Source organism: Rattus norvegicus, chromosome 7 (assembly GCF_036323735.1).
Source record: "Rattus norvegicus strain BN/NHsdMcwi chromosome 7, GRCr8, whole genome shotgun sequence".
In the NCBI taxonomy this organism is placed as follows: domain Eukaryota; kingdom Metazoa; phylum Chordata; class Mammalia; order Rodentia; family Muridae; genus Rattus; species Rattus norvegicus.
The window spans coordinates 133,329,708-133,456,260 of record NC_086025.1 but is presented as its reverse complement, the minus strand read 5'-3'; the positions used below and the strand labels follow the sequence as shown (position 1 = coordinate 133,456,260).

The 126,553-nt window shown below is 48.1% G+C and overlaps 3 protein-coding genes and 2 long non-coding RNA genes across 14 annotated transcripts; 2 read left to right on the top strand and 3 right to left on the bottom strand.

Moving 5' to 3' along the window:
• Positions 1–26,339: 26,339 nt before the first annotated feature.
• Positions 26,340–74,383, top strand: Slc11a2 (solute carrier family 11 member 2). Of its 5 annotated transcripts, none has more exons than XM_063263061.1 (17): positions 26,340–26,618; positions 49,594–49,665; positions 51,475–51,623; positions 52,149–52,274; positions 53,665–53,784; positions 56,245–56,351; positions 57,038–57,108; positions 57,218–57,285; positions 58,635–58,790; positions 59,279–59,437; positions 60,723–60,809; positions 61,477–61,596; positions 61,728–61,877; positions 63,551–63,624; positions 65,490–65,643; positions 67,568–67,621; positions 73,947–74,383. In XM_063263061.1, the coding sequence occupies exons 1-17, from the start codon at positions 26,405–26,407 to the stop codon at positions 74,022–74,024; spliced, it is 1,959 nt and encodes a 652-aa protein (XP_063119131.1). In that variant the 5' UTR covers positions 26,340–26,404; the 3' UTR covers positions 74,025–74,383. The 5 variants fall into 5 exon arrangements, with proteins under 5 accessions (XP_063119131.1, XP_006242371.1, NP_037305.2 ...); XM_006242309.5 differs by lacking the exon at positions 26,340–26,618 and adding an exon at positions 37,097–37,376; NM_001399169.1 differs by lacking the exon at positions 26,340–26,618 and adding an exon at positions 38,473–38,563.
• LOC120093735 (uncharacterized) lies at positions 37,092–38,559 on the bottom strand. 3 transcript variants are annotated; one of them, XR_005487420.2, is made up of 3 exons: positions 38,419–38,559; positions 37,963–38,075; positions 37,092–37,749 (listed from the first exon to the last, which is right to left on the bottom strand). It is a non-coding gene; the product is annotated as an uncharacterized LOC120093735 (long non-coding RNA). The 3 variants fall into 3 exon arrangements; XR_010053106.1 differs by having other exon boundaries at positions 37,963–38,183; positions 38,419–38,556; XR_005487419.2 differs by lacking the exon at positions 38,419–38,559 and having other exon boundaries at positions 37,963–38,410.
• Positions 74,384–79,088: 4,705 nt separating the features above from the next.
• Higd1c (HIG1 hypoxia inducible domain family, member 1C) lies at positions 79,089–99,736 on the bottom strand. Its single transcript, XM_006242372.5, has 4 exons — positions 99,587–99,736; positions 98,847–98,943; positions 88,691–88,825; positions 79,089–79,308 (listed from the first exon to the last, which is right to left on the bottom strand). The coding sequence occupies exons 2-4, from the start codon at positions 98,935–98,937 to the stop codon at positions 79,244–79,246; spliced, it is 291 nt and encodes a 96-aa protein (XP_006242434.1). The 5' UTR covers positions 98,938–98,943; positions 99,587–99,736; the 3' UTR covers positions 79,089–79,243.
• Mettl7a (methyltransferase like 7A) lies at positions 79,089–126,120 on the bottom strand. Of its 4 annotated transcripts, XM_063263674.1 has the most exons (4): positions 124,716–126,120; positions 98,847–98,943; positions 88,691–88,825; positions 79,089–79,308 (listed from the first exon to the last, which is right to left on the bottom strand). In XM_063263674.1, exons 1-4 carry the CDS (start codon positions 125,211–125,213, stop codon positions 79,244–79,246), a joined length of 795 nt encoding a protein of 264 aa, XP_063119744.1. In that variant the 5' UTR covers positions 125,214–126,120; the 3' UTR covers positions 79,089–79,243. The 4 variants fall into 4 exon arrangements, with proteins under 4 accessions (XP_063119744.1, NP_001032432.1, XP_038935265.1 ...); NM_001037355.2 differs by lacking the exons at positions 79,089–79,308; positions 88,691–88,825; positions 98,847–98,943 and adding an exon at positions 117,302–118,558 and having other exon boundaries at positions 124,716–125,283; XM_039079337.2 differs by lacking the exons at positions 79,089–79,308; positions 88,691–88,825; positions 98,847–98,943 and adding an exon at positions 117,308–118,558 and having other exon boundaries at positions 124,705–126,120.
• On the top strand, positions 81,521–97,033 carry LOC134479577 (uncharacterized). Its single transcript, XR_010053107.1, has 2 exons — positions 81,521–90,607; positions 96,181–97,033. It is a non-coding gene; the product is annotated as an uncharacterized LOC134479577 (long non-coding RNA).
• Positions 126,121–126,553: the final 433 nt, after the last annotated feature.

Here is a 126,553-nt window from a genome sequence, read left to right as displayed (position 1 = left end):
CCGATGCCCTCTTCTGGTGTATCTGAAGACAGCTACAGTGTACTTATATATAATAAATGAATAAATAAATCTTAAAAAAAAAAGAAAAAAAGAAATGGCTGCACTCGATCCATTCTTAAAAAATAAATAAATAAATAAATAAATAAATAAACCTTAAAAAAAAACCTCTCACTGTCAGCTTCTACCTGGTGGCTGTTTCAGGGGACTGAAGTACTCAGCAGCAGCAAGCTTCCATTTCCCCTTCTGTCCAGCCCAGTACAGTCTACGGAGAGCAAAAGCTACAGCGCTTGTCATATGTTGGACTTAGAACCCTCTTTGCTTTGGAGAAGCGCATCACTGAGACTTCGGAAAAGACCAGATGTCTGTGCTTCACTGTAACTCTGCACTGATTCTCAGCACCCTGACCATTTATGTCTCTGCAGTCACCACAGTGCACTTCAGAAAGCCTTATGCTCACAGGCATGAACCTAAACCTTTGAAAGGCGATTTGATGGGGAAACCACTTACACTCAGCAAAAACAGCAGCTGCAGCTTCTCCTCTGGGATTTTGGCCATGTTTACTGTACCAGCCATGAATGCCCTTCCGTGGAGCAAACTTAAGAACAGTCATAAAGTGATTGGTTGCTTACCCCTAAAACAGTCATTATTGCTCTTGCTTGGCCAGTCAGTAATGTAGTATGCAGGGCCAACAGCTGAGTGACAGCCGCGTGGATGAGAGTTCTCCCCAGCTGCCCGCTTAGCCCCGCCCAGCTCTGTGAGGGCTACCCAGGCACAGAGATGGCAGGATATTCGATCACATCGTGAACTCCCAGACTGTGAACTGTAAGAATCTTTTTCTAATGGTGACTCAGCCTTTGGTCCTAGAGCTTTCCAATTACTGTAAACAGGTACTTGTGGTGTGGTTCAGCCAGAGCACACAGTCTTAATCCAAGAGCTAAATGAAGTCAACCATAGGTGGAGCAAACAACCGCGAGCGAGGAGTGGGTATGAGAAAACAGAAAGAAGGGTCATCGAGTTGAACGGTTTAAGAATACATGCAGAAGGAAGAAGGAGCCTTTTCCTTCTGGGACGATGGTGGCTAGGAAGGTCAGCCAAATGCTTGCTCTCTCTCTCTCTCTCTCTCTCTCTCTCTCTCTCTCTCTCTCTCTCTGAACTATCAGGTTTCCACCACAGCGTCTAGCTCCCGAGTCTTCATTTGGAAAAATCGAACATTTGAGATTTAGCTTTTGAAAACAACACAGGGGAAGTCTGCAGCCCAGTTCCGGCTTGAATGCACCGTGCCCTGCAACCCATAGCGGCTATAACCTGTACTGTCAGGGGCCAGGAGTTCTCCTTACAAAGCTGGGATGTGGGTGGGTGTTGGCTCCTTTGGTATCTCTTAGGTGCTTGCCCACTTGATCAAAGTTCCGAGCTGTCATGAGGTTTGCTAGAACTGGTGAGAAACAGCTCTCATCCTTACAGTCTAGCAGGTCAGTAGGCAGCGGGCTCGAGAAGCCAATAGGAACTTTCCGCTGACGTGGAAAGTTTATTCTCTGTTTATTCCCTCTGCCAGCGTCTTCGCTGTCTCCACCTTCACCCAAACATCTTTATGAAAAACCAGGGAGCAAATGATGAATAAACCGGGGTGACAGGTAATCATGAATGTTGGGGCAAACCAAAGAATGGGACAGAAAGCGGCAACACTCGAGCCCAGAGGAAATAGATCTGTGGCCTCAACAACCCCCACCCCCATCACCAATCCAGTCAGCTGTCAGTTGGGCAAAGGCAGCCTGGACCCATCCCCAGCTTTTGGTGGTTTGCCTCACAGGGACCTGCTGGCAGCTTCCTAATTACTTGGGCCTCTGTCATCCTCCTTGTGGAGGCCTCTTCCTGTCCACCTGACAGGTTGTGACATCTGAGCTAGAGGAGGGCTGGGAGGAGTCAAAAAGAAAAAACAAAAACAAACAAACAAAAACAAACAAACAAAAACAAACAAACAAAAAAACCCAGAAACTGATGAAGACAGCCAGGTATTTTTTTCTGGCCAAAACCTGTTTCTTCTGGATTGCTTATGAAATGATCCACTCGAGACGGTTACTGGCAACCATGCTGATTAAGCCAATTACAAGTTTTGAGTCGTTTTTATTGATGCCCAGACCAAGAGCAGGCTCCTGTCTCTGAAAAGTCCCTTTGTGCTCAAGCTCATGGGTACAGACAGCGTTTTAAAAGGCAAACCACAATTACGTTAGCGCTCGAGAGGGTTACATTAGTGAGGGGTTTACTGTGGCCAGTGAAAGCTGCTTTCTTTGCAAGGCTCAGCAGTATCTTCCAGACACTACATAATTTGTTTGGACCACGGTCAGTGTCAGAAACAGCGACAGAACCGTTGCCAAGGCCGCTGGGTGGTGTGGGGGGCAGGGGTGAGAAGTGCCTTACTTGAGTGTCTCACCCGAGGCTAAGAGGTGTCGAGGCAGACTCCATGTTGGGACGGAACTGGGGCTACCTGAATGGTTACAGTTTTCTCCTTTGGTTAATTCTTTGTTGGTTTTGTTAGAATTTTGGTATTTTGGGTTAGAATTTGTAGGTTTATCACTCTGTAGCTACATAAGCCTGGAACACACAGTGAAATCCAGGTTGGCTCGAAACAAGTGGTAATCCTTTTACCTCAGGCTCCAGGTACTGGAATTACAGGTGTGAGCCATCATGGCCTCTCCTCCTCCTCCCCCTCCTCCTCCCCCTTCCCCTCTTCTTCCCCCTCTTCCTCTTCCTCTTCCTCCCCCTTGTCCTCCTCCCCCTCCCTCTTCCTCCCCCTCCCTCCTCCTCCCCCTCCCTCCTCCTCCCCATACCCCTCCTCCCCCCCTCCTCCTCCCCATGCCCCTCCTCCCCCTCCCTCCTCCTCCCTCTCCCTCCCCCTTGTCCTCCTCCCCCTCCCTCCTCCCCCCCATACTCTTCCCCCTCCCCCTCCCCCTCCCTTTCCTCCTCCTCCTTTTTCTCCTCCTCCTCCTTCTTTTTCTTCTCCTTTTTTGACAGTTCCCACTGAGTAGCCCAAGCTGGACTATAACTTGATAAATAGCCTGGAATAGCCTTGAACTCATGATCTTCCTGCCATGTTCTTCTGAGTGTCTGTGTACTTATGTGTGCATACACATGCGCATGTGGGTACGCATGCATTCACACACACACACACACACACACACACACACACACACACACACACACACCCCATAACCAATAATGTTAGAGAGCTGGCTCAGAGGTTAAGAGCACTGGCTGATCTTCCAGAGGACCCAGGTTCAGTTCCCAGCACCCATGTGGCAGCTCACAGTTGTCTGTAACTCCGGTTCCATGGAATCCAATGCCCTCTTTCAGACTCCTCGGACCCTGCATACACACGGCACACAGACATACAAAACATCCACACACACAAAATAATAGGGTAAAGAAAGCCCTGAGAAATATTAAAGATAATGGAAGGCTAGCAAGTTTATTTGGTTGGTAAATTGCTTCTTGAGCAAGTATGGGGAACTAGTTCAGATCTCCAGCACTCAGTAAAAGCCCCAGGGTGGCAATATGAACCTGTGACACCATCAATGTTGGTCTCACAGGCCAGCCATCTTTACATTTTTTTTCTTTTCTTTTTTTTTCCGGAGCTGGGGACCGAACCCAGGGCCTTGCGCTTGCTACGCAAGCGCTCTACCACTGAGCTAAATCCCCAACCCCCAGGCCAGCCATCTTAACCAATGAATGAGTTTCGTGTTCAGTGAGAGACCCTGTCTTAAAATAAATAAATAAAATAAAATGAGACATGGAGTGAACACCAGCATCTGGCCTACTCACACTCATACATACAGATTCACACACACATACACACACACACACACACATGTTCATATATACACATCTATATATACACATATACAAACATCTGCATACACACATTCACACACATACCCATACACACACATTTCTGCACACACACTCATCTGTGCATACACATATGCACAGATCTATGCACACACATATGCACTCTCACACACAAATTCACATACATATCTGTACATGTGAACACTCCCTAACCTACAATGTATGTATATAAATAAATAAATAAATAAATAAATAAATAAATAAGGATGTGGAGCCTAAGTATGTACATCCGGCACTAGGGAGGCAGAGGCAGGAGGTTCAGGAGTTCAAGGACAGCCTCAGCTACATAGCAAGTTCAAGACTAGACATAGCTTCAAGGGATCTCGTCTCCAGAAGAAAAGGAGGGGGAGGAGGAAGAGGAAGAGGAGGAAGAGGAAGAATAGGAGGAAGAAGAAGATGATGGGGACGAGGAGGAGGAGGAAGAAGAAGAAAAGGAAGAAAACACGGGGCTGGAGAGATGACTCCATGGCCGCTCTTCCGGAGAACTCAGGCTCAATTTCCAACACCCACATGGCGCTCACAACAATTTGCAACTCCAGGTCTAGGGCGTTAGGTCTGTCCTCAGATCTCTTTAGGCACCAGGCACACATGTGGTACACTTACGTACTTGCAGACAAAACACCCAGGCTGGCCTCAAGAGAGTCCAGCTTCTCTCTCCCTTCCAAATGCTGGGATTTAAGGTGTGTACCACTATGTCCAAACAAATATTTTTATTAAAAAAGATAATAAATTTTAAAAGTTTGAGCAATACTTTTATGCACACTATTTCGATAAAGATTCGTTTTATTTTCACTTATTTGCTGGTGTGTGGGCGTGTGCATCTGAGTGCAGGAACCCTGGGAGGCCAGAAGAGGGCGTTGGATACCCTGGAGCTCGAGTTGGCAACCAAACTCGGGGACTTTGCAAGAGCAGCAAGTGCTTTTCACCACTGAGCCGTACTTTCCAGCCCTGTCAAGTCTAATTTTTTTCAGGGTTTTCCCATTCATAATAAAATAAAATTAAGAGATGCCCATCTTTGTCAGACTCAGGGTTTCTTAAAAGGGGCTAGGAAGCACCACAAAGGTGAAAATGGACAGACAGCGCCACCTATGGGTGGCTGTGCTTAGTAGTCACCTTCTAAGCCTTCCCTCAGAGAAGGAAGTTTCATAGCATTTTCTTGGGGTCCGTGAAATCCCACGCTTTATTCCCTGTCAATGGCACTTTGTGATACTAGAATATAGACTGTACCGTCCTCCATCGAGTACTCACTACTAAAAGCACCATCCAGACATGGTAAACAGCGTGCACAAGCTCGGGTCCTCCCATGCCAGCGTGGGGCGCTCTTTCACAGTTATGTGCATGTGTGATGTTTAAAAGACACCAGGACCCGGGAGATGCTTCAGTGGGAAAGGCATGCGTCTCCTAGCTTGAAGATCCGGGTTCAATATCCAATACCCAGTGGAAGGTGACTCAGGAAAATCGGCTTCTGAGTTCTAGAGCCATGCACAACAGTATGTGTACATGGCTCACAGATAGATGGATGGACGGACGGACAGGCAGATGGATGGATGGATGGATAAATAGATAAATGTAGTGAAAAGAAAATAAAGACTAGGCACCACTGGACTGCTACCGTGTACTAGAAATTAGCAGGCGAGAAGAGCTTCAGCTTCCTGTCAGCACAGCTCATTCCTAATGTTTACTTCTGAGCACAAGGTGTTAGACCATCATTTGACCCCTCTAAGAGGCTAGTGACAAAACACAGGCTGTTCTCTCGTGGCTCTGAGGGAGGGGCGGGCATTCAGAAGGGACCTGGAAGCTGCCTCTCCTAGAACCGACCTCCGTCCGCTCCTTCAGCAGGTCGGTAGGTGTCGCTGTTGTTGTAAAGTCCGCGAGCTGCTCTTGCTAGCGCCATTTATGGGCAAGCTGAGGCTCTGGCGCTCATCAGATCGCCCAAGTCTTGTGGGGACAAGTAAGTCAGAGTCTTCTAGAGCTGCTGCTGTTACCAGGTGGAAACAGGGACAGCCCCGAGGGGTACTGATCATCCAGCTCTCCTTCGGGCTGAGGGAGGACCTTTGTTCCTCTGCACCCTAAAGATATTTTTACTGGCATCTTGCTCGGAGTCGAAAGCTCAGCCTGGCATGACAGAGGTAGCACACGCTTTTAAGACTAGCACTCTCAGGAGGCAGAAGTAGGCAGATCTCTGAGTTCGAGTCCAGCCTGGTCACCAGAGTGATTGCCAGGACAGCCAGGGCTACACAGAGAAACCCTATCTTGAAAAACAAACAAACAAACAAGCATCCAAACAAAAACTTTAAATGCTCGCCCTGAATAAATTCTTTATAAGACATAAAAGATAAACGTGCTACGTCTCATTAACCCACTTTGTCTTTAGCCCCTCGGTAAACACAGCACAAAATAACAGGTGGGAGTTTGCCTTCAGAATCCCTCTTATACCTGCCCCCTCTACCACCATTGTCCCCCGAACTGATCAGAAGGTGCAGGAGGCTGACATCTTGAGGTTTCTCTGACTGTGGCTAGAGCAAAAGGAAATTCGTCAGGCAGCACTGGCCTTTGCCCTCTGCCGGCCTGGGTGCCTCTCAGACTCTCACCAGGGGCCCAAGGGAAAGGCACTAGCATTCCTTTAGCAGTTAGAGCATGTGGAATGGTGAAAATGTCCTCCCAGATAAATAGGTATAGTGTGACGTTGTCAAAACAGCCCCATGACCCGCCTGGTATTCACCAAGAGAAAACTCTGGGCGCGGCACACTGTTCGAACGAAGGAAAGTCCTCCAGGGACAGGAGGGGCAGCTGAGTGTGGCTGGTGTGTTCGTGTGAAATGTTTAAAAACAGAACTGAAAAAAGTCTAAGGTAATAAAACATAATAGAAAAAAATTAAATGTAAATGGTGCTTGATGTGGTGGTGCACGGCTTTAATCCCAGCACTTGGGAGGCAGAGGCAGGAGGTTCTCTGTGAATGTGAGGCCAGCATGGTCTACAGAGCAAGTTTCAACCCAGTCAGGGATACATAGGGAGAGCCTATTGGGTCTCATATAAATCTACACACATATAACATGCACACACACATACATATACCTGCACATACACATATATTAGCATATATACACACATGCAAGCACACACACATATGTAGATACATACATACACACATATGTATATCAACACAAACACACAGACATACATATATATACATATACATTCACAAATATGTATATGTACACACGCACACACAGACACATGTATATACACACATGCACATACATAGACACATACATACACACAGGTGTATATATATGCACACAAGCACATACAGACAGACATGCATATACACACATGTATAGATACATATACACAAGAACACATGTAAGCAAACACACATACCAAGCGCACAGACACACCTGTACATACCCACATGCACATATGTATACATAATACACACATATGCACATGAATGCACATACACACATACATACACACATGTGTATATACACACATGCACACAGCACACACATGTACACAGGTGCACACATACATGCATACACACATCTGTACATTTGTTATTAATGTGATGGAAGGTAGCTGCCCTGCAGATGAAGACTAGCTTCAGTTGAGCTCCTGTGAGACCCTAATAAAGGTGTCAATAGTTCAAAGGGGCTTTTAACTCATTTTAGTGGACGTTTAACAATATTTAAACTAGACGAATAAGGTCACATTATTACCACACTTTGACTTGCAAAATAACTTTTGCTTTTTTTTTTAAACAGAATGTTTGCTTGTCTGTAGTCTTCGCTCTTCATTCAAGCAAAATTCTATAGTTCATATTTGCTGCCAATTAAAATTAGTGAGTACAGGTCGGGTGTGGTGGCTCACGCCTTTAATCCCAGCACTGGGGAGGCAGAGGCAGGTGAATTTCTGTGAGTTCGAGAACTTTGACTCAAGTTCTTTTTGAGAGAAGATCCCTTACATAACAAAGCCTGGCCTAGAACCTCCTGTGCAGCCCAACGCTGGCTTCAGACTAGAAATTCTCCTGCTTTGGCCTCACGGTGCTGGATACAGGTGTGCATTGAGAATGGTGAGAAAGCTCAGAGGTAAAGGTGCTTGTCACTCAAGCCTGACCACTTGGGTTCGATCCCTGGAACCCACATAAAGGTGGGAGATGGCTCAGTGTCTGAGTGCTGGCTTCTCATGTAGAGGACCTGTGTTTGATTCCCAACATCTACATGGTAGCTTACTATGGTCTGTAACTACAGTTCCTGAGGATTGGATGCCCTGTTCTGACCCCTGTGGACGCTAGGCACACACACACACACACACACACACACACACACACACACACATATATAGTAGGCAAAATACCCAAGAATAAGCTAGAAAGGTAATTATGCAAATGAGCACACTTGTTATTACTTCTTAGCTTTTCTGAGGGAAAGAACATAGAGACCTCTGTCTGTTATCTAAGCCAGGAAAACAAAGCACAAAGCATCCAAACAGAAACAGTGTGTGTGAGGGAGTGTGGTGTGTGTGTGTGTGTGTGTGTGTAAGTGGTGTGTGTGTGAGTGGTGTGTGTGTGTGTGAGTGGTGTGTGTGTGTGTGAGTGGTGTATGTGTGTGTGTGGGTGTGGGTGTGTGGGTGTGTGAATGGTGTGTGTCTGTGTGAGTGGTGTGTGTGTGTGAGTGGTGTGTGTGTGTGGGGGGGGTGTGTGTGAGTGGTGTGTGTGTGTGTGTGTGTGTGTGTGTGTAAGTCTGAAGCCAGCGTCCACACATGGTTCCCACGGAGTGACTTCGGGTTGGCAAGAAGCACTCTTATCAGCCATCGCTCCTGTGTTTGGTTTTGTTGAGAAATCTCCATACTGACTTCCATAGTTGTCTGCACTGGTTTCCATGTCTCCTATCAGAGGACGGTCCTCTTTCCCCACATTTTTTTTTTGTTGTTGTTGTTGTTGACACTTTTTTTTTTTTTTTTTATTCTTTATTTCGGAGCTGGGGACCGAACCCAGGGCCTTGCGCTTGCTAGGCAAGTGCTCTACCGCTGAGCTAAATCCCCAACCCCTAATTTTTTCTTTTTTAAAATACTTATTTTATATACATGAGCACACTGTGGCTGTCTTCAGACACATCAGAAGAGGGCATCAGATCTCATTACAGATGGTTTGTGAGCCACCATGTAGTTGCTGGGATTTGAACTCAGGACCTCTGGAAGAGCAGTCAGTGCTCTTAACCACTGAGCCATCTCTCCAGAGCCTCACATTCTTTTTTTTTCTTAATGATAGCTATTATGACTGGAATAAAATGGGATCTCAAAGCAGTTTTAATTTTCATTTCCTGATGGTGAAGAGAGTTGAATTGAGGCTGAAAAATATTCGCTGCTCCTGCCGAGGTTCCCACCATCTGCACGGCAGCTCACAATGGGCAATTCAGTTCCAGGGAATTCAGTATCCTCTCTGGCCTCTGTGGGCTCCCATACACAGGGGGCGCATATACACACGTGCAGACAAAGCATTCATATACATAAAAATAGCTCTTAAAAATGAATTTTTCTTAATGAATCTTTCTTTAAAGCAAAGAAAAATCTAAAGAATGTTTGAACTTTTTTTCATTCTTTTTTACCCCTGTTTTGTTTTTTCTTTCTTTTTCTTAAGACACGGTCTCTTGTAGCCCAGTCTAGCTTCTAATTCCCTAAGCAGTGAAGAATGACCTTGGATTTCCGACCCTTTATAGCTCCACATCTCGTTTATGCAGGAGAATCTGACCTAGGGTTTTATGCCTGCCAGGCAAGCACTCTACATACTGAGTCATATCCCTAGTCCTGAATTTTTCATATTTAAGACTTAAAAGATTGGGGAGATCAGTTGCATTAAGATCGGCTTCTTAACTCTGCGGTGGACCACAGTGCACCCTGGCCTGTGAGGTTCCGGCCTGCCAGGCAGAGCCTCTGCCTGTTTGCTGCAGGTGTCCCCATCTGACAGCCTGGTGAGAACACTGTGGTTCGGGGCTGATGGTAACTCTGAACTTCCTGGCTTCCCTGCAGCTAATTTTCCTTAACTAGTGGAGGGTATCATCCAGCCGTTCCCGGCGTTTGTTATGTTTGGGCCAGTGTCGGAAGTGGAGTTGTCTGTAAGATGATGCTGAGCTTAAAGTAGAACCAAACCTGTGGTCCGAGACCATGAGAAAGCCCATGGAAACCCCCATTCCACATCCCTCAAAGAAAATTGCAAATGGGAAACCTCAGCGTTTCCAGAGTTGGCTCCTCACCCTAGAAAGAAAAACATCCAGTCGTTAGTTTTTACTTTCGGGGCAGGGCTGGACTCAGATTTGCCTTGAATCCAAGGATGACCTTGAGCTTCTGATCCTCCTGCCTCCACCTCCCCAGCGCTGGGATGCAGGCGCCGATGAGCACCCCTGGTTTCTGTGGTGCAGGGGCCGAAGCCAGGGCTTGGTGCCTGATAGGCAGGTACTCTGGGGACTGAGCTACGACTCCCAGCACCACACAAATCAGGCGCTGTGGTAGGTGGCTGCATCCCGGTGCTTGGCCTTGTTCTGCTTTCTTACAGACGCCTGTACTTGTTTCCTTCCCCCTTGTGTGTGTGTTTGAGGTGGCCTCTCACGAGCCCTGAGGCCAGCCTTGAACACGAAGCCAAAGAGGACCTTGAACTCTGGTCCTCTTACCTCCAACTTGAAAGTCCTGAGATTATAGGCATGAAACACGTGTCTGGTAGGAAATTTTAATAACAGTTAAACAATGAAATAGTTATGCAAGTATGTTCCTTGGGAATCTCAGCTATTGTAGCTATGCATGCACAGCATAATTTTTTATTAATTCTTAAATTGGTGTAAAATAATAGATTTCATCATGACATTTCTTATATATGTATATAATTAGACCCAGCTCCTGTTTTCTCTGTAAATAATATAATTTTAACGATGTCTGACGAGGACTTGTAGCTTAGGGTTGTATAGAAACTTCTAGTTAAATAGTCTTTTTTTTTTTTTTTTTAAACTTGACCTTTTATTTTGTTTGCTGGTTTGACTTTTTCAAGGGTTTCACTCTGTAGCCCAGGCTGGCCTGGAGCTTTCTGTGGAAGCCCTGGCTATCCAGAAGAGGGCATCAGATCTCTTTACAGATGGTTGATCTGAACTCAGGACCTCTGGAAGAACAGTCAGTGCTCTTAACCATCAAGCCACCTCTCCAATCTGAGAAGATAGATTTTAATGTTAGACATTCCTTACTTTCAGTGTCAGAAACCATGTGGGAAAGGCTATGCCAAGTGAGTTTTCTGGAGATGGCCACCATTTTGCATGGCTGTGACAGGTGCACTCTGGGATACAGGTCCCCAGAGATGTCATCCAGGACTGCTCCTTGATGGTCAGATGCCCTTCCTGTCACTGTTACACAGCCTCGTGAGTCCCGGCCATCAGCCCACCCTCCTGGGTGATCTCCTGCAGAATCAATGTGAAGATGGACTTTCATGTAGTAATGCTGTGAGGATGAATTGATGATTTCATAATTCCCAAGCTGATACAAGTAATTTTAAGCCCCCGTAGGTACAACTGCAGACAGAGCTCTGTAGACCTTCATGTGCCACGGGCTAATTGCACTGGGAAAAGAAAGCAGGCTTGGAACAAATTTACAATTATGGGAAACATTCCTTCTAGGTTAGGAACGAGGCCACTATCTGGCAACTAAAGGCCATAAAACCGGGAATGGGCAGCTTATTGTAGGTGCAAGGATAGAAAATAAATGATGGACTAATCTATCTATACAAGACTTCAAAATAATGAGACAAATAACAAAATAACAAGGCAGATTTGTCTCTTGACGAGCTGTGCTAACTCATGACATAAAATTTATCGCTTTAAACTTACAATGAACTTATGGAGCTAGAAAACAGACGATGACTAGTCAGGTACTTAGTGGGAAGGCATGTAAACAATTTTGCTGTAACTCTTTAAGCCTTGTTGGCCTGTGACATGAACTATTACCTTAAACTTATGTGAACTCATGGAGTGTAAAATGCCTAGAGAGCCATGTGACCAATTATCCCGAGAAGGTGCAAAAACCGAGTCTTCTTCCACTTCATCCAGGACGCATGTGTCTATGTGTGCCTGACCTCCTTCCCTCCCTCCCTCCTTCCTTCCTTCCTCTTTCTTTTCTCTCTTCTCCTCACCTCTCCTTTTCTTTTCTCTCTGACTCACAAAGAGGTAACAGTCTCTGAGCCTCTTGCCTGGCCAGTGAGGGGTCCCTGAGTCAAAGAGAAAAGAACCCAAGTGACTAAGTTTCTTTTCCCCTGCTGCTTTCAGCAGGAGTTGATTGCCAGAAGCCATCAGCCTTCGCCCAGTTGCCATACCCCTCATGACTGGGAACATGAACGTCTGCTGGCATCCCAGCATTCCAGGGAGCCTCAAGAATCAGTGGCTTTCTGACCGGGAGAGGTGACAGGATGGTGCAAACCTGTAACCCCTGACCTCCAAAGTGGAAGCAGGAGGCTAGCCTGTGCTACATGAAACCCTGACCAGAAAGAAAAGAATGGGAAAACTCAGAAAATACTTTCAAAACCCATTTGTTTGATCTAGTTTTTAATCTATCTATCTATCTATCTATCTATCTATTTTGGTTTTTCATTTTTTATTATTAATTTTTATTCATGAGTACATTATAGCTGTCTTCAGACACCAGAAGAGGGCATCAGATCCCATTACAGATGGTTGTGAGCCACCATGTGGTTGCTGGGAATTGAATTCAGGACTAGAAGAGCAGTCCGGTGCTCTAAACCACTGAGTCATCTCTCCAGCCCTATTTTGGTTTTTCAAGACAGGGTTTCTCTGTGTACCCCTGGCTGTCCTGGAATTCACTCTTGTAGACCAGGGTGGCCTTTGAGATCTGCCTGTCTCTGCCTCCCAAGTACCAGAGTGCTAGAATTAAAGGTGTGCACCACCACCGTTCATGTTAAAAGACGTGTTTACTCATATATGTAAGAAAGTCTTGCTTGCCAGTGTGCTTGGTGCCCGTGGAAGTCAGAAGAGGGCATTGGATCACTTGGAACTGGAATTACAAGTGGTTGTGAACCATTATGTGGGTTCAAGGAACTGTCCTTTAGAAGAACAGCCAGTGCTCTTAACTGCTGAGCCATCTCTCCAGCCCCTGGTTTTTTTAAACAGGACTTTGGTATAAACTCCAGGCTCGCTGTGACCTAGAATCAATGCTTTTGCCTCGGCCTCCTGAATGCTGGTGTCATAGCCGACTACCAGCGTGCCTGACTCTTTTTGTTTCCTCTGACTGATTGGCTGCTAATCAACCGCGTGCAAGTTTTTTGACATTGTATCATCACCTTACATTTTAAATAACATTGGCGTGGTAGTTTGAATAGGTCTGCCCTCAACAGATTCATGTGTTTGAATACTTGGCCATAGAGAGTGGGACTATTAGGAGGTGGGGCCTTGTTGGAGGAGGTGGGGCCTTGGAGGAGGTGGGGCCTTGTTAGAGGAGGTGTGGCCTTACTGGAGGAGGTGTGACCTTGTTAGAGGAGGTGTGGCCTTACTGGCGGAGGTTTGTCACTGTGGGGTGGGCTTTCAGGACTCCTATGCTCAAGCTCTGCCCAGTATGGAAGAGGGTCTCCTCCAGCACCATGTCTGCCTTCGTACGTCCATGCTTCCCGCCATGATGATAGTGGACTGAACCTCTGAGACTGTAAGCCAGCCCCAATTAAACATTGCCCTTTATAAGAGTTGCCTTGGTCACGGTGTCTCTTCACAGCGATAAAATCCTAACTAAGACAATTGCTTTTAAAAAAATCATATATCACATTCTTTGGAGATTAATTGTATCTATATTTTATTTGTTTACATTTTGGAACTCGCTCTGTAGACCAGGGTGGCCTCAGACTTAGAGGTCCACCTGCCTCTGCCTCCTAAATGCTGAGATTAAAGGCATGAGCCTCCACCACTGGTCTTCAACTGTTTTGTTAAAAGGACAGTTTTGCTGGGTGGGGGTGTACACCTTTGATCCCAGCACTTGGGAGGCAGAGGCCGGCGAATCTGAGTTTGGTCCAGCCAGGTCTACAGAGTGAGTTCCAGGACATCCAGAGCTACGCAGAGAAACCCTCTTGAAAACATGAATGAATAGACAGTTTCGGAGGAGTCAGCTCTCCTAGCTCTACTGTGGATTCTGGGACTAGAACTCAGGTCGTGATACTTGTGTGGCAACTGCTTTTACCACTGAGCCAGCTTTCTGGCTCTGTATATTTTTTAAAAGTTTTATATCACATTTACCAACTTTAAGAAACCACAAGGGCAGGGCTGGAGAGATGGCTCAGAGGTTAAGAGCACTGACTGCTCTTCCAGAGGTCCTGAGTTCAAATTCCAGCAACCACATGGTGGCTCACAACCATCTGTAATGAGATCTGGCGCCCTCTTCTGGTGTGTCTGAAGAGAGATACAGTGTACTTACATATAATAAATAAAGCTTTAAAAAAATTAAAAAGAAAAAGAAATCACAAGGGCTGGGTATAGTTTGGTGGTAGAGTGCTTGCCTCGGGTGAATAAGCTGCCAAATTTAGGCCCTAGCATCACAAAAGCGGCAAGAATTGTGATTTTTTGACAGTGCCCTGCGCTGTAGCTCAGGGTAGTCTTGAACTCACGATGCTCTCATCTCAGCCCGTGGTGTGCCAGGACGTCAGGTGTGTGCCACTATGCCTGGCTGCCGTGGTTTCACTTTGATTACTCAATGTTTTCAGTCCTTAAAATAAGTTGTGACCAACTGATATTTTTTGAGGAAAAGCAACCTGTTGAGCCCGGGTATAGCTTGGCTGTCTCGTGCTTGTCTCACGCGCACCAAGCCCCGGGCTTGACAAAAGAAAACCCCTCCGCAGACAGCCACGATCCCATACACATTCGAATAAAAACACGATTAAACGTTTGGGAGCTTTTCCTTCTGTTCTTCATTTATTTTATGGGTGTTTTTCTTGGATGCCTGTCTGTATACCATGTACACGCATTGGCCAAGGAAGCCAGAAGAAGGCATCCGATCCCCTGAAACCAGAGTTACAGACGGGTGTGCTAGGAATCAAACTCAGGTCCTCGGAGCAGGCAGTGCCCATTGGTATCACCAGCCGTGTCTGAAGGTTGGACTGTGCTTACCCAGATAAGAGCCAAGCCTGTTTGCAACATGGGCCTGATTCCTGCATCAAGTGCAGTGGCCTGGAACCGAATCTCGGGGATGGGTTTTCAGTGCCACACCCTCCAGGCAGCCATAACACCACCAATCCCCATTTCCGTCTAATTCCCCGGGACTCTGAATCCCCTGTAACCTTCCTGCAACCTTGAATACCATTTCCTTTCCGGCATTACTGCTAAATGTCTGTCTTCTCTGATTTATGTGGAAACCTAAGACCTCTTAAGAAGGCATGTTCCTGCTCTATTACGTATTGGTTTTCTTTTTTAAAAAAATATTTATTTATTTATTATATAAAAGTACACTGTAGCTGTCTTCAGACACACCGAAGAGGGCATCAGATCCCATTGCAGATGGTTGTGAGCCACCATATGGTTGCTGGGAATTGAACTCAGGACCTCTGGAAGAGCAGTCAGTGCCCTTAACCACTGAGCCATCTCTCCAGCTCACATATTGGTTTTCTTACTTGTTTGCGTCTGAACGAGCAGAAAATGAAGTGGAAAGACGGCCCTCTGCAGCAGAGGCAGACAGGCTGGGAGGCAGTGGCCTTGGTCCATGCATGCCGGTGTGGCTGCCAGTTTTCTAAAATGACACCAAAAAATCCCCTCAGTTCACTGCAGGGAGATAAGAGGGGCAACTGTAGGCTAGTTGAGTGTGCAATACTTAGTCTAAAACACAGGAACGCCACGGAGCTGTTAGTGAACTGTACTTCTCAGTGTTGAGGAGGTGTTTCTACACAAGGACTGGCCAAAACGGGTTAAGGCTTGCTGTGAGTATGGGCAGCAAAACCCAGTAGGTCAGCAGCACCCGTGTAAAAGACCAGGCATGGTTACCCATGCCTGTGACCCAGCACAGTGGGCTTGAGGGACAAGAGAATCTCATGCTTGCTGCTTGTCAGCCAATCCTGGGTCAGTGAGGGACTGTCTCTAGGAGGTAAGGCAAGAGGGCTATAGAGAGGACACCATATCTTCCTCCATTCTGTGCCTGTGTACATATGCATAGGCCATACAAACGGTCCTCCCTCCCTTCCTCCCTCTGTCTTTTTCTCATACACACACACACACACACACACACACACACACACCTCCCTCTGTCTCTGTCTCTGTCTCTGTCTCTCTCTCTCTCTCACACACACACACACACACACACACACACCACAAACAACACATACCTTCCTCTGTCTTTCAAACACACACACCACAGACATACACACACCACACACACAATATACACACACACCACACAAAACATGCACACACACACACACAAACACGCACCCCTCCCTCTGTCTCTCAAAACATACACTTACACACACACACACAATACACATAAACACAACACACACACACACACACACACACACACACACTGTGAGCAGCAGCTCCATATGGGCCACTTATCAGCCTTCTTGTTGTTTAAGGTCATGGCTCTACGAGCCCCTTCCCCATCACGACTACAAGCTTTTCTTCTCAGACTAACCTATCTGGTCCAGGCTGTTGCTTGGAAGGGCTTTCAGAGGAGCAGAACAGGACAGGGAAACTGAACTGCCTTTGGATTAGCTGCAGTTGGGTTATGGATCTGATTAGGCTCAAAGGCATTTAGTGACTTTCTTTCCCCCAGTGATAAGGCGATTGCTGTCAGGCTGCCGCTTGCAGTAGCGAAATGTTATCATCTGGAGATATGGTAATCAGGTAGATTGTGACTTTGGCCAAGTCACAGAGAGCCAGGTTTGTGGTAAGCAGGTATTTCCTGCCACAGCACATTTGTAAACAAGGAATATAAAGAGCTTCCACCCTTAAAGGGAAGAGCCTGTTGCACGTGTACATATGGTATATAAATACACATAAAACATGTATGCACTTATACGTGTATTTACAGCTATATCTATGTAGATATACGCACAAACATGAGTCTTTTGTTTGTTTTGAATCGGTGCCACTCTGAATAGCCCCAGAAGCACAGTTTTTGCACTAACTTTCAGCATAAACACATTGTTACAAGATTTAACGTCATTGTGGCCGTTTCAGGTCCACCTGGCACAGTCAAGTCTCTGTGGGTCTTTGTGGCCTGTTGGTTTGAAGAGCAGTCTACACAATAGGAACATAAATCTCAATTTACCCCCCGAGAAATAGAAATACAAATGCCAAGACTCTGGAAGCAGGTCTGGAAGCTGAAGGGCAGGGAACGGGGGCCTTGTTATTATTTCACCCTGTTGAAGTCAATAGGGAAGGGAGAAAGCGGGACCCAGCTTCTAAGGCTGTAGCTTGCCTCATCTCACTCAGAGGTGTTCCCTGACTGGAGTGCATTCAGAATGCATTATGCTGGTCTCTGAAGCAAAGGATGTTGCCGATGGCCCCGCTAGGGGTGCAGAAGGGGGTTCATTTAAAAGGTAAGAAATGATAATGGAGGTCTTGGGGAGGTTCCAGCAGAGCCATCACAGGATACCTGGGAAATGGGGGTCCCCTCGTGGGGTTCTTGGTTTCATTAGTAAAATAAATTGTGCCCAGGCAGTGGTGGTGCATGCTTTTAATCCCAGCACTATGGAGACAGGGACCCTGAGTTCCAGGCCAGCCTGAGTTAGTTCCAGGACAGCCAGGGTTCACAGAGAAACCCTGTCTTAAAAAACAAAAATAAAAACGGTGTGAGTGTGGGGGGGGGGTGGAGAGCATACTTGGGCTTTGGCAGTCGTTTGGATACAAACAGAAACTGTTACTCCTTTCTTAGGCCATGGAAAGGCAAAGGAGGGTGGACCCAGCCACATCTCATGGCAGCTCATCCTGAAAGAAAAGTGGAGTGAGGACTCTGGGAGGGAAAAGCACATTATCTTAAGGTGACCCCCTCACCTAGTCAGGTCCCTGACCTGCCCCATCGGTTTAACCCTTCAGAAAGGGCACAAGGAGGTGTCTCCACCCAGAGGTAGGCTCCCTTCTCCACCTTATGGTAGAGGAACCTAGCAGATGCTATACCGTCTCAACCAAAAACGGTAAATGAAATGTTACCATTTGTTTTGATTGTGATCCTATTTTCTTTCTTTTTTTTTTAAAAAAAAAGATTTATTTATTTATTTTTTATAAGTACACTGTAGCCATCTACAGACACACCAGAAGAGGGCATCAGATCTCATTACAGATGGTTGTGAGCCACCATGTGGTTGGTGGGAATTGAACTCAGGATCTCTAGGAAGAGCAGTTAGTGCTCTTAACCACTGAGCCATCTCTCCAACCCAAATGTTACCAATTTTACAAATGTTACACCCCTGTTTATTAGAGAATGAAATTGAATTCCTTGAATTTACTGAGATGGGGGCTGGTGAAATGGTTCAATGGGTAAAATCACTTTCTGTCCGTCTAATGACCTGAGTTCAATTCCCAGGACCTGCATGAATAGCTAATTCTTCGAGGTATCTTTAGATGTCCACACTCATGCAGTGGCAGCTGCCCAGCACCCCGTCTGTGAAGAGAGCCCATTACCAAGGCAATTTTATTTTTTGAAACAGGGTTTCTCTGTATAACCCTGGCTGTCTTGGAACAGGCTGGCCTCAAACTCACACAAGTCCGCCTACCTGTGGCCTTCTGAATGCTGGAACAAAAGGCCTACACCCTGCTAAGGCAACTCTTATAAAAGAAAGCGTGCCATTGGGAGCTTGCATAGAGTTTTAGAGGTTAGTCCAGGGCACCATGGTGGGAAGCAGGCAGGTGTGGTACTGGAGCAGTAGCTGAGGGTTTTACATCGTGATCCCCAGGGAGCTAGCAGAGACACACAGGCCTGGTGTGGGATTCTGAAACCTCAAAGCCCAGCTCCCAGCAGTGCACCTCCTCCACCGAGGACACACCTACTCCAACAAGGCCAGACCTCCACAGTCCACTCCCTGGCCACCATAGGCTTGTAATCATCTCATGATGCAAAATGCATTTAATCTGATTTCAAAAGCTTTTCAGTCTCAGGACTGTTTAAAAGTCCAAAGTCTCCTGAGTCTGGCGGCTTCTGAGAGTCTTAACTGTAACCCCCTGTAAAATCAAAATTAAAGAGCAAATCACATACTTCCAACATGCGAAAGACACAGAATATATTCAGGGGGGCACATCGAGGAAATACCGGACCAAAGCGAGACCAGCGTCTCTCTACATAGCCCTGGCAGTTCTGGATTGCTCTGTATAGACCAGGCTGGTCTTGAACTCACAGAGATGTGCCTGCCTCTGCCTCCCAAGTGCTGGGATTGAGGGCATGCACTGTTATATATCTGACCTGTAAGAAACTTACAAAGGTTACTAACTGGATCGCTCTAATTGTCATCTGATGTTGGGACATGGTCCAATTGCTACAGGAACAGCAGTTCAACTCAACCTTCGTTGTTCACCTGCTGTTCAGCAGTTCTCATGGTTGACGGTGTTAGTGGTGCTAAATATGAGTCCTTGGGGTTGGGGATTTAGCTCAGTGGTAGAGCGCTTGCCTAGGAAGCACAAGGCCCTGGGTTCGGTCCCCAGCTCCGAAAAAAAAGAACCAAAAAAAAAAAAATATATATATATATATATATATATATATATGAGTCCTTTCCGTCAAATATTATAAAACTTGTGTTTAGGGCACAGAACGCAAACCTTCTTTCTTACCTCATAAGACTTTTGTGCACATATTTTAATCCCTGTTACCTGGCAGAGTCTTTGTTTACACAACAGACCTTGCTGCGTTTGGGAACTTGATGACCTGGATCTGCAACCCCCTTTCTCCGTCTTCGATTTCTGTGCACCAGTTCTTTTAAGACTAGACTAATAAACAAGACTGTGAGGTCTTATCCTAACTGCTGGGGAAAAGACACAGTCACCATGCGTTAGAATAAAAACGCATTTCCTGCCTCAGTGCCAACCCCCTAGATCCGCGGCTCTCAACCTCCCTAAAGCTGTGACCCCTTAATACACTTTCTCACGCAGTGGTGACCCCAGCCATAAAATTATTTTTGTTGCTACTTTGTAACAGGAATTTTGCTACCGTTATGAATTGTAATGTAAATTATCTGTTTTCCCATGGTCTTAGGCAACCCCTTTAAAAGGGTTATTGAACCCCCAAAGGGGTCACCACCCACAGGTTGAGAATCCCTGCCCTGGATCAACAGCAAAGTTCTGCCTGTTGCATGATGGCCCTTAAATCCCAGAACTCAGGAGAACAGAGGGAGGCAGATCTCTGTGAGTTTGAGGCCAGCCTGGTCTACTTAGGAGTTTGAGGACAGCCAGGGCTACAAAGAGAAACCCTGTCTCAACAAAATTGAAATAAGCATGGCACCCTATGCAAATTCATAGAGTCTTATTTTATCTGTTTAAAAATTATGTGTATAGTGTGTGCACGCACACACACGCATGTATGTGTGCATGAGCATATGTTGTGTGTTCATGTGTGTAAGGAAGCCAGAGAAAACCCCAGGTGTCGCTCCTCAAAAGCCATCTGTGGTGGTTTGAATACCTGGTCCCTAGCTGGCCAGGCACAGCTGAGGACATTTGCCCGGAGCAGGTGTGGAACTAAACAGCTGGGATTACAGTCGAGGATGTGAGTGCCTAGATCTCCGCCCTCCCCCTGCTCTTCCTCACCCTTCCTGAATCCCCAGCCCTGGATAAGAACCCCTCCTGCATGCCTGTGCTTTGGACAATTCAGGGGCAGGAGAAATGAGTGAGTCGTTTCAGAGCACTGTCTGTCTCTGTGGAGGACCTGGATTCAGTTCCCAGCACACATACAGTAGCTCACAAACCTTGTAACTGTGGGGCTGTGCTGTGTCTGATACCTGTGGCTTCACGGTGTCTTCTCTGCTTGGTCCTGCTGCCTGAAGGAGGTAATTACTGAGTGGTGGGAGTGAGTCTCCCTCTCTCTGTGGCCCGGCAGTGTCTGGTACAGAGGAGAGGTCCTGTTATTTGGGGGGAGGGGCTGCACTTGGCTCACGACACATAACTTGTGGTTCACAGTCCTGCGCCTGTCACTCTGTGAACTACAGAAGGTTTAGCTTTAAAATAAACTAAAGAGCTAGTGATAACTTTACGCGTGTTCTGTGGATTTGACTGGACAGGTATTACTTAATTTATTATTACTTTTTTAAAAAAATAAAAGATTTGTCTACTGATCAAACTTGGAATAAAGGGGAGTGTGGCAGTTGATATATTTTTTTAAAGATTTATTTATTTATTATATATAAGTACACTGTAGCTGTCTTCAACACACCAGAAGAGGGCATCAGATCTCATTACACATGGTTGTGAGCCACCAGGTGGTTGCTGGGATTTGAACCCAGGACCTCTCGGAAGAGTAGTCAGTGCTCCTAACCACTGAGCCACCTCTCCAGCCCCAGTGGTTGATATTTGTGCTCTCTAAAAATATCTTTTGTAGGGCTGGGGGTGTAGTTCAGTTGGTAGTGTTTGACTAGCATGTAGGAGGCCCTGGGTTCATCCTAAACCCCTATAAACTGGGTGTGTTAGAACACACCTGTAATCCCAACACTGGGCGGAGGAGGCGGGAGGATCAGAAATTCAAGGTTGTCACATCGTGACTTTGAGAACACTACATGTTAAAAATACCTTTTTCTCAGGAACCCCGGAGCCTCAGTAGAGAGGGTGTGTCGGACAAGCTCTGGGACAGAGAACAGACAAAAATACGGTGTGACTTACAGGAAGGAGACCTAAGCAGTGGTCTGGTGGGGGTAGGGACTTCCAGGAGAAATGGTCTCGGTTGGCAGCTCTGCCCAGTTTGAACTGGAGATTACCTGGCCCGTCCTGGGGGGAGGGGGCGGGGGTGGAACCTGGGGGAACTGTGAGCCTCTTTTCCTGTCAGAGCTAGTAACCTGTGGTTTGCTGTGAACTCATTGAGTGTGACGAGCTAACGTGAGGCAGGCTGGTCTTCTGCCCAAGTGCGTGCTGTGTGTGTGTGTGTGTGTGTGTGTGTGTGTGTGTGTGTGTGTGTGTGCGCGCGCGCGCGCGCCTGAGGAGGCCGGAGGTCAGTGTCCGGCCTCTTCCTCGGTTTCTCTCCACTTTATCTGTTTCATTTTGTTTTGTTTTCCAGACGGGGCGTCTCCGTGTAGTCCTGGCTGTCCAGGACCTCAATCTGTAGATCAGCTGCCCCCAGATTCGAAGAGATCCGCCTACCTCCGCGGCCATTAAAGGTGTGCCACAAAGCGTGGCCGGAGTTTATTTTTGCCTGTCATTGTTGGGTGCTCTGCAACCTTCTGACTTCACAGCGTTTCTCTTTACTACATTTCCTATTCTAAGCCTTGTGGCTTCTGCCTGGGTCCTTGTGGAGGAAGAGAATAGGCCTGTGGGAGGCCGCAGGTTTGTCACCTTCTGGAAAGAAGCGGGTGGAAAAGACGAGGTGAGGGAGAGTCACCAGAGCGGATCTGCCGAGGAATGAGGCCCAAGGCGACGGACCCTCTGCCTTTAATTCCGAGCACCCACAGAGGCTGTCAGACACGGCTTGTTGGGAAACCGATATCCCAGAAGGCTGCTTGCAGGTGGCTGCTGGAGTGACCACAGCCGACCTGGAGTTCGTTATCATTTGTACGCTACACTGCACACCCTCCAGGTGGTTAAGGCTAAAAGAACCATAAAAGTCGTGAAGTGGCGGCGGCTGAATTCCCAGAAAAAAAAAGAAAAAACACACAAATATTCCTCCAGCCCTGAAGAACTAACCGGGCCAATGATGGGGTGTTGACTAGTCTCTATGTCAGCTTGTTGGGAGCTAGTCATCTGAGAGGAGGGGATTCACTTGAGAGAAATGCCTTCGTAAGACTGTAGGTAGGCCTGTAGGGTATTTCCTTCCTTCCTTCCTTCCTTCCTTCCCTCTTTCCTTCCTCCTTCGTTCCTTCCTTCCTTCCTTTTTTTTTTCCTTCTTTGTTTTGTTTTGAGACAGGTTTTCCCTGTGTAGCCCTGGCTGTCCTGGAACTCATTCTGTAGACCAGGCTGGCCTTGAACTCAGAAATCTGTTGCCTCTGCCTCCTGAGTATTTGAACTAAAGGTGTGAGCTACCACCCCCACCCAATGGTAGTTCTGAGTTAAAAAAAAAAAAAAAAAAAAAAAAAAAAAGGCTTCATGAAGAACGGAGCCACCAAGCGGCATCCTCCACAACCTCTGTATCAGTCCCTGCCTCCAGTTTCTGGCCTGGATTGAACTCATTGACTTTTTTCCATGGACCGATTCAGAATATGTAAGCCAAATAGACCATTTCCTCCCCCACGTTGCTTTTGGTCACGGTGTTTCATCACAACAATTAGTAACCCTAACTAAGACAGACGCTCAGCAGGTAAGCATGTTTGCCGCAAAGCTGCCAACCGGGGTTGTCTTCTGAATAAGGCATGTGCCACGGCATATGCACACACCGCACACACAAACAACGAACAGAAAAAGGGTATTGATTAAAAAATAATGACTCGGGCCGGAGAGATGGCTCAGTGGTTAGGAGCACCGACTGCTCTTCCAGAGGTCCTGAGTTCAATTCCCAGCAACCACATGGTGGCTCATGACCATCTGTAATGGGATCTGATGCTCTCTTCTGGTGTGTCTGAAGACAGCTACACTGTACTCACATATAAATAAAATAAATAAATCTTTAAAGCAAATAATGACTTAACCCTCCAACATCAGCATTGCCACAGCGACGCACCTGGCCTTGAAGAGGTCTTTCTTCTGCCCCACCAGTGCTACAGAAATTTAACGTCACAAGAATTGACATTGTGGTTGTGGGTGCAAGTTTCAGGGAAATAAAGTCTTTCTCCACACCCAAAATGAAAGACCCAAACCTTTAGAAGTCAGTGTGGACAAAGGCTGAGTGTGTTATCAGGGAAGAGCCCCTGGTTCAGGTTAGTTACAGGAACTGTAACGATTCAGTTAGTGAGGGCGTGTCTCTCGCCTTCTCATTTCTCCCGCCTCTCCACCGTGCACACATGTGAGCCACCCTAAGCCTTTCCTCTCCCAGGCAGCATAACCTTTGCTAAGGCTTGAGATCAGAGGAACTTTTACTTTGTGTAGTCCTTGGCATTAAATAAGGGGACCTTTACCCAGCATCAGCAGGATCCACCCTTGGGAGCCACTTAGTGCTGCCTGGCACGTCCACGGCAGTCAGAGCAAAGGGTCAGAGTTCAGGAACCTCTTTGAGGGACGTTCTCGAGTGAGCCCGTGTTGGCCCAATCCTCAGTCTTCTGGTGCATGGCAGGTTACCCTGAGCTGCTCTTGGGGATTTAGTTCCTGGAGGAGACCAGAAGTCCCCTGCCTCAAAGCACTCTCCACAGAGGAACATTTTTACATGTGGAGGAAGATTCCTAAACCTGGCTGAGATGAATCAGGTTTTTTTTTTTTCCTCCCCTGTGCTGAAGATTAAGTGCAAGGCCTTGCACGTCGAGCAACAACATTCTTTTTTTTTTTTTTTTTTTTTTTGGTTCTTTTTTTTCGGAGCTGGGGACCAAACCCAGGGCCTTGCGCTTCCTAGGCAAGCGCTCTACCACTGAGCTAAATCCCCAACCCCGAGCAACAACATTCTAAGCCTAAAAATTACTCCAGGGTTTTACAGTTCCATACTGCCTTTGGGGAAAATGTCGCTTCATGTGGTGACAGTGGCTCATGCCTATACTCCTAGCGCTTGGGATGCAGAGGCAAAAGGAGGTTGGTAGTTCAAGGCCACACGCAGCCACATTGTAAGACTACCTCAAAAACAAAATAATGCAAATATGCTGTCCCTTCAGAGTAGGGAAATAGGTGTTAATGTCTTCCCACCAAATGCCAATATGTGTGCTAACAGATGTGCACATCTCATTCCAGAAGCTGCCCACCCTGTCCTAGAGCCTGCCTGCCTGCCTGCCTTCCTTCCTTCCTTTCTTTTCTTTCTTTTTGTTTTCTGTGTTTTGAGACTGGGTTTGCTGGACGGTTTTGTGTCAACTTGACACAAGCTAGAGTCAAAGAGGAAGGAGCCTCCATTGAGGAAATGCCACCACGAGATCCAGCTGTAAGGAATGTTCTCAGTTAGCAATCAATATGGGAGAGCCCAACGCATTGTAGGTGGTGCCCTCCCTGGGCAGGTGGTCCTGTGTTCTAGAAGAAAGCAGGCTGAGCAAACCAGTAAGCAGCGCCTCTCCATGGCCTCTGTATCAGCTCCTGCCACCAACTTGCTTCTTTTTTGGAGGGGACTGGGTTCTCTGTGTAGCCCTGGCTGTCCTGGAACTCTCTTTGTAGACCAGGCTGGCCTCTCGACCTCACAGAGATTTGCCTGCCTCTGCCTCCTGATTACCAGGATCAAAGGCACGTGCCACCGTGCCCAGCTCCCCAACTTGCTTTATGGTCGCGGTGTTTTGTCACAGCAATAGAAACCCTAACACTAAGATACAGGGCCTCTCTGCGTAGCCCTGGCTGTCCTGGAATTCACTTGTAGACCAGGCTGGCCTCGAACTCAGAGATCCACCTGCCTCTGCCTCCCTTGTGCTGGGATCAAAGGTGTGTACCACTGCTGCCCAGCTTGTCCTCAAGTTTTTCACTTGCTGTTCCTTCTAGCTCCAGGTTCTCTCTGAGATGGGTGCTCATATCGGTTACTCCTGTACTTCAGCCAGACTTGTGCTTCCAAACCACTGACTGAGGCAGAGAGATGCTCGCCTCAACTGGAAGCAGAGCGTGATCACCCTGTAAGGGCCGGGCGTGGTGATTCATTCCCATAAGCCCGGTGCTGTGGAATGAAGGCAGTCCGCTGGCCAGTCAGTCTAGCTGAACCAGTGAGCTCCAACTTCAGTGAGAGATGCTGCTGCCTCACAAAATAATATAGTGAAGCCGGGCGTGGTGACGCATTCCTTTAGTTCCAGCGTTTGGGAGGCAGAGGCAGGTGGATCTCTGTGAGTTCAAGGTGAGCCTAATCTAGGGAGTTCCAGGACAGCCAAGCCAGGGCTACACGGAGAAAACCTGCCTCCTCCCACCCCACACACACCCCACTTTTTAAACGGAAAAAATAAAAAAATATACACATATGTATGTATTCATGCACACACACACACACACACACACACACTCATACATTGGAACTTCATTGTGAAGAGTGATGCAGGAAGACATCAGCCCTTTGGCTTACACACGCACACATGCACACCACCCAACATCCACACACACACGTGAACATATATGTACACACACAAGTTAGCAAGGTTTTCTGGAAACTACTATGTCCCTTCTAAAATACCCTTATTTCTGTCCACAGCTTTTGCTGCCACTTGTGATGGCTGTTCTTGGTTGTCAACTTGATTATACCTGGAGTTAATTAAAATCCCAGAGTGGAGGGCAGACCAGCGAGGGATTTTTGCCTAGTTTGAAGTAGGGAGATCTATGCACACACGCCTATGCTCTGGGTCTTGAGACAGGAAGGCACACCTTTAATCTGTTACTCTCCCCGCTGGCAAGTCCGTTCCGTCACTGGCATGGCGCCTGCTTCTTTGAGATCCCAGCGTACTCTGAAGACCAGCCGGGGCATCCAGCCGGAGGACAAAGCAGCTACTGGATTCTTGGACTTTTCCTTCACATCCATCCATTGTTGGATTAGCTGGACTGCAGCCAGTGAGTAATTGTAGTGAATCCTCTTCATATGGATAGAGGGATTCATTCTATACATTCTGTTGTTCTAGAGAACCCTGCCTAGTACACCTCCCCTTTAAATTATTTTACATCGGTGTGCATGTATGTGTGTGTGTGTGTGTGCATGCACTTGCACATGAGTGTGGGCATATGTGTACATGTGTGCTCGTGCGTGTCACATGCCTTAGTGAGTATGTAGGACACCTTGTGAGAGTCAGTTCTCTCCTAGCATTGGGTCCTGAGGGTCCAACCTAGGCTATCAGGTCAGATGATGGGCACCTTTACCTGTTGGACATCTCACTGTTCCTGAGGGTCCAACCTAGGCTACGAGATCTGGCGATGCGCACCTTTTTTTTTTTTTTTTTTGGTTCTTTTTTTCGGAGCTGGGGACCGAACCCAGGGCCTTGCGCTTCCTAGGTAAGCGCTCTACCACTGAGCTAAATCCCCAGCCCCCGCGATGCGCACCTTTACCTGCTGGACATTTCACTGGCCCCAGTTTCTTTTTGAAACTGTACCCTGGCTGGCCTAGAATTCCCCATGTAGCCCAGGCTAGCCTCAAACTCATAGGTATCCACCTGCCTCCACCTCCCAAGTGCAGGGATTAAAGGTTATGACATCTTTCTAAAAGATGCCCTTTCCAGTGTTAGGCACCGTGACATTCTGAAGCTCTGCTCGTCTCTTTGAGAAGACTCTGTGGGTCTCTGTTCAGTCTGGGTGACTCCTCTAGGTCCAGGGGTCACTTTGTGTCCCGAGTGCCCCTAGCAATTGTTTTTGGTTTTGGATTTGATTTGTGACCCAGGGGAGGCATGAGACCAGGGCTGGAGCTGTAGGAGTGAAACACTCTTTCTGTACTATCCTGAGAGAAAGAGCCAGCCTAGAGCAGGTGGTGGTCTGTTTGCTCCACTATGGAAGCTGGCCTAAGAATAAAACCATGCTGGTTCTGAAGCAGAAATGAAAGCTGAGAGCCAGCCACAGGGAGAGTGGCTTTGGGATGGTGTCTAGGCTCCTAGAAAAGCCGTGTCCTAAACTCACTCTGTCTTTGTTTCCCAATCCTGTTCGTGACTCAGGTCCTTTCCAGCACAACCAGATTTCTGCTGCTGACAATCAAATCAGAAGTAAACAGTGAAGAGGTCCAGGCAGGAGAAGCCAGCCTGGGCTCCACAGGGAGACCCTGCCTTTAAAACCCAAACTCACACACGTTTAGTCCCAGAACTCAGGAGGCAGATCTCTGAGTTCCAGGCCAGCCTGGTCTACAAAGCAAGTTCCAGAGCAGCCAGGGCTAGACAGAAACTCTGCCTTGAAGAACAAAAAACAGACAGACAGACCCCTCCAAAACATCTGTACCACTTGTAGCCACCAGTTTTTACCTGTTTGCTTGGTATCTGCAGGGTCTCAGTACTTCACAAAATAATCTTCCACACACAGAACTTATTTTGAACAAGGTTATGAGTAAGGTGAATGTTCTAGGGGTCTCGCCTGTTTGTTTTGGAACAGGTTCAAACTCACCGTGTAGCTGAGGATGACTTTGAAGTCTGAATGTTCCTGCTTCTACCTCCCAAGTGCTGGGACTGCAGCCACTGTATCCTGTTCTCCCCCAACCCCTATCTTCTGTGAGGATGACATGAAACTCACTGTGTAGCCCAGGCTTACCCGACCTTAGGATCCTTCTGCCTCAGCCTCCCTTTGGATTACAAGTGTAAGGAATTATACCCAGCACACATATTTTCCCCTCATTAAACTAAAAGTTTAGAGAAATCAAGCATGTTCAAAAGCATAGAGCCAATAATTGACAGAGCAAGAGCTCTATGTGCTTCTGCTGAGTCTGAGTCAGGCCTGAGGCCGATGTGAGCCCATAGGCCCATGGTCCAAAGGCTGAGGCAGGAGGATCTAGAGTTCAAGGCCAACCTGGGCTGAACAGTGAAGCTATGCCTCATAAGTGGGTACTGCACTGCACCCCAGCACTGCCCCCTCAACACTGCCCCCAGCACTGCACCCAGCACTTGGGACAGCCAGAGCTGCATAGAGAAACTCTGTCTTGAGAAAAAAAAGAAAAGGAAAAGAAAAGAAAAGAAAAAAAAAGGTAGTTTAAATCAACTCCATCTATATACACCCATAATTAACACAAGGTTCTATAAGCAGCACCTTCCTTGCTCTCTGAGGCGTTTTCCAATGCTGTCTTTTTATGTATTCTATGAACTTATTTAGTTAGTTACAGGTCTCTTTATATAGCTCAGGCTTTCTCAAAGGTGTCATCCTCCTGCCTCAGTTTCAAAAGTATTGTGATTACTCTTTCTTGTTCTTTTTTTTTTTTTTTTTTTTTTTTTGGCAGCTGCAGAAAACCTGCCCAGAGCATTTTGAATGGTAGGCAGGCTGTCTCATTGAGCAATAAACCCCCAGGACTCATAGAATTGATATCAGAACAAAATGATGCATTCATGGGCCCTTGAGATGGCCCAGCAGGTAAAGGTGCCTGCTACGTTAGCCTGAATACCTGTGTTTGATCCGTGGATCCCAGGGAGGGAGGAGAGAACTGGCTCCCTACACACCACGAGCCGTGGCTCACATGCTCCTACACACACACACACACACACACACACACACACGATACATAGTTTCTAAAAGGTAAAAAAAAAAAAGGTAAAATAATTGTGTACATAGTTCTGAAGGAAACGATTGCAGTTTACTTACATACAGTGTCAAATCTCACCTAAAATTTGATGTCCTCGCTACTGAGTACAGTTGATATGCTGAGTATATTGTCAGGGATAACGAGTCACTTGTAACGTCCAGCAACAGTCTTTTGGGGTGTTTTGGTTTGCTTTGTGTGTTGTGTTTTGTTTTGTTTGGAGATGGGGGTCTCTCTACAGAGCTCTGGCTGTCCTGGAACTCCCTATGTAGATTAGGCTACCTTCAAATTCACTACCTGCTTCTGCCTCCCAAGTTCTGTACAGTAACAATCTTCATAATATAATGGGGTGTGTGTGTGTGTGTGTGTGTGTGTGTGTGTGTGTGTGTGTGTGTGTGATCGCCAACAGCAGGAGCACAGGAGCCTGAGGAGAGCCAGGTGTACTTAGAAAACAGAAAATAACGGAGCTCAACTTGAATAAAGGATTTGAATGGCAGGCACGTGGAGAGAAGGGTGTTGCTGTGTGGTGGGAGATGTGGAGAGGGTACGGCGGCACATGCCAGTAACTCCAACATTTAGGAAGGAGTCTGAGGTAGGAGGATTGCAAACTTGAAGATAGCCTGAGCGAAATATCGAGACCCTGTTCCCCAAAACTGTAAAATAACACCCCCACAGTTTCGGGAAATCGGCATTCACCGTGAGCTCACGCCCCTCCTCCTCCTCAAGCTATTTAGAAGCCACTAAACCTTTCTAAACGGTAAGGCAGATAAGTTGATCAGAGAGACACTGCAGTCATTAAGAGCAGTGTCCTGGTTAGTTCTTTGTCAACTTGACACTAGTTAGAGTTATCTGGGAAGAGGGATCTCAGTTAAGAGGAGGCCTTCATCAGATTGCCCAGAGGCAAGTCTGTAGGGCATAAGGTGATTAACAGTTGCCTGTAAAGGACTGTTGAGCAAGCCATGAGGAGCCAGCCGGTGGGCAGGGCTCTTCCACAGCCTCTGCAGCAGCCCAGGCCTCCAAGAACCTGCTGGTTTGTGTGCACAGGACCATCTGGGACCTGCCAGTGTTGACTGCAGCTGGAGGTCTGGAGGGGGAATGATTGCCATAGATGCTCGCATCCTCTAGAGAGCAGCTGCAGAGTGACATTCTGGTGTCACTAGACAGGTATGGAGCTGTGGTTAGGAACCGGGACCTTAGCTTTAAACCCAGACATGCAGCTGTACACAGAATAAAGGCCTGCTGTGGAGAGCCGAGCACGGATATCTACAGAAGCAATCCATGGACAGAGCTGTGCGGTAGGCAGGACGCAGTCCAGAGTTCCAAGGAGCAGAGCTTTCTGCAGGTGTCGGGGTCACGGGAGGCCCTTCGGTAGGAGGGTTTAACATGAGACCTCAAGAACAAGGAGTTGGCCCAGTGAAGTCTGGCCAGAGCAACAATGTTCCAGTATAGACAACACTGGAACAGCAGGAAAACTAAAAGACCATTTCCCGGGGAGGGGAGGTATCCACTCAGTACAGGCGAAGAAATGCAACAAACTAACCACGGTGGCACAAATATGCCTAGCACTGGGGAGGTAAAGGCTGGCGGATCAGGGGTTCAAGGCTAGCCTTGGCTATGCGGGGAGCCTCAGCTATGGGAACCTGCCTCACAGAAAACAAAGAAGTGTAGATAAGAAATGAGTTGACTTGACCACACTAGTTTCCCAGCTGGAGGTGAGATTCTGTGCTATCTTATCTTACGATGTGTTCTTTCTTCAGCTTTATCTATCCTTGAGAAACTGGATAATTAGAAGATTTAGGATTGAGTCTAAGGAATGCCTAGGTGGAGGAGGAGGAGGAGGAGGACGAGGACTAGGGAACACCGTGGCACGGCTAGAGGCACAGGTATGGCATTATTGGCCATACATGTGGCAGAAGTCCGGTTCTGCTACAGCTGGCCTCCATGATTCCTGTTGAGAAAAAGGGTGGAGAAAAGGCGAGGAGAGAAGCCGTAGAGTGAATGAAGTCACTTCTCCTGATAACTTTGACCTTGAGTTACTGAAAAAGAAGCGGGGGAAGCCACCCCAAGGCTGTACCCAGGGGGAGTTTATCAGGACACACACTTGGTATCGATATCGAGGGAATGGAAGCAAGCCAGGCTGGCAGGCTGGGCCGGAGCAGCTGAGCCGGGATGTTGGACCACTCCCACTGGATGGTAGGCTCTGAGGAATGGGGAAGGACCAGACACCCAAGGCCGTCTGCCAGCAGCCTTTCATCTACCAACGGCTGGAACAGTAAATCCTTCATAGTCGTGTGTGTGTGTGTGTGTGTGTGTGTGTGTGTGTGTGTGTGTGTGTGACACAACTTTAATCCCAGCACTCAGAAGACAAAGGCAAGTGGGTGGATCTCAGTGAGTTGGAGGCCAGCTGGGCCCATAAAGTGAGCTTCTACAAAGTGAGTGCAGACCCTGTCTGAAGGAAGATCACAAGGCCAATGTGGACTACATAGTGCATTCATGGCCAGTCTGGGCTACCTAAGACCTTGTTTCAACTCTTCCCTAAACCGTGCTTTATTCTCAAAGGGCATAGGGCAGGAGCGGGGTAGAAGAGTTCGAGCTTGCTCTCTCTCTCTCTCTCTCTCTCTCTCTCTCTCTCTCTCTCTCTCTCTCTGTGTGTGTGTGTGTGTGTGTGTGTGTGTGTGTGTGTGTGTGTGTGTGTGTATGGCTTCTAAGGCTAGCAGCATCTAGGGAAGAATCTTTCTGGTGTAAAGCCTAACTTTGAAAAGAGTACATACCATCCCTTACTGTTTAAGGGTTATAACATCCAGGGACTAAACTACCATCCCAAGAGAACACAGGGATGGACCTATGGTTCCAGCTGCATATGTAGCAGAGGATGGCCTTATTGGGCATCAATGGGAGGAGAGGCCCTTGGTCCTACCAAGGCTCGATGCCCCAGTGTAGGGGAATGTCAGGATGGGGAGGTGAGAGGGAGTGGGTGGGTTGGCAGGGCAACACCCTCATAGAAGTGCGGGGTGGGGTGGGGGATAGCAGGTTTCTGGAGGGGAGACCGGGTTATACCATGAATTATACCATGTTTAACCTGTTATAAAGCACCCCATCCATCTATCTATCCATCCATCTGTAGAACATTCATAGGACACTCCAACAGGAGTAGGCCAGCTACAACTGCACAAACACAGGACAGCCCCACACCCACACCCAGGTCTCACTACATATCCCTGGCTAGCCTGGAACTCACGAGATGCCCCTGCCCCTGCCCCTGCCCCTGCCCCTGCCCTTACCCTTGCCCCTGCCCCTGCCCCTCCCCCTCCAGGTGGAGATCAAAGGTGGCTACTGAACGCTCAATTTATTGGGAGAAAAGGCACAAAACCAACCATCAGTGATGGCTTGTGCTTCTCTTATTACTTCTACATGAAGCATCCAACTTGTGCTGGGAACATGGTAGGTTCTCAGTAAGTATATATACAATGAGTTAATTCGTTTTTTTTTTTTTAAAAAAAACATTTATTTATTTATTATGTATACATCATACAGCTTTCTGCCTGCATGTATGCAACTACAGGCCAGAAGAGGGCACCAGACCTGATTATAGGTGGTTGTGAGCCACCATGTGGTTGCTGGGAATTGAACTCAGGACCTCTGGAAGAGCAGACAGTGCTCTTAACCTCTGAGCCATCTCTCTCCAGCCCCATGAGTTAATTTGTTAAGCAGAGATAGAAGTGCTTGCAAGTCCCTGCAGGGCTTAGTCCTGGAAACCTGACGGGGCCACAGAGAAAATGAAGGACTGATACAGACACAGGTACAGACACAGACACAGACACAGACACAGACACAGACACAGACACAGACACAGACACAGACAGACACAGACACAGACACAGACACAGACACAGACACACACACAGACACAGACACAGACACAGACACACACACAGACACAGACACAGACACAGACACAGACACAGACACAGACACAGACACAGACAGACACAGACACAGACACAGACACAGACACAGGTACAGACACAGACACAGACACAGACACAGACACAGACAGACACAGACACAGACACAGACACAGACACAGACACAGACACAGACACAGACACAGACACAGACACAGACACAGGTACAGACACAGACACAGACACAGACACAGACACAGACACAGACACACACACAGACACACACACAGACACACACACAGACACACACACAGACACACACACAGACACAGACACACACACACACAGACACACACACACACACAGACACACACACAGACACAGACACAGACACAGACACAGACACAGACACAGACACAGACACAGGTACAGACACAGACACAGACACAGACACAGACACAGACACAGACACAGACACAGACACAGACAGACACAGACACAGACACAGACACAGACACAGGTACAGACACAGACACAGACACAGACAGACACAGACACAGACACAGACACAGACACAGACACAGACACAGACACAGACACACACACAGACACACACACAGACACAGACACAGACACACACACACACACAGACACACACACAGACACACACACAGACACACACACAGAAAAGCGGAATGGAGTGGACCTTGTTTATTATGGACAGGAAAGAAGGGAAGGTTAGCTCGCTTGGTGGGAGGTCTCTGCAGGGGAGCAGTCTCGAGCTACACATCCAGCAGGAAGCTCAGGGCTCACTTTCTGTAAGTGTTCCCAAAGCACCCGAGGGAGCTTTGCCAATTCCCTTAGGTTTGAGGCCCTGGGGTCCTTGTCAAAGGAGTCAGAGGACAAGCACAGAGTTGCTTTTTAAGGTTGTGTATTAATATTGTTATCGGGTGGGTGTGTGATGTGCTTGAGTGGAAAGCAGAGGCTACTCTGAGGAATCCGCCCTTTCCTTCCACCTTTATGTGGCTTCCTCTGCTCCAAGTCAGGTCACTAGGATTTCACTGCGAACACCTTTCTTGTGGACTGTTATCTCCTTGGCCCCAAAGGTATTTTGAGGAACCTGGAAGAGTGGTTTTCCAGGAAAAGATTCCCAATAGCAATAGTAAATTTTAGGAAGTTCTTGAGCTAAAAAAAAAGCATGAAAAAGATACTTCCAGTGGGCAGATGGAACTCATGGGAAGAAGAGGAGCTGTGTGTTGTGGGCTGGAGAGGTGGCTCAGTGGTTAGGAGCACCGACTGCTCCTCCAGAGGTCCTGAGTTCAAATCCCAGCAACCACATGGTGGCTCACAACCATCTGTAAAGGGATCTGAGGCCCTCTTCTGGTGTGTCTGAAGACAGCTATATTCATATACCTAACAAAATTAAATAAATTAAAAAAAAAAAAGACAATTTATAAGAGGTATATGTTGTAAGATCCACACTGGGCTGGAGGATGGTTCAGGGGTGAAGAACAAGCACTGGTCTTCCAGAGGACCTAGATGTAGTTCCCAGCACCCATGCTGAGCAGCTCCTGACTTTCTGTACCCCAGCCCCAGGTGTCAGGAGTCCTCTGTAGGCCCTGTGTTCACAGTACTTACATATATGGGATTTCTATACATTATACATATGATTAAACAAAATCTATTTAAAAAAAAAACCCTTATTATTCGCTGGGCATGGTGCTGCACATCTTTACTCCAGCACTCAGGAGGCAGAGGCAGGCAGATCTCGGAGTTCAAGGCCAGGTGCACAGAAGAAGCCCCAGGAGAGCCAGAGCTACACAGAGAAACCCCGTATCTCCTGGGGGTTACAGGGAGAGCCACATTAACCAGTGCTATCCATAGGCACTGACATCTGTGCAGAAAGGTGCCACCATTGCTGCAGTACGAACATTTCGCGGTGTCTCTGAGCTAGATCTGAATGGAAGAGAATAGGTTTTAGTGTACAAGACACACTGTGTGCAGGCTGCCACGTCTAACGGAGCTGTGTCTGAATCTAGCTTTGCTGGCTAACTATCTATGCCTCTCCCTTCTTAAGATTTATTTTTATGTGTATTGATATTTTGCCTGCATGTTTGTCTGTGTGAGGGTGTCAGATCCCCTGGAACTGGAGTTACAGACAGTGGTGAGCTGCCATGTGGGTGCTGGGAATTGAACCCCGGTCCTCAGAAGAACATCCAGGGCTTTTATAGCTGAGTCATTTCTGCATCCCCTACCTGTGTGTCTTTAGGCAAATTACCTACCCCTCGTAAATCACTGATTAATCTTCAAATGGAAGATGGTAGTTTCTGTCTCCTGAGTGTGAGGATGAACAGATGTTTGTGAAGTGTGAAACACGGTGTGTATAGAAAAGAATTCAGTTCTGTTGGGGTGACTAGAAATGAGACTTGAGGAACAGAGCAACAAGAGTAGACTGGGTGTGCCGGAGAAACACTTGAAGACCATACAAGACCATTTCCTGACTTTTTTTTCTGCCCTGGCTGTCCTGGAATCACTCTGTAGACCAGACTGGCCTCAAACTCAGAGACCTACCTGCCTCTGCCTCCTGAGTACTGGGATTAAAAGTGTTTATCACCATAACCTACATGGTTTTTATTTCAGTTCGTGTATATGTGGTATGTGTGTATGTATGTATTTGGCATGTATGTATGGGTGTGGTGTGTGTACATATGTATTTGGTGTGTGGCCTGTGGTGTATGTGTGTGTGTATATATGCATTTGGTGTGTGGTGTGTGTGGTGTTATGTGTGTATTTGGTGTGTGTGGTATATGTGGTATATGTATGTGGTATATGTATGTGGTGTATGTGTGGTGTATATGTATGTGGTGTGTATGGTGTGTGGTGTATGTATTTGATTTGTGGTGTGTGTGTGTTGTATGTGTGGTATGTGTGTATGTGGTGTGTATGTTGTGTGGTGTATGTTTTTGATTTGTGGTGTGTGTGTGTGTTGTATGTGTGGTATGTGTGTATGTGGTACATGTGGTGTGTGGTGTGTGTGTAACAATGGAGCCCAGAGCCCCATGCTTTACCGGTCAACTACATCCTCATCCCTGCTTCTCTTTGAGAATTCATGAATTCAAGTCTTTCCTCTGCCAGATTTGATTTTCACGGATGGTTTTACGGGCAACTTCTATTTTCCGAGGACAAGTTGTCCTCAGCCTTCTCTGCAAAGGCAACTTTGCCTTAAGGCAACTGACAGCCACCAGAGCTGGGAGCAGATCACATCTTAACCTAGGACTTTCAGGGGCTGAGGGGGGTGAGCAGGCATGGAGACTTTCTTCTGGGATACTGCTCAGGAAGCCCATGGTTCTCAGGAACATGAAGCTTAGATGTGCAGCCTGCGCTGGCAATCAGAATCAGCTGCTCTTCTCTCCATTCTTAGGTACAACATTTGTTTCCAGGAGGCAAATTTCACCCCACTCAGTAAGCTTTCTTCCCCCACTGAGAAATCCTTGCCCTGGGTTTCTGTTTCGCTGCCTCAGGACCTTTCCTTTTCCATCAGGTACTAAGTTCTGATTCTGCCTCACTTTGCTGCCCGCCTGGAGATCACTGATTGACCGGCCAACGCCCTCGGCGCCTTCAGATCCGAAGGACAGACCAGGTGGCGATTTTCACCTCTGCTTTGAAGTCTCCTAGTCCCTTCAGTGTGGCACGTACTGGGTGGAAAATGGATGTGGACTGTCAGGCTTTGGGTTAATTGGTTTCACCTCCCGTCTCACAGGGACAGAGTCCTCCGATAGCCCTCAGTGGAGTCCCTGAACCAGCTTCACTCCCAGGGGAGTGGCCTTCGGACGAAAGCCTTTACTACGACATCATCAGCACCCACTGCCCGCCTCCAGGTCCTGCCCTGCCGAATGGCACATAAATGAAATCTCAGAAGAAAACTTTTAACTCAATTAATTTTTATTAGTAACCAGGAGTGGCAGGAATACAATGCCTCCTTCTCATGGCCGGTCAAAGATGAAATTTGATTATGCTTTGAAGGGTGCGGTTTGATTATTTTTTTCCCTCAGTCTTGACCTACCTTGAGTGTCCTCTCCAGCCAAGGGGAGGCGTACTCGGCTGCATATATAGAGGCTGCGCTGCTCTGGGAAAAGTCAAACCAGTTCTGCACCATGGGGAAGAAGCAGCCGAGGGCAGCAGCAAGTGCTGCTCCAAACTGTGAGCTAAGTAAGTGGCCACAGCCCAGGGACGCTGGCCAGCCGAGCACACCTGGACGCTGACACAAACAACTCTCACCCTTTTCTTTTCTAGATGCAGCGGAGGGTCCCAGAAGAAAGGTTCTGGGCTCGGAGACATTTGAGAAACCTTTCTCCAACGCCACGGATGAGCTGGAGAGACGGCTGGGATTAATTTTTAGTTTCTCTTCTTTCAGGAGACCGTTCTGTATGGAGAGCAGTAACCCCTCGCAGGGTTTTTGGCTTTTCTGTTTGTCTGGAGTTTGCTTTTTGCTATTTTTTTTTTTTAAGTTTCCATCTTTGGGGTTTACCCTTTCTTCCTATCTCCGTTCTTACCAAATAATGAACATTTCTCTCGGCAGTTTCTATAGGAAGAAAACAGGGCTGTCACCTCTACTGCTGTAGGGGAGATCGAGAACACCTTTTTGATGGCTCTTAAAAACTTCCTGGCAAGTTGTGGGGGATTGTCGGGCCATAAGCGAGGCCGAGGCTGGGGATGGAGAGGGACTGCTTTGGGGCGGGCAGGATAAAATAAGTGGAGAAGAGACAGAGCCCGGTGGGATGGAGAACCAACTCACTGTGAAGATTGGAAGCAGGACGACGGGTGCGGCCGAACTGGCTCCACTGGTCGAAGTTTCTCGGTTCCTCCCAGACGTGGGGTGTTCTTGGCGCTGGGTCAGTGGGTCCCGTGCTGTGGCCCAAGAATCAAAAAGAAAAGGGACTGCCAGGGTGCCTTATTATCGGGTGTAGCCGTATCTCGGAGCCATCATCTCTTAGGAGGAAATAGGCATGTAGTTGCCTAAAAGGAAGTGGCGGGAACTATGACAAAAATGTATATGTCCCGAGCATTCCGGGGGTGGGAGTTGCCAATTTGAGAACCCGGCAGGTTTGAACTACTAGGACCTTGGCGCGCCTGGCGGAGCCACGCCTCCCGATGGCCCCGCCCCAACTAGGCCTCGTCCCCACCAGGGCCCGCCCCCAGATCAGCCCGGATGGGCGGAGCCTCTGGTTCTAGTTCGCCGACCAAGCAGTACCCGCAGCTGTAGGGGTCCAGCCAATCAGAGAAGAGGGGCTCCCGCCCGCCGGGCCAATCACGGGAGGGCAGGAGGTGGACTGGGTCGGCGCTGGCTCCTGGGATATGGAGTCGCCGGCGCGGCGTGTCAGGAGGTGGTGGAGCCGGTAAGCCGAGGTGCTGGCGGGGTCAGGGGTTACGACGTTCCGCTGTGCGCGGGCGTACGAGGGGGCTCGGCCCGCGGCCTGCGCGGCGGGCGCAGCGGCGAACCCCGGGGAGGGAGCTCCATATCCCGAGGAGACCGGGAGGGCTCCGGGCTCAGCATTGGCGCCGACCGTCACGGGCCTCGGTCCTTCGCGACCCCGGACACCCGCTGACCGGCCCGGGGGCGCGACCGCAGTCCCCTTCCCGAGCCCCGGGCCTGCCCCTGCCGGGGCTTCCCGTAGCGCAGCTCCCTGTCAGTCTAGCGGCCGCCGGAGCTGCTCGGTCTGCCCAAAGGCCTCAGGCCTCCGGGTTGAGTGCTGCTCGGTCGCCGGGCTGTACGTGCAGCCCGGGTCCCTGCGCCTTCCAGGCCTCGTTCAGGGACACCTTTCACGCGGTGGATGCGCCCTTTCTCTGCGGCGTCCTAGGCCGGGTAGTTTGAAATCTCCCTTGTTTGGATTCCTTGTCAATTTCGGTTCCCCGGTCCACGACTTCTTTGGCACATCCTATTTGGAACGGTGTCTTCAGGACAGATGTTGAGTTTCCTCTGTATAAAATGGAGACACTCCGCTGTCCCTTGTTTCTCAACGGTGTGATTTAAGGCAGCAAAAGCACACATATGGAAGGAGAGCTGGCGAGGACTGGTGGGCATCTGGGATCGTCCATGTGACCTGTGGGGAAACCTCAGGAAGCTCTCCACCTTGTCCCATCGCGGCATCTCCAGCCTGACGGAGTCCCATCAGGTCTTGGCTGTGTTAACTTTTTGTTCGGGCTCCTTAAGCTTTCCTGCGATCCACACACTTAAAGGGAGGGTGATGGCTGGGTCTGACAGGGCTGCTGGTATTAAATTAGTTGATACACATAAAGTGCTTAGAGCACCCGGCATTTTTTTATTTATTTATTTATTTTATTTTTTATTACTGCTTGGTTGTGCCTGCTGTTTCCTTAAAGACTTTAACCTTCTCAGTAGTCTTTGCCCAGAATCCCTTGGGCTGTTGCCAGCCGTCCCCCAGGCCAGGGCTTTCTAGCCCTACTGTTAGTCTGCAAGAGCAGCTAATTACAGGTGAAGAGGGGCGCTGTGCTGACAGTTCCTTCTGACGCCTTGTCTTTTCAAGACTAGATCTGGCTACATATCTTTAACTGGCCTCGAACTTGCTGTATAGACCAAGTTGGGTCTCTAGCTTAAAGCGATCCTGAGATCACAAACATTTACCACTCCAGCTTGGCTTCTGTTGAGTTTATTAAAGGAGGTTGGAAAGTAACGTTTTTGGCTATTTCTTGTAGTAGTTCTGTGGTTGGTAAGTGTGTAAAATTGAGATTTCTCTGATGCTTTTTATTGGCTACTTCCCTCTCAGTCTTGCTTGGGCTAAGAGTTTATTTTGGACACAGACCTAAAAGGCAGTGACTGCCACACATGGTCTCTCATGTTCCGGAAAGGCTTGTGGGACTCAGAAGGGGAATTCCTGAACATTGTGCCAGCACCTCTTGCTGGGGAATAGGGAAGCTGGATGTGAATCTCAGAAACTCTACTCTTGGGAAAGCAGAACCCACGTCACTCAGCAGAGCTACTGAGCAGCTACGGCCCAGTTGTGACTCAGGGAGTGACTGTAGAGAATTATCTCCACAAAATAGGATCTTTTTGTGTTTGACCTTGAAGCCAAGAGCTTGGTGGAGGTCTGTTGGTCAGATGGCTTCATTTCTGCTACAGCAAGCGCACCTGTGTGTGAGCCTCAGCCTTAATTCCTTTGCAGCCATTGGAGATGCTAGGAGTTCCCAAGAAGCAGCTGTTGTTCATTCTCTCAGCAACATTGTTAAGAACTAATCACTGAATGAGAAACTGTGAAAAAGCTCAAGTCCACTGCTCAGTGTGTTGCAGGGCAGGTGGCTTAAGTTTACTTGCTTTTCTTTGTATTACAACAGTTTAATACTCATTTAGATTGAAATGTATTAAAATTCATATGTAATGAGAAGGCTACAAGTTAATTATTAAAATTTTATTGAGTTCCAAAGAGCAGAAGGAAAAAGCATCTATGGCTGGGAATCTTTTACTCTGTCTGACTTGACACATAGGTTTCCTTTTTTTTTTTTTTTTTTTTTTTTCTTTTTTTCGGAGCTGGGGACTGAACCCAGGGCCTTGCACTTGCTAGGCAAGCGCTCTACCACTGAGCTAAATCCCCAACCCCCATAGGTTTCCTTTTAAGACAAGAAGGTCAATTTCGAAGGTAATTCCTGTTAGAAAAAATGGGTTGGATATGATCTAATGAAAAACATCCTTCAGTTTTTCTGGAGAAAAAACACTTAAGTAGCAAAAGGTGGGCAAAGCGTCTTTGAGCGGGAGGGGAGGTAACATGCTTTGGTAGAGAGGGCCTTTGAAGTTGTTCACAGGATGGAGGTGTCAGGCCAGGTGACCAGACTGCCCCTCCCCCAGGAAACACTGCTGTTCAGCTATGGTTACAAGGAAGTTTGTAGGAAGCTTAGCTCTGTCAGAGTAAACCGTGAGGGAGCAGTCAGGAAGGTGTACCCTGACTGAGTAGAGAAAAGGTCTCAGTAGTGGGTACCAGGCCGGCCCACACCCGCCCTTTCTTCTTCTCTTAAGAGTTTTATTATTTTTAATTATCTGCGTGTATGTGTGTGCCCGCAGGGTAGGTGACATGTGGGCAGGTACCCATCAAGGCTAGAGGTGTCCGATGTCCAGGACTTGGAATTCAGGCAGCTGTAAGTGCTCTGGTGTACCTGCTTGGTCCTCTGAAGAGCAATGAGCTCTCTTAACCCCTAAGCCATCTCTCCAGCTCAGGCATTATTACCAAAGTCGCCGCCGATAAATACTAGTGTTGTCTGACAGATCAGTGCTTGACCAGCCACATTCCCCCCCGTTCTTATCTTCTCTGACACCCCAGCAGGCAATTTCATTATCAACTGTATTCCTCTCCCAGATCTTTCTCCCCTCCCTCCCCTCCCTCCTCTCTTTCCCTCCCTTCTTCTATGTCTGGCTATGTGTTTGCAGACAGGATCTGGCTGGCTAGCTTACAGTGGCCTGCAGCTTCTCCCACACTGGCCGGGAACTCTTACCCTCTGCTTTAGTCTCCTGAAGGCCGTGGTTCTGTGAGTCAGTCACCATGCTGGGTTTTCCTTTTCTTGTTTCTTTGATGTTTGTTCATTTGAGGCAGAGTCTTTGTTTGTAGCCCTGGCTGTAGCTCACTGTAGGCCACACTGGCCTGCAACTCACAGAGCTGCCTTCGCCTCCCACTAGAGCTGAGATTAAAGGCTGCCCATCCCCTCCTGTCTCAGAGGTTTGAAGCAGCACATGGAACGTTGAGCTGAAATTGCAGTTTTCAGGTGGGACAGGGAGGAGCAGAGGTTAGCAAAATGTCTGTGTCAGAGAGAGCTGGCCCTCTTTCAGGTACAGTGCATTGTGTAAGAAGAGCACCGTTTGTATTCATGAGCTCCGTGTGTTGTGTGGAATAAAGGCATCATGGTAACCCAGGCAGGCAGAATCGATTATAGTTTTAAGATCATTTTTAAAAGCAGGGCCTCACATAGCCAAGGATGACTTTGGATTCACATACTAAGTGCTGGGGTAAACCAACCTATGCTGCCACAGGTTGATCGGACACTGAGGATCAACACCAGGAAATGTACTCTACCACTGAGCTTCATCAGGAAGCCCTGAGGCTTTTTCCTAAACTTGCACAAGGTGCTTTTATTTCTTCTCTTGAAGTAGACAAAAACCATAGCCTGAGATGAAAACCACAACCTGCCATTTTCTTTCCCTCATCAGTTCTTTCTGTGTGTGTGTGTGCACGTGTATATATGTATGTGCATGTGTATGTGCGTATGTATGTATGTGCACGTGTGTATATGTGTGTGCGTGTGTCTGTGTGTCTGTGTGTGCACCTGTATATATGTATGTGCATGTGTATGTGCGTATGTATGTATGTGCACGTGTGTATATGTATATGTGTGCATGTGTGTGCATATGTATGTGCATGTGTATGTGTGTGTGTATATGTATATGTGTGCGTGTGTGTATTAGAGGCATTGTGATCAGACTTATGGGCTTGCACTCGCTAGGTAAGTGAGTTATTTCTCAGCCCTCAAATTCATTTTCATAAGATAAAGTAGGATAAAACATTGTCATAATTTGTTTCTCTGCTGACACAGTGTACACCAGACTGGCTAAAGGTGAACTTGAATGTCTAAATTTCTGATCCTCCTGCCTCTATATCCTTGGTTCTTCTAGTGACAGGTTTACCTGTCTGTGTTTGAGAGTGTGTGTGTGTTAAGCCAGGTCTCTATATACCACTGGTTGTGTAGACTGGACTGGGTCTCTAATCCAGGTATGGGCCACCGTGCCCCCTTTAATTTAAATAGTGATCCTAACCTTAATACCCTCAGGGATCTGTTCTTAGCCCTCCCTTCCAGTAGTTATAGACAGATATCTCGAGAGTGTCAGAAATTCTTGATGGGAAGTGTTGGAGAATGATTGCTACATTATTCTAGGGTTTTAACAGGAAAGTAGTGCTCTGTCCTTAAAGAGAGGAGGAAAGTCTGTTGCCCAAGGCCTGGCATGCATGTGCCTTACCAGGTCAAGGCTCTGGAGAGGGCGGAGTGAGAGACACCAGAAGCCTTAATTGACTCTGTCTGGAACATCAAACAACAGCAGTTTGGTTCCCAGTCATTCGCATGGAAAGAAAGCTCAGTGTATGAAAGTCACCTCGTGGGAAGTGGTGTGAGAGAAGCAGCTGGGGGTTTCTTGGGACCGACTGTTGACTCTAGCTGACTCAGGGAAATGAGAATCAGGTAAGGTTTGAAAATCTTTTCCTGTTAGTCCCTACTTCACCCTTTTGAGATAGTATCTTACTAAGCAGCTGCAGGCTGGCCTTGAACTTGTGACTTATACACCTCAGCCTTCTACATGCTAGGGCTACAGGCTCTTACTGGCTTCTATGTACTCGAGCTAGAGAGATGCCAGGCTGACTCTGTCTCCAAAGCCTCCAGGACAGAAGACACCCTGAAGTTGTCCTCTGACTTGTGCTCACTACCACCACACACCTAAATAAACGTGGAGAGGTTTTAAACACTGAAGTGCCATTTCTGGCTGATTACTACTTGGTATTTTGTAGTTTGTGATCACTGTGTTTCTGGAACTGACTTGTGTCTGAGGAAGGAATCCAGAAAAAAAAGTGACTTTGCGGTTTACCCGGAATGTTCAGAGTTAAGACTTAGGGATCTCACCGTCAAGGGTGTCACACAGTGGTTTGGTTTGCTTATATGTAAATCCTAGAGGTGGTTTACAAACCACCCCACCCTCCTCCCCAGGATGAGGACAGGAATGACAGAACTTTCTTCTCCATACCTTCAAATTACCCAAATGGCCGTGAATGTCCCCTTTAAGAAACAAATATAAGAGGTCATTATTTTAATCTTAAGCCTTTGTCAGCATAAGAAAATAGATTAAGTCCGAGTGTGCATGTATTCAGTATTTCTTCCTTTGTCTTGTTTCTTTAAGCTAGGGTATCACCGTGTGGCCCTGGCTGGCTGGGATTTGCTAGGTAGACCAGCTTGGCCTCAAACTTTTGGCCTCCGCCTCTGGAATGCTGGGGTTATAGGCATGCACCACCACACCTGACCGAATGTGATTGTTAACGTAATGAAATTTTCTTGAGGAAGTTGCAGAAGAGTTGCTGGAGAGCACAGGGAGGAGCTGTTCTTAGGACGGCTGGTGGGGCAGGCTAGTTAGTGCTCAGCAGTTTGTGCTGAGCGGACCTGGGTGAACAGACACTTACCCCAAAGTTAGAGTCAGCAATGACTCAGTGGGAAGGAGACGTCTGTTCTCTGTATTTGAGTGGAAAATCATCATTTCACAGTCTGAACTACTATGTGACAAAGGAGGAGTAAATTAAGCTTTAGGCTGTCAGTGCCCATCCACCCCGCTGCCTGCCTACTGCCCATCAGTGCCCATCCACCCTGCTGCCTGCCCGCTGCCCATCAGTGCCCGCCTACTGCCTGCTGCCCACCAAGAGCTTGCTATCCCTGTGGAAGCCTCTATCAGGCAGTTTGGCACAATGTCCATGTGAGAGACTTTCTGATAAGCAGTGACCATTTATAGAAGATTTGAGTTTTGAAAAAATCAAATGGAGCCTGGCCTGGTGTCTTGGAACACCTGCCTTTGGGCATCAGTGCTACATAGAACAACAAAAATAATACAGGGACCTGGTGAGGCATTTTTATTGCCAGAAAGAGTGAGTGAACCCAGCACTAGCTTCTGTCCCACCTGTGCTCTGCTCTCCTGGGCCGCCTCATCTCCTACCCTTTCTAGCCTCGAAGTCATGATCTTCCTGCCTTCCTTCCAAGTACTGGAATTACGGGTGTGAACCTCCAAACCTGGTCCCAACACACACACACACACACACACACACACACACACACACACACGCGCGCGCGTGCACACTCACACACTCCCTCCCCCTGCCTCCACGCTCCTCTCTCTCTGTCCCCCCTCCCTTTCTCTGACAAGGTTTCTCTCTGTAACCCTGGCTGTCCTAGAAAAGATCTGCCTGCCTCTGCCTCCACCTCCAGAATGCTGGGATTAAAGGTGCATGTCACCAACACTGGACTCCTAAATTCTTTACTTAAACTGTGTGTGTGTGCGCGTGCGTGCGTGCGTGCGTGCGTGCGTGCGTGCGTGTGCGTGCACACACTTGGCCACTTGTAGGAGTCAGTTCTATTTCTTCACTGTCCTGAGGAAGGAGCCTGGGTTGGCCTTGGTGGCAGCACCTTTACGAGCTGAGCCTCTCACTGGCTCCGCCAGCCTTGCCTTGTTTACGCACAGGCATGGAGGCACTGTTATCCATCTTGGTCCATGTCTTTTCCCTCTGCAAATGGCAGCACACTGTTTGAGTGCATTGGCGTTCTCACGGCTTGTTCCATGGTCAGTATGCATGCGTCTGCTTTGCTTACCCCGGTTGCATGGTATTCTGCCCGCTGTGTGCACGGCTTGTTTCCGCTCCTTATCCTGGTCCAGGCGTTCTCAGCCTTCGTTGTGAAGCACGGTTGCTTACCTGTGTCTCCCTCAGGTACATTGTTAGGGTCCATTGCTGTATCCAAGGATATGCAAACTTGAATTTTTAAATAAAAGTGTAATCCAATCGTCATTTTTACTTGTAAAGCAGCCTTACAACTTACATTTACTTTTAGGCAGGGTCTCACTGTGAGCCTTAGTTGGCCTGGCACTTGATATGTAGACACGGCTGTCCCTAAGCTCACGATCAGCCTGCCTGCCTCATGGCATCTGCAGTAATCAAGCTTTGGTGGTTGGTCCTATGTCCTGCATCCTAAGGCAGCATCTTTCCATGATGCAGAGGGAGGGGTGACTGAAGCAAGGTGGGGGAATGTCCTGGAGGGCAAAGCCACTGACGGCACAAGTGCCACCCAGTGTCCCCTCCCGCCCTGTCTTCTGCGTAGTGGATCCTGCAGGCGGTGTAGATCATGGAGCTTGTGGCTTGTTTACTAAAAGCTGCCACAAGTAAACTGTACTGTGGCAGTATGCTCTTGGGACTTCAGAAGAGGCCATGTGCCTTGGGTTTTGCTGGCCTTCTATGAACTTGGGGTAGGGATGCCACTTAGTAACTAATGCTACTAGTAACCTCAGAGCTTTAACTTAGTAACTAATGCTACTAGTAACTGCAGAGCTTTAACTTAGTAACTAATGCTACTAGTAACTGCAGAGCTTTAACTTAGTAACTAATGCTACTAGTAACTGCAGAGCTTTAACTTAGTAAGTAATGCTACTAGTAACTGTAGAGCTTTAACTCAGTAAGTAATGCTACTAGTGACTGCAGAGCTTTAACTTAGTAAGTAATGCTACTAGTGACTGCAGAGCTTTAACTTAGTAAGTAATGCTACTAGTAACTGCAGAGCTTTAACTTAGTAAGTAATGCTACTAGTAACTGCAGAGCTTTAACTTAGTAACTAATGCTACTGGTAACTACAGAGCTTTAACTTAATAACTAATGCTACTAGTAACTGCAGAGCTTTAACTTGTTGGGTCGGGAGGCTGAGGTGTGATCATGGCCTCAGGTTTCAGGGCATCTTGGTCCACAGTGTAAAGCCCTTTCTCGAAAAAGTCCCCAAAACATAAAACAAATTTATCCTAAAATATTTACAATTTAATTACCTGCAAACTTGTGCTAGGCATCTATACACAATGACCTCAGGTGTCTGACTTTTATTTTACTTTAGGGGTGTGTGTGTGTCTGGCGCATTGAGTGTGGAGAGATCAGAGGATAGTACTAGTTTGTGAGAGTAGAGAGTAGGTTCTTTCCTTTGACCATGTACATTCTGGGATTGAACATGGGTTGTCAGGCTTGGCAGCAAGCACCTTGGCCCACTGAGCCCTCTTGGTGGCCCATTTTTCTTTTTTTTTTTTTTTTTTTTTTTCTTTTTTTCAGAGCTGGGGACCGAACCCAGGGCCTTGCGCTTCCTAGGCAAGCGATCTACCACTGAGCTAAATCCCCAACCCCCCATTTTTCTTTTTAAGTAAAACCTATTTTGAATTTTTTAAAAACGTCTCTTTTGGGGTTGGGGATTTAGCTCAGTGGTAGAGTGCTTGCCTAGGAAGTGCAAGGCCCTAAGTTCGGTTCCCAGCTCCAAAAAAAAAGAAAAAAGAAAAGAAAAAAAAAAGTCTTTCAAGTAAATTGCATATACTGAATATTCTTAAACAAGATATCAGCCCTCTTTAAACAAAAAAAGATATCAGCCCTCATTATGGGAGCAGTCTGATTTAATCAGTCTTGGTGACAATTCTCGAAATTGATAAAGACTATGGAAGGGCTCATATCCCACAGCCCAAAGCTCACCTGGGCACTGCCTGCCTGATGGTTGCTGGTTCCTTGGGGCCCACATTCCTTTGTCTTGTGAGAACCACACTCAGGACCCAATCTCTTGTGTGCTAGGATTACTGGTGTCTAGCCTTACACAGAAAGACGCAGATGGCCCTCCCAGCTGTGCTGTGATCTGAAGCCCCGTGAGGGGTCAGAGGTGGGAATGCACTGTATGTGGAAGGAAGAGGCTGGATTGATGAGTGCTACCGGTGTCTGTTGGCTGACAGGGTCAGTTGTCTGCTGCAGTAAAATGCTGGGCCCTGGTGACCACTGAGGGAAGAAAGATGGTGTTAACAAGTGATGGTGTGCTTTATACCCCAGAAGTGGCATATGTCTCTAATCCCAGCACCTGTGAGCCAGAGGCAGGAGACTGAGTTTGAGGCCAGCCTGGCCTACAGAGTGAACCAGGACAGCCAGGGAGGAAACCCTGTCTTGAAAAACAAAAGAACAAAAAACAATAGAAAATAAGGTACAGGGTTGAGATAGGAGCGGTCCACTGGGCAAGAGGAGACAGATTACTTCATCAGGGAGGAGGGGGCGGAGGGCTCTCTCCCTTTCTCGGTAGGGTAAGTACTTTGGGAGTCATGGGATTAGGTATCAGTAAGGACATTCCCTTCCAATGTATCTGGAGCCAACCGAGACAAAGATGACATAAGAAGGTCCAGCATTTATAAGCTCAGCCTTTTTAGAGGTAGTGAGATGGCTCTACGAAGGCAAAGACACCTACCTGTTCCCAAGCCTAAAGGCCTGGCCGAGTCCCACCTTAGGGACCCACATAGTGGAAGAAGAGAACCAACTCTGGCAAGGTAGGTCACGCCCACGCCCTTGTTCCTGCAAATGAATAAATAAATGAATGTAAAAAATTAGTTCAGCCTTTTTGGTAAAGCCAAGTTGAGGGTGTGTTGCATGGCTGTGTCAGCTTCCTGACACCCTCCAGTCCAGCTGGTGGGAACACAGCACCTTCATGTGCCACCGGCACCCCAGAAGCATCACTTCCCATAGATAGAGCGCAGAGAATCCCATAGATAGGGCCTGACAGTTCCTCAACATTCTTGGGGACCCGGGGACAGGCTAGCCTGTGGGGCTGGCTTCTCCCAACTTCCAGGGGTTGGGGTGAGACTGGGAGTGGCTGTAGCTCTCCCTCTGGGGAATAGTGGCCTCCTTGAGAGGCCTGCGTGCTCTTCCAGAAAACTGAACCATGCATTGCAGCTATTAGATAGGCCTGAGAGTTCCAGACATTTATTTCCTATCCATTGCTGTGCTGGTTGGTTTGTTTTGAGACTGGGTCTCATGTACCCAGGATGACCTAACCCTGGCCTCAGAGTCGATCTCCCTGTCTGCATTCATGCTTCCATCTCCCAGATGTTGCCACTACAAAACTGGCCGCTCTCTGCTCAGCCCACGGACACTATTGAGGTGTTAGACATTTGGAGTGCGGGGCTGGAGAGATGGCTCAGCGGTTAAGAGCACCCGACTGCTCTTCCAGAGGTCATGAGTTCAAATCCCAGCAACCACGTGGTGGCTCACAGTCATCTGTAATGGGATCTGATGCCCTCTTCTGATGTCTGAAGACAGCGACAGTGCACTTATATAGAGTAAATAAATCTTTAAAAGAAAAAAAGATGGTAGAGCGCTTACCTAGGAAGCGCAAGGCCCTGGGTTCGGTCCCCAGCTCCGAAAAAAAGAACCAAAAAAAAAAAAAAAGAAAGAAAAAAAGATATTTGGGGTGATACTGAGGCAAAGTCTGGCTGATTGGCAGCCTGTTCATGCACAGTAAGGCAGATTGGCTGACTGGAGCTGACTGGAGCTGCTATCTGCTGTGCTTGCACAAGGACCCGCAGGAGTGGGATCCAGCACCCAGGAGAACCACGTGTGGTTCTGGTGCTGTATGGACCCCAGCACTGAGACAAATGCACACACCTAAGGCTGGTTGGGGCTCCCAGCTCCCAGCCTCCCCATCTTTCTGGCCTCCCCTTTCATGTTTCTGTGATTGTCTGCAATCCTGAACGCTGATTATTTTCAGCTGATCCAGTAGAGGGATCATTTCTTTCAGACATACCCTGACAAAGTGTTAGTTTTATCCTCCCTAATTTTCACCCTCTTTTCTCTTACAGAATCCTATTCTAAGAGCACAGATCCTCAGGTATCTACCATGGTGTTGGATCCTGAAGAAAAGATTCCAGACGGTAACTTATATCTCTGTGCCATTGTCTACATGGGGTTGGGCTTTAGGCAGTGACAGGCTGTCCCTCTTGCTGTCTGTCCTAAGAGGTCCAAGCAGAAGTCTTATCTGGTGGCAGGGTAGGAATGAAAAGGAATCTATACTCATAGAATTCTGCTTCCTGCCTTATTTCTAATTGCCACTGCGTCGTGATGAGCTGATTTGGTTGCAATAATGATTGCAAGGACCAGGCCGTTCCCAAACTCGGCAGTGACCTCTATCATGCTTACTGTGTCTGCCAGTGTCGCAGTGTGTGGGGCTGAAGCTGAGGCTCACAGGGTGGGTTCCCCATGCTCTGCTGAGCCCTTTCTGAATCTGAGTTCCCCTCTAGAGCCCCCTTCTTTCTGATTGGGGAAGATAATGTAGACCTGCTCCCTTGTCTGAGCTCTGATTTTTTGGGTTTGTTGAGGGATTTATGGGAAAGAGAAGAAAGCTTTGTTTTTTGGTTCAACCGAGCCTGTGATGCCTGCAGCTCAGTGGACTTTGTTGCTTCTGATAGATCAGCCTTTTCTGCTGGGCTGGCCTTCCCTCCTTGCATTTAAGATTAGCTGTGAAATGTAGGCCTTGGGGAAACACTGCTATCAGGCTTCTCTGAGCCCTGCTGTCACAAGGGTGCCAGCACCCGTGACTACTAGCCCTTCAGCCCTGAGTGTAGGCCTTAGTCAGGACTCTGTTCTTCCTGCTTGCAAGTGTCAGCTCGAGCCTGAACTCTGTCGGAGTTTTCCAGTTCTCTTTTGTTGTGTGGCATATCCAAGAATGATTCTTAGAGTGGGTCCTATCCACTCTGGGGTGGAGGCTGTCCTCGATGACGAGCTTAGTTTCTCTTAAAAACTAGATTGTAGGTTACAAGTGGGCCTCATGTGTCGATGCTGAGTCCTAGGTGTGAGTTGTTTTAAGTCAAAATCTTGTTAGGTTGTAGCCCAGGCTGACCTCAGACTTATGATCCTTTTGATTTAGTCTCTCAATCATGACAGCATTGTTAGAGAAAAGCGAAGTGATTCTGAAAGGTACCAAGTGGGCATAGAAGTGTAGAATAAGAAAAGTACTGTGACGTTTGTATTAAAACTGATCAGAGAGAACAAGAGTTGGGAGGGGTAGGGCAGGGTCTGACAGGAGATGAAGGGAGGCGTAAGCATGAGTGTGCCCAGTGCACTGTGTGGGAGTCTCAAGGGACTAATACAATGTTGTATCAAACTGACCTAAGACCGAGAGAGTGCTCCTGCCAACTTTTGAACTTTTTCTTTCCTTTGAGATAGGGTCTAGGTATAGCCCAGGCTGACCCTGAAATCTCAGTTTTCTTTCCATACCTCCTGCGTGACAGGATAACAGGCTTATACCACAGTCCACTTGTCCATCCGTTTTCAACCATGTGCACGTATCATCTTGTAAAAAATTAATTTATTGGGCTGGGGAACATAACTTAGTTACAGAGGTCTTGCTTAGCAAGCATGACGCCCTGGGCTTAGTCATCAGTGCTCCTTGGGGCCAGAAGTGAGAGAGGGTCACGGTCAGAGTCATCCTGGGCTTCAGGCCGGTCTTTCTTATTAGATCTGTCTTTAAGGAAATATATTATATATAGTTTCCATACTTACATCTATTTAAGGTGTTGGTTAATAAACTTAGGACACGCTGTTCTAAAACCAAGCTGCTCTCTTGTGCACCGAGCCGTAGGATGACTTAGCTTTGGGTCCAAGGTTGCGTCCATTAGGGTGGGGCTTGATTTCAGCATCACTGAGAGTAAGTATTCCTTAGTGGGTTTGCTATGTTGACTCAGATGGTGCTTCTGGGGACCATGGAGACTCGGCCAGCCTCGGTGCCATCAACCCTGCTTACAGCAACTCTTCCCTCCCACATTCCACCGGGGATTCTGAGGAGCCCTTCACCACCTACTTTGATGAGAAAATCCCCATTCCTGAGGAGGAGGTCAGTGACAGCCTGTGCAGAGGACCCTGTGTCTTGGGAAAAGCCTGCTCCCCTGGGGAAGGGGAAAATTCTGTTCACCACTCACGCTCAATAGCCGCAGGTCTCACTGTGAGACCAGAGTCAGCCAGACACTGACAGTTACTCTTTTTTTTGGCATCAGAATAATCAGCCAGGCATTATGGGAAGGCTTCAAACATGGATGCTGAGTGGCTTTTAGTGAACACTGTCTTAAAATTATGAAAGTATGGATTTTTTGTTTTTCTTTTTCAAATGTGATTCTGCTCTTGTGTGGGAAGTGGGTGGGCTCAAGGATGCCGTGTTACTTCGGCTTGGACCGAGTTTTGGAGAGCAGATAACAAGAACTGCCACTGAGAGAAGGGGCCGTCTTACTGGTAAAAGTGGCAGGTGTGGTCTCCCGCAGTGTCCACGCTGATCCTGTACGGCTGCTGTTGCTGCTTGACGTGTGATAATAGTAGAGATGTTAGAACGAGCGACACTCAGACAGCTTTCCCCTCTCTTTCACAGTACTCTTGTTTTAGTTTCCGTAAACTCTGGGCCTTCACAGGACCTGGTTTTCTTATGAGCATTGCCTACCTGGATCCAGGAAACATTGAATCTGATTTACAGTCTGGAGCAGTGGCTGGATTTAAGGTGAGCTCCAGTTTTACCTGGCTGAAAAGACAAATTTGCATTATTATTGTTACTGCCATTTTCGTGGTGCTGCAGATGGACTTGAACCTCGTGGACTATCTTAGGTGGGCTTGCAGGGCCCTCCCTGTCAGGGCCTTGCTGGGCTATCCCCGTCCTTCTGAGCACTCATTACGCTCTTACATCCCTTCTCTTGCTCTTCCTGAGCAGCCTCACGCTGTGCCTTCAGGGAGAGCTGACCCCTTGAAAAACACAGGTTTGAGCTGTGCATGACTACTCATGTGCACTTATGTGCAGGTTCTCTGTAGATTAGTGACACTGATGAAAACACTAAAAATGTAAGTTAGGTATGCCCTGAATGAATAAAGTATGTGCAGGTAATAATCTATTCTGTCCTATTCGTTTATTTAGTCATTTAGTTAGTTAGGTTTTTTTTGAGACAGGGTCTCTCTACATAGCCCACTCTAGAGACCAGGCTGGCTTCTGCTTTCCAAATACTGTAATAAAAGATGTGCACAAGCGTGCCTGGCTCAGATAATAATGTGTTTTATAGTTTATGACCCAAGGGCAAAGAGCTACCACAAGGCATGTGGTTCACTGTGCAGCTATCCTCCGTTGAGAGGAACAGGCAAATGCAGCGTATACATTAGTGTGTATACAAACATACACACAGATGTCAAAGGCTCGTGTGCGGTAACTCCTGAATCCAGAGTTAGCTGTAGAGTGCGCCACGGCCGCGTTGCCCGCTGAGCTCCAGCGTGGCTGCTTAGATGCTGGCTGGTTGTTTCTGTGTGAGCGGTTTTTCTCTCAGTAAGTGATATATTCATGTGGTTCATGGGTTGTCATGGAGCAGAGAGCTTGGTGTCTTCAACCTCCTGTCTTAGTTACTTTTCTAATCCTGTGACAAAATGCCATGACCAAGACAGCTTATAAAACAAAATAAAACAACTTAATTGGGCTTACCGTTTCAGAGGGTTACAGTCCGTGATGTTTGCAGCAGGAGCAGCTGAGAGCTCATCTTGAGCCCAGACAGGAAGGACACTGGAAATGGCCCTCAAGCCCTCCCCTGTGCACATCTCCCCAACAAGAGCACCCTTTCTGTTCCTTCCAGACAGTTCCACCTACCGTATCAGACACGCCATGGCTGTTCTTAGTTCAGCCAGCATGTCTCCCTCACTGTCCCCATGGGCACAGGTCTGCATTGGTAGTGACATCTGTGTGGCCTTTTGTTTATCTATGTAATTTCCTTAGGAGAGACACTGAGAGATGCACTTGCCTCATGGGTCATGTGTAGAAGCTGATACAGAGCTTGAGCCCATGTTGTTGACCTGGCTTTGTCCTCACTGAGCTGTCTCTCAGCTGCCTGATGAGCCTTGGCTGTTTCTCTCCTTAGTTGCTCTGGGTGCTCCTGCTGGCCACTATTGTGGGGCTGCTGCTCCAGCGTCTCGCAGCTCGACTGGGAGTGGTCACCGGCTTGCACCTTGCTGAAGTGTGTCACCGTCAGTATCCCAAGGTGAGCAGCGTGCGGTCCTGCTTGTCTGCTACCTTAGAGCAGTCTGTGTGTCTGGCATCATGTGCTGGCCTCGTCTGGATTGAGCTGTGGAGGGCTTGGGGTCAGTGTCCCTGAGACTGGAAGTGCTGAAGGAACCCTACCGCCATCTCTCACTCAACCCATCCCCTCTCCTACCCCATCTGTCTCTGTCAACCCATCTCCTCTCCTACCCCATCTGTCTCACTCAACCCATCTCCTCTCCTACCCCATCTGTCTCTGTCAACCCATCTCCTCTCCTACCCCATCTGTCTCTGTCAACCCATCTCCTCTCCTACCCCATCTGTCTCACTCAACCCATCCCCTCCTACCCCATCTGTCTCACTCAACCCATCCCCTCTCCTACCCCATCTGTCTCTGTCAACCATCTCCTCTCCTACCCCATCTGTCTCTGTCAACCATCTCCTCTCCTACCCCATCTGTCTCTGTCAACCCATCTCCTCTCCTACCCCATCTGTCTCACTCAACCCATCTCCTCTCCTACCCCATCTGTCTCACTCAACCCATCTCCTCTCCTACCCCATCTGTCTCTGTCAACCCATCTCCTCTCCTACCTCATCTGTCTCTGTCAACCATCTCCTCTCCTACCCCATCTGTCTCTGTCAACCCATCTCCTCTCCTACCCCATCTGTCTCTGTCAACCCATCTCCTCTCCTACCCCATCTGTCTCTGTCAACCCATCTCCTCTCCTACCCCATCTGTCTCTGTCAACCCATCTCCTCTCCTACCCCATCTGTCTCTGTCAACCATCTCCTCTCCTACCCCATCTGTCTCTGTCAACCATCTCCTCTCCTACCCCATCTGTCTCACTCAACCCATCTCCTCTCCTTCAGAGTCAGCGAGGGGCTCGATGTTTTGTTGTTTTGAGATAGACTCACGTAGACCAGGCTGGCTTTGAACCCTGCACTTAGCTCAGGATGACCTAGAACACCTAATGTCTGTCTCTGCCTCTTAGAGTTACAAGCACACCAGTTTCCTTAGTAAATTCATCTACCGGTCACTCTTGTTTTTCTAAAATATATTTTCTTTTAATAAGGTATATGTTATAGGGGCTTTGGATTTGCTGAATTTTATTATCAATTTGCTCTATCCTAAAGCTTCCTTCTTAGTGCCTTATTACCACCTAAAATGTGAGTGACGATACTGGAAGGCCCTGGGGGGCGGGCGGTGCTGCAGACAAAGTCAGGCCTTAGGGTAGTTCTGTCTTAGATATGACTTGGGCCTCCCTTGAGTGTGCCCTAAATGTTTGTTTCTCACTGAGCATGGAGGTTTTGTGTTGTGATTTTTCTTTTCTATTCTCCTAGGCTGGTCAGTCTGTCAGTCATCAGTCAGTCAGTAAGTCAGTCTGTGTGTCTATCTGTCTGACTGACTGTCACGGTCTCTGTAGCTTAGGATGTTCTTGAACTCTTGAGCATCCTGCTGGAATTCCTGAGTGCTAGTGTTACAGGCATGGGCCACCATGTCATAAATATAAATTATTTTTACCAACTTTTAAGAAAATTATGCTGTTTTACAGTTCCCTTTAGTTTCTTCTTGTTTGTGCACATTAATAGGTATTTGCGACAGAAAACTTTTTTTATATTAAATGTCTACAGGTTTTCTAGCACCAGTAAACCAGCATTAAGTCAGTTTGTCTTTCACTCATCTGTTGGTCCAGACAGTTTCCTTGTTTGCTGTTTTCTGTCTATTCTGAATGTTTACTTTGAACACTTTTAAAAAGCTTTAGTTTTATTTTTAAGGTTGTATTATGTATTTGGGTGTGTGTATGTGAGTGTGAGTGTGACTGTCTACAGAGGCTTCAGAGGCTGGGGTGGGGTGGCTAGAGGCTGGAGCCCTGGCGGTGCTGGGAGCTGCCAGACTTGGGTGCTGGGAGCTGGTTCATCTCTAGTCTGCAGGAGCTGTGCTTTTACCTCAGAGCCATCTTTCTAAGCTCCTCACCTTGAATACTTTTGCATATATCTTTTTTACTTCTTGAATATTATTATTAAATTCAAGATGATAAAGTCTGTCCCATGTTTGTTTTTGTTTTGTAACCTTAGTTATGAGCAAGTTAGAGGTTTGAATTTCTCATTTCTCGCTCTCTCTTGACTCCCATTTTGAGCATATTTGTATATTTATTTTCCTCTGTAACTTTTTAGATTGTTTCTAAATAAGAGAGTAGTGAAAGTAATGAATAGAATGAATTCTAGTCTTCTCCTGAGAAGAATGAAGGAGAGCCAAGGGCGCTGGGCTGCCACGCTGACCTTGGCTCAGTCTCCACAGGAAGTGCTTTTCTACTCTGTAGCGCGCTGTGTAGGGCTGAGTTCTGGTACTTCTCCAGCCAGGGGGCTTCTGCGCGGCTGTCTATGGGTCTGTGACAAAATCTGAATTCCGAATGAAGGAAGTTCTTAAAATGAGTCATCAGAACCACTCTTTGTTTTGTAGGTCCCACGGATCATCCTGTGGCTAATGGTGGAGTTGGCAATCATTGGTTCTGATATGCAGGAAGTCATTGGCTCAGCCATCGCCATCAATCTCCTGTCTGCCGGAAGGTGGGAGTGGGACTTCCCTCCAGAACACTGTCAATCTCCTGTCTGCAGGAAGGAGGGGGTGGGGCTTCCCTCTAGAACACTGTCAATCACCTGTCTGCAGGAAGGAGGGGGTGGGGCTTCCCTCTAGAACACTGTCAATCACCTGTCTGCAGGAAGGAGGGGGTGGGGCTTCCCTCTAGAACACTGTCAATCTCCTGTCTGCAGGAAGGTGGGAGTGGGGCTTCCCTCCAGAACACTGTCAGTACTAAGCTGGGTTCCAAAGCCAGAGTGGAAATGAAAAGCCCCACATTTCAGTGTTCAAGATCCAACCAGTCTGCAGCCGCCTTATCTCCCAGCAGGCAGAGCCATGCATCTTCCATTCCCACGATGGGCTATATGCACTTCTATTTAAATAGAGTGTGTGGCATTTTGTGGCACAGTCACTGATTTGCAAGGCTGCTTATCCCACTGCACAGTGAGGTCCTTCTGCATACGACCCATGCTTTTCAGCAGTGGTCCCACACGTCTGACACAGAAAGCTCTCTGGAACAGGAGAGTTCAGTGGACGGGCTTCGCTGGTGCTGCATCTCAGCACCCATTGCCACTGTTGCTCCTCCATAGGACCTAGCTTTTCCGGGTGTTCGTGATTGGACAAGACTGAAGAAATCTTCCCTGGTCTTTCATCACTCTTCTTGTTTCTAATCTAGGGTTCCCCTGTATGGTGGAGTCCTCATCACCATCGCAGATACTTTTGTATTTCTCTTTTTGGACAAATATGGTAAGGACTGGAGCAGGTGGGTGAGTCCCAGCTGCTAGTTCCAGGCACACGGCTGTGGGGATGGCTGTGGGGACGGCTGACCTGTTGCTCACTGCTGCGTTCCCTTCAGGCTTGCGGAAGCTGGAAGCATTTTTTGGCTTTCTCATCACTATCATGGCCCTCACATTTGGATATGAGGCAAGTGTTGCAGGCTGTTAGTTAATTATTTAAAACCAAGTTTTGTTTTGTCTTGTTTGTAATCTTTTACTATAAAACACTAATAGCAGAGCAGTTTAACTGTAGTGATATGCCGGGGCTGCTCTGGAAGGGATATAGTCTGTGGCAAGGGTTCTTGTGCAGGAAGGCCTGAAGAGATTTGGGCAGCAGGGTGGGGGGTGCGGTGGGGAGGTGGGGGTGGCTGAGTCGTCAAAAATGATTCCACAGCTGGGGTTGGGGATTTAGCTCAGTGGTCGAGCGCTTGCCTAGGAAGCGCAAGGCCCTGGGTTCGGTCCCCAGCTCCGAAAAAAAGAACCAAAAAAAAAAAAAAAAAAAAAAAAAAGATGTCTAGTCTGTGAGTCGATTTTTAGGTTGTCCCAAAAGAAACTCCATGTTGTCTTTCAAAAGAAATCCTGACCCAAGAGGAAGTTGGAGTGAGCAGTGCTCAGACAGCCCACTCCCTGCACACTCGTGTGCTCAGACAACCCACTCCCTGCACACTCGTGTGCTCAGACGGCCCACTCCCTGCACACTCGTGTGCTCAGACGGCCCACTCCCTGCACACTCGTGTGCTCAGACAGCCCACTCCCTGCACACTCGTGTGCTCAGACAGCCCACTCCCTGCACACTCGTGTGCTCGGGACAACATTCCCCACACTTGTGGGAGCCTTGCTGGTTTCCGGTGAACCAATGAAGAGAGCTTACAGAGCGGGTTCTAATGGACTAATGTCAGTGCAGATAACAACAGTGAGATCTTCAGCTGCTTCCTCACCTCAGAACACTGTGTTCTCTGCATATCTGGACTGTACTGTGAGATATTCAGAGTATACAGTCCTGAGTCCTCTGAGCCTGCCAACAAGCCCTGGTATTAGTAATCTTTGTGTAATTGTAACCAAAATACTGTGGAAGATGGCAGGAGGTAGAAAGGTCTATGTGGCTAGGGTCTCAGAGAGCTGGTTCTGGCCTGTAGTTCCCTGGGCAGGAGACGTGTGGGGGAGACTCTTTACCTCAGTGCAGACAGAAGGCAGGGCACGTTTACCCCCCTTGACCTACTTCTGGGTGGGCTCCACCTGCCAACGTCTCCACCACCTCTCCAGATAGTACAACCAGATAGGGCCCGAGTCAGCCTTCTCTTCCTTTTCGTTCATGATGCTGGGGTCAAACTCAGGTCCTTGCGCATTCTGGGCAAGTATTTGCTGACTTCATGTTCTTCATCCTCCTGCGGTTGTTATAGAGGGTGGGAGGGGGTAAAAGACACCAGAGATTCTACCTGGTGCTCTCCCCCCGTTGCGTGCTGCAGTAAGGCTAATGGGCGTTGTGTTGCTGTGTAGTATGTTACAGTGAAACCCAGCCAAAGCCAAGTACTCAGGGGCATGTTCGTGCCATCCTGTTCAGGCTGCCACACCCCTCAGGTGGAGCAGGCGGTGGGCATCGTGGGAGCTGTGATCATGCCACACAACATGTACCTGCACTCTGCCTTAGTCAAGGTGAGCAACGCCTCTCTATGGTACTCTGAGAGCTCTGAAGGAGCAGTCTTTCCAAGGCTGGCCTCTCAGTGTTTATCACCCAATTGATCAGAAAAAATGACCCACAAAATGCTGGGCTAGTTTTCTTCAGGAAAGCCTGGAGTCTTGAGGTTGGGAGAACGGAGGGCATTACTAGCAAGTCAGGTGTTCCTGACTGAAATAGTTCAGAGACTTGATGATTAGCCCAGTAGCCTTAGGACCGAGCTTAGTCTGTGGCCCTTGCACAGCCTCTGGGAGCTCCAGAGTCCCCTGGGCGCTCTCTCCCTGATTTGGGGGTTGTGTAATGAATGTCAAAGGTCGTGCAGTCCTCGTGGCTTAGGGAGCTGAGGCCTCCCGCTCATCCTGTCAGCTGTTTGTCTGCTCAGTCTTTCAGCTGACTGCACACTTCTGAGCTGTTACAGAGAGACTCTGCACCTGGTGGGAAATGAGTGCCGTTGTTCTCTCTCTAGTCTAGACAAGTGAACCGGGCCAATAAGCAGGAAGTTCGAGAAGCCAATAAGTACTTCTTCATCGAGTCCTGCATTGCACTCTTTGTTTCCTTCATCATCAATGTCTTTGTCGTCTCCGTCTTTGCTGAAGCATTTTTTGAGAAAACCAATGAGCAGGTGGTGAGTACCAGGGTCATGGGTGGTAAGCACCAGGGTCGTGGGTGGTGAGCGCCAGGGTAGACTGCATGCTGGGTGGGACAGACAAGAGCAATGACTTGGAACCCAAGGACATGGGTCTGAGGCTTAGGTGTCCCCACTCAGTTGTTGCCCTGCAGCCAGTCTGTGGTGTAGGGCCGGGGCGCCTGTTGGGGGTGGGGAGGAGCTGGTCTACTCTGTTCTCACCTTGGCATTTCTGTTCCTTTGTGTTAACTTCTGCTATCTGCTATCTCCTATCTGCTCATCCTGATGGTTGAGCTGAGTCCAGGTTAGAGGAAGTCCCCCAAAACGGCAGCACACATTGTACAGGACAAGACTGTGTCATTTTGAATTCTGTGTCCTCTTAATTCTTGCTGCCCATGTATTTTGTTAGTTTGTTTTTTCTCTTAGTTTTTTGTTTGTTTGTTTGGGGTTGAACCCAGGGCCCTGTGCATGCTCGGTGCTAAGCAGGCATCCACCACAGCTGCTCACCCAGATTCCTGCCGAGTCTTACCACATTGATTCTACAGGACCTTTGACCCCTGGCTGGGTCTGACTCCTGACGTCCTCTCACATTGGAAGCCTTTTGCTTTGTCTTATCTTTTTTGTTTTGATTTGAGTTTTGGTTTTTGAAAAAGGGTCTCACTGTGTAGCTCTGGCTGGAGACTTGAAACTCACTATATAGACTAGACTGATCTAGAATTCGCAGAGATCTGCCTGCCTCTGCCTCTCAAGTACTGGGATTAAAGGTGTGCACCACCATACTGGGCGTTTCTTTTTTTTTTTTTTTTTTTTTTTTTTTTTTTTTTTTTTGGTTCTTTTTTTCGGAGCAGGGGACCGAACCCAGGGCCTTGCGCTTCCTAGGCAAGCGCTCTACCACTGAGCTAAATCCCCAACCCCTAGGCATTTCTTTTAGTTATTTTTATGTAGGTTCTCCCTATATAGCCCAGGCTGGCTCAACTTGGTATTCTTCTATCTCAGCCTCCTGAGTGCTGCCATGAAAGCCTCCTAGAACGCTCTCTCCCCTTGTTTTAATTTATGATGCTCCAGCATTTGTATGTTGCCATGCAAACTCTCAGCAAACATTTTGATGCTGTGGGAGGTTAAAGCCTGGGGCGTGAGGGGTTGGAGATATCAGTGTGCTGGCTGACCCACCTGGAGTGCATCCTCCAGCTTCTCTCACAAAGAGGAGTTTGGTGAGATGGATAAGGGAGCTCTTACTGGTTCTTATTTCTAAGATAAATTGTTCTTAAACTGCTTTGGGTCTTAGGTTGAGGTCTGCAGAAATAGCAGCAGCCCCCATGCTGACCTCTTTCCTAACGACAACTCTACCCTGGCTGTGGACATCTACAAAGGGGTAAGCACGCCGCTGTTTGCACTTTTTACCTTGGGGAGATGTTAGCATAATCTCTGGTCTGAGTTCATTTCAGATCTGAGATCTGAGCATAGCTCCTGAGTATCTTTTATTTTTGAGGCCCATATGCCAGGAACACATTCGAGGTTCAGTGGGGGCAGGGAGCAGGTGGTGGTAGAAAATGGGCTGAGAGTTTGCACAGCAGTGACTCCTAAACTCAGGAGGACACCGAGTTCCTCGGGTGTTGATTGGAATGGCAGAGGAGGAGCTCCGTGAAGTTGGGTTACCAATCTGCTGGGCCCTGCACAGATCCGCTGTGACCCCAGGAACAGTGTACAGCACTGTCTGCACTCATCCATCCATTTCCCAGAAACGGGCATCAAGGCACATGTTTGGGAAGAGTGGGCTCTGCCCATGAGTGTTTGAGGTAGAGGTTAGAGATAAAGAAGGCCCAGGAGCACAGATAGGAGGAAGGGCTGGGCTGAGGGATGCAGGGCCCCAGCAGATCGAGGTTGGAAGCCTCCAAGGCAGATCCAAGCTCAGCAATCAGTTCTGTGCAGTCCCCAGCATGACCTTGGTGTGATGGTGCTGAGCAGGGGGAGGTGCTGTAGAGGGCTGCTGCTCTGAGCAGGTCACTGACAAGCCTGTGCCTCCCCTGCCCCTGCCCCAGGGTGTTGTGCTTGGATGTTACTTCGGGCCTGCGGCCCTCTACATCTGGGCGGTGGGGATCCTGGCTGCTGGACAGAGCTCCACCATGACTGGAACCTATTCTGGCCAGTTTGTCATGGAGGTATGTGCCGGGTGGAGTAGAGGGAGCTAGCACACCCGGAGTGGCTGACCCGGTGCTCCTAAGGGGTCCTGATGTCCCCGGGCATCTCCCTCCTGTCACACACGGTGACTAGCTTCCATGCTTCCTCCCAGGGATTCCTGAACCTAAAATGGTCGCGCTTTGCCCGCGTGATCCTGACCAGGTCTATTGCCATCATCCCTACCCTGCTTGTTGCTGTCTTCCAAGATGTGGAGCATCTGACAGGGATGAATGATTTCCTGAATGTTCTGCAGAGCCTACAGGTGAGCAGGGAACTGGGGAAGCTCATGCTGCATTTAGTCAGCATCCACTTATGCTTGGGTGCCAATCCTCACACTGGAACCTGAGACCAGGGGTGACTGAGGAGAAGGAAGAGGTGTGGCTTCATTAGTGGAGATTACGAGCTGTGTTTAACATGTACAGCACAAGCTGAGACCTCCACGATGGCTCAGTGGATAAAGTGCAGTTGTACAAGCTTAAAGACCTAGGTGTGATCCCCTGAAGACACAGTAGGAGAGACACTGCCTCCACAGGGTTGACCTCTGACCTCTGCATTCAGCCATGGCATGAGCATGTCCATCCATTCCTGTCTGTCTGTCACTCAGTCTCTGCCCATCTCCCTCTCACACACACAGATAAGTAAATTAGTGATACTAAAAGTTCACTAATTAATGAGCATTGTAGTTCATTAATGCAGGAGGGTAAATCATTAAATGAGTTCTAAGAACACTGCTAATGTCTATGGAGCTTACAAGGCAAGTCACGTCCGGTATGCTATTTATTCTTACTTGTGTTGCCACCTTGCCTCAGCGCTGGGAATGGACCGCACTACCAGCCCCCACCCAGAGAATATCGATCGGATCCACAGATGAAAAACAGGCGCACACATAGCTCAGTTTCAACTTGCCTTTTCGGCACAGTTGCTGGAGTTATTTATCTCCGGGCTGCAGAAGCCTGCCCTTAGCTCCAAATCTCCCCACCTGTCCCCACTTTAGTTGCTTGGTTACGTGTAGTTTCAGCTCAATATCCAGCCTCCTGCCTGTAGAAGTGGCCGTGGCTACTCTGGCCGAGATCTCACATGGCTTCTTGGCTTTTCTCCAAAGCATGACAAACTCTCCCTTCCTCTCTCTCCTGCTTCTGGAGACTTGGAAGTCTCGTCTGTTCATCATCCCAGCAATTGGCCCATGGCTTCCTTACTGATAGATCAAGAACCAATTGGGGAACAGGACCACCCTACACATATATGTGTGTCACTGTTTTATCTTTGTATATGTGTGTGTGTACTCTGTGTGTGTGTGTGTGTGTGTGTGTGTGTGTGTGTGTGTGTGTGTGTGTGTGTGTGTGTTCAGAATCAGAAGAGTTCAGAAGGCATCAGATGCCCTGGAACTAGAGTTACAGACAGTTGTGAGCTGCCATGTGGATGCTGGGAACTGAACCTGGGTCCTCTGCAAGAACAGCCAAGCACTTTTCTTAGCCATCTCTAGCCCCTGGTGTGTTGTTTTTTGTGTAAACAAAGGCACTTGAGAGCATGATTAATTCTAGGTCAAATACTGTTTGTCCAAGGCAAGGTGATTGGAGTGACTGTTACCTATGCTATAGGTAAGAGAGGCTTCATGACTCCTTTCTGCGAGCCATGCATAGTAACCACACATGCTCTGGGAATGAAGAAGCTTCCATGATAGATATGGAGGAAGTAGTGGGCCAGAGCCAGCCAGTGCCAATAAGCAGCATTCCTGCAGGTTTCTGCTCAGGCCCTGCCCCACCTTCTCAGTGGTACCCTGACCTGGAATTGTAGGCCAGATAATCCCTCCAGATGACCCCCAACACTCATCACAGTGTCTTACCACACCTTCAGAGATGAAACCCATGCGCCCACGTAAGCAAGCTCCTCTGGTGGACGGACGCGCCCACGTAACACTGTGCTTCTGCCTTTCAGCTCCCCTTTGCCCTCATCCCTATCCTCACCTTCACAAGCCTGCGGCCAGTGATGAGTGAGTTCTCCAACGGAATGTGAGTACACTTGTGTCTCCAGAAGGACATGGGAGGGGCTTTACCCAGCAGGCAGTGGGGATATCCAGGAGCAGTTGCTCGCCGCTCGCCGCTTCCTCTTTGGCTTGGAAGGAAAACAGGGAGTATGAGCTGCAGACATCGGGATTGTTAGCATTCGTAATACAAGCAGCTTCAGGCTTCTGATTTTGTTTCTTTTTGTGTGTGTGTTTTTGTTTGTTTGTTTTTTGTTCTTGAATTTTGGTGATTGAAAATTATATCCAACAAACCAGAATTAGCACAAAGCATAGAAAGGGTCAGAAACTTGAAACAGGAGACGGAGACATTCCTTGTTTCCCCCAAAGCTCTTAGGTTCTCTTATACACACTGGACTGCAGAAAAGTTTGGTTACCGTTTGACTCTTGAATACAACTGCTGAAACCGATTTGTGAAACCTACACACTAGCCTAGCTGCAGTTAACTGGGTGAAAACAAGTCATTTCGGATTCCTCCTCAGCTCCTGGACGCACGTGCAAATCTATTCACGCTTGAACTACCCTCTCGCTGTCTGGATTTAACGCCATCCTCAGATGCCTGAGGTTGAAGCTGACATATTTGGGGGGTTTATATACACAACCACACACAGTCCAAACACAACCACACACACACACAGCCACACACAGTCCACACACACACACAAGTCCAAACAGCACCCGTTGGCCACAGAGACTCCTGGTGGTGGTTAAGCCTGAGTTTCATAAAGATAGTAAAACTAGGGAAGCCATGAAGCCTGTAGACAGATTCAAGACAGGGAAGGGCAAAACAGGGACCCTGACTTTCTTGCTCTCTCTAATTTCATCTCTGCTGCAATAACAGACAGTCTGCCAACAAGCAGCACAGGGAAGGTTTGTGTGGTTTGCAATTCCAAACGACTACTGCCTGCCATTCGGGGGGAAAAGCTGAAGCAGACGCAGACAGCTAGTCACGTGACACCCACCATCTAGAGCACAGGGGATGAACACGCCCTTGCTTGTGTGTTTGCTCTGAGCTACGTTCTCTGTCTTGTCATGTTGAGCATGCACTGGCTAGGTAGTGGAGCCTCCCAGCGCAGGCTGCTGTTCCCACATCAGTCCCTACAGATGTGCCTTCCACAAGCTGGCCTGGCCTTCCCAAGTGGTTGTTGGCTGTGACAAGCTGGCAGTTAAAGTCTATACCAATCAGTACAGATGTTCATGTGGCTGATGACAAATGCATGCTTTGCCGTAGAGAAGCATGAAGGGGAATGTAAACATTTAGGTTGAAGCTTGAGTGAGCAGCAGCAGGCAGTAGGGAGCGTCGATCTGAAGGAAGCTCACTCCTACCCACTACACCGGGAGGAGCACACGCTCATGGTCGGTGTTCACAAGAACCATTCTGTGTTCAAGATCAGGCCACAGGACTCTTGTTTCCTCGGACTGTCCTCACCACTCTCAGCCCTCTCCTCAGGGCACTCCATTCCTGGACCACGTTCCAACATATATGAAATGGCTCGGTGCATGTCTGGGGCCTGCTGACTTCTAGGGTCTTAAATGCTGGGCTTTTGTGCCACCGAGATGGCTCAGCAGATAAACACGTTTGCAGCCCACGCCTGGCAAGCGGAGCTCCTCCATGGAGCTCACAAGGGAGGAAGGAGAGGACTGACCACATAGAAGTGCTCTTCAGACCCCCACATGTGTTCTGTGGCACATGTGTGCCATGTGTCATGTGTGTGCACACTGACAGTTAGAGACTAAGTTCCTTCCCTGCTTCATCACTAGTCCTGGCCTCTCTACATTTCGCTCAGCGTGGGACACAGATGTCTGTCCGTGCCGGCCGGACTGACAGGCACTTACTGCGCTCTTGTCTTGCAGAGGCTGGAGGATCGCAGGCGGCATCTTGGTCCTTCTCGTCTGCTCCATCAACATGTACTTTGTCGTGGTCTACGTCCAGGAGCTAGGGCATGTGGCACTGTATGTGGTGGCTGCAGTGGTTAGCGTGGCTTATCTGGGCTTTGTGTTCTACTTGGTAAGTCTGGTGTGGAGGCAGCTGTGGCGTCTGGGATGGTCCAGGTGGGACTAACTGTCCTTCAAAGACAAACAGTCCCCAAGCACTCGTGCTTTACTGAGGCAGTCTATACGGCATCGTCGGTCAGCAGCTTCTCACATTTCATTTCTTTTTGTTGTTGTTGGTACTAGAGATTAAACATAAGGCTTATACAGTGCCGGGTGTCTTAGGGTTCACTGATGTGAGCAGACACCATGACCGAGGCAACTCTTATAAGGACAACATTTAATCGGGGCTGGCTTACAGGTTCAGAGGTTCAGTCCATTATCATCAAGGTGGGAGCAGGGCAGCATCCAGGCAGGCAATGGTGCAGGAGGAGCTGAGAGTTCTACATCTTCATCTGAAGGCTGCTAGTGGAAGACTGACTTCCAGGCAGCTGGGGTGAGGGTCTTAAGCCTACAGCCACAGTGACACACCTACTCCAACAAGACCCCACCTCCTACTAGGGCCACTCCCTGGGACAAGCCTGTACAAACCATCACATCGGGTAACCATTCTAGTGCTGCACTCTATTCTCAACCAGATATTCTTATTTGAATCATCAAATATATTTAAGGGTGTGTGTGTGTGTGTGTGTGTGTGTGTGTGTGTGTGTGTGTGTGTGTGTGTTGGGGTGGGGGGAGATGAGTGGCATTTCTCAAGACAGGGTTTCTCTCTTGCTCTCTTGTCCTGGCTGGCCTGGAACTTGACTTGTAGATCATGGCGGCCTCAAACTCACAGAGCTCCTCCTCTTGCCTCTGCCCCGAGTGCTGGGGTTAAAGGCCTGGCTCACCAAGCCTGGCCTACTTTTGTTTTTTCTTCCCCACCCACCCCACTCCCTTGTTTTTTGAGACAGGATTTCTCTGTGTAGTCCTGGATGTCCTAGAACTCATTCTAATAGACCAGGCTGGCCTTGAACTCAGAGATCTGCCTGCTTCTGCCTCCCAGATGCTGGGATTAAAGCTGTGCCCTACCACACGCAGCTCCTATCTTAGTTTTTAATCCCTAGTATTTTTCTATTTATGTTGTTTTTTTTATATGGGTCCAGTGCTTAATTTCTAAAGAGAATATTACGATGTGTTTGAGAAACAGGATGGCTCAGTGGTTACACAGCAAGTGTAAGCACGTGAGTTCAGGTCCCAGGACTGACACAGAAACACTGCAGTGGTTCTGTGCGTCTGTGAGGCAGCAGTGAGAGAATCGCTGAGGCCTGCCGGCCTAGCGCCAGGTCAGCAGGAGCCCCTGTTAGGCAGGAAACGTGCCTAAGACAGGAGCACACATCCAGACACCAAATACAGATGCGTGTACTTCCCAGTCTTTCCCCAGACTCTACAAGTGGAATAGGAACAGATTCTGCTGCTCTTCAGCAGCCCTGAGTTCAATTCCCAGCAGCCACATGGTGGCTCTCAACCATCTATAATGAGATCTGGCGCCCTCTTCCGGTGTGTAGGCAGACATGTGGGCAGGACACTGTATATATAGTAAATACATAAATCTAAAAAAGTTCTCTTAGGGGTTTGGCCAACTGTTTCTTCACTAAAATTGGGTGCGAAGGTGCCGGGTTGAGTCAGGACTCTAGGACTGGTGACATTGGGTAAGCCCCCCGTTCTGGAGATGGGACCAAGCCTAGATCTTAGGTACTGCTGCTCAGCTCAGTGCCAGGAGCCTCACAGGGCAGCTGTCCCCTGCATCCTGGGAAACTGGTGAGAAATGGCCCCGCGAGTGTCTGCATCATAAAGCACAGGGTGCTTGGATGCTTTGAGAGGGTCTCGGGGCCTGCCTGGACAGACAGCCTTGGAGGAAAGAGGTGGGCACACTGGGTGTTTGGGCAGGAAGCAGACAAGCCTCTGCGTAGCACCGGGCGAGCCTTGCTGGCGGGCGAGTGACGCTGTGTTCTATATTCCAGGGTTGGCAGTGTTTGATTGCGTTGGGCCTGTCGTTCCTGGACTGTGGGCGCTCGGTAAGCATCTCTAAAGTCCTGCTGAGCGAAGATACCAGCGGTGGCAATACTAAGTAAACACTGGGTCAGCCTGTCTGTCTGTCTTTGCAGGGAGCCATCAGAGCCAGTGTGTTTCTATGGTTTACTGTGTGAACATAGCCACAAGTATGTGCCGTTGCACAGACTGCATTTAGGGACCAACTGTTAGTTGGGAAACACTGGGGTGGGTGTGTGGTGTGTGTGTGTGTGTTGTTTCCTTCTGTCTTTGTCAAATAGCATGCTGCTATTAAATGCTTGGTGGCCTAAAACTCTGTGTAGCCTAGGCTGCCTTCAAACTTACAGCAATCCTCCTGGCTCAGCCTCCTGGGTGCTGGGATTCCAGGCATGTCTACCGCTCCTGGCTGTCACGAGTGCTTACAAGATGACTGGTTTTGTCAGGGGAGGTCTTACCCTGTAGCATTAGGCAGCACCTTGAAAAGGTGAGCCTTGAGCTGTTTTGAACACTAAATTCCTAAATAGCTGTCCAAGGCCATGGCTCGGTTTTAGTTCTGAGAAACCCAACCAGACTGTTGTCATCATTTGAATTGCAGAATTAGAGACCGCTATTTTTGAGTTCAGGATTTCTGTTTGTTTGGTGCATTTCATTTTGTTTTTCAAGACAAGGGTTTCTTCCTTGTTGTCCTGGAACTTACTCTGTAGACCAGCCTGGCTTTGAACTCACAGAGATCCTCCTGCCTCTGCCTCTGCTTCCCGACTGCTAGGATTAGAGGCATACACCACCACTGCCCTGCTAAGCTCAGAGTTTTTTATTTCTACTTTGGAATTCCTCAGTGGAAAGAAAGGTAGAGCAGGAGAGGGGGTGTGGTCAAGTGATGGCTCCCCTCCAGGTCCTTGCAGGTTTACCTTAAGGAGTGGAGCTTAGCAGGGCTTCATCTGTAGTCCTGAGGCTAGTGACTTCCCTGTTAATAGCAAGCATCCCGATAGTGTTTCATCTCGAGTACACACAGTCCTGGAATCTCCGCCTTCCTCTCCTGAGAGAGTGCGGATGGCAAAAGACTACTGTAGCACTTGTGAACTGGCTCACAGCAAATCCCAGAGCTGACCGCACTACTCCCGAAAGTACCCTTCACCAAATCTTGGCTCTGACCCACCGCTGTTTCATGCCCAAGATAACTCAGAAGGCAACCTCAGGAGCTCTGGACCCAAACCTTGCAAAGTCAGTAGTTGTCACTGTGATGCAAAGTCCTCTCCCTGCAAGGTGGGACTAGGCTGCCTCCTCACAGCCCTTCCCTCGGAGAGAAAGCCTCTTGAGACCAGGCTGCGGAGCTCTGGAGATTCAGCACGGGACTACAGAACTGCTGCTCTCAGTTCAGCCACTTCTGTCCTGGCACGTGGGAGACATGATTCTGTCACATCAAGTCCTGTCTGTTTGCTGGAAAGGAATAATACAAGTTTGTATAATCATTGCCTTGGTGGCAACAGGAGCTACAGTGACTTCGAAGGATGTCGTCCTCTTTGCCGCTTTCCCAGTTCGACTGTCCCGACAAATGACCTGCATTGTGGTGCCACTGTGGCATTAGTGCTAGCATTTCACACAGTCAGAAGCTCAGCCTGCATAGAGTCCTGTGAGGCATGAAGGGTAAATGCAGTTTCACTCAGCCTGGTTGACCTCAGCCCCACAGCTAACACAACACAGTCAGGCCGCGGGTCCCTCACTGCGGCATTCTCAACCCCTGGGTTGCCACCCATTTGCAGCCCCTATATCCAAAACCATTTACATTATGATTTATAACAGTAGCAGCATTAGTTGTGAAATAGCAAAGATTTTATGGTTGGGGGTTACCACCACAAAGGGTCGCAGCAGCAGGAAGTTTGAGAACCCTGCACCACAGGGTCCATCTCACACCTGCCTCTGCCACCATTGTTCCCAAAACTGACTGGAAACTGAGCTTTTGAAACTGTCTCGATGTGGTGCTTGAGGGCCAGATTGACAGTAGCAGAATTACTGGAATGGATGCTCTAGTGACATCTGCATTTGTACAGGGGCGGGGTTGGGCGGGGCGGGGCGGGGTTGGGCAGGGTGTGTTCAGAGTCACTGTACTTACAGTCCAGCCCAGAGCTGCTGGCAGTCATGCCCAGGGGTCTGCCTTGTGCGTGCTAGCAAGGCTGTGCTGCAGATCTCACTTCCTGCCCCAGAGTTCTGCTGTAGTATGTTCGTTTACAGTGATAGACGGTTCCATTGTGTACGACGGTCTCTGACTCTATGCCTACAGTATTTACAGTGTCAAAGATTAAAAGTGTCGCCTGTCCATTTGGCCGTCACTGGGAAACAGTGCTTCCAACAGTGCTCTGTACGTAACCTGTAAGCATTTCAACCCCGCCACGCCAGTGTGGCCTGGCGTTACGTTGGCGAGCCATCTTGTACGTTCTCACTTGGTCCTCGTTCTTCTGCGACCTGAAATAGTTGTTCCCTCTGCTCTGGGAGCTGGCGGCTGGGGAACAGCAGCAGCTTGTCTTGTAAGGTCCTGCCAGGAGGGCAACAAGTGACTATAAGGAGGCTGTTAGTGAGCCTCTGACAGCTTGTGAACTTGCTGTAATTAAAACAAAAACTTCCCTGTTTCCTGTTTGGTTTTCTATTTTTTTTTTTTAATGCTGAAAACACTTTATAATAGGGTCTCAACCACTGAAATACCAACCCTCCAGTTGCCATCAGGGGTGACTCACTTTAAGGCCCCTGCATCAGTGTTTGGCTCCTAAAGGGACAGAGAAGGAAATGGATCCAGTGCCCTGGAAGGTCTGGATTAGCTGTAGACAGCAAGAGAGGCCCAGAGAGCTTCAAATGTACGGTGGCCACCAAGCCCCACAACTGGGCTTTGGGGCTTGGAGCCCACATGGTGGGAGGAGAGAACCAGCTCCCACAGTTATCTCTGACCTCCACATGTGCGCCATGGCTTTTGCATGCCTGCCCCACACAGCAAATACATTAATTTTTTTCAGTCTAAATGAAAATTTAATTTACCCACTTAAATATTTTGTTGTCTTTAAGGCCATAACTACCATTTTGCAAGATGAAGTTTGTCCTAACTTCCTCTATCTCAACTGAGTATTTGCCTTTCTGTAGTCTTGTCTCACTGTCCGGGAAGGATTTTACAATAATAAAAATTTAAAGAGAGAAACTGAAGTCACTTAGCTTAAAGCCAGATACACTTTTTGGCTGACCCAATGTAAATGCAGGTACCGGCCTTGTTACCATATGGAATGTGGTTTAAGTTCAGAACTAATCTAGAATGCAGAGCAATTCCAAAACCTTACGCTAGCCTTTCTTGTTACCTCACTTATTCGTACAAAAGGCAAAGCTGTTGAAAGAAAGTCCCTGAAACAGTGAACAGTGGGACTAGGAGTTCTTACTGCACTGCAGGGAACCCAAGCTCAATTCCAGCATCTATACTAGATGACTCACAGCCACTTACATACCTCCTGCTTCAGGTCGCTCGCTCACTCGCTCACACTTCTCTCTCTCTCTCTCTCTCTCCCCCTCCCTCCCTCCCTCCCTCCCTTCCTCCCTCCCTCCCCCCACCCATCCCTGCACATTTGGTTTTTCAAGATAGGGTTTCTCTGTGTAATCCTGGTTATCCTGAAACTCTGTAGACCAGGCTGGCCCCAAACTTAAAGATCCTCCTGCCTCTTCATCTCAGGTATTGAGTAAAAGGCATACTCGATCACCTCCCGGCTTAAAGTTCATACAACAAGGAACTCACTCTCTACAGTTGAGAGGTGGCTGGACAGCCTGAAGGCTTATCCAAGTCACATTGCCTGTGTGTGTCATCAGTAGAACCTCACTAGTTTAAGCCAGAAGACTCGAGTTCACTCCAAACCACCTCGTGTAATTAATATACAACACGCCCTTCAAGCTGTACTGAGACTCCAAACTTTCTCCAGGAGCACCAAGGCATCAAAACATTTAATCAGATGCAGTAACACATTTATAACCTCCACACTTGAGAGGCATGGCAGACAGAAGGCCAGCCACAGCTACACAGTCAGCTCCGGGTCAGAGTGGGCTACACAGGAAGACCCGTCCTAGCACTTGTCAGTAATTCTGAATGCTCATGTCAGGCCTAAACAACAGACAGGGCACTCTGTGGCTAAGAACAGTAATAGATACACTTGTTTATCACCTCAGTGCACTCAGGAGTGTGGTAATCTGTAGCCACATTTCTCAAGGTCTCAGAACCAGACAACGAAATTCTCCACATTACCTAAGTGAAAATACTCTAAATGCCATGGACGAGAAAGTCCATCATCTCTGCTCCCTTGGGGCAGGTTTCCATGAATTAATTATCCATGAGTCTGGAAGTACGTATTAGTTCTCAGGCCTGGAAGTCAGACCTGCAGGTGAAATGTGTGAAATGTCAGTGTCTCCCTAGCACACTGGACCTGGGGCACCACGTGTCTGTCTCTGTCACACAGCCGCACAGCGTTCCAGTGTGATGACACAGGGCTACGTGCCATGTGCTCACGATGAACAGGTGACCTGTGTCAGTGTGCCTGGCATCTCCAGACAGAGCTTACCTCCACTTTGCGTGCAAGATCAGGTTCAGAAAGTACACACACCACAGTGTGGTGGCGCATGGCTACTATCCTAGCACTTTCGAGGTAGGAGGATCACTGCAAGTTCCAGGCCAGCCAGAACTCCAGACTGAGACCCTAAACAAAGGACTGGGATTTAGCTCAGTGGTAGAGCACTTGCCTAGCCCTGGGTTTGGTCCTCAGTTCTGAAAATAAAACCCAAAGGACACATCGGAAGGGCTAAAGCTGGGCCCTGAACCCACACGCACACTCCAGTCTTTTCCGCCACAGTATATGCAGTAGCGTGTATGCTGTATGTATACAGTAACCCCTTCATACATATTTATAGTCTACACTCCACATCAGCACACGGACTGTTGGTGCCAAGGGTGGTGGTACCACTAATATCCTCACATGAAAGCCAGTCATGGTTCCAAAGTGTATCGCTGGGCAGTTAAGGACAGCAGAGCACACCTTTAGTCCCAGTACTTGGGAGGTAGAGGTGGGCAAATCTCTAAGCTTGAGGCCAGCTTGATTTATATAACAAGTTCGAGGCTAGCCAGGGTTGCTTAATGAGACCCTAACTTTAAAAAACAAAGAACAAAACAAAACAAAAGACCCAACCAAAATAAAAACAAACAAAAAAGCACTTTTTTCACAGATTCCTGCAAACCATCTGCATTAGATTCACAGGAAAGGAGTCTAGAAATAACTAGTTTTTAAAACTGTTGGGGGCAGGGCAAGGTTATAAATAGCTATAATCCCAGCACCTGGGAGGTGGGGGCTGGTTTAAGTCAAGCTCATAATACCTTTGAGGCCACCTGAACAACAGTCCTTCAAGAACTCAAAAGGTATAGGGCATGAAGACAGCTGATGTTCCTGATCCAGCCTGCAAACACTGGGACCCTCAGCTCACTGCTTCTCAGCTTGCAAACACTGGGACCCTCAGCTCACTGCTTCTCAGCCTGCAAACACTGGGACCCACAGGTCGCTGCTTCTCTGCGTACTGTTCCCTTACCTACTCAGGAATGGGCTTTTCTCCAGTGTCAAAGGATAATAGGACCAGAATTACCGGACTTGGGGATTAGATCGCTTGAAATCTGATTTCCAGTACACAGTGTTAGGACACAAAAGCGTTCTCATGTGTTTGGTCATATTATCCTAAAGTTCCACCTCAGCATGTTCCCATCACAAGACAGTCGAAATGTAATTAGCATCCATCCTTAACTCTTTCCGCTCTGCCATTCAGTATTAGAAACTCCCTAGGCAGCCACAAAGCACATGCCGTGAAGGTTTTCACCCTCCACCCTGCGTTCTGATCATGCTTTCTCTGACACTCCGGCTGCAACCTTTCTCTAGAGTGCACTGTCTGCCTCAGGGTTGCTAGGCTGCTGTGTGACTGACCTCCACACACCATCTACAACTCCAGTTCCTCTGACCCCTGTGGGCAGCGGACAAGTACGCACTACATACACGAAGGCAAAACAAAACACTGATTTACGTAAAATAAAAATCTAAAAAATGTCCTTGATCTTTTTTTTTTTTTTTTTGGAGCTGGGGACCGAACCCAGGGCTTTGCGCTTCCTAGGTAAGTGCTCTACCACTGAGCTAAATCCCCAGCAAAATGTCCTTGATCTTAAACAAATAGAACCTCACACACACATAATGCATTTTCTATTGTGCAGAAGTACTGGGAAAAGAGGCCAAAATAATACATTATTTCACCGTGCAATTCCTCGAAAGTTACACTAACTCTCTCCCGTGCTTTTATCCTCAGTACCACCTCGGACTGACCGCTAGGCCTGAACTCTACCTCCTGAACACCGTGGACGCCGTCTCGCTGGTATCTAGATGACCAACAGCCCAGAAGACTTTAAGAACACTTTCTCTAAGCCCTTTTGTGCCAAGTGTCTGTTAGCAAATCCCTTAGTTCAGAGGTGAACTTGTTCAAATGTTTTGAACCAAGGCGAAGAAGATCTGGAGGAGTCGGGTAAAGCTAATGGCTGTGAATGGGTCAGAGACCCCCTCACCTGCAGCAGTCATTAACGTAGCGGGAGGCAAACAGCGGGCCTGTGGCAGCCCTGCAGTCCCGCACGCAGGCTTGTGTCTGCACCTCTGGGGTTTAAAATGTATGGATAGATATATTTATGTGGACCCAAACGTGCCAGTTTGGGTAAGATTTTAAAGTTATAAAACTTGATAGATTTTTACAAATGTCGTTCAGATGAATTGTGAATTAGGTCTTTCTTCTCTCTGGATCCTAAATGAGAAAGGGAAAGTGCCTTTCTGACGGCGAACTTCCCAGAATAACTGTTTTAAAGCATCGCTTTGCTCCGGAGTGTGCGTGTGCGTGTGTCTGTCTGTCTGTCTGCCTGCTTGTGGAAGTCGCGGGTTGACACCAGGTGTCCCCTTAGTCTCTCTTTGAACACAGGGCTCAGTGTTTGGCTGCGCTAGCCAACCGATAAGTCCAGGGACCCTCCTGGCCCTGCGCCCCAACACAGATCCGGGGTCACAGAGCTGCTGCCACGCTCAATTTTACACAGTTCTGGGGACCCAAACTCAGGCCTTCTTGGACAGCAGGTCCTTTAGCAACTGACGTTTCTTTCCCCCTTCGTTTTCAATGTGTCTGTGGCCTGTGGCCGTCGTTCTTGTGTTGGTGTCTGTCCACCCGCCCTTCCTTCCCATTCTAAGCACTAATGCTCCACACACCGTCCCAACCCTGTTTCTAAGGGCCACCCATATTTATACAGTTGAGTGTCCTGAGGAATTGCGAGCATTTTAAGGTGTCTGTAACAGGTCTGAGGCTCACACTAGATGGGAACACCGGCCAGCAGTTCTGCTTTGAGTGCTGACACTCCACATGATGTGCGTGTACAAGCTGCTGAGCTTTTGTTTCTGTTTTTAATCCGGATTGCCAACCAGAAATTCTCCTCCTTTTTATAATCAAGTCCATACTTAGTAACTAAAAGCTTTTGTCTAGGGGTATTGCTCACTTGTAGAGTTCTAGGTGGGGCAAGGCCTAGGGCGTGGGCCCCACCATGCACACGCACATGCACATCAACACTCACACTCGAATGAACACGTGTGCAGACGCATGTGCACACTTGCACATAAACACGGACATGTGGGCACAGGCGTGCACACACTCAAACAAGAACACTCACATGTAAGCACACACACACATTTGCACTGTAACTATCTTCTTAGTGAATCGGTTACGGACCTGACCCACATCCCTGCCCGATAGTACAGTAGGCTAGAACTGAGTCGTAGCTACCTGCTGTCATTGCCCTGTGTGGCCCAGGGGTGCAAGCCTCTCAGGCATGGAACCTTCACAGTGTTTACTGCTGTGCTCTCCAGGTTCTGAGTCCACAAACCCCACAGACCTTTCATGACGTTCTGTCACATTCCTCTTTCAGCATTAAATAGAGAAGCAGAGAGATCAGACATTACAATTTTTGTTTTCCCAGACAGGGTTTCTCTGTGTAGCCCTGGCTGTCCTGGAACTCACTCTGTAGACCAGGCTGACCTTAGACTGAGAGACCCACCTGCCTCTGCTTTGTGTGCCACCACCGCCCGGCTTGCCAGGGAGTTTTTAGACAATTTATAGCTTCTTCACTTCCCCCTCCGGGGCCTTTTTTTATTTTTTCTTTCTTTCTGTTTTTCGTTTGAAGACAGTCTCCCTATGTAGCTCTGGCTGGCCTAGAACCTGTTATGTAGACCAGGCTAGCCTCAAACTCATAGAGACCCTCCTGCCTCAGCCCCCAAGTGCTGGGATTAAAAGCGAGCTCAATTCTGCTTGGCCAAAGGCCACTGAAGACTTTCGAGAACAACCCTAAAACCTAGGTCACAGTTCTGATCTTAACAGAGACAGAAGCAGCAGCAGCCGAGTTACTAAAGCTCTGTGTTTCGGTTTGGTGAACACCGATCGCCATCCTGGATGAACCCATTTCTTGTACACCCACCGGACCCTCCAGTTCCGTTTCTCAGTACTTCCCTCCCTGGGAGACAGATAATGTGGGAGTAGAAAGGCCAAAGACCAGAAGCATCCTGTTTTGCGATTCATACAAAGGTGAGGCAGGTGACAGAGGTCAGGAACTCTGAGGATTTCGCCTGTAGCTCTCTGTGCTTTGGATGTGTGTTAGCAGGAACAGTGACGAGTCGCCACACATTCACAGGCATCACCCTGAGGCCACACCACTCTTTGTCAGCAGTGTATAATGCACCCCAAATCCATCGGAGGACTGGCGTCTAGAGTGAGCCTCGGTTAAGCTTTATATAATTAAGAATGGGTACGAACTTTGATGAGCGTTCACAAAGCCCTCGATTGACCCCAGCACTGGAGATGGAGGTAAGAGATCAGGTCAGGCTCACCCTAGGCTCTGAATCCAGTTCAAAATCCTGGGGTTCCCAAGGGATCTGACACCCTCTTCTGAACTCTTCAGGTACCAGAGGTATGTGGTTCACAAACATACACATAACAAACAAACAAACAAACAAAAAGCCAACTAAAAACAAAGTAAAGAACATAGCGATACTGATAGCCAGGAGGTAATTAAAGGCACCCGCACCCAGGCCTGACGACCTGAGTTCCGTCTCAGAGACCCACTTAGCGGAAGAAAGCAATTCACAAAATGTCTGATCTCTGTACCCATGCCATGGCTCCTGTACACCGGCACATATACACAGAAGCAGTTAAAAGTATAACTTTAGGGGCTGGAGGGCTGGCTCCGTGGTTAAGAGCACCGACTGCTCTTCCAGAGGTCCTGAGTTCAATTCCCAGCAACCACATGGTGGCTCACAACTATCTGTAATGGATCCTATTCTCTCTTCTGGTGTGTCTGAAGACAGTGACAGTGCACTCACATAAAATAAATAAATCTTAAAAAAAAAAGTATAACTTTAACAGTGCATGCGCACACGCGCACACACACACACACACACACACATGCAAAACACCCTAGAAACAAAACAAATGAACCAGTAACAATCATCATTTACTACTGCATGGTAACATGGCTGGGTTTCAGTATGTACTAGATTATAGACCAGTATTTCTTATAAGCAGAGTACTTTATCAGGAAATTTTATCTAGCTTGCAGTCTAGTTCAAAGACATGGGACTAGCTAGCACTTCTACTGAGGGACTCTTGTCCCATGGTGGATGGCACCAAGTGGGGCGCTGACAAGAGGAAGAGAACACCCCAGACGACCAAGAGCCAGAAGATTGTTGGCTCACTCATTAGTTCACTCATTCATTCGTTCATTCTTCATTCATTCATTCGTTGTCTCCCCCCCCCCCCACCTCCCCACCAGTTGACCTAAAACCCATGACTATCCTACTGTAGGTCCCTAGAGGGGCTACCCTTGATTATAGCTCGCCCTCATGGAAACATAGTTCCATGAGAGTGACCACTCCCTCCCCTTGGCCTGACCGGCTCTCCCTAGACTCCACCTCTCCAGAGACTTTCCCCACCACCTCAACCCTGTACACGGTGACCAGGCCTCACACACGAGGACACTTTCCATGATACAGTGTGCAAGCATTAGCACAGCCAATGTATGGATAAAGCTATGCGTGTTTCCCGGGATTACACGCCGTGAGGTTTAATTAAGAAAGGCTGTTCCCCCGGTGTACACCGGATCAGCAGCCATGCACTTCATTAGTACTGAGTGCCTGCTACACGGTTGTGTCACCTCACTGTGAAGGAAGGAAGGAGAACACGCAGGCTCGTGGTGTGGAAGCCAAGGAAGGTTCTGTGTTTCAGACATGGCATTAGGTCAGTGAGGCAGTCTACAGATTCGGGTGTTAGGTTCAGTAGTGTCTGTGTAGAAGGACCACTTAGCAACCTCCTGCAGCGGAGCCCCCACTCTACCCAGCCCAGGGGAACGCAGGAGCATCCTGCATCTTCCCTTGTTACAAATGGGCATCATCCGAGTTTGTAAGTTTCCCTGGATTGCCATCATTATTAGATTCCTACTTGGCATGGCTTTTTTTTTTTTTTTTTTTTCCGGAGCTGGGGACTGAACCCAGGGCCTTGTGCGTGCTAGGCAAGTGCTCTACCACTGAGCTAAATCCCCAACCCCTTAGCGTGGCTTTTTAAGCAACAAATACATTCTTGTCCTTCATCAGTAACGTTCCAGAGGGGCCTTCCATGCAGAAGGGATGAGGCAGAAGGATTGCAGTTTTGAGCACAGACACCGCTGCATAGTAAGATCCTGCCCCACCCCCCAGAAAGGGTTTCACAGTGTACTCCAGACTAGCCTGGAACGTGGGGTCCTCCTGCCTCTGCCTCCTCGAGTTTTAGACTGGCATCATGCCCTACTTTTTAAAAGGTCATTTTCTTTCTTTTTAAAAAGGTTTATGGGGTTGGGGATTTAGATCAGTGGTAGAGCGCTTGCCTAACAAGCACAAGGCCCTGGGTTCAGTCCCCAGTTCCAAAAAAAAGAAAAAAAAAAAGGTTTATTTGCTTTGATGCGTATGAGTGTTTGCTCACGTGTATGCACGGGCACTCTATGCGTACTCCGTGCAGAGCTGCCATGTGGGGGTTAGGAAGCCCCGTCCTCTGCAAGAGCCGGTCCCACCCTCTTTCTACAGTTGTTTGCTTGTTTGTATCGGTGCACACACTTGTGGGGAACAGAGGAGTTCCCTCTCTTCCTCCACTGTTTGGGTTCGAGGGTTCGAGCTGAGGTCAGTTGGCAGCCAGCACCTCCACCCCTGAGCCATCCTGCCTCCTCCAGATCCCTTTTCTAAGGAAACACATGTGGTCCGCGCCACTCTCTGAGAGACGGTGGCCACATTCTTGCCCAGAGCCTGGTTAGGATTCTGTCAGAGCCTGTTGATGCAGGCACGGCTGCTGCCTGTGTGCACAAGGTCCTGAGCTCCAGGGGGATTAAGTCAGAAGAAGACAGCAGCGGGGTAATTTTCAGCTAATGGTGTGGATTTAGAAAGCTACTACTTAACAACGCAAGTTACACCATGCAGCCTGATCCGGAACACAGCGAGAAATTCCTTTTTCTGACGATCAGCACCGAGAAGGACGGCGCCGGCCTTCCTCGAGTCCAGCCTCTGGCTTTATTTTTTGGGTGCATCGAAGAACCGAGGTTTGATGTAATCCTTATACATAGAGTAGAGGACACCTGGAAAAGAAAGCCATCCCCACATCAGTAGTGTCCGTGAGAAGCAAACGCTGACATTTTCCCACACGCTTTCCCAAAACTAGCACAACATTGCAAAAGAAAGGGACAAACAAAACCCCCTCAGTAAGCTTCCGCTTGGCTCACGTAGTGGCTGCAGAATCACATAACACAGGCATTGACACAGGCCTACCTACATGTGCACACACAAACCCAAACTCATAAAAATGCAAGTTCTGTAAAAATATTTTTTTTAATTTAAAAGATGATAATACTTTGAATTTAAGCTGTCATAACACTATCCCCAAGTTTAAGTTTTGTTTTGCTTGTTTTTTTGAGTCAAGTGTTTCTCTGCTGTAGCCCTGGATCCCCCTAGAACTCACCACGTAGCACAGGCCGGCTTTGAATTACAGAGATCTGCCTGCCTCTGCTCCCCCAGTGCTGGAATTAAAGGTGTGTGCCACCACGGCCGGCTGAAGTCGGTGACACGTGCCAGCAGCTTAGCAGTTGGAAAGCAGAGGCAGGAGGATCAGAAGGTCAGCATGGCGTTTGACTTCACCCTGCCTGAGCTGCATGGAATCCTGTCTTGACAACAGGACAAATCTTGGGGAAAGCAAGTTCAGACACAGACGTCTTAGTTAGCCAGCCATGTAGTCAGCATCCACCAGTGCTCAGTATTCACGGAATGTGCGTGACTGATGGAACCCCTGCTCTGGGGTTAGGACCAGTGGGTGAATTAGCTGGGAGATGAGGCAGGTGGTTCTAGCAGTCTGACGGACACGGTGTATTGAGAAAGAGAAGCAGACGGGAGGGCGTGGGGAGGGACTTCCGAGAAACCTTGGCAAGGAATTCCAAAAGAAAGAGGAGTGCAAGACTCAGGTGTGGGACTGGAGAGATGGCTCAGTGCTCTTCCAGAGGTCCTGAGTTCAAATCCCAGCAACCACATGGTGGCTCACAACCATCTGTACTGGGATCCAATGCCCTCTCCTGATGTGTCTGGAGACAGTGACAGTGTAGTCACATACATTAAATAAATAAATAAATACTTTTAAAAAGACTCAGACTTAAGGCACAGGGTAGATAGTTGTCTAAATCCTTCACGTCCTCCAAGACTGCCTGCTCTCGTCTTCCTGGGGTGCACAGAAGACAAAGGCTCCGTGAATTCTTCTTGTGGCTCCACGTGACGGCACACTGAGGCTGACGCCGCAAACATTTTAGAGTGAAATGCTAAAATTGCTAGAATTGATACTGCACAGAATTCAAGCCGAAATGTCTTCTTTTTAGCCAAACTCACTGTAATTGAAATGGCATTCTCAGGGCTGGAGAGGTGGCTCAGTTGGTAAGAGTGTCTGCCTAGCACGACAAAGCCCTGGCTTGGTCTCCAGTACCACATAAACCAGGCATGGTGGCACACACACACTTGTGATCTCAGCACTCAGATGGCAGAGTCATCCTTGGCTACACAGGGGGTCTGAGGCTAGCATTGGACCGTGAGACCCTGTCTCAACACACGGTGAAGAAAATCTCAGGTTCAGAGAGAATTCTGGACTCATTTCTTTTCTCGTCTTGTCAACCGTCTGACAACCTCAGTTCACTGACACTTGTTACTTCTCTGGTGATCCAGCTAGAACTCTAAGCGGGATCTCGTAGTGTGCTGTCCATATCTGTACTGTTACAACTCCATACACTAGCAGTGGACCCCCCTCCAGCTTTTTGTCCAGTTTTTGTTTGTGAGCTCATGTGTGAGCGTGAGCGTGCCGTCCCACAGCCTGTGGGCGGAAGGTAGAACAGCCATGGGTGTTGGTTCTCCCCTCTACTTTGAGACAGGGTCTCTCTCTGTTGTCAGATCCTACATACACCAGGCTAGCCAGCCCGCCAGCTCCTGGGATCTCCCTCCAGCTCCCATCTCACCACAGGTACCCAGCTCTACGTGAGTTCTGGGACTCTGACCTCAGTTCTAGCATTTGTATGGCAAACTCTACCATCAAGACACCCTCCACCTCTCCAACCCATCCCGTCTCTCCAAGCCACCCCTGCCTCTTCAAACTTTTGAATTGTATACAAACAAATATGTTGAACACCACTGTGTCTTTCCAAGACAAGATTTTGATAGGTAACCCAGACTCTGACTAACCTCAAATTGGTAGCCTCCTGCCTCAGCTAGTATTACAGGCACGTGCATTCATTCTTAAACTATAAATTAAATATAAGCAGCCCACATTATTAGCAGAGCAACATTATTATTATTTTTTTTTTGGTTCTTTTTTTCGGAGCTGGGGACCGAACCCAGGGCCTTGTGCTTCCTAGGTAAGCGCTCTACCACTGAGCTAAATCCCCAGCCCCTATTTTTTTTATTTTAACCTGTTTACTTTTAAGATGGGCTCTGGCTGTCTGCCCCATGTGGTCTCTAACTCCTGGACTCCCGTGATCCTTCATCATTCTCTGACAGCTGGAACTGCAGGTGGGAGCTACCACATCTGGCTAGCTTTTGTCTTCCCATATCCCTAAGGACCTCTTTATACATAGGATGTGAGGTCTATAATTCAAAGAGTTTGTTGGGGGCAGGGGTCTCACGTAGCCCAGGCCAGCCTTGAACTTGCTTGTAGCTGAAAATGACCATGAACATCTGATGGACCTGCCTCTGCCCAGGGAGTCCTCGAGTCACAGGTATGTGTCCCCATGCCTGGGTTTTATGCCATGTTAGGGTTGAAACCCAGGGCTTCCGACATCCTAGGCAAGCACTCTACCAGCTGGGCTCTATCCCTAGTCACGGAGACATTTGAATGGGGACTTCTGTCGGTCTAATGTGAGGTTAACAGTTTGAGGCTAGAGTGATGGGCCCATTTCTCTCTGAGCCTCAAGTCACAGGCTGTAGGATAAGATAACAGCTCCATCATAGACACCAGATCTGCTGGGCTTCTGTGTCATGGGGATTGGTCTGGTCCTTGCCCCAGGAATGGACAGAGCTGTAAAAAGCTTGCAACTACGGGAGAAATAACAGCCCTGTGGCGGATAAGCCTCCTGGGTCACAGCGGAAGCTCACGCAGTGAGAATCCAGCTGGCATCAGAGGCAGCTCTGTGAGGGGCCACACCCTAAACTCAGGGAACCTGGGGCCTCAGAGCCAGGTGCTGGGATAACCTCAGATTGTATCCCCAACACAGCAGGCGGATTAAACTGTTAGCGACAGCAGATGGACAGGTGAGGGAAATGCGTGTATTTACACAGTAGGGTGTGAGGTTGCGTTGTTTTTTGTTTTTTGTTTTTTGTTTTTTGTTTTTTGTTTTTTTTTTCAGCCAAGTGTTCTGTTGTTTGCAGCTGGAGGTGGCCATGTTAAACAGATTGTGATTCTACACACACACACACACACACACACACACACACACACACACGCAGTTGAAGTAAAACCGTCTAGAAGGAAAAGGGGGACTAAGGGAGAGAAGGTGAGGTTAGGGAGGGCATAGAGAGCACGTGCTCAGCCCACGGTAAATACATGTATGGGAACATGTCAACAAGCGGGGGTAAGGGGCTGTAAGTCAGGTGACTGGCGTTGGGAACGCCTTAGTGCTGGCTGTTCTGTCTGCTGAGCTCTCTCTCTCCCTCAGCTTTGACCTCTGTCCTCCATCCTCCATACCAGTGTGAGACACGCCAAGAACTCAGGAATCATTTGCTTATTGTGTGTCCATGTGTGCGCCACAAGACCAGTGCAGGGGTCTGGGAACAGTGGGTCTCTCCTTCCAACACGTGGGCCTCGGGAATTGAATTCGAGTTGCTGAGTAATTTCGCCTGTTTGGGAATCGCATTGGATTCCTATTTTCTTTTCCTAGCCCTTTGGTTACTAAATGCTGCAGCTTTTAACTAAGTCCTGCAGGAGTCCAGCTGCATGCTCCAAGTGATCTGTCTTCTACCAAAAAAGCTGTGTGGGGACACTGAGAAACATTGCTGGTGTCCCCAAAGCCTGATGAAGGCCTTCATGTCCACAGTCCCCCTAGAAAAGGAACACGTGGCTCACCCTTGTGGTAGAAGCAGACAGTTAGGATGGCATCACTTGGCCCTCTACCATAGGGCCCTTGCTTCACAGGCCATTGGACCAGTGTGGCCCTCCTGACAGGCGCTGGCGAGCGGCTCAGTGCAGAGGACATCGGGTTCCTCAGCTGGACCACCTGGTGTGATCCTCAGCCACTGTGAAAGGTAGACAAGAGAACCGCTCCACAAGGTTGTCCTCTGAACTCCACTGGCGTGCCCTGCATACATACGCCCACGTCACACACGATAATAATGTGTCTTGAAAGAACTCCGACGGCCGCCGAGTATATACATTCCAGTGACTCTTTCCAGAATTAGAGAACACCAGGTTTGGGGCAGGCTGTGTGTGAAGCAGGCCCTCTGCAAAACACACTGACCTCCACCAGCTCGGAACCTGAGCAGCCCTTTAAACTGTGCCAGGGCAGGAATCAGCCGGCTTATCACCGGTACTTCAAAACCCCCACAAACGTGCTTATCTTCTTTATGGTGCACAGGATTCCTGGTAAATGGCTACAGGCCTCTCCCGGGAAAAGCTAAAGAGATGCTTACAATATGTTTGTTTATGTATAGCTGTATATGTACACTCATGTTACATGGGTTCACATGCATGTATATTTACATAACACATATGGTTGTGTGTGTGTGTGGTGTGTGTGGGTGTGTGGGGTGTGTGTGTGGTGTATGTGTGTGTATATGTGGTGTGTGTGTGTGTGTGGTATGTGGTGTGTGTGTGGTATATGTGGTATATATGTGTGTGTGGTGTGTGGTGTGTGTGTGTGTATATGTGGTATGTGTGGTATATGTGTGTGTATGTGGTGTGTGTGGTATGTGTGTGTGTATGTGATGTATGTTTGTGTGTGTATTTGGTGTATGTGTGTGTGTGTGTGGTATATGTGGTGTATGTGTGTGTATGTGGTGTGTGTGTGAGTGTGTGTGGTATGTGTGGTATGTGTGTATGTGTGTGTGTGGTGTGTGTGTGTATGTGGTGTGTGGTGTGTGTGTGGTGTGTGTGTGAGTGTGTGTGGTATGTGTGGTATGTGTGTATGTGTGTGTGTGGTGTGTGTGTGTGTGTGGTGTGTGTATGTATGTGGTGTGTGGTGTGTGTGTGGTGTGTGTGTATATGTGGTATGTGTGTATATGTGGTATGTGTGTGTGTGTGTATGTGTGGTGTGTGTGTGTATGTGGTATGTGTGTATATGTGTGTATGTGTGGTGTGTGTGTGTGTGTGTGTGTGTGTGTATGTGTGTGTGTATGCATGTGTAACAGACATGTTTTGGGAGGAAGTCTTGGGATGTGAGCTAATGCAAGTACAGGAGTGGCTGCCAGGCCAGAGCTCACTGCTGTGTGCTTTAAGTTTAAGCCTAGCCTTTTGCCCTTCTGTGCTGCCCCCACTGTCAGTTCTAGGGCCACCAGAACTGGGTAACCAGGGCCTGGGATCCATGGCTTAGCCTATGCTGTCACTGTTTGAACAGATGCTGTCACGGTAATCAAGCTTGCCTTTGCCAATCAGATGTTACCAGTGACCTCCTTAAGATCAGGATCTCCCCGACCCTGTTGACTCCAGGGAGGCCGGCAGCTCACTGCAGCATTCTCAGACTAAAGAGAGCGCTATCAGAACTCTTGTGAAGTAGCCAGGGCTACCTGTCCGTGGGCATTTCCTCCTCCCTGATACAGGGAGCGGATATGCTGGGGGAGGCAGGATGAAGTCACCCTATCTCCCTCGTCCTTTGGCTGTCGGCCTCTATGGCGGTTTCCCAGCCTCACGACTGCCAGCCAGGGCTAGATTTCCTTGCTGTCGGATGCTCTGTACACCGAGGGCCGTTTGGCAACCTCCCTGATTGCTAGAGTTACCTCACTGCCTCCCACTCCCAACAGGACAGACAAAAATGTCCCCATATGATACCAGATTAGATTTTCCTGAGGGAACAAACGGCTTGTCGCTTCCTGAAAGCCCACAGGGGCTGCCACACTGTGAACCTTTGGAGAACCAAACAGCAAAATCCCCAAAGCTTTGGGTTCCTCACTTCTGAGCCTCTGCAGCAGAACATGGGGGCACACAAGGTGGGCGGAAGAATGGCTGACCCAAAGTGTGCTCAGAGGGCTCTCGGGAGACCAGGTGTCTGCTGAACTGTGAGAAAGAACTTGGCTGGACACCCTGAGACCCTGAAGACTGACCCAGGCAGTGGTAAGGACAGAAGCTTTGCTTATGTGTCTTTTTCTTTTCTTTTCTTTTCTTTTCTTTTTTCTTTTCTCTTCTTTTCTTTGGAGCTGGGGACCGAACCCAGGGCCTTGAGCTTGCTAGGCAAGCGCTCTACCGCTGAGCTAAATCCCCAACCCCGCTTATGTGTCTTTTGACGGCCATGACGGTGGATCCCTTTGGCTGTGACTGGCCAGGAGTGCTGGCTCCATGTAGCTGAGGTAACTCTGGAAACTGCAGTGGTTGCCCTTGAAGTTGGGTCTGTGGGTGATGACAGCTTTGGCTGTGCGGCTTTGGAGGAATGGTTTAATAAAGGAGACAGGTTTGGAGGTGGGGAACTACAATGACTTCGGGAACTACAACAATTACATCTTCGGATTTGGGGCCCACAAAGACAGGAAACTAAAGCGGGAACCTGTCCTGTGGTGTGGAGGAAGGCCAGTAATTTATCAAACTCCAGACACCGGTGACCAGCTGCTCTCTCAGCAGGAGAAACACCTGTGACTGTGCCAGGGGCCTCATTGCTGCAGGAAACAAAGTTTAGCCCGAGGAGAGAGCCAGAAAGAGAGTTTCAGTGAACTGAGAAGCACAGACCGCGTGAATGGGGCCTCGCTGCTGCACAGGCAAGCATTAGCCTGTCACTCATGGGAAAATTCCTCAGGAACTGGGCTATGACTGACTGTGGTCTGATAAGGGTGCCAAGTCCATGTGGCTTTGGTTTGGTTTAGTTCTATTTATTTGGTTGTTTTGGGTTTTTTGAGACAGAGTTTCCCTTTGAAGCCCCAGCTATCCTGGAACTCACTCTGTAGACCAGGGTGGCCTCGAACCCAGAGATCCACTTCACTTGCCTCTGCCTCCCTGAGCCACCACTGCCCGGCTGAGTCAATGTTTTTAATGTGCCTGTCTAGGCCCGACTGTATAAAGTTCCTGTCCTGGGAAGACAGCTCCTTTCTCCAGCAGTGAGATTAGGGTCCCCTTGGAGTCCTGCCGGGTTGGATTGGGAACTTCGTAACAGTTTCTTGGGTGAAATGACCTTGGCTCCAGAAACGCTGGTGTAGTTGAACTGACAGTTCTTATTGTCAAATTAGAAAGCTCACATTGATTCGGCCAGTTAAGCGTAATCTATGGAGCAAAGCATGGGGCACACATACTCCGTGCACCAGGAAGCCTGAAGCGGGAGGATTTTAAAGGGTTTCGGTACCACCTGTGCAATACATTAGCTTAATAAAGGTCCACAGGGAAACAGCTAACCAGAACCACTGTAGGAATCTAGTCTGTCCTGTGTATTCTAGCTCCGGTTTGAAAGTTCTGAATTGTCCTGTCTCACAGCCATCTTAGCCAGGCATGTGCCTGAAGTCTCAGAACCAAGGAGGATTGTTATTTTGAGTCTGGCCTGGACTAAGTGATTTCTGAGGCCAGCCCAGACTGCCTGTCCTAAGCAAACAAACCTTGAAAACTGCGGGTTTGTGTAACGGTGTGTAACTGTGATCCCAGCACTTGAGAGGCAACGATAGGAAGACGGCCATAAGCTGCCGGCCAGCCAGGGCTACGTAGAGAGCCAACCAAAACCTAAATGGTCAGTGCTGGACAGTTTCATGTCAACTTGGCACAAGCTAAAGTCATCTGAGAAGAGGAAGCCGCAGTAGAGAAAAAGCCTGCAGAAGATCAGGTAGGCAAACCTGTAGGGTGTTTTCTTCGTGATTGATGGGGGAGGGCCCAGCCCATTGTAAGCGGTGCCATCCCTGGGCAGGCCATGAGGAACAAGCCCAGTACACAGCCCTCCATGGCCTCTGCATCAGCTCCTGCCTCCAGGTTCCTGCCCTGATTAAGCTCCTGCCCTGACTTTCTTCATTGATGGGCTACAGTGTGGAAGTGTAAGTCACATAAACCCTTTCTTTCCTCCCCAACTTACCTTTTTGGTCATGATGTTTCATCACAGAAATAGAAAACCTAACTAAGCCACTAGTTGTTTCTTTGTAACTGGTCTTTCTAATCAAGGCTAATCTTTCCTAGCTAAATACGTCGGCCACTGGGCAAAGCTTCAAACCTGGGATGAAGCAAAAAGAAACTTCCTCCCACGTAAAATAGTAACTACGCCTGCTCATGAGATAGGCTGGGGGCTGGGGGACACGGTCACTGCTGTTAGTGGAGCTGTGTAGGGTCACTGCTTCATCTAGAGCAGCGGTTCTCAACCTGTGGGGTTCCACCCTTCGAATGACCCTCTCACAGGAGTCACATACATTTCTCCTGCATATCAAATATTTACAACTCATAACAGTAGCGAAACTACAGTTACAAAGTAACAACAAACACCGTTTTATAGTTGGGGGTCACTACAACACAAGGTCACAACATTAAGAAGGTTGAAAACTGGGTTGGGAAGATGGCTCAGCGGCCAAGAGCACTGACTGCCCTTCCAGAGGTCCTGAGTTCAAATCCCAGCAACCACATGGTGGCTCACAACCATCTGTAATGGGATCTGATGCCCTCTTCTGGTGTGTCTGAAGACAGCTACAGTGTACTCACCCACAATAAATAAATCTTAAAAACAAAACACAACAACAGAAAAAAGAAGGTTGAGAACTGCTGTCCTAGCAGATGGCCACCATCCCTTTAAGGCCTGGCGGTTTCGTTGGGTTTTATTAGGCGAAAATCCTAAGAAATTGAGAGGCCTCACCTCTGTTGGCTTGCTTCGTTTAAGATTTGTTTTTATTTTCTATATCTGGGTACCTGAATGTGTGGAGGCACACTTCAAGTATACCTGACCCCCAAAGGAGCCAGAAGAGGGCGCCAGAACCCCCAGAATTAGAGTTACAGATGAGAGTGAGCTTCCAAATGGATGCTGGGCTGAATCCTCTGCATGGGCAGCCAGTGCCCATAACTGCCCCCTCTCCCCAGCCAGTGCCCTTAACTGCCCCCTCTCCCCAGCCAGTGCCCTTAACTGCCCCATCTCCCCAGCTAGTGCCCTGAACTGCCCCATCTCCCAGCCCCCAAGGAAATCTGTTTATCTCCTCCTCATATCATTTCAACCCAATATTTATCTTCTACCAAGAATTTACAGAATAAGTAAAACAAAATGCACACACACACACACACACACACACACACACACACACACACCCGTGGAGGACAGTCAGACCTAAGAAAAGAGGCAGGCAGCTTACCCAGAGTCACGGCCCCCACAGCACATCCTTGGGCAGCCACCCGCATGTGGATGAGATGGAGGGACATCTTCTGATCTCTTCTGGAATTTAGCTTGTAAAGACCATAGGACAGCACAGCCACAAAGCCCGCCATGCCTGTGGATTTAAAGAGGAATTAGGGAGCTAGAGAGGTGGCTCAGTGGTTAAGAGCACTGGCTGCTCTTCCAGAGGTCCTGAGTTCAATTCCCAGCACCCGCGTGGCAGCTGTAAGTCCAGTTCCAGGGGATCTGATGCCCTCACACGAACAGACATGCAGGTAAAATACCAGTGAACATAAGATAAAAATGAATTATATATTTTTTTTGGTTCTTTTTTTTTGGAGCCGGGGACCGAACCCAGGGCCTTGCGCTTGCTAGGCAAGCGCTCTATCACTGAGCTAAATCCCCAACCCCGAATTATATATTTTTAAAGAAGAAACCCATTTGTTAAAAGTCTATAGCACAGCTTATGGGCTAGATTTAAAATAACATGAATTAGATTAACAAGAGGCAAGAATTCCCCTTAGCCAAATGGCTGTGTATAGGATAACTATCTGCACGACAGACAAGATGTAGGTTCAGTAGCCCTCATCTGACATGCTTGGGTCAGAGGTGAGGGTTGTGGGTGTTTTAGATTTTGAAACATCTGCATTACGAGATGTCAGAAGCCATCTAGGAAAGGCTATGCCAAGTGAGTTTTCTGGAGATGGCCACCATTTTGCATGGCTGTGACAGGTGCGCTCTGGGATGCAGGTCCCCAGAGATGTCATCCAGGACTGCTCCTTGATGGTCAGATGCCCTTCCTGTCACTGTTACACAGCCTCGTGAGTCCCGGCCATCAGCCCACCCTCCTGGGTGATCTCCTGCAGAATCAATGTGAAGATGGACTTTCATGTAGTAATGCTGTGAGGTCAAATCAATGATTTCATAATTCCCATGTTGATAAAAGTAATTTCAGGCCCCCCATAGATGGAGCTGCAGACAGAGCTCTGTAAACCTTCATGTGCCACGGGCTAATTGCACTGGAAAAAAGAAAGCAGGCTTGGAACAAATTTACGATTATGGAAAACATTCCTTCTAGGTTAGGAATGAGGCCACTATCTGGTAACTAAGGGCCATAAAACCCGGAATGGGCGGGGTTGGGGATTTAGCTCAGGGGTTTGGGGGTTTAGCTCAGGGGGTTGGGAATTTAGCTCAGGGGTTTGGGGGTTTAGCTCAGTGGTGGAGCGCTTGCCTAGCAAGCACAAGGCCCTGGGTTCGGTCCCCAGCTCCGAAAAAAAGAAAAAAAAAAAAAAACCCAGAATGGGCAACTTATTGTAGGTGCAAAGACAGAAAATAAATGATGGACTAATCTATCTGTACAAGACTTCAAAATAGTGAGACACAAGGCAGATAGTTTGTCTCTTGACAAAACTGTGCTAACTTGTGACATAAAAATTATTGCTATAAACTTATAATGAACTTACAGAGCTAGAAAAAGACAACATTTAGTTGGGTACTAGTCTTAGTGGAAAAACATGAAAACAGTTCTGACGTAACCCCTTAAGTCTTGCTGATGTATAACATGAATTATTGCCTTAAACTTACTACGAACTTACAGAATGACAAAGTATCCATAAAATCATGTGATCAGTTATCTGTTCTGCCAGATATAAGTGGTTTCCCCCACTTTGTGCCCAACTCTTTTCCTTTCTTTCTGACTCACAAGAGTTAAAAAAACTCTTACCTGATTAGTAAAAGGTCCTGCAAGTCAAAGAGAAAATGACCCAAGCAGCTAACTTAATTCCCTGTTGCTATCCGCAGGAATTAATCACCAGAAACTAGCAGCTTTTAGCCACGGAATAGCAAGAGGAAGCTAAATTTCCAGAGGCCATCACATCAGTTTCTGGTCCCCGGCACGGTAAGGGAGAGTCACGAGGCCAGAGATCATCTCTTCTTCTTCTCTGTGTCCCACTGTTTTCCAGCAGGTCCACTATTCGAGTCCCTCTCCTAGAGTTACAAATCTCACCTCCGTCTAGAGACCGCCTTTTCTTCATGAGACACACTGGAGTCCGTTCTGTTACCTGATCCTGTGCACGAGTATAAGGGTAGTTATAGTTTGATTCCTTGACAGAATCTGTTGCTTTTCCAATGGAGGCAGCTCGGCAGAGCTGCGTTTTAGACCATCCAGTCACTGCCGGGTTCTGCAAAGCTGCCCTTGTAGCCCTGCAGAACTGTGTAACGTGCCCTGCCCCCAAGCATGCTCTCCATGGGAACTGACCCCCGATGGGCCTGCGTCCTTGTGATTGATGCCAATAGATGGAGGCAGGTATCACACACGTCTTATCTTTTTGGAAAATCAGCCACTGCTCACCTATGTGTGGATACTTACTCTTTTTTTTTTTTTTCTTTTTTTTCCAGAGCTGGGGACCGAACCCAGGGCCTTGTGCTTGCTAGGCAAGTGCTCTACCACTGAGCTAAATCCCCAACCCTGTGGATACTTACTCTTATGTAGTTCATGCTTCTGCCCGACCTGGGCAGGCTTTCAGAGATGTGATACGGCATTTGTTTTACTGTTTAATAATCTCAGGAATGTCGGGGACTTGGAAGCAGACAATGCTCCTGCCTGAACACCAGAAGCTTTTAAAGACTGGAGTTTGACTTTTGATATCCACCCTCCACTGACATCCCCTATAGCTCACAGGGACCGGTTATTATGGGATGAGCCCATCAGACCTTGAAGGCACAGATATCTAAATTACAAAACAGAGATTATATACATGCTCACCTCTTTATCATATTTTATAAAACAAAGTATTAGTCCCTTTAAAAAAAAACATTTGAAAATAAAATTACTCCGAATCTTTAATAAGATAAAAAGACCTACTATGTGGATAATAAAAAAGACGGGATGTGTTACTCCAGGGGAAGCTGTGTGTATTTTCACACAGACTAGTTGATTGTCCCAGGCTCCCCCTCTGACTCTGAGGTGGAGACTTCCACCCCTCCCACTTCCTCCTGCCCACCTCAGTTGTCAAGCAGACTCCCAAGGACGTGGTTCCTTGTGCACCGTTGTTAGATGAACCATTCTAATTCTGTGTTGTTTCACCTTTGCCAATCGAGATACCCAGGGGATACAGGGGATATAAGAATTGCTAGTATGGGGGTTGGGGATTTAGCTCAGTGGTAGAGCGCTTGCCTAGCAAGCACAAGGCCCTGGGTTCAGTCCCCAGCTCCAAAAAAAAAAAAAAAAAAAAAGAATTGCTAGTATGGGTCTGTGGGATTTTCTATGGGATTGTTGTTTGATTAATTGGATAAATTCCACCATGTGTCCTAACTTTTTTTTCCCATTGTATGTTAGCCACCTTACGTTGTGCTACCTGTTCATCCCTCACAGTCCTGGTATGAAGTTCCTATCATGCATGCACTAAAGCAAGCCACCGATTTCCTTTTGTGGCCTACAAGATGTATAGCTGACCTCACCCTAGGCATCTCAGCCTTAACTGCTGTTAAGGGTCTGGTGCCTAATCCAACAGGTACACACTGCTGACCATGTAAACTCCTTGACCCAGAGTGTTTTCTTAACATTGATTACTCAGGATAGGACTGATCTGAGAGACGGACAGGAAGCAGAAAGGGACTTGAGCAAGTGGGCAGACGCAGCCACGTGGTGGTGCTCAGATTGTAGGCATTTGTGTGGGCTCCTGGGATTGAACTCAGGGCACTGGGCTTGTGTGGTCAGCACTGTTACCCCGCTGGGCCGACTGCACAGACAGAGCGGCTCTTAACTGGGATCCTTAAGGTAGGTAAGGTAGCCCATGCCTCTGTTTCCAGTGTGGGAGGTAGGGACAGGGATTCAAGGTTCGTGTGGGCTGCTTGAGCACCCTGGGCTACATGAAACTGTGTCTCAAAAACCTAAGCCAGGGGCTGGGGATTTAGCTCAGTGGTAGAGCGCTTACCTAGGAAGCGCAAGGCCCTGGGTTCGGTCCCCAGCTCCGGAAAAAAAAAAAGAACCAAAAAAAAAAAAAAAAAAAAAAAAAAAACCTAAGCCAGATTATCTTAAACTAAACTAAAAATAAGAGTATTTTCAGGGTCAGCATTTCAGTTTGGGCTTTTACTGGAAAGCCCTGAGCCCTCTGGGATAGCTGTGTTTGTGATTTTCCTGAGCCAGGTGTTGAACGGTGTATGCTTTGAGGCTCTCATCTTGGTCAGGCCTCATGCTATTGACTGGCCCAGCACAGCATCCAAGCACAAGTAGCTTTGGCCTTATCTCTCCCATCACCCGATAAGGACTAGATCAGAGAGGAATAAAAATGTCGTTCTTGCTAAAAAGGAACAGAGATGAGTATCATGACAGAAGCCTGTTGACCTGTAAGCAGAGGCAGGGGGATTGCTGCAAGTTTCAGACCACCCAAGACTATATAACTATATATATAATTATATATATGTGTATATATATTTATATATATACATATATACATATACATATATATGTATACACACACACACACATATATCTTTAGTACGAACTGAACACACCTGGACTTGTGAGCAGGAAGTGCGTGGCTCTGGGAAGAGCTGTGAGTCTCCAGAGGTTCAAGAGGTCAAACCCTTCTCTATCCCCGTATCAAAGGGTGTTTGACTGCTGTGTGCTGTGACAACCTGGGCAAGCACCTTTAAAACAGAGCTCAAGTGAATGGGAAAGACGCCGGGTCTTAAGAGATTTTAAAAACTAGGAGGATTTAATGTACGGCGGGCCAAAACAACTACGTAACAGGCAAAGGAATGATTATTTGCTATAGATCGTATAAATTCTTGGTATGAAGAGCTACCTTGAATTTGTATATCACACGTCACACCAGATGTATTCATTCCTCTCTCTGTAGATAGGTGAGAGTTGAATGAAAAACAAAGCAAAAATACAGAGAAAGAGGAGGCAGAAGAAGAGGAAGAGGAGGAAGAGGAGGAGGAGGAAGAAGAGGAGGAGGAGGAAGAGGCTGGAGAGATGGCTCAGTGGTTAAGAGCACTGACTGTTCTTCCAGAGGTCCTGAGTTCAATTCCCAGCAACTACATGGTGGCTCACAACCGTCTGTAATGGGATCTGGCACCCTCTTCTGGTGTGTCTGAAGGCAGCTACAGTGTACTCATTTACATAAAATAAATAAATTTTTTGAAGAAGAAGAAGAAGAAGAAGAAGAAGAAGAAGAAGAAGAAGAAGAAGAAGAAGAAGAAGAAGAGGAGAAGAAGAAAAGGAAGAGGAAGAAGAAGAAACAGCATATTCCTAGCGCAGAGAAGGCTGATGGACAAGGACAGGAAACTGCGGTGACGGGACAATGGGAGGCTCTTTTCTGTCGATTGTGTGGGTCTTCTTCTGAGGAGCCCACAGGGTCGAGTGGATTGCTCTAAACCCACGGTCACACAGATGAACCTGACTAAACTCAGTGGCTCTCAAAACAAAGCAAGGGGGTTAAAGAGAAGGCTCAGCAGGTAACGGCACGGGCCTAACCTGAGTTCGGGCCCTCAGACACACATGGTGGAAGGAGAGACCTCACTCCTGAAAGTGGCCCTCTGACCAACCTGTGTGCTGTTGTATGCCTGTGCCCACACATGTAACACACATATAACACACATGTAACACACATGTAACATACACACACGCGCGCGCGCGCGCGCTCTGAGTACAGGAGGTGGCTCTGGGAAAGGAGGCCCTTTCTGCCACAGCGGAGTTGCATCGCCAGGGCCCAGAAGGAAGCAGGGGACAAATACTTGCACGCCGTGTCTGACCTTCGCCCACTTGCAGTGTCAACGTGCCTACACTGAGGAATTTAAACTATGACAAACGTTGTTTTATAAACTACAATGACAGTCATGAACGTGGGAAGAGGACTTTGTAGGGGGAGAGGGTAATGAATGGGAGAAAGATCGGAAGGAGTGGTGTAGTGATCGGAATGTGCCGTGCCCATATATGAACCTGCCAAAACCAAACTCAGCAGAAGTTATTAGAAATAGAACTTTAGGAGTTGGGGATTTAGCTCAGTGGTAGAGCGCTTGCCTAGCAAACGCAAGGCCCTGGGTTCGGTCCCCAGCTCCGAAAAAAAGAAAAGAAAAAAAAAAAAAAGAAATAGAACTTTAGGGGGTTGGGGATTTAGCTCAGTGGTAGAGCGCTTGCCTAGCAAGTGCAAGGCCCTGGGTTCAGTCCCCAGCTCCAGAAAAAAAAAAAAAAAAAAAAAAAAGAACTTTAAAGAAAAACAGAAATCACTGAGAGCGGAAGACAGGGCTCCAGCGTCAGGAGTTCTCACTGCTCTTGCAGAGGACTTGGGTTCAGTTCCCAGCACCCACACGATGGCTCAACCCTGAAACTCCAGTTCCAGAGGCTCCCAACACCCTTTTGTGACCTCCAGGGGCACCTGGCACATACATGATGCACAGACAGACAGACGGAAACACCCACGCACATAAAAATTTAAAACCAGATCTAAAAATATTTAAGTAAAAATCATCTTTAAAACAGTGTTGTTCTCCTTTGGGGTCTCTAATCATTCCAGTGATTTTTGTCAGCAGTGAGAGTCTGGGTTACTGTAGCTAGGGCTCATAGTGCCTCCTTCCACCTTACCTTAAACAAACAGGAAAACCCAGGACAGAACATGGTGTGCTTGCCTGTATTCCAGCACTTGGAAGGTTGAAGCAGCAGGATCAAGGACTTAGAGGCCAGCATGAGCAAGACATGGAGACGACTCCAAAAGGCAAAAACAACAAGTCTTGGTGTTAGCATTTGCCTAGCATGAGCAAGGCCTCTGGACTGGTCACAAGCACTGAAAAGAAATACTGTTTCAGCTGTTGGAGAATTCATGATTTCCATATATCTTAGAATAAGCACATCTTTTGTGCCCATGTGCGTGTGTACAAGTATGCATATACCTCTGCACACACACATATAGTGGCCAGAGGACAGCCTAAGGGGGTCACTCCTCACGTGCTGTTTACCGTGCCCTGGAACTCACCAAGTAGACTAGACTTGGCCAGTGAGTCATGCAGATCTGCCCGGCTCCACCTCCCCAGAACTGGGGTTCCAAGAGCGTTGTCTCGACAACTTTTTATATGGGTTCTGGAAGTCTAAGTCAGACCTTCACATTTGCAGGGCAAGTTCTGTATCCACAAAATCCTTGTTGGGATTGTAACGGAATTACATTAACCCTACGGATCCATTTGGGGAGAAGTGACCTCCGCAGTGAGAGCTTTGCTTTCTTTATAAACCCAGCTGTTTCATGTGAATGGGGTTTTGTTTTAACCCCAGGTGTGACTAAGAGGCTGCTTCAGAGCAGGCGACTATGATTTGTCTCGTGCCCCAGGAGGGGGGTGATTTCTGCCCAGCTGAAGATAGCTTATGTTTGGAATTCTAGGAACTTTCCAGAGGGTATAAATGCCAGAGCTCCTAGAGGCATGGGCGCACTCCTGCCGCTGCTGCTCCTGACTCCTGCTCCTGTGGTTTTTCAGGTGGCTGTGAGCTATGACGAGAAGAAGAAATTGATATCCCAGTGACGATGATCAACACTGCCTACAAGGAACTCGATGCCCCTGATCAGCAGGAAGCAGTTGAACACCATCAGTGTCCCCTTTCCCCTCAACCTTCTTTCTCTCCTACCTAGTGCTGGGGGATTTGAAGGGATTAGGGTAGAATAGGGTTGGAAGGGAGCAGAGATACAAGAATATAAGACCACAGCCAAAAAAAGCACACCTGCAGACCTCCTTACTATATTAATGTGTGTATGTATATAGTATGTATGCATATATGTATATATTACTAATTACTAATCAATGAACACAGTAAGTAGTGTACCCATTCAGGTCATTTGATTCATTTCATTAGCATTTTGTAATTGTCAGCATAAAAGCGCTAGTTTATAGCTAAGTATTTTCTTTTTTTTAAGATTTATTCATTTATTATATATATAAGTACACTGTAGTTGTCTTCAGACACACCAGAAGAGGGCATCAGATTTCTTTACAGATGGTTGTGAGCCACCATGTGGTTGCTGGGAATTGAACTCAGAACCTCTGGAAGAGCAGTCAGTGCTCTTAACCACTGAGCCATCTCTCCAGCCCGTATTTTCTTTTTTTAAAAGATTTATTCATTTATTATATATATAAGTACACTGTAGTTGTCTTCAGACACACCAGAAGAGGGCATCGGATCTCATTACAGATGGTTGTGAGCCACCATGTGGCTGCTGGGATTTGAACCCAGGACCTCTGGATTAGCAGTCAGTGCTCTTAACCACTAAGCCATCTCTCCAGTCCAAGTATTTTCTTTATAATGTCTATAAATGGATTTCCCACCCTCCCTAAACTGTGGGTTCTGTGTGTTTGTTCACAGTTTAAGGAACACAGCTAATTTTTACGTGGTATGAGAGACCACGCTGGGACAGGTGTTTCTAGGGCTAGTTGATATCCGTATCCTTCATGGTCTGTTGGGCCAGCGGGGAGAAGACCCATAGCAAATGATCACAACTCTGTGCGTGCCTTATAGGCTCGTTAGTAAATGCAGCTGAGTAAAGTGATTAGCGTGCAGGCTGTACAAACAGCAGTAAGCAAGCCAATAAGGTAACGGTGGCAGGGCCAGTGAGTGGGCTCGGTGGGTAACAGCCTTTGCTGTGCGAGCCTGCGGCCAGAGTTCAATTCCTGGCTCCTACGCAAGGGTGGAAGACAACAGCTGACTCAGCAAAGTTGTCTCATGACCTCCACACACGCCCCTTCCAGATCTCTCTGTCTCTCTGTCTCTCTGTCTCTGTCTGTCTCTGTCTCTCTGTCTCTCTGTCTCTCTGTCTCTGGCTCTCTGTCTCTCTCTGTCTCTCTCTGTCTCTCTCTCTCTCTCTCTCTCTCTCTCTCTCACACACACACACACACACCATGAGTGTGCCATGCAAGCACACTCGTTCAGAGTCCCAACCCAGTAAGTCAGATTTGTAATAATGGAAGTGATTTCAGATCATCAATAGAAGTATCGGTACATAGTCCACGAGACAGTCAGTCCTGTGGCAGAATAACCTGTATCGTTTAAATCACAAAACTTCAACAATACGTACAAATTTTATCTTTATTTGTTTTCTAATAAAAACCTGAGTCTCTTTCCCTGGCCAAGCCCAGGTTCTGTGCTCACTGAGAAGCTCTGTCTGTCCCTTTGGAGATGAAAGTCAGCTCGCCCTCCTGTTTTTCCGTGTCTCTCTGGCTGCAGGTAATTGGGTTTGTCGGGAACACTTTCATCTCTCTGCGCTAATCACTTGCTCTCCAGGAACACTAACTTAATGTGTAGCAGACCAGCAGCTGATCTGTTCATTACCGGGGTCTGTTCACATTGCACGGAGGGGCTTGGTTTGTCTTTGTTCCCCTCTTTGAGGCAGGAGCTTACGTGGCTAGCTCATGCTGGCCTTGAGCTTACTCCTCGGTGGTGATGACCTTGAGGCTTGGATCTCCCTGGGTGCTGTCGAGATCTGCCACACTGCTTTATTCCATATGGAGATTTGAACCTGCAGCTCTGCACGTGCTAGGCTAACTCTACCAACCAAGCTGCATCCCAGCCCCCAAGAGCTAAAAGTTTCCATTATACCTGACAGCGACTGAAGGAAGATCCGTAACACCAAGACTTACAACTGATGCACAGAGCAGACAGACAGACGGACAGTTCCAGCTGACTCTCAGGATGCTAAACTGCCCCAGTCCCCAGTCAGAAACCCATGAGCCCACCAAGCGAACTCTATTTGAGCGACTGTGAACTAATTTTAGACAGACTGGAGGGGTGGTAAGATGGCCCAATGCTGCCGTGCCTGATGACCTAGGTTCGATCTCTGGAACCCACAGGAGAAGAAGAACCAGTTCCCAAGAGTTGTCCTCTGACCTCCATATGCATGCTGGGGAATGTGTGTAACCACCACCACCAGAACAAGCTGGGTGGACCCCTGCTGACACGTGTTACGTTGAATAAAAGTATAGCTAAAATCCACCAGTATCTGAACTAGAAAGTCCCTGCAACTGGAGGTGGGGCTGGGAGGAGGGGGAGCTTCACAGAATCAGAGAATGCATGTGGGGGTGGGGCGGGCTGGGGGTGGGGGGAAGAAAGCTGTTTTCCACCCTGGTTTTCCTACAACTCTCAAGGCAGTACTTACCCACAGGGACGAAGGGGGAGTCTCTCGATTTCCTGAGGAGTCGGGACAACTGGCCTTCGTCCTCAGCTGCTGACCACTCATCTGAAGACATTTCTCTCTGCCAACAACAGAGAGAAATCATCCTTCCGAGAACCTGCCTCCTCCTTGCTCCACTACTAAGTGTTCCTTCCCCTGCCCTGTGTCTGATCAATGGAAACAGGCAGCCGTCCTTTCCTCCCTCACACTTTCCACTACAGAACCCCCATATGGCAAGAGGTTAAAATATACGTGGCAAGAGAAACCATCGTCAGAGTCCTTGAGAGCAACACGCCTGGATTCTCATCCCAGTCCCCTTTCCCAGGAAGGCACTTGAAGTCACCCGGGACCTTAGGATTTCCCTCCACACACAGACCACAGGCTTCCTCTTTCAGAGCCAATGCAGAAAAAAAGACGTTTTCTGATGTACAGGGAGGGGAGACTGAGACTGCAGGATGTGCAGGGCCTTTTGAACAGTTCAGTTATCTACTGAGCCCCACCGTGCGTCAGGCCAGACTAGACAATGGGAAGCCATTGTCCTAAACCCCGGGGTTGAAAGAACTCCCAAGACAACTGAATTGCAACAGGCTTAGTGGTTCTCCAGCTTGTCCGAGCAGCCCTCCCCTGTATGGGCAATGCATACAGTGCATAGTATTCAAACACAGTAGCTGTACTGTACGGATGAGATTTCAACAGAAAATCAAACCCAGTGAGAGGCGCCATACCTTGTACGTGCTGGACCCGACCCCAGTGCTTGCTGACTGTCTCCTGCTGCTCTTTGATCAGCACAGGTTTAAGGCTGTCCCTGTCCCTGCAATTTCCAGCTAATTCATGATCATAGGAAAGCTGAGAGACAACCCCGAGGGTGTGGCCATGTGGTACTGGCTGAGGTTTCTCATCCCCTGCTGAAGACCCACTAGCAGCAGGGCCTTGCCACAAATGTTAGATTTGGAAGATAATATGTCTGTTCATTTGTTTTGTTTCTTTGTTTGTTTGTTTGTTTGTTTGTTTGTTTGTTTTGAGACAGGGTCTCACTATGTAGCCTTGGCTGTCCTGGCACTCTGTAGACCAGGCTGGCCTTAAACTCAGAAATCCACCTGCCTCTGCCTCCCAAGCGTTAGGATTAAAGCATGTGCCACCATTACCCGGCTAGAAGAAAAAGTGTTTTTCTAAAGACCTTGGGAAAGAGTGCAATTGCCAAAATCTCACGACTCAGGGGTCTCGGAGGCCTCTGTGACTATGACTCTTAGATATCCCTGCTGGGGTCTGAAGGGAAGGAGGGTGCAGGATTACTGTAGGGGTGGGGGGAAGGGAGGCCGCCATCCAAGGCCAAGGCCAACCCATCCTTTAGAAAGTCGCACAATTGGGACTCTGGGCTGCATGGAACAACACACGTAAATATAAACAAAAGGACTCTTAACACAGTACAGCTGGGGCTTGTAGTTCAGTAATGGAATGCTTGCCTCGCGTACATGAAGCCCTAGTACAAAATAAAAAGGCACCTAACGGAAAAGGATGATGATATACAGCAAAAATGTCCTCCGATAACCAGCGGACAGCAGGCGAGGATCAAGGCCAATCTTCGAACTCCTCAAGAGCTCTGGGCGCCTGTTTGAGTACAGGGAACCTGCGTCCTCCTCACACCTGCACCAACACGCAGGCCAGCAACATCCCTTATAAAAGAGCCCTGAGCCAATCCACAGCAGGGTGCGCATCCGGGAAAGCGCTGAGAGCTAACTGAGGAGAACATAGCGCCCTAGGCCAGGAGCGGTGCATCTGTCCATCTGTCAGGTTGTGACTGGCAGCCCTGGCGCTCTCGTGTGGGCGGAGATGTCCCTTTCTTGCCTGCACCTTCCTCCACTTCCAGCAAATGGATCTCAGCGTGAAGGCCGAGGACCAGGTAGAGTTCATGGATTTTTGTTGTTGTTGTTGTTGTTTTCTTTATGCCTTTTTTTTTTTTTTGGTTCTTTTTTTTTCCGGAGCTGGGGACCGAACCCAGGGCCTTGCGCTTCCTAGGTAAGCGCTCTACCACTGAGCTAAATCCCCAGCCCCTTTTAACTAGAACTCTGGCATGTGTCCCCTCTCCTCTCCCTCCGTCTGGTAAATTGCACACTGATTCCCCGCCCCCATGCTTTGCCGATGCATTTGGGCGGTCTCTTGCATAACGGCGACGCGCTAATAAATACAGCATCGATGATACTAGTATGTAATCATAGGAATTAACATTTTCGTCGGCTGTTCTAATTACGTCTAGCAAAAAATTTTGCACTTTAAAAAATCGCACTTATTTACTTTACTAGGGGGGGGGCGTACACCCATGGAAGCTAGAGGACGGTTTATGGTGATCGGGTCCACTTCCAACATGTGGATCCCAGGGACCGAACTCAAGAACGCCGGGCTTGGCAGCACTTTGTGCCAGCCCATCGGACTTTTGTTTTGTCTATCATCCAATCAGGATCCCATATCAGTTGTCACATGTCTTCACTCCTCTTGATCCGAATGAACGCCTTAAGTCTTGATTTTCCTAACCCTGGTATTTTATTAATGCAGGCTTTTCCCTTTTACAGTACTGGGAATTGAACCCGTGGCCAAGGGCATGCAAAGCAAACATTGTTCCTTACAACCATTCCCCAGTCTCCAGGCTGGCTATTTTGTAGGGGTTGGGATATAGTTTTCCCCTGGCGCTTTCTCACTGAGCTGAGAGCACGCACTCCTGTGTTGTGTTGTACACTGCCGAGGGCACCTGGAAGCAATGTCTTCTAATCACCGACTGGCTGGGGTGTGGGCGGGAGTAACCTGTAACATTTACCAAGCTCCGGGGTGGAAACAGGCCAATGTCAAGCTAGTGTGCGTCATCCCTTGAAGTAGAAAAGTGTTTCTGTCCTCAGCTGGTATTGAGGCAGGGTGGAAAGACGGGAAAAGAGAAAGGGACTTCTCACTCTGGACCAAAGTCTCTTTCCAGCTGAGAGGCTAAAGTCCCCAGAGTTTGCTGTAAAGATCGTCCACACAGAGGCAATAGTCCTTATACAGAGGCATTTCCAGGCGGGAATATCAGTGACACACAGGTAATACCAGAGTATGTGAGACCTTTAAACATGGCCCCCTCCCCAGGCGTGAAGCCAGATATCTTCTTGGAACCACAAGCAAAGCTCAAAGTTTTGTTTATGATAAAAACACTTTGACCTCTGGCACCTTTTTCAGTGTTGGAAGCACTGAAAAAAGATGTATTTATTTATTTTATGTATATGAATACACTGAGCTGTCTTCAGACACCAGAAGACACACATATCGGATCCCATTACAGATGGTTGTGAGCCACCATGTGGTTGCTGGGATTTGAACTCAGGACCTCTGGAAGAGCAGTCAGTGCTCTTTTTTTTTTTTTTTTTTTTTTGGTTCTTTTTTTCGGAGCTGGGGACCGAACCCAGGGCCTTGTGCTCCCTAGGTAAGCGCTCTACCACTGAGCTAAATCCCCAGCCCCGCAGTCAGTGCTCTTAACCACTGAGCCATTCTCTATCCCTGGAAGCAGTTTATAATCCCATTTCAATTCTCCAGGAACACTGGAGCCCACCAAGATGCTATGTGGCTACTGTAAAGATACTGAGGCTGACTTCTTGGAGGAGCCTGCACCCACACACTCAGGGGTAGCTTATTCTTCCCTGTGCTCCTTTCTACCAACTTCCAGGTTTAAATCCCCGTTAGGAATCTCTCTCATAAGCGCCAGCTCTGCTCTATACTGGCTCATTGTAAAATTCCTTTCTGGAGGCAATTCAGTGGCCTGGCTTTGCCTTAGGAGGAGGTCCCAAAGGGGTTCCTCAGACTGCTGTGGCAGGCAGTGGGAGCCACGACTTCTGCCACACTTCTGCTCTGACCAAGTCAATTTAAGTCAATCTGCCAGCTTCTCCACTGGGACAGTACTGTTTTCCCTTTGCAATTAAAACATTTTTTAATAGGGGGGCTTGGGAAATGGCTGAGAAATGGGAAATGGGTTAAGAGCACTGACTGCTCTCCTAGAGGTCCTGAGTTCAATTCCCAGCAACCACGTGGTGGCTCACAACCATCTGTGATGGGATCCAATGCCCTCTTCTGGTGAGTCTGAAGACCGCTACAGTGTACTCGCATACATGAAATCGAGAAATCTAAAAATATTTTACTCATTTCTATAGACATGCTGATATTTATTATACCTTAGCCCATTAAATTCAGTACTTACTAATAACCATTGCCTGGATTGGTTAATTCTGTGTTTCTGGAAGAGTGACTATTCCTCCTGAAGCCATCATTTATACTAATTGACTCCCCTCCCCCCACCCCCGGGGCGTACCTCAGGCATGGGACCTGACAAGTTACTCATGAGGATCTCGAATTGCCCTCAGTGACACTGTGAAGAGAATTTTGCTAAGCAACCTAATAAACAAGATTTTAATACTGTAAAACGAAGCTAAAATTAGACACAACCTTTCAGAGATGATTAATGGGTAGCCTGGTCAAATTCATAGCGTTTTGATGTGTAAAACTTTATAAATGGACAACTTCATCAATAGGCCAAATGTTGCCAAAATCTGTCTAGCTATGGATAGTGAGTGATGCTTAATCCTACTGTCTGCTGTTTGGGGATCTTGGTCCAATAACAGAACATAAGAGATTAAGAAGAAAATGAAGGGCTGGAGAGATGGCTCAGCGGTTAAGAGCACCCAACTGCTCTTCCAGAGGTCATGAGTTCAATTCCCAGCAACCACATGGTGGCTCACAACCATCTGTAAAGAGATCCGATGCCCTCTTCTGGTGTATCTGAAGACAGCTACAGTGTACTTATATATAATAAATAAATAAATCTTTAAAAAAAAAGAAAATGAAATGAAATTCACATCTTTAAAGATCTCACAATGCTTTGTTTAGTCCCTAGTATCTCGTGTCAGCATACATGTTTGTGTGTGCGCGTGTGTAAGTATGTGTGCGTGCATGTGTGACTGTGTGTACATGCATGTATATGTATTGTGTGCATTTGTGATGATGTGTATACACATGTCTGTGTGTGTGAGTGCGTGTGCATGTGTGCAAATGCACACGGGCACCCACACAGCAAAATAAAAAAAAACAGTAGCAGCAAGAATGCTAGTGTAAACAGAGGAAATGGGTTTTGGAGGGAGAACTGGGAGGAAGGAGTGTGTTGAGGGATCGGATATAGTGGAAGGAATCCCTGGAGAGGGCAAGAAGACAGACCTAGGAAAGGAGCTAGGCTCTGGGGCTAGCCACGGGGACCCTGGGAGACCTCAGGCCAGTCTTTCTCAGTGACTCTCGTTCCTCTGGGGAAGGAACGCTGAGGTCAGTACCTGGAAAGAGGAGTGACAGCGTGACGGGTGGGAGTTTGGTCTTTGTGGCATTAACTGAGGAAACAGAGGAAACAAGGACTGGGATCATTTAATCAGAGGGCAAAGGTGAGCGGCTGCTACAGAGATGCAATTCAAAGACATTTGTTAAGTGCTCTGTCAGTAAGAAACCTAGCATGAAGGATCGACACAGTCAGGTGATAGAGCGCATGCCTGTGACGTCAGCTGAGTCAGCTGACAGAGCGGGTGCCTGTGATCTCAGCGCTCAGCACAGCTGGCCTGGGCTGGATAATGGGAGAGGCCGGGAGCAAGAAGCAGGGGTTGGGGGTGGGAGAGAGGCGACTCAGCCCTTGCTGATCTCGCAGAGGACTTGAGTCATGTTTTCAGCACCTAGACAGCATCGTACACGTGACACACACAAATACAAACAGGGCCAGTTGTGGTGGCAGGTCGATAGTGTGGTTATACGCCTTCAATGCCTTGCACTCGGGGGGAGGGGGGGTAGAGGTGGATCTCTGAGTTCGATGTGTGCCTCGTCTATAGAGTGAGTTCCAGGGTATCCAGGGATACACAGGGAGACCCTGTCTTCAAAACAGATACAGAAATAAAAGTTTTTAAATACCAAGAAGGAAGGGAGCGAGGAAGAAGGTGCAGGGGCTGCAGGGAGATACCTCCAGAAGTCACATCAAGACTTCCAAAAGCCCGGAAGGCACTGAGGCAAACGACAGAGAGGGCGCAGTGCGTGGAACCAGGGTGGGAGCAACAGCTGAGGAAGGGACTGTGGAGGATGGAGCTTCGCCCAGTAGTACCACACCGGAAGAGCCTAGCGTTTGATTATTTTTAACCCTCCTTATTTGGGGGTTGAGGATAGAATGCTTGTCCCCACTGAGCATGTGTCCCACCATTGAGCTGCATCCCCTTTACCTGTGACCCACCTCAGTGTCTTGGATGTTCTAGACAAGTGCTCTCCCACTGAGCAGCATCCCCAGGCCTGGCTTTGTAGTTTATTTAATTTTCAATTTTTATTAGATTCGTTTTCTCTTCTGTGTGAGGACCTTGCCTGCACGTGTGTCCGTGCAGCAGTGGAGATTAGAAGAGGATATTGGATCTCCAGGAACTGTAGTCATGGATGCCTGGCAGCCACCAAGTCAGGGCTAGGAACTGAACGTGGGTCTTCTGCAAGAGCAGCAAGTGCTCCTCACTGCTGAGCTAAGATCTCCGGCCCTAATTTTTAATTATTTAAAAAGTAGCACACAGGCTGGAGAGATGGCTCAGGGGTTAAGGGCACTGACTGCTCTTCCAGAGGTCCTGAGTTCAATTCCCAGCAACCACATGTTGGCTCACAACCATCTGTAATGGGACCCGGTGCCCTCTTCTGGTGTGTCTGAAGACAACGACTATACTTATATATGGTAAATAAATAAATCTTTTTTTAAAGTAGCATACAAAGTGACAGGTTTCTTCATGGTATTTCTGTGCCTACTTTTGGTTGGCTCCTCCCACCATTCTCCCCCAACCCCCACTGGCTCACCGTGTCCGTGTCCTCACTTGTGCCTTCTACCCTCAGAATCCCTCTTCTGCTTTTGTATCACATGGGTTTTTGTTTCTTGTTTTAGGACAGGCTCTCACTATGTAGCCCAGGCTAGCCTCAGATTCTCAGAGACTAGCCCTCCTCTGGCTTGTGAGTGCTGAGACTGAAGGTGTACCCACCACAACAGGACACGTGGCTGCCATATTTGTTCTGTTACCCTTGCTGTCACTGACAGCAAAGCTGCTTTCCTCCCGCCTCCCTCCTCATGGGCTCCTTTTCGGTCTCCTAGAAATATCTTAAGTATTCTAAGTCCACTTACCGGCCATGTAATCATTTTAATTTTGGAGTACAGGGGGATGATAGCTCCTTAGAAGAACTACTAGATGCAGTTTCCTGTGGAAAGGCCCCGCCCGAGGAGAGAATCTGCTCTTTCTGAGTCCTTCCCTAACCCACACTCTGTCGGCCTAAGTTTCTGTACAGCTGGCCTCAAGAGAAATTGCCAAAGCTTCTCTTGGCTTGGCAGAGCCGTGAGAGCTAGGAGGTTGCCCTGTGCAAACCTAGGAATGTTTTCTGTCCGTAGTCTTTCCGTTGTCTTTGTCATACACCTTGTCAGCTGACTCGGCCCTCTGCCAGAACCCTCAATGGCGTCCTTACACCTCCCTTCCTTCATTCCTGGTCCCATCCAATTTGGGGAGTTCTCTTCTTGTGACTATTTACGGCTTCCTTTCCCTCCATGACTTCCCGCCCTTAGCTGCACTGCTCTGGTGTGCTCTTAAGGTTCCATCTCTGAAATGCTCTAAAACCTCAAAAACCGTGCCTGCATGATCAAGTACCGAACACCTGGCTTATTACACAAATGTAGTAAGTATTCATGACAAACTCAGACGATGGGCTGGGGACAGAAGGGAGACAGCTTAGTGGCAGAGCACTTGTTTACTATGTGTTACACCTTTTACTCCCCAAACAAGGCAGAGCAAACCCCCTCTGATGTTGACCCATGATCTGAACCCTTCATGGGGAGGCTTCTGTTGATGCAGGGATAGTAGTGGGTAGTGTGTGGTCATTTGCTGAGCACTTAACTGTGGTGCCTGACGCTTCTGTCTGATGCTTTCCCACAGTTTAACCAACTTTATTTAAATGAGATGCTTCTATGTAAATTAGGCGATTCTGTAAGGGAAACTGGTCAGGAGAAAAGCCAATTTTTCCCAAGTTTGGATGTACAGACAGAGCCAAGAGTCAGGCAGGGTTAGCCCCCGACTTTCATCTTCTCCACTCTTACACCCCCCATTCTTGTATATGATAAAAACTTATTTATCAGATATACCACACAATTTGCCGCATGATACGGTTGCTTTTATTTTCTGTAAGACTTACTTTGTCTTTTTTACGTGCTTGAGTGTTTTCTCTTCATGTCTATATATGTGTGCAAACCTGTTACCTGCAGAGGCCAGAAGAGAGCTTCCGGTTCTCTAGAGCTAGTGTTCAGACAGTTGTGAGCTGCCATGTGTGGGTGCCGGGAGCTAAATCCAGGTCCTCTGCAAGGCAGCCAGCGGTTTCCAGCCACTGAGCCATCACCTTGGCCTCTCTGTTGCTCCCCTGACCTGTTCCTTTGTGGAAGATGTCAGCATTCTCTGCAGGTGGCCCATGTTGCGTCAAAGAGCTGCTTCTCCACCATCTCTGTGTAGACTTGAGGCTCTGAGCGACATTTCCACAGCAGGTGTTTGGGTGAGGTGACAGTGCAGTGTGGCTCCCTTCCTACCCTGACACATGATGCTCCCAGGAAGTGGTGTCTGTCTGGGCTCTGGGCTCAGTCTTAGAGGCAGTTTAATGAAAGCTCTCTTGGGAACAGTGAAGCAGTAGGCAGTGGAACACTGTCTAATAGGGCTCTTCTTCAGCGAAATTTTCCGCCGGTTCTGGTGGCGCAGGCTGGTAGGATTTGCTGAAGGAGGCAGAGGCAGGAGGATCTGGAGTTCGAGGCCAGCCTGGGAAAGTTTCCAGGCAGCCGAGTTCAGTCCTTGCTTTCCTTCAGGTTCTGCACTTTGGTTCTGAAGTCCTCTGTCCCCTTAAGCTTTGTTGGGAGTGGGGTGCTGGCCTCTGCAAAACAGAGGACAGATGTGTCCCCAAGTGTCCACACTTGCCAAATGCGTGTCTTCCTATGGCTCTGGATCGCCAAGATTCCTCAGGAAAACCAGTTCATGAGTATTCTTAGGGAAGCAAATTGGTATCACCAGCAGTGACAGGTGTAGAGACTGCTCAGAGGTGTCACCTACAGCAGCCTGGGGCGTTTTCTTAGTCTTTCAGGGATCTCCACTCAGTCAGTTCTGATCCTTGCTTGGCATGAAGTTGTTAGAGTTTACTAAAGGACATTTTATTTCAACAGAGGGATGAGTTAGTGGAAGGACACTGGGGAAGAATGCATTAGGGCTTCCCAAGGCAAAGGCATCTAGGTATGCCTTAATTTTTTAAATTTTCTTTTCTGGGGTTGGGGATTTAGCTCAGTGGTAGAGCGCTTGCCTAGGAAGCACAAGGCCCTGGGTTTGGTCCCCAGCTCCGAAAGAAAGAACCAAAAAAAAAATTTTTTTTTCTTTTCTTTTACTTGATAGGTATGAGTGTTTGCCTGCATATATGTCTGTGTACCGGTGTGTGCCTGCAGCCCACAGAGGCAAGAAGACAGTGTCAGATCTCCTGGCATCTCCTCATGGTTTCAGACCATGAGGGTTTTGGGAATCAAACATCAGTCCTCTGCAAAATCGAGCAGCAACGCTCTAAACTGCCGAGCCAACTTTCTAGCTCATTGTGCACTTGTGTGTACTTTGGAAAACTTGTGGGGACTGGTTTCGTCATAAATTGATCAGGTTACTAGGCTTGGGAGTAAGTCATCTCATGGACACCAGCTCTGTTTTTATTTATTTGTTTTTCTGAGACAGGGTTTCTCTGTGTAGCTCTGGCTGTCCTGGAACTTGCTGTGTAGACCAGGCTGGCCTCTAACTCAGAGATCCATCTGCCTCTGCCTCCTGAGTGCTGGAATTAAAGTGTGTGCCACCACGCTCAGGAAGCTTTGCATGAGTCGCCATGGAGGGATTTTGAGCAGTTTGTAGCAGAAGCTAGGTGTGAAGGGTCAAGCTGGAAGCCAGTCAGTGCTGAAAAGCAATGGGTCCAGAAGCAGTGGAGGGACGCTGGTGTGGAAGGGAAGCGAGGAGCGATCTAGAATGACATTTGCAGCTTGACCAACAGTGACAGAAGCTGTGTTACTAGATAAGAACTGCGAAAGAAGCAGATTGGAGTAAAGAAAGGTCCTGCTAGAATCGGCAGATATGAATAGCAACAGGCCAGGATGGCATGACGGTGAACATGACAGGGAGTGGATTCACCGTCTGGAGAGGAGCTAGTGTAGGTAAGTTCTCAAGGACAGACTGGTAGGTGGAGACAGAAATAGGTTGGTATGGGTGGGGCCAGCAGGCTGGTGGGTGGGGCCAGCAGGCTGGTGGGTGGGGCCAGCAGGCTGGTGGGTGGGGACAGCACGCTGGTGGGTGGAGACAGCAGGCTGGTGGGTGGAGACAGCAGGCTGGTGGGTGGAGACAGCAGGCTGGTAGGTGGAGATAGTCGCTTCAACTTGAGAACAGGTTTAAGGTGGAAAAGGTCACAGACTAAGAGGCCTTCGGGGGCCCAGGACTTCTGAGTTTAATGTCTTACATATGGCATTGGGAGGCGTTAACATAACGGCTACACAAACGCTTGGCACGTGTTTTCTCTTGAAATGTGTGTTGATTTTAGGCTTCTCAGGCTTCTTACACACCAGACAAGCACTGCACCATGAAGAAGCATTTCTACCTGCAATAACAGTGTATTATTATTATTGTTGTTGTTGTTGTTATATTTTATGTGTATGGATGTTTTGCATGCATGTATTCTGTGCTCATGCAGTGCATGGGACACCAAAAGAAGGCATCACAGCCCCTGGAACTGGAGTTAGATTATAGTAAACCACCATGTGGAAGCTGGGACCTGACCCAGGCCCTCTGGAAGAGCAGTGATTTTTTTTTTTTTCCAGAGCTGGGGACCGAGCCCAGGGCCTTGCGCTTCCTAGGCAAGCGCTCTACCACTGAGCTAAATCCCCAACCCCTGAACTCACACTTTTGTATCCTTAAGCTATGTTTACAGAAGAAAAGTATTGGGGTTGGGGATTTAGCTCAGTGGTAGAGCGCTTGCCTAGGAAGCGCAAGGCCCTGGGTTCGGTCCCCAGCTCCGAAAAAAAAAGAACAAAAAAAAAAGAAAAGTATTTTCTGGTAGGAGGACCAGTTTCATTCTGTTCTTCTCATGCGTGCTAAGGGAAGTGACGCTGTGGGCAGGCGAATCTGCAGAGCTGCCTCAGAACTCAGCACCGAGGGTTCTTGAGTTTATGAAGCGTCTCTGGCTCTGTCCTTTCTCTCTCACAGCCTCTCATGTGCACAGTTCCCTTCCACTGAGTGAATAAAGCTGGCTGTGGTGACCCATCCTGCAATCCCAGTACTGTGGACTGAAGACAGCCGGCTGGTCAGTCAGTCTAGCTGAACCAGTGAGCTCCAAGTTCAGCAAAAGATGCTGCCTCGGGAAAAAAAAAATGGTGAAGCTGGTTGTGATGATGCACACTTTTTTTTTTTTTTGGTTCTTTTTTTTCGGAGCTGGGGACCGAACCCAGGGCCTTGCGCTTCCTAGGCAAGCGCTCTACCACTGAGCTAAATCCCCAACCCATGATGCACACTTTTAATCCCAGCATTTGGGAGGCAGAGAGAAGCAGAGAGATATTTGAGTTCAAGGCCAGCCTGGTCTACCAGACCAGGTCTAGCCAGAGTGAGCTGGAGGACAACCACACAGATAAGCCCAGTCTTGAAGATAGATAGATAGATAGATAGATAGATAGATAGATAGATAGATACAGAGATACAGAGATACAGAGATACAGAGATACAGAGATACAGAGATAGATAGATACAGAGATACAGAGATAGATAGAGAGATACAGAGTTACATAGATAGATACAGAGATACATAGATGGATCCATAGATACAGAGATACATAGATGGATCCATAGATACAGAGATACATAGATAGACACATAGATACAGAGATACATAGATAGATACAGAGATAGGTACATAGATAGATATAAAATAATAGTAATAGATAGCAGTTGGATTTGGGTTCAGAGTTTGACTCCATTCCCCTCCCCGCTCCTGCTCCCTAAAGCTAGGGAAAGCATTGAAGAATCAGTTGGCAGCTGGCTCTAAATGCTGAGATGAGCAGTCGAGCATCAGTTTCACAGTGGATGAGTGGGTGTCTTTGTAATTGTGTGTGTAGGATCAGCCAAGAGTAACTGCTAAGAGCCTTAGGAATGGCTCAGCTGATAGAGGTGTTTAAACCTGACTGAGCTGAGTCCCAACCCCAAGCCCCACAAGGTGGCAGGAGAGAACCAGCCTGGAGAGCTGGCCTCTGGCCTCCACCTGTACCACAGTGCGTGCAGGCTTGCACGTGCACAATAAAATAAAAACAGCGGGGTTCAGGCCAGCGAGAGCCTGTCTTGAAAAATACAAGAAGTAAATAATTAAATGAATCTGTTCCTGGAACTAATGTATAGGAAGACCCTGGCGGGGAGAGGGGGAGCAGAAGGGGAGGGGAGCGACATGATCATGGCAGGCGGTCAACAGCAACAGGGTCTGTAAAGGGAATCCTAGTAACCTAGAGGAGAGGGAGTTACCTTGTTACCTAGAGAGTTACCCAGTTACCTTGAGAGTTACCTAGTTACCAAGAGTTACCTAGTTACCTTGAGAGTTAACCACTTTAGAGAGCCCTCGGAGCATTTTCCCACATCGGGGACTTGCTGGGTCAGAGCCTGGTGTCTGGGAAATCGCTTGCTGAGTTGTTTCTTCCTTGCCAGGCTTAGATCAAAACTGAATGTCAGCTGCTGGGTGGTGGGTGGTAAAATATGCCTGAGTTCGAGGCCAGCCTGATCTACAAAGCAATTTCCAGGACAGCCAGGGCTATACAGAGAAACCCTGTCACAAAGCAAACAACACCCCCCCTCCCCCAAGTGCCTGTTGCCCAATGCTGAACAACAATTGTTAAAACGGGGTCATCTTTTTTTAAACTCCCACGAAAAGCTTTACATAATCACTTGGCTTCTCTATGTCCCATGTCACCTGATAGTTTTGTTTTCCTGGCTTCCTTTCATAAATCCTTTTTAGAAGAGGCCTCCCCTGCAGCTATGCTCTCCCAGAAGCCCACACTCCCCAAGGGGTTCCCTGCCAACAGATTCAGAGAGTGGGCTCTAGTGGCTGCCCATCAACTTCCTGCCTTGGCTCCTAAGTGCTGATTCATGAGTCTCAGGCCCAGGGGCAGATGCACACATGTTGAGGGTCATCTGGCTTTCTGTGTGCCATTTCCTCTCTCCAGCCACAAAGAGCAAATGCTATATTTCACTTTGCAGTTTGCGGGGGCTCATGGCTGCTTCCTGTTTCCTCCAGCAGATAGCATTGTGGAGGTTTTCGGCCAGGTAGCAGCTGGTTGGTCTCTTGTCCTGCACCTGCCTTTGGGCCCCAGCCCCTCGCCCCACAAGGAGGTGTCTGTTGGCTGAACTTTTGACAGGCTGTGTCAGTTGGGTTGTTACTGGAGGATTTTAAGACAAAAGCCCTGGGTCCAGGAGTCCACAAGCCCAAAGCTAAACCAGTTAAAGACAATGGTGGTAAAGAGAGACTGATTTTGGGCACATTGTACTACAGAAAAAGGGGTTCAATGACCCCAGGCTACCTTCCAATAGACTAATACGGTTTTCTTTTGTTGGTTTTGAGGGTTTTGTTGTTTTGAGACAGGGTTTTTCTGTGTAGCCCTGGATGTCCTGGAACTTGTTCTGTAGACCAGGCTGGTCTTGAACTCACAGGGATTGCTCGTCTCTGCCTCCCCAGCATTGGAATTAAAGGTTAGGGCCACTGCGACCCAGCAGGCTGACATGATTTAAATAGAAAAGAAAGGGGCTGGAAAGATGATGGCTCAGTGGTTAAGAGCATTAGCTGTTCTTCCAGGGGACCCAGGTTTGATTCCTGGCACCCATGTGATGTCTCACAACCTTTGGTAACTTCAGTTCCAGGGGAGCTGGCACCATTCTCTGGCCTCCTTGGGTACCATACGTGCATGTGCTACACAGACGTACGAAACACCCACATACATAAATTAATCAGATGAAACTTAAAAATTAAATAAATGAAGAGTTGGGGGCGGGGGAGCGGAAGTGTGTATAATTAAGCAGTCCTGGTTAAGGTGTGGTCTGGTGGAGCCTGTTTCTGTTTGGTTCTGCATGGAGATAGAATAGCTCTTGCTGCCTGCAGTCTGGGTACAAGCCGGTTTTCTGGAAGCTTGCTTATGCTGCAGGATACACCCTGACCTCAGAGAAAGCTGTCCTCCACTGGCCCAAAAGGTTCTGCTTTCATCCAAGGTGACCGCAGTTCACCGAAACCTGAAACTGCTGTAATGGGGTCTGGACCAGGGATGGTGTGCGAGAAATCTTCCTGAGGTATATGGTTGCTTCCAATTTGACAGCAGAACAAAGGCTAAAGGGACAGAGTAGCAGAGATGAGTCCCAGGGGACCTTTCACAGTGAAATGAGGGTGGCTGGGAGGGATAATCAGTTGCCTGAGGCTCCTCAGAGGTTACCTGGAAAGCTGGGATAGCCTTGGGAAGTTGGAAGCTGGGATAGCCTTGGGAAGTTGGATGCCGAGATAACCCTGGAAGTCCTTGCAAACGAGCTTTTCTTATATTAAATGGGGATGAGTCTGCCTTTGGGTTAGGGTTAGAGAAATCCTGAAATCGTCAAAGTTGCTGTGTGGCATAAAGAAAGGGACTTTGAAGTTTTCAGGCAGAGAGAGTATCTGTGCCCTAGGCTAGCTTCAAAGTTGCCTTTCTCCTGCCTCTGCTTCCTGAGGCACTTCCTGTGCCACTGTGCCTGGCCTAAAGGCACTTTAATATAGAAACTTGTATCCTTAGGTGAAAGGCTGGGTGGACATCAGGGCCGTGAACGGCCTAAGGACTGGGAAGGTGCGCCTGACAGAAGATGCTCGTGAGATTTTGGGTTGCTTTTGGTTGTCTGGCTCTATATGCCAGCCTAGCTTTAAACTGTCTACTGTAGCCGAATCCGGCCTCGGGTTAGCCATCCTTCTCCCTCCACCTCCTGCCTCCCAACCTTTAAGACTATGCCACCTTGTGAGCTGTGTTCTGTTGTTTATTTGTTTTACTTTTAGGAATGATACATTTTGGCCAGTAATTTTCGTAGTTTATACACACACTCCAGGATAAACCAGTTTCTCAAACACTTTGCTTTAGAAGAAAAACACTGTTGCTTAGCTGCTGTTGTTTTTAAACGGGTTGAAGAATCCGGCTCAGGGACCACTCTTGGTCCTTTGCTCTTGGTCCCTGTGACCTCTGCCTGTGTTCCCTGGAGAGGGGTGGAGCCAGCGGCTCAACAGTTCATTAGGGAATTCCTGTGGTTCTTCCCCGCAGCCTGGGTTGGTTTTAAGTGCCAGGATTAAGAGAATAGCCCTCTCCTGCTTTTGTTGATATCAGCCCTGTGAAGACTCATTGCACTGTCAGCAGCCTTAACTGACAAACAGGAGTTTCATTTCAGCTAAGTACTGTGCTTTTTCAAAGCAACACCAAGAGGGAGGGCTTGCTCTGGGGCCAACAGCACAAACGGAATGATTATGCAATGTTTGCTTCTCTTCCAACGCTGAGGACACAGAACATCAGAGAACCTGGGAAAAAATATAAGACGTTTGAATGTTTACAGGGGTGGGAGTGGGAGGTAACCATGGAAACACTTGGGCTCTCAGCCCCTTAAGAGTCGGTAAGAGGCTGTGAACACAGAACCTGCCCTTCATGCAGGCCCTGGCGCCTGGCACTGCCCTCCGGCCTTTGCTTTGAGTCAGGGCTTCCCTATGTAGCCCTGGCTGGGCCACACTGCCTCTTGAGTGCCACACACCCAGTGCTTTACTCACTTACTGATTGTGTGGGGGCATGTACCTGCTAGGATGCCTGTGTAGAGAGGAGAGAGTTGCTCTCTCTGTCCTTCCACTGTGTGGATTCCAGGGATGGCTCAGGTCAGCAGGCGTGGCAGTATCTTCAACCATTGAACCATCCTGTCTGCCTTGCCTTCACTTCTTCTTTTTCTTTTCTTTTCCTTTTTTTCAGAGCTGGGGACTGAACCCAGGGCCTTGTGCTTGTTAGGCAAGCGCTCTACCACTGAGCTAAATCCCCAACCCCTCTTCTTCTTTTTAAAAAAAGATTTATTTGGGGGCTGGGGATTTAGCTCAGTGGTAGAGCGCTTACCTAGGAAGCGCAAGGCCCTGGGTTCGGTCCCCAGCTCCAAAAAAAAAAAAAAAAGATTTATTTATTTATTTATTTATTTATTTATTTATTTATTTATTATGAGTACACTGAAGCTGTCTTCAGATGCACCAGAAGAGGGCATCAGATCTCATTACAGATGGTTGTGAGTCACCATGTGGGTGCTGGGAATTGAACTCAGGACCTCTGGAAGAGCAGTCAGTGCTCTTAACCGCTGAGCCATCTCTCCAGCCACTTCCCTTCACTTCTTGAACATGAACGTCTTCCTTTCATTCAACCACAGCCCAAACTGCTCCATGCAGCTGAAATTCTCTCCATCCATTTTTAAATTCAGCTCAAAGAAGCCCCTGTTCTTCCCCAAGGTAGGTAGGATAGCATGTTCTGACATCTGTGCATTTTCTTCAGTGATGGCTGAAGAGACAACTTCTCTACGGCTTATTCAAGAGCAGAACACATAGTAGGGACTCAATATTAAGCATCAGTTAAAAAGTAAGCCATGGGTATAGCTCACTCAAGAGTGCTTGCCTCATGTAGGTACACACCGCCTCTGCTGACATCCCATTGTTTCTTTTTTTTTTTCTTTTCTTTTTTTTTTTCCCGGAGCTGGGGACCGAACCCAGGGCCTTGCGCTCTACCACTGAGCTAAATCCCCAACCCCATCCCATTGTTTCTTTTTTTTTTTTTTTTTTTTTCCGGAGCTGGGGACCGAACCCAGGGCCTTGTGCTTCCTAGGTAAGCGCTCTACCACTGAGCTAAATCCCCAGCCCCCATCCCATTGTTTCTTATCAGAGCCTTTCAGGTAGATGAGCCCTTCCGCTGCTGAGGAAACTATAAAGACACTAGACACAAACATTGTAGGGAGCGGAAAATTCCACCTCCATCCTCCCAAGGTCCCAGGTAAGGCTCAGACTTAGATACAGCATAGATTAATTTACAAAAAGCACAATTCGGGCTTCACGTGAAGTGAAAGGGAGCCTGAGTAAGGAAATGCAGACCTGGGCTGGACATAGCTGGGTCTAAGAGTAAGGAGTTGAATTTTGATTTCCAGCATCCACTTAAAGCACCAGGTGCGGCTGTGGGCACACGTGCACTTCTTTCTCTAGCCGTGGTGCTCTATAGCGTAAGCCAGGCTGTTCGCAGCTCCACTCAGAGGAGGAGTTTGCTAGGCCTCTGCACCGGGCCATTACTTTCCAATGTGATGGGTACATTTCATGAGGTACGCCAGTGCCTTTGTGAGACTCACAGTCATCGGACCAGCATAACTTAGTGGTGAAATGTGTGGAAGAAGGAAGGTCTGACTTTTGGGGAGACGAGGAGGCTCATCTTTCATGGCTGAAGAGAGAGGCACCCGGGCCTCAACAATACTGACTTAGTGTTCAAGAGGCAGAGCCTTTCCACCTGCTCTGTGCATTTGCAAATAGGATCCTTGAACTTAAATATCTCAAAACTCCTTCTGGATGGCTGTGTTGTCACACGACTTTGATCAGCACACAGGAGGCAGAGGCAGGTGGACCTTTTAAGTTTGGGGGCCGCTAAGGCTCCTTGATTCAAAACCCCAGTCCAAATTCCTAATCTAGGATTGGGGCCTGGTTCCATGGTGGAGTCTTGCCTAGCTCACAGCCCTGGGTTCAATCCCGAGCATGGCACTTCTAAGAGGCGACTGGGGGAAGAGAGCAAAGAAAGGAAAAAGATGGTAACCGCACCCTCACACCCCACTCTGATCCTTCCAAAATGGCTAAGATCTACTAACCGTGTATGTCATTTAGATGCCAAACATCTCCCTGCAGGCTCATAGGGTTGAGCACTTGCCTCACAGCTAGGTGCTCTGGGAGGCTGTAGAACTTTAGTGGCCTTGGTAAGGAAAATGAATCACTTGAGATTATGTAGTCTGGTCCCGGTTCTATCCGGGTCTCAGTATGGTCTCAAACTCCTGACTGTGACACAGTGTAACCAGCTGCCTCCCACTCCTGCCAAGGTAGTTTCCCTCCCAGACCAGATAGACTGTATCCTTTCAAACTGTAAGCCAAAACAAACCCTTCCCCTTTCAGTCCTGGCCTGTCAGAGATTTGATCACAGCATCAAGAAACATCCCTTATGCATTGTATGTAGAACTTGGCTGTAGAAAAACACATTTCTACACTCAAATACCTTAATTTTCTAAGTGGAAGTTTCCTTCTCAGAGACACTAAGACACAAATGAAGCCAAACAGGCAGATATAGAAAACATTTATTTTTATTTATTACACGAATATGAATTTGTTAATATTTAAAATAGAACTTCTGCAAAATCATCTCAGGAAATATACATTTGTTTAGATACATACAAAAGCAGCTGAAACCCTTGGGCCCACCCAGACTCGCTCTCTGTGTGAACACACTGATATCCATGGATTCGTTTCAGGACCGGTGGAATTTTTTCCTTTGATACAGGGTTTCTTTGTGTAGCCCTGGCTGTCCTGGAACTCGATCTGTAGGTCAGGCTACACTCGGATCTACCTTCCTCCTCTGCCTCTGCCTCCAGAGTGCTGGGATCAAGGCTGTGCCACCACACCCACTCAGGACCAGTGAAACTTGATCAGAATCCTCCCCAGTCCTTGCTAACTATTCTCATGAGTTACTTTTAGGGTCCCCCACATTATACCCATTTCCCTAACTGTAGTGGCTTTTTACTATGGTAGTTATATCCAGCAAAGTATGTGCTAGATAAGAAGGGGAAATTAAATGGGGACTTCCCAACCATCTTGAACAGTTCTGTGATGGTGCTGGTGTGTCCGGTGCACTTATAAATGCTGTGGAAGGCGGGACAGTGCAGCAGGCAGTGGCGAAACCCTGAGCCGCTGGCCAGAGCACAGGCGGCAGCGAAAGCAGACCAGGAGCAACAGGATAGCAAGTGGGTTCCAATTCCTTTTTACTGGGATGGGGGAAGTAAAGGGTGCTCCTATGTGAGTGGATTTTTCACTCCACCGGGATTTATTTATTCTGTTTGCAAGCTATAAGTTTCCCCCACAGCTTCCTTACGAAAGGTTTATGGGGAAGACCTTTGGTTCCTTTGGAGGGAGAGTTCAAAGCTGCTTTGATTCAGTTTTGATTCGGTGGGAGACAGTATAGAAAAGGGCTAAACCAAAACCTGTAGGGATGAACCTGATTTTCACCTCTCCCAGTTTTACATCTAAAACGGAAGCCTCAAACCGGCGGAGCAGAGCGGCTCTCTCCCGCCACCTCACACGCGCTATTTCACAGCATAGCCATAGATGTGGGGCCGCACCAAAGCCCAGGAGAGTGGTGCCTGGATGTGCTGCAGCTTCAGCTTGGAGAAGCTGGCCTGCTCGAGGGTCTTCCAGCTCTCTCTTGTAAGATTGCATCCATCGAAAACAAGGAACCAGACAGGATCCAGGACCTGCTGCCAGAAGTAATTCCAGGTGGACCGTTCATCCGCCACATGCTCCATGAAGTAAAAGGCCCCTCCCTGAGAAGAAACGCACACACATATTTTAAAGATACTGGCTTTGGGAAACCCACTCTACAAAACGCCTCAAGCTTCACATTTCAGTGGCCTAAAGCTGACTTTGGGAAGACACAGGTAGATTAAAATGGAATAAGGTATTATCTGGGTAACATCATTTCAATTTCTGTCACATTTTATACAGAGGGTATGATAGCCCATGCCTGGAATCTCTACACCAGGGAGGCTAAGGGAAGATGACCTTAAGTTACAGGCTAGCCCAGTCACAGTGGGACCCTGTCTTTTTTTTTTTTTTTTTTTTTTTTTTTTTTTTTTTTTTGGTTCTTTTTTTCGGAGCTGGGGACCGAACCCAGGGCCTTGCGCTTCCTAGGCAAGCGCTCTACCACTGAGCTAAATCCCCAACCCCGGGACCCTGTCTTACATGTATTAAAAGGAACTGCCAATCTAAGCAATAGCTATATTTTTGTGGTCATAAAGAATTCCTGGGGGTTGCCTTTTTCCTTATTCTGATCAGGAGTAATAAAATTACAATTCTATTAGCTTGGTGTGCTGAGTTTCACCTGTAATCCTAGTTCTAGGGCTGCCAGCAGGAGGATTAAGGTCAGCCAACACACACACACACACACACACACACACACATACACACCACACATACACATACACACACACACATATACACATACACACCACACATACTCATACTCACACTCACACACACAACACATACACACGCACACACATACCACACATACTCATACACACACCACATATATGCATACACACCACATATATGCATACACACCACACATACACACGCACACACATACACACACCACACATACACATACACACATACTCATACACACACACCACAATACCCACACACACACACACACCACACAAACTCATACACATACCACACATACTCATACACATACACACCACACATACACACGCCACACATACTCATATACACACAACACATACACACGCACACACACACCACACATACACACACCACACATACACACACCACACATACACACACCACACATACACACATACACACACCACACATACTCATACACACACATACGCACAAACACACACACCACACATACACATATATACACACACACCACACATACACACGCACACACACACACCACACATACTCATACACACACACACCACACATACACACACCACACATACTCATAGACACACACCACACATACTCATACACACACACCACACATACACACACACCACACATACACATCACACACCACACATACACACACCACACAAACACACACACATACACACACACACCCCACATATACACATACACACGCCACACATACTCATAAACACACACAACACATACACACGCACACACACCACACATACACACACCACACATACACATCACACACCACACATACACATCACACACCACACAAACACACACACATACACACACACACCCCACATATACACATACACACACCACACATACTCATACACACACACACCACACATACACATGCCACTCATACATATATACACACCACACACACACACAAACACACACACACCACATATACACATATACACATAGACACACCACATACACACACACACACCACACATACTCATACACATGCACACCACACATACACACCCCACATATACACATACACACACCACACATACTCATACACACACACAAACACACACACACACCACACATACATATATACACACCACACACACACACACACACACACACACACTCTTCTAGGCCTGTGGAGCTACGGGAGGTCTCTTCCCAGGTCCAGCACCAAAAGTGAGGAGGTGGAAGGCATGCAGAGTGGGAGTGGACAGCCAGCTTGGGTTACATAAGACCTGAGGGAGTGGGGACTGGGGTGGGCTGGGGACACACATGTGAGTGCCCAAGAGCAAGCACTACTGCCCCAGGGCAGGTGCCTGGCTGAGCTATCCCAGAGTTCACCCCCTGCTTCTTTTATCTTTGTTATTGTTGCTTCTTGTCTTTTGAAACAGCCTCACAACATCATGCAGGTTGGTCTGGAAATCACCACTTAGCAAACTCACTGTATAGCTAGCTGCTCTTGAACTCTCCATCTTCCTGCCTCCACAGCCCCAGTGCTGGCTTTACTGGTGTGTGCCATCCATCTGGCTCCTAGGGCTGGCTTTGGGGAATAGAGTCACGTGGTTTTTCCAGGCATCCCTTTTTTACAAAAGTTCACTAGAAGTTCAGACATAAATTGAATATGAAGTTTACAACAGAGAATGATTGCATGTGTGTCCGTGGAGACTAATTATCTGAGTAAACATTCATCACCAGTTCTACAGGTTCACGGAGAGTTAAAAACCGTAACTTTTGTGTCTAAGGTATCGGTGAAGTTTTGTACAGATAAACCCAGTCAGTATTTTATTTTCCGTCCTTGCCCCCATAGTGAATCCTCTTAAGACCTTTGGTTAACCGTTTTACAACCTCTCAGAATGTGCTGTAAGTTGTAGGTGCTTTCTGTCTCAGAAGCAATAAACTAACGACACTTGAAGACTTGCAGAGTTCTCAATCGAAGTTTTGACATCAGAAAGGGCTTAATAGCGGTCCTGTTATAAAAGAGCTTAATAATTACTAATATGATTTTAGGAATTCTTATAGGGTCATCATTAAGAGTTAAGACATTATCTATTTGTCCATAGAGCATCACCACAAGACAGCACAACTTCATTGTTCCACAGAGATCCTCTCAGAAGGGTGGGCTAATACCTAGTGATTGTCACATATATTTAATAATAACAGGAAAAGCATGTTAATAGCAGGAACCGTTCCTAAAATGAAATTCTCCTGGGCCTTGCCCACAGAAGCAAATCCATCATTAACTGTGTAGTCCACGGCAGAACCACCTCAGGAAGATCACCTGTTGGTTTTTAGCTTCTCCTTGATTGATGGCTCTTGGCATTGAACCTATGTATAAATATATATAAAAACAAAACAAAAACAAAAAACCAACCTTTTAATTCACTAACAAATTGTTCCCAGGCACTGGCTGCAAACCCCACGTGTAGAAGGGGAGGAGGAACCCAGAGGAGCCACTTCCTAGACTGAACTGAGTTGTTTTAAAGATTGCATTATTTCATTAATATGCAAATGACATGGTGGAGGCGCTCGAATTCACACCCTGTGTGAATTCGGGGTAGCATTTCGTCACTAGTTTTTACTCAGTCTCGATGGTGATCAATCTGACGCGCATCTGCAGACCACATAGGTCATGCAGATGCTACTACTACACATTATTAAACCGCCTTCGGGCATTTTCTAGTAAACCAGTCTCCCTTTTGTAAGCAAGCTACCCTAGTCCTGGCTACCCAAAGGCAGAAGAGTTTTGAGACAGAATTCAGAGTTTAGAGATGCAGTTACCCCAAACTAAACAGATAAATTTAAGCAAGACGTATGTTTAAGAATAGAGAACTGAATTTCCTAATTAAAACGAAAAAAGCTTTCCTTAGGCAAGGGCAGGAGACAGCAGAGAAGTGGAGAGAGCAGCTTGGAATGCTTATGAATAATTAGGAGCTTGGGAAGGTGGGGGAGGGGGAGCAGAGTGAGCTCTGAGTGGCTGTCAAGATTTGGAAGTCTGTGCAGGCATGTAGCTGAAAACACAGGATGCATGAGGCAGCTGAGGAGGTTCTATACACAGAACAAGAGCCAAGGAAAAGACCCTCAGCGTCTCGAGAGCAAAAAAGATCCTGACCTGGGCGGGTGTGGTGGAACATGTCTTTAACCTCCAGTCCTTATGAGGCAGAAGCAGGCAGCTCTCTGTGAGTTCAAGGCCAGCCTGGTCTATATACAAAGTGTCAGGCCAGCCAACCACTATTTAGTGAGAATGAAACCTGGTCCCTTCTCCCCAAAACATGTCAGACTCACGGCTGTGTATTTATCATCTTTGAGTCTGCAATCTCACTCCAAAATGGCAATCATAAATCTCTGCTTCAGGGGACCGTGGTGAAGGTTAACTGAGGCTGTCATCATGCTCTGTCAAGCAGAGTGGTAAGCTGGTAATCACAGAGGCTAAGGAAGACAGTCCAGGGCATTATCCGTCTTGCACAGAGGAGTTATGATTGGCATCAGCTTAGAAGCACCTGGTAAAGCCCCAGTTGCCAGGCTGAGGATGAAGGGACCCAGGGTTTGGCCCCAAGAATATGTCCCTTTCTTGATACTGGTTTGCTTTATTGTCTGTGTTCTAAAGATGGGGTCCTGCTGTGTAGCTCAGGCTAGACTCAGACTTGGTGGATCCTCCCGTTTGTTCCCCTCCCCCAGCCCCAAGATTCTGTGTGTGTGTCACTCCAGGTGTGGCTATGGGTGTGTTTGCCCCAAGCCAGGCTGAGGATCTTTACCTACTAGTTTGATAACTGGTCTGTCATTGCACCAGAGAGACAATGCTAAGCCTCAGAGGTGTCTACAAGGGTGTGTGTGTGTGTGTGTGTGTGTGTGTGAGAGAGAGAGAGAGAGAGAGAGAGAGAGTGTGTGTGTGTGAGTGAGTGAGAGAAAGAGAGTGTATGTGTGTGTGAGAGTGTATGTGTGTGAGAGAGTGAGAGTGTGTGTGTGTACATGTGAGAGGGGGAGTGTGGGGGGTGTTTGGAGGTGTGTAGATGTGTGCATACATGAGTGTGTCTATGTGAGTATATGTGCATGTGTATGAGTGTGTGTATATGTGTGCATGCATGAGTGTGTGTGTGAGTATATGTATATGCATGTGAGAGACTGAGTATGTGTGTGCGAGTGTGCATGTGTGTGAGTGTGAATATATGTCAGTATCACAGAGCATCTCTACCTGTTCTGAAATGAAAAGCGGAAATGTTAGGATGTCACACTTAGAGTTCAGAACAAACCCATTTAACCTGATAATCACAGTACAAGGAACTTATTCAGACCTTTAGAAAGGCACAGAGTGACTCTGCTCTGGTAGTAACTCCTCTCACTACCTTTCGCATGAACATGTTAACATTATTTCTTGAGCACTTTTCTCTTTTCTATCCAGAAGAGATCACTCTTCTTGAAGTTTGTGTTTGTTTGTTTCAGTTGGTTGGATTTTTTTTTTTTTAAGTTTTCATTTGTTTTGTTTTGTTCGATAGAATTTTACTATGTAATTCAGGCTGGCCTTGCTCTGGGCACATAGCTGAGGCTGGCCTTTCCGTCCTTCTCACCCTCACACACCTCTGGTGGGTTTGCATGTGTGGTCCGCCACACCCAGCTCTTGATCTTCGTAATGGTTAGAGTCCCTGACTGTGCTAAGCTCCCGTCCGCACGGTCTCTTTCCAGTTTACAGTACTGCAAATGCTTTCAGTGAGCATCCTTGGGATAGACAAGGATTTACATACGTGTAGCTGAAGACGAATTTCTGACAGAGAAAGTACGTTCACTTGACATTTTGGTGTTACTAAACGAGCCTTCCAAACCCCTTTCTGTACGAGGGGGCCTTCCCAGACCCGCCCCGGTATTATAGACCGTAAGTCTCTGACACTGCTGTAAGCAAACGGCCCCACAGTCTGCCTCATGATTGTCCACTTTAGTTTACATTCCGGTTCCTGCCCAGTTGCGCATCTTTTTTTCTCTGACCGGTTTTTAAAACACAAAACCACTGGGTTCGGTCCCCAGCTCCGAAAAAAAAGAACCAAAACAAAACAAAACAAAACAAAAAAACAAAAAAAACCCCCCACAAAACCAATATCCTTGCACAAAACCTGCAAATTTTGTTTGTTTTGTTTTGGTGACGTGGTCTCTGTGCATCCCTAGCTGGCCTGGCCCTCACTATGTAGAGCAGCCTGGCCTCGAACTCCTAGAGACCCACCTGCCTCTGCCTCCCCAGCGCTGGGACTCATGGCGAGACCCCCTCAGCTGTTCCCCGGAGCTTCTGTTATCAAGTTTGACATCTGAACTACCCTGCAGTTTAGAACTTTCTGTGTTCTGATTTGTCAGCCCTTACTCTTGTAGTTCACTGCCACTCTTTTTCTTCTGCAAAATTCTTCTGGAGTCATTTGCTTTTTAGTTTAGAATCCACTCGAAACTGATAGTCCCACCCTCGCTCATGATAGCTGCAGCTAGCCAGTCCTCACACCTGTCACTCACCGGCCTCAGCACTCGGCACACCTCGCGCAGGATCTTCTCTTGGCTCTTCACCGAGCACAGCACCAGGGTGCAGACCACCACGTCCACAGAGCCATCGGCCACCTGGTGCATGTCCTCCCCAACGGCCACCAAGAAGCGCTCGAACTGCAGGTGCCGGTTCTCTGCGACACTCTTGAACAAGAACTTCTCGAAGTTGGGGTTGGGGTCGATGCAAGTGACCCTGCATCCGGGGGGATAGAACTTGAAGTTGGCGCCGGTGCCGCAGCCCACCTCCAGCAGCGACAGCTTCCCCGAGGGGCCCGCGAACTCCTGCAGGTTGCTGAAGAGCTCCCGCTTTCGGGTAGCCATCTGCTCGTTGTACATCACCGTGAACCGCTTCAGGAAGTAGGGAAAGCACCTTTTGCATACCCAGCTCCACACGCCTATAAGGTTCAGCAGAAACAGGGGGAACGACAGGGTGCAGACCACCAGTCGCAGGGCCAGGATGGCCAGCGTCATCTTTGCGAGTAGAGGAGAAAGGGCCGTGGTCTCGAGTGTCTCCTGGAGAAGCAGGGCGCAGGCTCCTGGCCTCGCTCCAGAGCCAATCAGGAAGGAGGGAGGCACCGACTGAGCCGGAAAAAAATCCCAGAGCCGGGGAGGGCTCCAACTCCCACCCGCCCCACCCCCAACCTACCCTTCCCAACCCCCACGGGCCACCGGCCAGGGCCAGCTAGCAGACGTTGGCGCAGCTCCGGACGCAGCGGCCTAAGACTACGCCCCCCCTACCCCCTGTATCTCTTAGGAGGGGTTGCTGCCTGAACCCTGACCCTGGTCCTCCCTGGCTTTGTTTGGGTCTGGAGGCTGCACCTAGTTTCCTGTCGCTGTTGGTAGTGCTCAGTGTGTGCTTTCACACCACCCACCCAAGCCTTTTCTAGGAAGAATCCCCCACGTAGAGCAGGGTCAGCGCACCAGGGAAGATGGCAGCCAAGGCTCCCCCTTATCTCACTTTATTCTTCCCTTCTCCTCTGGCCACCACACCCCACCCCAAAACCTGTTTTTGTTATAAAGGAAGTGAAAGGAAACCTCGCCAAGCCTCACCCAACAATTTGTCAGTTCCCATTCTGAACTGAGCCTTTCATAAGTTAATAATTCACCAGAAGGATCTCTGCTAAGTCACGGTTTTGAACTATTCCTGTTTTAAAACACAACTGTCAATCTTATTATACTTGGTTACTATGTAACGACGCTGATTTAGAGTAAAGGTGCTCAGAACGGTCACCGTTGGGAGTCTGATGGGTTTCATAAAATAGATTCAAGCTCCAGGCTTCCGACTTGGGGTTTGTTCTGGGTCTCGCTCCTTAGCCCAAGCCGACCTGGAATTCTCTTGATGGCTCTGCGTCTTCTCAAGCAGCGCTGAGAGGCCGTCTCTGTGGCAGTGCCCAGCTGCACTGATGTCGGGAATTGTCTTTTGAGCCAAAAACTCACAAAGAAGATACATTGCTTTTAAATTGTTTGCTGCTATTCTTCGCGTGTGTTCTTACCGGGTCGTAAACAAGCTAAGAACTGTCTTAAGAGAGTCTACCTAAAACTTGGTGCTTTTGATATGGGGATGACAGTGGGAGCAGACATAACTAGAAGATTTATGAAACACATATCCAGACACTTCAGTGAGTCAGATCCGAAAGTTACTCTGCTGGTTTCCAGAGGAGATGGACCTGAGGCCAGCAGAGACATCTACATCGGCCAGAGGGGGAAACTCATCCTGAAACAGGAGTGATGGGCACTGGCTGAGCTGGGTTCTGGTTGTTTTTTTTTTTTTTTTTTTTTTTTTTTCCGGAGCTGGGGATCGAACCCAGGGC

Coding starts and splice junctions, on each gene's coding strand:
- Slc11a2 (XM_063263061.1), top strand. CDS start 26,405: ATGCTCTGGGTCTTGAGACAGGAAGGCACACCTTTAATCTGTTACTCT. Junction 51,624..52,148: donor TCCCCATTCCTGAGGAGGAG/GTCAGTGACAGC, acceptor TCTCTTTCACAG/TACTCTTGTTTTAGTTTCCG. Junction 61,597..61,727: donor CTGGCCAGTTTGTCATGGAG/GTATGTGCCGGG, acceptor GCTTCCTCCCAG/GGATTCCTGAACCTAAAATG.
- Higd1c (XM_006242372.5), bottom strand. CDS start 98,937: ATGTCTTCAGATGAGTGGTCAGCAGCTGAGGACGAAGGCCAGTTGTCC. Junction 88,826..98,846: donor CTCCCCCTTCGTCCCTGTGG/GTAAGTACTGCC, acceptor TTAAATCCACAG/GCATGGCGGGCTTTGTGGCT. Junction 79,309..88,690: donor TGTGGGGGCCGTGACTCTGG/GTAAGCTGCCTG, acceptor TTTCTTTTCCAG/GTGTCCTCTACTCTATGTAT.
- Mettl7a (XM_063263674.1), bottom strand. CDS start 125,213: ATGACGCTGGCCATCCTGGCCCTGCGACTGGTGGTCTGCACCCTGTCG. Junction 98,944..124,715: donor TGTGCCGAGTGCTGAGGCCG/GTGAGTGACAGG, acceptor TGTTGTTGGCAG/AGAGAAATGTCTTCAGATGA. Junction 88,826..98,846: donor CTCCCCCTTCGTCCCTGTGG/GTAAGTACTGCC, acceptor TTAAATCCACAG/GCATGGCGGGCTTTGTGGCT.